General features: G+C 38.7%; 6 protein-coding genes across 9 annotated transcripts; 3 read left to right on the forward strand and 3 right to left on the reverse strand.

Moving 5' to 3' along the window:
* Positions 1-16,840: 16,840 nt before the first annotated feature.
* On the reverse strand, positions 16,841-45,502 carry SEC23A (SEC23 homolog A, COPII coat complex component). The gene is made up of 20 exons (XM_066188461.1): positions 45,415-45,502; positions 41,686-41,919; positions 39,834-39,891; positions 39,495-39,581; positions 38,101-38,337; positions 37,922-38,001; positions 36,922-37,066; positions 36,427-36,585; positions 35,498-35,613; positions 33,657-33,780; positions 32,437-32,517; positions 30,585-30,674; positions 29,222-29,328; positions 28,046-28,199; positions 27,248-27,325; positions 26,130-26,291; positions 24,606-24,692; positions 23,147-23,302; positions 22,477-22,542; positions 16,841-18,276 (listed from the first exon to the last, which is right to left on the reverse strand). The coding sequence occupies exons 2-20, from the start codon at positions 41,904-41,906 to the stop codon at positions 18,187-18,189; spliced, it is 2,298 nt and encodes a 765-aa protein (XP_066044558.1). The 5' UTR covers positions 41,907-41,919; positions 45,415-45,502; the 3' UTR covers positions 16,841-18,186.
* A 3,188-nt stretch (positions 45,503-48,690) lies between these two features.
* GEMIN2 (gem nuclear organelle associated protein 2) lies at positions 48,691-63,267 on the forward strand. Its single transcript, XM_066188462.1, has 10 exons — positions 48,691-48,822; positions 49,456-49,540; positions 50,687-50,776; positions 52,748-52,807; positions 52,979-53,089; positions 53,673-53,717; positions 54,412-54,480; positions 61,463-61,573; positions 61,776-61,834; positions 62,156-63,267. The coding sequence occupies exons 1-10, from the start codon at positions 48,701-48,703 to the stop codon at positions 62,193-62,195; spliced, it is 792 nt and encodes a 263-aa protein (XP_066044559.1). The 5' UTR covers positions 48,691-48,700; the 3' UTR covers positions 62,196-63,267.
* A 27-nt stretch (positions 63,268-63,294) lies between these two features.
* Positions 63,295-68,233, reverse strand: TRAPPC6B (trafficking protein particle complex subunit 6B). The gene is made up of 6 exons (XM_066188463.1): positions 68,066-68,233; positions 67,916-67,983; positions 66,760-66,877; positions 65,214-65,297; positions 64,118-64,211; positions 63,295-63,477 (listed from the first exon to the last, which is right to left on the reverse strand). Exons 1-6 carry the CDS (start codon positions 68,144-68,146, stop codon positions 63,446-63,448), a joined length of 477 nt encoding a protein of 158 aa, XP_066044560.1. The 5' UTR covers positions 68,147-68,233; the 3' UTR covers positions 63,295-63,445.
* An 885-nt stretch (positions 68,234-69,118) lies between these two features.
* On the forward strand, positions 69,119-78,408 carry PNN (pinin, desmosome associated protein). Its single transcript, XM_066188464.1, has 9 exons — positions 69,119-69,270; positions 69,562-69,633; positions 70,296-70,364; positions 71,491-71,563; positions 71,647-71,741; positions 73,674-73,755; positions 75,307-75,462; positions 75,542-75,680; positions 76,721-78,408. The coding sequence occupies exons 1-9, from the start codon at positions 69,158-69,160 to the stop codon at positions 78,004-78,006; spliced, it is 2,085 nt and encodes a 694-aa protein (XP_066044561.1). The 5' UTR covers positions 69,119-69,157; the 3' UTR covers positions 78,007-78,408.
* Positions 78,409-85,844: 7,436 nt separating this feature from the next.
* On the forward strand, positions 85,845-121,512 carry MIA2 (MIA SH3 domain ER export factor 2). Of its 4 annotated transcripts, XM_066188465.1 has the most exons (29): positions 85,846-86,082; positions 87,582-87,715; positions 89,003-89,089; positions 89,411-90,545; positions 93,652-93,867; positions 94,016-94,116; positions 97,138-97,269; positions 99,764-99,785; positions 99,897-99,985; positions 100,376-100,447; positions 101,123-101,233; positions 101,547-101,618; positions 102,038-102,142; positions 104,615-104,737; positions 105,305-105,428; positions 106,276-106,322; positions 106,526-106,616; positions 107,815-107,953; positions 109,591-109,692; positions 111,002-111,062; positions 111,386-111,421; positions 112,347-112,414; positions 113,113-113,195; positions 113,547-113,678; positions 115,122-115,274; positions 116,621-116,752; positions 119,292-119,368; positions 119,753-119,987; positions 120,806-121,509. In XM_066188465.1, the coding sequence occupies exons 1-29, from the start codon at positions 85,968-85,970 to the stop codon at positions 120,952-120,954; spliced, it is 4,143 nt and encodes a 1,380-aa protein (XP_066044562.1). In that variant the 5' UTR covers positions 85,846-85,967; the 3' UTR covers positions 120,955-121,509. The 4 variants fall into 4 exon arrangements, with proteins under 4 accessions (XP_066044563.1, XP_066044562.1, XP_066044566.1 ...); XM_066188466.1 differs by lacking the exon at positions 113,547-113,678 and having other exon boundaries at positions 85,845-86,082; positions 120,806-121,512; XM_066188469.1 differs by lacking the exons at positions 85,846-86,082; positions 87,582-87,715; positions 89,003-89,089; ... (1 more) ...; positions 93,652-93,867; positions 94,016-94,116 and adding an exon at positions 95,517-95,670 and having other exon boundaries at positions 120,806-121,460.
* A 3,429-nt stretch (positions 121,513-124,941) lies between these two features.
* On the reverse strand, positions 124,942-141,527 carry FBXO33 (F-box protein 33). The gene is made up of 4 exons (XM_066188471.1): positions 141,016-141,527; positions 134,519-134,629; positions 130,896-131,581; positions 124,942-126,927 (listed from the first exon to the last, which is right to left on the reverse strand). Exons 1-4 carry the CDS (start codon positions 141,525-141,527, stop codon positions 126,656-126,658), a joined length of 1,581 nt encoding a protein of 526 aa, XP_066044568.1. The 3' UTR covers positions 124,942-126,655.
* Positions 141,528-141,728: the final 201 nt, after the last annotated feature.

The raw sequence follows: 141,728 nt of genomic DNA on the forward strand, positions 1-141,728 counted from the left end.
GAATCTCTGCACAAGTTATATCTTAGCATTATTCGAGCTAGCACCAGTAGATGGCATTCCAACCCAGGAGCCTTGCCCATCGTGTACAGAGGCAAACATGAACTCTCACCCTCACTCAGCAAAGGTCATCTGGAAAGCTGAAATTAATGTGCTGAAGATTGAGAGATGCTTGGATAGAAAATCTGGTACTCTTAGATGTAACTTAAATCCCCATACATTTGAAAGACCATTTCACATCTGCTGTTGTACAGCTGTATTTGTAATTTGTTTTTGAAGAAACAATTTTGTTGGTGTGTTTTGAAAGCCAACTTTTTCTATTTTATCTGTTTTCAAGTTCTTATGCTTCTCCAAGCATACAAAAAATCCCGCCATAATGACTGAGTTGTTTAAAAGTGTGGGTTTTTTCCTTTAACAGGAATGCCTACACAGGTATGACACAATATTTTCAAGCTCCAAGAGGAGTATGAAGATTTCACATGTCCAGTGTTATATATAGCACATATCCAGTGCTATTTCATTTTATAAATGGATAAGAACCATTAAATCTAAACCATCATTGCATAACTAAACTTGTGAACCAGTTCACTGAAAAAAGACAGAAAGCACTGGTTAAGCAATACAGCGCATGGAGTGATTTTGCTACTGCAGTTGAGACAGTGGTCACCTCATAAACCAAATTGCAAGCAAACCAAAATTTTCTCAAAACAATTTTAGCAATACAGCTGAAAATTTAAAAAGAGAAAAGGAGCCTAAAATAAATATAAATCTCGAGGCCTGATTTGACTAAATTGTTATCACAAAAAGCATTAGCGCAACACTATTTATGACCTAGGCAAGAGCTGCAGACTCATTTTGAGAAGAGACAAGTTAACTGTTTAAACCTTTACTCAGTTTTTAATCACTACAGTGACATTATTTGAGATAGATCTGTAAATGTAGTGGACATACTCTAGACTACCATTTCAAGAAGTGGAATTTAGTCCACTGTCCAAAAAACATCAGAAGGCAACCTTAGTAACTGGGGTCTGAGGGGAGTTGTGTAGTAATCCTAGGATAGCACTGAATTTAGACAGGAAGCTCTACAGAGAATGACAATCTGTTTTGGTTTTGTGCATTTGAAGATCATTACTACGTTGACATAAGTTTCAGGCCAGAATACTGAGGTGTCACACTTTCCCCTTTAGAAGGTGGGGAGCATTCTCTTCGGATCAGATTATCCTAAGATTGTCCCAAGATGTCAGATTCCTCTTGACATCAAAACTGTAGTGTTGTGAAAATGGAGTTTACCAGTTCAGTTTGGTTTTCCTTCTACAAGATACCCCATTAAGATACACAAAGACTGATAAAGATTTCTTTCTTCTTGTCAAGTCAAGCATGAAGACCATGCAGTCACACCAAAAATTCCTCAAGGAAAATTATTTGCCAGCACTAAGTGGCAGCTGCTCCAATTTTTTTCCTGGCCTGCATCTACACACCATCCTTCTTTTGAGTCAGGAAATATCTACAGTGGCACAGACAAAACTCTCACTGCAGCTTACCACATCATACCGTACTCAGAGGAATTTCTTAACAACAGGTCTGCACAACCAAGCTGGAGGTAACTTTCACAAAATACATGTGGTGGATTTCTAACTACAGCTGAGAGAGTAGACTCCTCATTTCATATGAAGGATTATCAGTGTGGTACATTTCCTTAATGAAAAAAGTTACACTGTATGTCACTAGACTATTTCTGTTTCTGCTGTCATCAGCAGCATCTACCACTAGCTATTCCACTTCTTTAGCTGATATGTAATATTGGTTCCTTTCTACACCACATGATTTTTTTTACTTGCAGACTTTTCCAGATAGGTAAGAGCTGTTTAAATGTTGCCTAAATCTTGCTTGAAGAAGACTTCAACTAGGATAAATCTCCCCAAAAACTTTGAAACAGAAAGGGGCTGGGGCAAAGAACAAATAGGGATAGGAATTGTGCAGGAAGGCAAGAATTTCCCTAACCACCAAAGTTCAGATTCGCAGCTGGACCACCAGAGGCTTACCATGACATTTCAGTCTGTTGTCTTGGAGGTTTGCTCTACCGTGCAACAAGGCTGAAAACATTCACCACCACTAACTGCAGGCTGTACACTGACATGAGCAAAGAAAATGTCTGAGGAGTTTCATGTCCATGGGGTCTTCTATGCCTCTTTCAGTGTCACAGTGGAGGCAATTATTCCGTTCAGCCCACGTGGTCAGTTGAATTTGGGCTATTTTCTGGACTCAAGTGCATATTAGCAAACTCAAGAACTGAAGAGCAACTATAATTCAGGGTACATAAAACATATTTAAACAATGTGGTTTTTGCCATTAAGGAGCCCTAGATTTCAGAGAGTAGCAAAAGCTCAGATGTTTCAAAAAGCCAGAAAATTTCTAACCCTCAAGAAATTTTAAGCCAGCGCTTAAGCTCTGTGCTCTTACTCCATTTTCAAACTCTGTTGCTAATAAAGCACCATCCATCTTCCATTCTACAAACATAGTTATTCAACAAAAAAGCATCTAAGAAACTTAGTTGCTAATGTTAAAATAGTTTTCTGATTCTGAATACGGAGGCTGTTTACACTAGCAAGCTTCCCAGCCTCTCTGGGTAGATGTAATTATTTAATACATATTTCCCATATATTCATGCATATTTCATGAGGTTCACAGACAATTTTTTTCTCTAGCTACCTCAGTCTCATTCGTTGTTCTTGCAGTGCTTCAACTGTGAACCTGTAGCTTTTGTTTTACTCTTTGATGGTAGAGGGGAAAATCCATTGTATTCAAATTCTGCAGACCCTTATAATTTTTTTTTCACCTCCCTCCATGTCTACGGTATATATTAAACTAATAGTCACAGGATTTCTGTAGCATTCAGGTATCATTAAAGTAGATAATGAGAAAAGAGATTTGTTTTCCAACACTGATGGTAAAAGTTAGCATTGGTTTATTTTGCAACTCAAGGAAAAAGGGTAATCAAAAGTTTAGGACTCCTGTCTCTACATCTGCTACAAAAAGCATTATGAAAACCAATCACTACATAGAGGATAAAAGGAATTCCAAGTGTTGTAGCCTCCATAGTAGGAACTCCCAGGATGTTACTTGCCACTCAAAATTCAGGCATACCTGTGTCTTCAGCCATGTGTGTGCCCTGACAGTCTGAAGAAGAAAACCAATCCTTTTCCACATTGAAGTATACATAGTCTTCAACCAGAGATGCATACACAGTTAGAGCAACCAGGACTTTGCCACATCAGTCTCAGACCAGAAACTCATTCTGAGACGTTCTTAACACTCATCATCATGAGGAGTGGCAGATCTTACAGGGCTGGGTGAATTCAAAAAAACTGTGTTCACAGTCTTTAATCCTCCAGGAACTTTATAAGTCTCCTATGGAACCCAGCAGAAAGCAACAGCATGGATTTAGGGAAAAATTTCCAGGTCATACTCTATTCCAAAAGCCATGTACTGAATACACAAGGAAGTAGATTCGTTTGATTTTAGTCAGTGCTGCATTTCAAGCAGGCTCTCATCTAATCCCGTTTGAGGATGCAGTCACACTGAATAAGGGAGCTGCACTGAAGGAAGAACAATGCTGCACAAAAGTCTACCGCACTGCTTTAGGCCATAGTTGTGAGGTATTTTTTCACAGTTTTGAGGTGTTTGTGAGCAGTACAAAAACTACAAAGAAGTTAAGCCACTGGTACTTTTGAAAACAAGAAAATCTCTCCAAATTATTTCCTTTCTTCCTTCTCAGGTTGCAGGATAATGTTGAAAACTGCCCTTATTTCCAGCAAATAGCAAAATGAGCACTCTTTTCCGTAATGAGAAAGTCACTGTAAAGAGCGGAGTCAGGTTCTCTCAGGTGCTTGGGTGAATAACAGCGGCAGCAACATAAGGGCAGCACCATTTGCAGACCTTGCAGACATGCTCTCTGACCTACCCCTCACCATAACATCATGGGGCAGCTTTAAATAAATCCTTCTCTCAGGTCCTGCTGGCACATAAAAGGGAGTCACCAGGAATGTACAGCCACCCAGCATTTCCTCACACAGTTGACATTCACCATGTCACCTGTGCATGCGGCACCTGAGGCCTGGCCAGACTGTCAGGTGACCACACTCCAGGGAGAAAACAGCTGTGCAGGCCCCTTCCCAGAAGGAACCCTGTGCCTGGAGATGTGCTCCTCGAGTGCGCAGGGGACCGTCTTTGGCCCCTGCCATGGCACTCCAGTAGCTTTCCAGCTAGGAGGGGGGTTTTGTGCTTGAGGTGTCCGCAGCAGTGCCCAGGACTCACCTCACAACTGGAGTGAACCCACCACAGAGTGTGCTGCAAAAATGGGATTTCCTGCACTTCCTTGGAGGCTGAAGAAGCCTAATACCTCAGTTTCTGGCAGATGACCTGACAAATGCTCCTTCCACCTGGAACTGAAGTTTGAGCAGCCAGGCTGTGCTGCCCTCACAGGAGGGAGGAGGGCGAGCAGCAAGGACAGGGCCAGGGTGGATGCAAGGCAGGCTCTTCATTCAACACAATAAGCAGAAATGAGGTGTTACACAAATCAAGTATTCTGGCACCCTTTCCCAGAGCTCTGTGGGTTCACAACTCACTCCCTCCAACAGGTATTTCATGCTGTAAGTCAAGCCTGAGCCTCTACATCTGTAGCTACAGTTCAGGAAATCAGCTAAATCAATCACACGGTGAGAACTGCTGCTTCATGGTGCAGCAGCTCCCGTCTGCAGCGTAACCTTTGCATGCTTGGAAAGTGAAATCAAATCCTGCCCTTACCAAAGTCATCATTGGATGATCTGTAGTAGAAGGTAATTTTACATTGCCTGGTTCTGGGTAGGTTTTTTATATCGTTTTCTCTGTTTTGAAGGAAAAGAATTTTTTTAAAAAGAGAGAATTAAAACAAAGCAAGTAACTTTTCAAGCTATTTCCCAAAACACAGGGTCAATATATTCTTACTACTAGTACTGAATCTGAAAATTCATTCAGTGATCACAAGTTCCCACTATCACCTTGTTCCTATAGATTTTTCCTAGTCAAAATCACCTTTTTTTCATTGCTGGACCCACTCTCCCTATTACTTATGGTATGGGAAAAGTCTTGACTTCACACTACTCGATATGCTGACCTTCAATGACTCTTTTTCCCCACAGAAAAATCTTCAATTCTGTTTGACATGGGAAGAACTTAACAAGGTCTCTATAGTCCTCGCAAATATAAAAACCTTCTATCAAAATTGAGTTTTTGTGACCTGAGCCTTCCAAGCTAACAATAGAGACTCTGATATTTGTGGAATAAAGATTTTCTTTTCCCAATTTGTGTACCTTGAGTGTTGCATTCAAAGATAAAAGCATTGTTTTATCAAAAGCTGAGTCCACCAAAAGCCATGGCCTTATGCAATATGCATGTACAATAAACACATTCCATGATGTATGACATTAAAGACTTAGAAATATTGAAGTATGCATTAGCAATCTGAATAAAGATAGGTCAGCTGGATCTGAGCTACATCTGCGTCTTGCAAAGGTTACAAGTGAGTGTCACCTTAACCACATCTGCATTGCATTAAAGTAAAACCTCCCAATTACTGAATGAAGAAACAGAGGGGAATCATTCAGATTTAAAGTGGCTCCTGCAGGGCAAGATTGTCATAAAAACTGGGTGACAAGATCTGTGAGTTGGCCAATGGCAGAATTTAGTCTAAAAATAATAAATGGATAGATGTACAAAAAAAAATACTCTTGAACTCTAATTAAAGACTAATTTTGTATACTACCAAAAACTTTGGCAGAAGACCCAATTGACAAAGCAAGGAGCAGCTAATGAATTAAAATGAAAAAAAAATCCAAAAAGCAGAAACAAGGACAGGCAGCAAAGGAGGATTATAAAGTATTGCTTAGGAGGTCAGGGATGGTGTCAGTAAAGACAGAGCCCAGTTAAAGCTCAAGCTGCCATGGGGCATAAAACGTAAAAGGAAAAGAACACTATAATCAGCCTAGTAGCAAACTGAGGATAAAAGAAAATGTGAAACTGGTGTTTAACAGGGAAATAATGAAAGATCTTTTTTTTTTTGCCTCAGTCTTCAGAACATTTCCATACCTTCATACATACCTGCAGTTTGAGGAATGAGAAAACACAAAAGAGAGTTAAGGGCTATTTAGAGACATTGGGTATATTCATGGCTACAGAGATAGATGGGACACACGGAAGGATGATTAAAACCTGGGTAATGTGGTTGGGAAACAACATAATCATAAGCACATGTGATGATCCAGGGAAGTCCATGGAAAGGGGCTAAATATTGCAGTCATCTTTAAGAAGGCTGCAGAGGATCTGAGGAACTAAATGCTGACCAGCTTCAACTCAGTCCCTGGAAAGACCATGCAGCACAACTCTTGAGGATCCATTTCCAAACAACTGAAGGACAAGAAGGCAGTGAGGAAAAATGTGGATTTACAAAGGGCAGTTCAGTGCTAATAATCTTTCTCTAATGAAATTACTTGCTACTTGGACAAGGAGGCAGTAGTGAATAGGACATGCACCCCACAGTGACTCCATGCATCAAAGCCACCAGTTTTATCATCCTAAGAACTTCTCCCATTATGTCTACGCGTCACAAGTACCATGCCTCAGCTGCAAAAACACCTGTGGCTCCTCCAGTCTTCCACAATAATTTGCTTCTCTTTCCTGACGCTTTGAACCTCCTGCCTCAGGTTTGCTTGTTTTCACAGAACAATAAAATGGGTAAGATTGATAAGGAACATGGTGGGTCATTTGGTCCAATTTCCCTGGTCAAGCAGGGTCATCCTAGAGTACATGGCACAGGATTTGTGTCCACAGGGTTCTTGAATATCTCCAGTGAGGGACACTCCACAACCCTCTGGGCAATCTGTTACAGTGCTCAGTCATCCACACAGTAAAGAAGTTCTTCCTCATGTTCAGGTAGAACTTCCTGTGCATCACCCTCTTCCCATTGCCTTCTGTCCTATTGCTCAGCACCACAAAGGGCCCAGATCCATCGTCTTGACACCCTCTCAGGGGTATCAGCCGCTCTTCCCAACTGTGTGTCCTTGGTGATCTTGGTGAGAAGACATCTGCCTCTTCATCCAAGTCATGCATGAACGAGTTAAACAGTACAGGGCCCAGTATTGAACCTTGGGGGACACCAAGGTTAGTGACAAGTCTATAATTAGACTCTAGTTTTGCCTGTTTCGTGCCTTAAGACAGCCCCCAGATGAGTATTCTGTAAAACTGCTGAACTGTACGAGGCATAGGACAGTGATTAGGTGTGACGGGCCTCTTGTTCTAGGAACTAGTAATTCTTTATGTATTCCACAGGATTTTATTCCCAAAAATGAACCTGGAGTTATCAGCAGCATTCAATCAATCCTAAAAATCCTAACTTAAGAAGTTTTATTCTGGTCATTTTACACCTTCTAGATAATTGTCATCTTGTATTAGTTCCAGCTGAGTAAACATTTTGGGCAAGACTGTGACCAGGCCCTAGATAAAATACACCTCATTTCCTTTAATTGATCACAGCCTGTTTTCCTCTTTTCACAGATATATATATTTTAAAAAAGCACGCAAATCAGTGTCTGTGTATTCTGTTTCTTCTTGTTTTGTATATGTGTTAGAAGATGAGGATGAAAGCAGGATAACTGTGCTGAATTCCCTCTCATGTTTATTTGTGCACATCTTAAAAGTTCACCTTTTTAAAAGAACATGCTATGTTACACCTAGGGGAGTTTCTGTTTTACATCAGTTTTTTGCAACTCTTTTTATATTATTTCTTAATATAAGAGCAAAAAAGCTTATGACAGGTTGTTTACTTTAGAGCGTTGTCATTTTAATCATAAAAGTTCATAAAAGTTCAAAAATGAAAAAAAAATAAATAAAGAAAATATTGCTGTGTTTTTCTAAGTGAAGGTGAATTGAACTGAAATTCTACACTGGACCAATGTTTTTATGGATCTGTCCTGGTTTCAGTTGGGATAAATTTATATTTCTTCTTAGTAGCTGGTACAGTGTTGTGTTTTACATTCAGTATGAGAATAATGTTTGCTAGCACACTGATGTTTTAGATCTTGAGAAGTAGTGCTCAGCCAAAGTCATGGACATTTCCCAGTGCACAACAAGCCAGGAGGGAGCACAGCAAAGACAGCTGACTGAACTGGCCAAAGTGATATTCCATACCATAGAATGCCACGCCCAGTATATAAACTGGGGAAAGCTGGCCAGGAGCTGCCAATTGACGCTCAGGGGTGGACTGGACATCAGTATGCAGGAGGTGAGCAACTGCGTTGGGCATCACTTGTTGTTCTTGGGTTTTACTCCTTTCTCTCCTTGTCTTGGTTTAGGAAGACAGGTATCTGCTAGGTAAAATTACAATCAGAGGCTCTTTGGCAAAGATTTGGGAAATAGGAATAGCAGTTCTTTACTAGTATGTAATACAAAGCAAACAAACACAAAAAAACTCCCCCCCCACCAAACAACTACAGCATTAATGACAAACGACAACAGTACCAAGAACCTTGAGGGCTTTGTTTCACAAAACCCAGGGCAGTTTGGTTTCGGTGTCCCTGCAGGATCCTCAGAGCACCAAGCTGGAACAGTGGAAAAGTCCCGGGCTGGTAGCTGGGATGGCAGGGTGTCCCGGCAGGCAGGGGCAGGATGTCCCGGCAGCGCAGGGGGTGCAGGGTCACGCTGCAGCAAGAGGAGCAGAGCCGAAGAAGCTCGAAGACGAGGCAGAAAAGCGGCCCAGCCTCCGCAAGTGGCAGAGAAAAACTCAGGATTCAGGTCGAACCGGTGATAGTAGATTTCCCAGGACTGGATCCCTTTGGCCACAGTGAAACTCCTCCAGCCAGCAACAGCCGTTCTCCGCTCGGCGTGCTTTGCGGCGGCTGAGCTCCTCCAGGAGCGGCAGACCCGCGTCTCCCCGAACGCCGGAAGCAGAAAAGCACGCCGCTGCCTCAAGCTTTGTCTTTTACCTGCGTTATCTCCCCCTTCCATCTTTTGTCCACCTCTTTGTTTCAGTTAAGTACTCTCAAGTATCCAACACTTGATCTCCTTGGTAACTTGTGGGGAAAAAATTCTTTAGAGAAAGAAGGAACAAACCTAACCCCCAACACTCCTTCTCCTTTTCTAGACTATTATTATTATTGTTGTTACTGGTTAAAGGAAGATGTTGTCTTGTGTGGCAAGTACCAGTACTTAATGCTAAATAAAGAAGGATAAGCCCTGCCATTTGCATTCTGTGTTTTTCTAGGACTGCAGGAGCAGGGCAACTTTAATTTTTTTTTTTTTCGATTGTAAACCGTTCTTTTCTCAGACTATGGGTTCTTCCTTTTTCCAATACTCTTCCCTATCCCACCAGAGGCAGGGTGGGCAGTGAGCAGGCTGCTGAGTGGCACTTAGTTGCTGACTGTTGTAAATTAGGACACGAAAGAATGACACTCACATCAGGTTGAGAGGTGAGCAGAGAAAGAGGAAGTTTATTATGATTTGGGGTTTAAATAGGATTTGGAATTTGATCAAGGATTGGGAGATGAGAGGAACACTTCTCTGACCCCAGTGGTCAACTCAGAAGTCCATCACAGAGAAGAATACAAAAACAATCTACTTTCTTTATGTTAAATGCATGAAAAACTCCAGTCCAATTATGTAAACAATCAGAAAGCTGAAAATTAGAACGACAGACTGGAGTTAAACCTCAACAGGATGTAAAAGAGGAACAATCAAAGTCACTCAATTACACCAGTAATTAACTGGAAGCATGATCAGACCAGAAGCTTCATGTATCTACTGCCGTCTGGAGGTTTGCTAAAGGAAATGCAGTGATGGAAATACTCCCACTCACTGGGAAGTTGCAAATCCATACTACTATTTTCTCTGCAGTTGGCCTGCTACTGCAATCCTACAAAAACATGGAATAGCAGCCAGAATGTGGTGGAAAGGGCTTATCTGTTAGCATTAAATACTGACACTCATCTCAGAAGAGAACATTTTCTTTTAACCAAAGCTCTGATCCTGCAGGAGATTAGCACACACATTTGATTCACACACAGAGCAAAGCAACCACTTATTCCATTGGGATCAAAGTTGCAAAATCAAATTATTCCATTCCTTTGTGAGACTGGAGGCGGAAGCTGTAAAAGTATTCTTTGCTTCTTGCAAGAACATGGGAACTGTCAGTTGCAATGAGCAACACAGTATTTCAAATATTCTATCTTTTTGATATATAGTTCTATCAGCAAATGAAATGGCTGCATCTAAGATTAAGAAGTTGCAGAAATCTGACTTAACCAGATGTCCTATTTATTCTGTTCAACTTAATTCCAAGTTATTTCAAGCTCTGCTTTGAATGGCATTATATCATACATTACCAAATATAGCAACTCAAAAAATAAATCCAGACTTATTTATATACATTTCTTAACTGGGACAAAGTATAATTTTCCATACAGATGCAACTGGCCTACTCTGCAGACCTGTCACTTCATGTATTTCAGATACACACAGGGAAAAATTTTATTTTTTGCTTAATCTGCTTTCAGTCTACTTATAAAGATGGATTAAGCCTTTGAAAGCATCCTGCCCACAAGTTATCTTTTCAGTTAAAACCATCTCTCAAAAAATACTCCCTGTGTATTTATAAAAGTAATTTTGCACCATGCCAAAAGAGCATAGGAAGCAGAGAGCTTTTGGTCCACCTCCTGCAGTTTATGGGACTATTTCCATTTGGGCTACAATTATGCTGGATAACAGGAGCCTGTGCAAGGACTTCTCTATAAATTTTCAACTCCTTTTCAAGCTGAAAAAAGCCCACTACACTAGATTCTGGGTAAGCTGTAGGTGGGCTTGCTTGAACAGGCTGGACAAGAAGTTCCTTTCCAGAGGCCCTTTCCAATCTTCACCTTCCTGTGGTTCTGTGAAAAGTAGCACATACAGCAAAAGAACACTCTATCCTGCAGCACTTCACAGGTAATTACCAAATCCATCTACTTTCTCTACAGTTATCTATCAGGGTTGTATTCTCCCTTTTTCAAGGAAAATTCTTTCATATCCCTTAGCCAGAAAGAGGGTATGAGGTTAATAAGTCACTTAATCACTTCGATCTGGAAGCTGCAGGCATCAGTTTGTGCTGTGATCACCTGTGATCAAAAGTATCCTGTCAACATGTGACTGACACAAAGTTAATCAATTTCAGGTATTCACAAAGGAAAGGAATATTTATGCACTAAAATTTCAGCATAACCATCTATTTTATTGTAGTCAGCCAAATTACAAAAATAGCAATCACAGTGTACTTGGCTCAACTTGCTTTTGATGGGCCAAAAATCAGAAAACAGAATTAAGATCTTTTTTCCATGAACATACTGTATAACCTATTCTGCAAGGGCTGCAGTAGTCTGCTTCACCACCCATTCAAGGCACAGCTGTGCTTCTGGGGCCTTTTTGCCTTCCTTGGAAACAACCACTAACAACTGCTTGCTCTAGGATGCCAAACTGGTGCTCATAATCAAATGAAAGCTCCAGGGTGTCTTGCTAGCATTTCACATTAAATTAGCCTCCTGATTGGAACATAGCACAGATTTTTCTGCTCTGGTTAGATTGGCAGGGAACTCCAAGGAACTCCAAGGTATTGCACACAGCTAACTTGTTCTGTTACCTGGGCACTTGACTTAAAATTCTTTGCTATTCCAGAGAATCCCAGACACTGCCACATGCTTTCAATCTTAGCTGCTTTTTCTGCCATATTACAGAGGAAATTTTATTTTACATTTTTGTGAGAAAAGTTAGTTTTTCAATAGATGTTAAAATATCTTTTGTGGCTGACATCTCGTTCACAGAGGAAACAGCAAAACAGACCCGCCTAAGCAAAGTCTCTGTTATGCAAGTACAGCTGTGGGGACTTAGCTGATTGCAATCTCTCTTTCCAGACCCATCTGCACTCCAGTGAGAAAATGCTGGATGTTCTGCAAATGGTTTCAACTTCAAGGAGACTGTGATAAAACCCTCAGTTTCTAAATGACAAAATATATGTTCTTCAGATCTGCAGTAAATTAGCTTTCTCATTTTCTGCTTTTACAGGGCCAAAACCAGAGAACAGTTCCATTGTTTGGTTCAATGCCATCTTTCAAGGGGTGTCATCTCCATTTACCTCCTCCTCTAGCAGGTGAGTGGATGTCTGAAATGAGAATTATATCCCCTCATGCCCAAGCACTGCTCACACCACATCTGGGCCATTTTCCCCCTCAGTGCAGTGTATAAACCTAGAGTGGAAGGAAACATCACAGCAACTTGTATGGGAGGGTCACATTTTGATCCTAACTGGACTGGCAACACTGTCTGAAACCAATAGCCTCACCTTGGCCCTTGAGAGCCAGCTAGGCCAGTTGTTAGTACCCTACCCTTGCAGTTTGTCTCACACCTGCACTTGGACAAACAAGTTTGTCAGCAGCTGGGTTTCCATGCAGACAGCCAAATGTGGTTGCAAGAGGAGATCTGAGGGTCGTTCACTGCTCTTTTGGCTGTTTCACGGCACGCGAGAAAAACACAGCTAGTAGTATTTTGCCCACCTATAAACTTCCTGTGAGTTTTCTAGAAAGATTCAAGTCCTTTTAAAAAGCAGGGCTAACAAAAGTACACTCAAGGATGAATAAAGACCAACAGTGCTATAAACTCCTTATAAAACTGTTTCATTAGCCAAGTGTGCCATGTCTGCAGATTAGGATAGCTCAGTTTAAACTGTTCATGTCTCAATTATAATTCAAGCAACCCTGTTATGCTGACAAATCTAGCAGTAAGAAACACAATAAAAAAGGAAAAAACGACATCTCCCGTGGAAGCACTTGCTTCAGGTCACATAGGATAGGTCCTTAAAATGTTCACAATTTAGAGCCAAGACTCAAACATGTCTAAGCTGCTACAGAAAACAGCAAAATCCACACCAGCTCATGGTATGCAGCTGAAAAGGTGCTCACAGTTGAAAGCTAAAACTGTAAAATCCTCTTCTTTGGTACTTATTAAATTCAAGGGCTACTTCATACCAATCTAGTGCCACCTAAGCTCTTCTGGGTCTCTGCCCAGCTTCAATTTTTCACACATGGCTATGCTCCGTTGCTAAATTTTACTAATAACCCTATAAAAGCAATGCAGTTCCATGTGCTATCTCTAGACTATGAACTCTGGTACATGAGTCACTGGCACATCTCCTGAGGTTGAAAGATTGGTAACGACAAAGAGGTGAGTTCTAACTCAGGAGGAAATGAATGTTTAGGGAATTCAGAAGCTGCCCCAATTTTATCTTGACCCCACTTCCATAATCATTATGGTTTAAAATTATCCTGGTCACATAATTTATACACATGCTTTGAAAGTGGAAAATCCCTTGAGTGGTCGTCCATTCCCAACATTCAGGAAGAGAGACTATGACAAGGCTGCCATGCCTGGACTTTGTGAGACACAGGTTCTTTTTCTAGTAAGGTATATTGGTATGTTTGTCTTTGGCCATTCTCTATCCAGAGAAACATTCTGTAAATGTGCAGAGTTCCAATGCATTAAGGTGACTGCAGATCATGACATAACATATATATTTCTCCCCAAGAAAGCCAAAGAACAGCCTACTGCTTGTTCCACACGCATTAGCCAGCAAGCAAAGTCACACCCTGCTTCATGGCAAGTGTACCACACAGCTGGATACCTCCAGACAGTCATAGAAAAGGATGGAAAGACACACAAAATGGACAATCTGTAGGAACTGGGGACAGCCTCCCTTATTAAAGTATGTAGGGATTATTTTGCTTAATTTTTTCTAAAATCAATTTAAGGACATTGATTTAATTGTTTATCTTTTAGCATCACAGTTCTTCCTTCAGACAAAAGCTTACACTATTAGGAACAATCTGCTATTTTAAACAAGATTTTAGATTAAATTCAGAGCAGAGCAACAGCTTCATTAGTTTTTCCATCTGTTCTGTTCAGCTTGTTGGCTTTCATGTAACATTTAACTTCTGTATGAACACAAAATGCCAAAAGCTAAACTGAGCTCAATTCTATTGTGCTTCACAATCTGACAGGAGGTAATACAGTAATCTGCCTCAGATTTGGTTGAATAGGATTGGCTTCTCATCACTGTTTGCCAACTATTCTATTTAGCAAGGAAAAGAGGGAACATTGAGAAATGCAATTTTTCCTAACACTGATGGCAGCCATAGGACCACTCATTGATGTCACAGATCCATACACCAAGATGTGAAGTTCTAGAAATTTGACAGTACTTTTATCTCTAGGCAAATCCACCTGCCTTTAAGCAACTTATATTCAACTTTTGGTTGAGCTAGTTAACTCTGTGTCTAAACCTGGGAGTTATCCTATCCAAGCACGAGGAGACGGTCTACAGTTGACAAATCCAGTACTTTTTCCCCCAGGAATAGTAAAGCAAATTATTAACAGTTGGTATTTAAAAAACTACAAATTATGAAACTGAGAGTAGCTAAAAAAACGAATCCTACACTCAAAAAAACCAAAACAAAAACAATAAACAAACAAAAAACCAAAAACAAACAAACAAAAAAGAGAGATCCTGAAGCTCTATTGCTGTATTGTAACAGCTGATTAAATTACTGTCAAATACTCCCAAAGGTTCTTAACACACTGACTGAGAAAGCCCCAGTCCTGTGAAGCAGGAGCAGCCAAGAGGCCAAGCCAGGGCATTTATCACAACAGTGCAGTGTCAGCAAGAAACCAAACAGCTGAGGCTTGATGTCTTGCTAGTGAAAGAACAGAGCACTGTCAAGGATGTTCTGACCTTCTTTCCAGCATACTTAAATATCTGTGTGGATGGTAATGATTCTGGTTTTAGGTCCAGTCAGAAATACTTCAAGAGTTTAAAGGTTTTTTACATATTAAATTATCATCCACATTTTAAATTATGTCTTCTATTGCTCTAAATGGTTTGTTTCAAAATAGTTAACTACCATTTCTCTTCCTGAGTGAAGGACAGCTCTCATATTTGCAAGGTCCAGAAAACTTTTACCTAATCTTTAAAAGACGGACAATAGGAGCTTTGTATTTTGGGCTGATCTAAACACATGAATTATATATATATATATATATATATATATATATATATATATATATGGACTCAAGTTTAGGACTTAAGGCACTAGAAAGAGAAGAAAAATTTAGATGGCTGTGCAGCACACACAGCCTGTACATGCGTGCAGAGAAAAAGGCAGGAGGCCACAACTAAGCACCTTACAGACCTGGCACTATGTAAGCACTGTCAATCACAATGTGCTTTTCTTTATGTCCTAACACCAGACACAAGAACATCGAAGAACAGGAACAGTTGTTATATTGCTGTGAGCTCCATTTGATTTTATGATCCTGGCAAAACTTCAACTTCAGAATCTCCCATGCTGCTCTCTGAGACAAACGTATTTCCCAGATGGCAATGTTTCAGTTTTATACACATCCAGTGAGGAACTTTAGATCAAGAACAGATCTTGCACTGTTCTAAAACCCACAGCTTGCCTAACAACGTGAAGAAAGCAGCACCTGGCTACTTGTTCCCCTGCCTCTGACTTGCCATGGATAATTTTCTTTAACTTGCCAATCCTTAACAGAACAGTAAGCAACTGTTTTATCCCATGACATGCAAGTGGTTCTCTCTTCCAAGTCTTTTTTTCAAAAACATTTGACCAACTCTTCCTCTGATTTACAAACTGTTTCCAGCCAAAATCAAATGTTCAAAGCAATCATAAACAGATCAACTTTGAGTGTCATGGATACTGCAGATTGGTAGAAACCCCTCACCATGAAACCCAGTAATGCAGACCCTGGCAAGGACTTCAAATTGTATCAATTTATTTTTTTTTTAAACCACTTTCTCCCGTAGCACTACCCTACAAACACATGATTTTAAATGTTGATCAATTCTCAGTGAACAAATGGCTTCCTTCCCCTACTGTTGCCCACCTGTAACTGTTTCAAGTTACCAGGACTGGATGGCCTTCTCTAAGGAGTTCCAAAGTGAGACATGGAAGGGCAGACGTGCCAGTGAACACCTGTCACGGCGATTACAGTCACTGTGCCAGATGACGGGCAGACCACTGCTCATGTCACTCTCATCCACAAGAAGGGTAGTTGAGGGAATCCTGCAAGTTACAGACTGATGAGCCTGATCTCAATCCCTGGAAAAATTGTAGAGCCTGAAGTAAGATTTATGAGCCTATGGATAGATACTGACCTTTTGGAAAGAATCTGCATGCTTCTCAGGAAGGAAAGTCCTGTCTCACTAACCACAGAGTCTTTGGAAGAGGTGAACAAGCAGGAAAAAAGGTGATGCATCAGGCATGTACGGATTCCCAAAAAATCTTAGACAATGCTAAATACTTGATAAGCTAATGTTGCTAAGTAATTGGATTTAAAAAAAACCAAACTATTAAAAGGTGAAAGCTAGTTGAATGACAGCAAGGAAAGCACAAAAAAATTCATTATCATGACTTGGTGATGAATTCATTTTTTAGACAAACCGTACCTAACTATCAAATAAACTGGGCATATTTAGTGTTAAAAAAATTTAAGGTGTTTATTAGCTAAAACAAAAGAAAGTCAAAAAGGCTACTGAATTATCATCTTCTAAACTGCCACTTGCATAAACCATTCAGTACCTCTGGAAGTTAAATTGGTTTGATACCAATTATTACATGAACAAAAAAAGTGATTTTTTCACTGAATTTTATCACTATGACCTTTATTTCCACACTTAATTTCAAGAACTGACAAAAACCAGCACAATAAATACAAAAAGTGAGAGAAAAACATGTATTTTATTTGTACTGAGGCAAAAGGAGCTTATCTCATTTAGATCAAAGAAATGGAGAGTAAATCATTTAATCAAGATTTAAGAATTTACAGAAAACAGAAAAACCACCCTCATGTTTATTACACCAATAAACAACTGAATTTCCTATGAACTCTCTATTTCTCTAGGCTTGGCACATTTTTTATTGCCTACTACCACACTTCACATCATTGCTTGTCAAAATGCTTTATTACCTATGTAAACATCTGTTTTATGTGTAAACTTCAACAAGTAAATGGGAAAGCCTACTGATTTATCCACCCCCCAAAAATCAAGTGTGAACTAAAGATCAAATTAATTACATCATATTCTATGTAATACTGTTTCAACAAGAACTACAGTCTGTTGAATTCATAACAAAAAGGATGCAGAAACAAAAAGCAGATGTGAAGTGTCATGCATTAGTGTAATAACATTATAAGGCAATAATAAAAAAGATAAATTTTATTTTTAACTATACTCACCAAGATAAAAATCAAGGCTGTTCTCTTTGTTTTGGTAGTGTAGGATTTCTTCTTAGCTCAAGGTGAAAGTGTTAACTTTTGAGCATATTCACCTGTTACTGTGTTTGATAACAGATACTTTGGTCAAAATATATGTGGATTTAAATTTTGTGCTACAGCAAATTTTGTATGTTTTTAGTTCAAATTCTTTATGTTGAAATAAAGAAAAACTCTGTTCTCAAAGAATCCAATAGGGTAAATGAGAAGAAATACTTGAAATTAAATACCCCTAAAATAAACAATTCATGAACAGTATTATCTCTGCAGGAAATAGAACTGTGTCAGCCTAAAATCAAAAGACTGAGTTAATACTATTCTTATATGCTTTGTGTTGTTGTTTTGCTAACTTCAGGGTCAAATTGAGTGAACAAAAGTAATCACATGGCAGTCTGGAAAGCCAGACATCACCAAAGATTTCCTTTACTGCTCAATGGGCATTGCACTGCAGAGCATAATCAGCCCCAACCATTTAAATAAGAAATTGAAATCACACCCCAAAGTTCTTGCAAATGATCTCAAAGTAATTATAGTATCACAGTAATCAAAATGACTGTTCTTTTTCCTCTGCTTTTAACTTAATCTACTACCTGTAATTTTTATAAACTGCAGTTCACATTAAAACATTTGCTGATAGCAAAGCTTTTCTTTGAAAACAACACTGCTTTACATCTAGTCAGGCAGCTTGTGCATATCAGAGCATTCTGTCAAGAGAGACATGGAAAAGGGTAAAGAAGAAAAAAGCTGAAATATGGCTGCATTTTGTCTGTGCCTTCAGTGCACTGCAGAATTTCAGGCAGCACTAGAGACAGCGAGTTTCTTCAGATGATCCATAAATACTTGTAAGCTGACATCATCGGTAAGGATGGGTGCTCCAGACTCCTATGAAATAAAGGAAAAAAGGAGAACTGATTATACACATCTTAAAGAAAAAGCATTTTAAGACAAAATATGTTTCACTAAATAAACATGTTACAAATTTAGCAAGATCTTAGAAGTGTATCATTGCTGAAATTCTGACAAAGAAACTCAGCAGACTGTACGTTTACATAAATTTTCATACGTTTACATGAATTCAAGCATAAACCACAACTACATTCTCTTCCATATTAATACATACAGCCATGACTTGCTGTATAGCAAAACCTTTACATCAGCCATACAAAACTCAAGAGTTTTTGACAGCTGCCAAATATTAACCTACAAACTTTTAAACATAAAAAAAATTTCCACGGCATAGTTCCTGCATCATTCCTACCTCAGTAGAGCAAAAATGAGAGAAACAGTAATATGCAAATGATGCAACCAACAAATCAGTATCTGTCAGTGAAGCTCAGATATATCAAAATGCTGAAAGGAGGAAACAAATCCCCTGAAGGTCTGATTTGACACTAAGTGAAGGTCATCTGGCTTTCCCAAAGAGAGGTGGGCTTATTATCTCCTGTGGCTCTGTACCACCTCAGAGAAAGACCAAAAGCATCTGAAAGTCATGAGCAATCAGATCACAAAAGAATTGAAAAAACCTTTTGGGTGGATTCTTGCAATTTCACAAATCCAAGAAATTCAAAATGGTCATGTTTTTATTACTATTTTTAAACAAATTTACAGCCAAAATAAACCAGCATTTGGCAACTCTGCCAATAATATTCAGTAACTCCCTTAAGTCTTTTGAGACCAATCTACCACTGTTTCCATTTGCAGATATAGGAAGAATTTCTGAATCTCAACAATTCAACCTTTTCAAAGGTACTAACATCCATACTTCCAAATAAAACCAGAGCTGTTGTAACTCTTGTAAAGTCTTCCAAAACACAGACACAGAAGTCTTAACGAGAATGGTCAGAACTGGTGCTGTTTTCTGAGAACTGGCCAGAAACAGTTCTCAGTTAACAATCAAGAGACAAATCCAAGTGCAGCAAGATTTCTTGGATCACTACAATACACAGCCACTCTCAGGGAAGGCACACTGAATTAGCTATCATCTGATGGCAGCAAGATGAAATTAAAGGATGCTCTACTTCCAAGCCAGTCAAATGTTGTCTGAGCTCTCTTATTTAAGAATCATGGAATCATTTAGGTAGAAAAGACCTCTAAGGTCATTGAGTCCAATCATTAACCCAGCACTGCCAAACCCACCGTAAACCATGTCCCTAAGTGCAACATCTACACACCTCTTAAATACCTCCAGGGACAGTGACTCTAATATCGAATTCTAAATGTCCTCTAGTATCTTGAGGCCATTTTTTCTTTTCCTGTTGCTTGTCACCCGTGAGAAGAGACCAGCTCCTACCTGGCTCCTTTCAGGTAGCTCTGGAGTCATAAGGTCTCCCTTGAACTTCCTCTTCTCCAAACTAAGCATCCCCAGCTGCTCCTCACAGGACTTGTGCTCCAGAGCCCTCACCAGCTCCATTTCCCTTTCGCAGACACACTCCAGCACTTCAGTGTCCTCCTTGCAGTGAGGGACCCACTGTACTGTTCTGTACACAGAACTCTGAGGTGTGGCCTCACTAGTACTGAGAACAGGAGGACAACCCCTTCCCTGGTCCTGCTGGACACAGTATTTTGATCCAAGCCAGAGTGCCATTGGCCTTCTTGGCCACCCGTGCACACACTGGCTCATGTTCAGCAGAAGTCAATCAACAGTCACAGGTCCTTTTTGAAAATTTTAATCGCATCTTCAAACACCAACCAAATAATAGAAGTGCACAAGAAGTTTATCATTATTTTCTGAAAATGCTTTCTGTACTATTAAGGTACCTGCCTGCTAAAGTTTAAAGAAAATCTTTACTGAAAATATTAAAAACCAAACTAGGCAATTCATCACCTCCTGAAACATGTTTTCAGTGGTGTGTGGGTGCCCTCTTCAGGTCAATGGGGACTTTCAGTTGTGCACAAAATAAAATATTAAACAATCCAGGAAGGTCATGAGAAAAAAAAGAGCAAGATGCAAATCAGTTTTAAATTTCTCCCAGCCATAACATTTCTCATTTCATAATTAGAAATTTATTTAACTTTTTTTCACAAAAAACCTGCAAATACAAGAACAGATTATCTTGAGCACACACACTCCAGTGCCCCTGGGGAAGTTAATGCACCATTGCTTTTGTTACCCTTTCTTATGTTTTCTTCAGTTCTTATGTTAGAACTGAATTCTTTTCAGCATTAAAATGGACAGCAAAATGTATCAGTCTCACCTGCTCAGCAGGAAAAACTATCTTCCAGATCAGTTAAAGAATTTTTTTTGTATTTACATTTGTAATACTGTTTCATTTGCTTATTAATTAAACAAACAGAAAACAGTTGTCCTGTACTGCTGGAAATGTGGAAACTCAAAAAAATTCCAGGTAATGTTGAAACTAAAAATAAGGCCTTCCAAAATACAGCATTTGTGGGTGTGTTGAGGGGAAACATGATGAAGAGAAGCACTAACAAACTGCCGGTTACATTACCAACTTTGGAAGCAAAAGAATTTGGGATTTGTGTTCAAATTGTGCTGGACCTGACTCAGTACAGAATTTTCAAGTATTTTCACTCAGGACCTCAGTGCTGTTCATTTGCCAGAAGCTTCATCAGAACCAATTCATCCTTACGAAAATGTAGCCTGATAAAACTTACTTGACAGTGACTGCCATAGCAATTGCTACAGAGCTTTCTCACTCATGACTTCAACACTGTACACCATTTAGCAAAATACTCTAAGAGCACAGTTAATATGTACCTTCAAATGTCTGATGCCATTACATTTGCATGAGAAGATGACACTGCACTAGCACTTACTACAGAGGCTGAATGTGGAAGGGGAACGTGGAAGAGAGATACAACATTCAAGAACACAAGCTATTACAGAATGTTTAACTGCTGAACGTAACTTCCTTCCTAAAGACAAGATTTGAAAACTGATTTCTGGCCAACCAGGCCACAGAAATTCTAAAAAACATCAATACACTAGCACTAGTGTATTTTCCAGTTCTTCCTTATAACTACCTCCAAAACTTATCTCCCCTATTGCAAAACAGTCCCTTAGAATTTGTGTGGAAAGCACTCTCACTTCCAGTATTCTGAAGGTAATTTATAGGGATGAGATCTAAAGCTCTGTGATACAGGTGAACAAGAAGATAACAATACAAGGCTCCAACATGCTGACTTGAAGAGAAGGGCACCAGGTGAAGGTCAAGCAGCCTTACTAATGGCTCAGCCAGGTGGAAAGAAGTGATACTGAAGTGTTCTATATCTGTATGTTCTGTTCTGCCCGTGAGCAAGATACGCACATTTTCATTCACAAGACAGCTCAGCTTGACCAAAGCTGCCTAAGTTCTCATCGTCACTCATTAATATATGAAAAAACACACCCACTAATATGAAAGTGCTAAAGTGGCTGCCGTTCTTACATCTTTCAAAGCAGCAACAGAGAACCAATCCTATTTGACTGCAGTAGGTATAAAATTGGTATTTTGAGTCCACCATGAGGTAGACAAGAATATGATTCTACCTTTCAGATAGGCTGATGGGTTTGCCCCTCTCTCCCTCCAGAGCAGGAACACCCTTTGGTAAGATCTGCATCTCTGCTACTTAGCAGAATGAAATTAAACTTAATTACTGGTGAAGTTAAGCTTAATGAATTGTAAATCGTAAACTTAGCTTAACCAATCATTGTGTAGCCTTAGAATATTTAGTACTAAGGCAATAAGTGCATTTATCAGTTACCATTCCAAATCTTTTTACCTGTTGCCTCAATAAAATACCTGCTTTGGACTTTGCAAAACTATTTCAGTAACAGTCCTTGGAGGGGCTCAGTTAGACAAACATCAAACCCATAGTCTTAAGAAAACACCGTCTAAGAAAGTAGGCTAGACATGAAAGCAGCCTAACAGAAGCTTAAAATAGTAAACCAGATCATTTCTGTCTAAAGAAAAAAAGCCCATTTTTCTTAACTTTTGGATCCCATCAGACCAAAACTGCATTTCTTTTTCAGTTTCAAAAACTTCACATTATATGTACATAATATGCCACTTGCCTTCTGAAATGGGGGGGGGGGAGAAAAAAAGTCATGTGTACAAGCTTCCTCAGCAGACTCATACTCACCTGTCCCCACGCATACATATTGTTATGAGTCTGAGAGGGATTTACTTTTGAAAGCAGGAAACGAGCCTTAAAAAAAAACAAAACAAAGACAATAAATTGATCTTCTCAAACAGAATTTTCCTGCACTTCAGAAAATTGTTGCATATATATATGAAATATGTAATTTCTATTATCTGGAGATACAGACACTGCAAACAGCACCTCTGTAAATAAAGCCACTCCTGATATAGCTGATTCCACAGCTATAATGAAGAACTGCTAACAACTTGCTAATGCAACTGAAAGCAAGCTTTAGTCTTTTTCAATTTGCTTTCACACTAGCAAAGCAAATCAACAAGACATTAACTAGTAAGTTTTAAAAAAATAACAAATAGTAATTCTAGTATTAGTTCAGAGACCCAGACAAGTACTGTTTTTTCTGCCCTACGCACCTTACATAAAGAACCAGAGTCCAAGTGAGTATGATTAAAACAATAATAAATACCAGGATTCATAAATTAGGGGGAAAGCTACTTTTAAATATCTTGCTCTGTAAAAGCTGTAAGATTCAAAACATTGATTTGCAATTTATGTATATTTTAGCAGAGAAATGCATGTTTATTACCAAAAATATCTCACAACATTACTAACACATTATTTCCAAGATTATATTATATACACTTCACCATACCTGGCTTCCTCCATGTTCTGTATCAATGTATCTGGGCATTGGAAATCTGGAATGGAGAATTTCTTGGGCATCATCTACTGGAGCTTGTAGCAAGTGGTGGAAATTTTCATATTCTGGCATATCTTGGTACCCTGACTTACGCCACTGCGCTATGGTCTGGGGACAGGGGAAACGGAAAAGTTTAGAACTGATTCACCAAACTTTCTTAGAGGATACACAGGTCTTTCAGAGGAGAATGTGCCAATATTGGCCCTTTTCCATCACTCATCCCTTTCTGCCCTATAGAATGCAAGCTAATCTTTAAAAGGCAAGATGTGCAAGTAACATGCTACTAGATTTTTTTTTCTGAATTCATAACAATTTGTGGTCCCTTTGTATTTCCTCTTCTTTTGTCATCTTTTGCACACCAAATATTTTGTTTGGAGGAGGTCAAAGACATTATTTACACTTCTCTAATATGCATGTCTATGTATAGCAGAAATAAGTAAATAAGAAATAAGTATTTATACTGCTGTCTTTCAGAGTCTGTAACACAACCTCCCCATCCTCTAGGAGTGAAGCTGGCTGCTCAAGGTCAGCTCACTGATATAGGCAGTTGTTAGGAAAGACTTGGAGGGACCCTCAGCTGGGGCTCCTCTCTCTTCTGCTTGGCAGCTGCTTTTAAACTGAGGGTCTCATTCCTGACTCCTGTTTGAGCTACATGCCTGTACCAGGCCATGTACCTACTGATCTGGAACCCCACTCAGGGACTTGACTTCACTGGAGAACTTGGACCTGCCTCATCCCCATCAACTTGTCTGATGATCTGGACTGATGGCTGAGTCTGGCTATGGCCCACAACTGCTCTGCTTACCTTGCTCAGGTACAGTGGGGACAGGTCCTCAGTGACAAGACCCTGTCTGCCTGGCAGTGTTGCTCAGCTCCCTGTTCCCCTTGCCTCAGAGAGCAGCCCACCACTGCTGCTTACTGGTAGAATCTTACAAAAATGAGATAACACTCTGCTACTTAAGAAGTGCTGAAGTTTAGTAAATATTTTTATCAGTGCAGTTACAAGGACATGATCCAGAACAGTATTTTTCAAATTCTCAGCTATGAACCACTTAGAGTTGCAAAGCAGTAAAAAGCAGCAGCTCAATTCCTCCAGGGAGGCAGAGCAGTAGCAAGTCACAAGCACTTTAATTTTTTTGCTAAGAAATGTCTATCTACCAAACTGCCAGGAGCAGTTCCATTCCTCCAGGACAGTACAGACAAAGAGTAACTATAAAACTTGGTGTTCTGACTACCTAGCCCTGAAGAACCAATTTAAATGCCTAAAATAAATTAGGGAAAAGTGGAGGGAGAGGGGGAGGCAGAGTATAACACTGTCTAGGAAAGATGTTGATCTAAAAAATACAGTGATTTCCATAATGTAGCACTCCTACAGAAAAAGAGTATTTATGTAAGAAATGACAACTCTTACCTCTCCATGATAAATAAGGATTTGGAAAAAGGTGTCCATAAGGAGAATGCGATCTGGTAAAATGCTGCTGCTATCCAGAAGAACAGGCTAGAGATTTAAAAATAAATTAAAAAAATATCAACTGATGAAGAATTGAGCAATCAGACGGCATTGCCAGATTTTTTAATCAGTAACTGAATCTTAGGAACTTTTTCAATCACTTACTAAAGCTCCGTATTTGCTCCTTTTCATGTTACACATCTGCAACTCACAAAATTTCATTCGGAAGTTATCCTGCCTGATTCTATATCTAAAACTTCATGGAAGTAATAAAAAATGTATTCAAGAGCTGAAACCCCTTTCATTATTATGCACTTTACTAGTATTTCATGTACCTCCGTATTTACCCATACAATGCCAATAATTTGAACTGTATTTCAATGCATAAGGATTCAGTAGTTATTCAAACTTAAGATTTGGGGTTTGTGGGTTGTTTGGGGGTTTTTTTTAGTCTTGTTCTTGCAGCATATTATTACTGTGCATATATATTTCCCAATACTGTATATAGTAAATACTCATGATTTATGAAATCTAATGTAATATTTAAGGATTTAAGTCAACTTTTTAAGGGTAGTAACGCTGAATCAGTTCTCTATGATTTAACTGAATCAGTATTACTAGAGATAACAAAAATATTAACTATTTCAAGAACTGAGAAAAAAATATTATTCATTCTACACTGAGACATCAGCTCCTGTTTAATCATATTTATCCTTCAATCACCAATGAAACTACTTGCTTTTCATACATGGGGAGTGATACTACACTTGCAAGCTGCTCTTCACAAACCAGCTTATTACTTTCATTTAAATTCCACTTCTAAAAGTCTTTTTTTTATATCCTCATGAATAGTCTAAAATAAAAAAATCCTAAAAACGTTAAAAATCCAACCTGCCAAGATCCTTGACTACTATGTTTGTCTACACTGCCTCACTCTCTTTTATGTAGCAGACTACTTTAGTTATCTGCTGACACAAAGAAGTGTCTGACACTTCTTTCAGAAGCTTCTCAGAAGACCAGCTTTTTAAATGTGCCATGACAAAGTCAGCTGGAAGCTTCTGTACTAAATCAACACATAATGGGAACTATATTAAAATCAGAAACTTTGGATTAAGGCAGTAAAATAGAGCAACTTTTGTAAATCTAAAAAAACCCTCCACTTTTCTTTCAGGCAACAGCAAAAGTACATTTTTAAATAAAACCATTTTCGCTTATGTTTACATTCTGGCTCCACAAAACCAAAAAAAGCTCTCATGAACTAACAGAAAAGTACACCATCCTTAAGTTTAAAACATAACCTCTTTACAAAGTGACTTTTGTCCTCAAGACAAATTCTGAGATATGCCTTGTTCACAGCTGTTTTAAATTAAATCAATGTTCTTTCTCATTCAATAAATTTTAAACCAATACATTTCATAACATATAACAGTGAAGACAGCAATCACCTCTTTCTCAACAACCACAATGGAGTTATTTTACTGATACCTCTGGAGGTCCATTGAAAGAGTAGGCATAAAGAATTGGCTGAACCATGATAAGCGACTGGGTTAGATCTTGACGCATGAAATGATGACGATAGTAGGAGCTCTCATCCGGACTGTTGTTAAAAACTTGTAAGAAAGGAGATCTTCTCAAGTGAAACATGAACTGCAAAACAAGAACCACTGTTTTGAACTTTGACGGATAAAAAGGACAGTTGCACAAAGAGAAAATATTTTCCACAAACTACACGAGACCAATGCCACAACAAAACTGAATTCCAACTCCTTTAACATTTTGAATTTGTACATGTACCTTTGCCAGTTTTTACACATTCCCATGACAGTAAGAGAGGTATCAGAATGGGTAAACCTACAAAATAGCTTTGAAATCCTTCCTTTACTGTAAATTCTACTGTTCCTATGAGGGAGGTTGCTGTTCTTCAACTAAGTTATAGCACGTGAACAGAAAGAGGAACCTTAACCACAGCAAAGGCAAACTTTCCTATTAAAAGCATATACTTTCATTGCTGAAACTAGTTCTGCACATACTGATTCAATCTCTCCACAACTTAACACCTACACACAGATTAGTAGGTAACTGAAACAGAAATATCATGGAAGTATATGAGGAGTGCAAAAGTGAAGTATCTGGAGCTATCACATGGGAGAAATTTATCAGAATGAATTATTAGCAAAGAAACTATTCAAAGTTTAATACAGTCAAGGTCACGTTCACAGAGAACTGCCTCTTTTCTCATCAGTATTATAAATCATATGGGAGAGAAACAATAAAGCAAACTGATTTATTTTCTTCTGTTTTCTGCATTTCTTCATTAGAACAGCCCTTTAAAAAGTGTCATTATATTAATTACAAATTCAGGCGAAATAAGGATTTCATTGTAGGAGAAACAAAAAATATACATAGTTAGACATTTAACTGTGGGGCAGACGACAAAACGGGACACAGCAGCACAGGCAACAGAAGTGATTTTCCTAATGTCACATGCCAGACAGATGTTTGGGGCAGGGGATCTGTTCATCCTGATATGCCTTATTGTAGTCAGTGCTACAAGGACTCTTTCTTCACTGAGCATTCTCTTCTATCCCTATAGACAAACTCACCTGTGGATAAAGTGAAAATGTTTCTGAAAATCTGAAAGAGCTTGGATCATCCTTGTGATATTCTCCGAATTTCTGACACTGGAATAAATGAGAAAGAAAACCTATATTAAGAAATATACTCGCATGGTCATGTCATTACTGTAAATTTGGTTTTAACAGGCCCATGACTTGTGGTGCTTGCAACCTTGTAAACAAACAGAAACCTAGCAAAAACATTGACACAAGTTCTCTCTTTAACAAGCAGTGATTTTCATGTATATGAGCCTTTAAGAACTTTGTGTGTTGGTTGCTTCCCCCTCTAAAAATCACTAAGCAGATTTAACAGCCCAGAAGAAATTGTTTAAAATTAAATTATTAATAACTAATTACTTACAAACAAAATTTAAAATACAATAATATAAAACCAAACAGAAAATTGAACTTTTGAAAATAATAAAAAAACCCCATAGTTTCTAGATACTTCTCTTTTTTTTTTTTGCTAAAAATCTTTACAATATCATTATAGACAGCAGAAAGTCGAGAAAACTTTGATTTCTGCTTATCACATGCTAAAATTTCTCTTAATTCCTGGCAATTATCTTGTGCTGAGGAAACATGAAAAATCAACTGAAAATACACCTGCTCTTTTTTTTAATTTAAAACAGAAAATCTTAATTAATTCTGTATAAGCTTATGTGGAAATTCAGCATTCAGTTCATTTTTAGCTTTTATTTTAAAAGAAACTATCACTGAACAATAGTCACTTATGTGTCTGCAAACAAGAAACCCATCTGACTCTTTCAACAGAGCTCATTTTACCAGTCGTATAAGTTGTCTGTCCAGCCACCTCAGCACATCAGGGCCCTCCTCTGTCTCTGCCCTGTACACTGCCAATCTAGCCATGAGAATTGCAGCAGCTTCTTGGTCAAAAGATGCAGCAATGTTTTGAATCTGGGTCTGTGCATCTGCCCAGCTGCAAAATAAAAAATATAAAGATTTGCATGAGAGTGAAAGGAAAAAATCCAACCTCAAAATATCCCTTCAAAATTAAGGCAAAGAAAATTTAATAGCAGTTTAACAAACTCATGCTGAAGCTTCAGAATATCTACTGGGTATGGGTAAATTAAATGAGCAGCCTCCCAGTCAACCACTCCTTAATTAGAAATGTTCCGTATTTGTACAGATGCCATGCAACCAGTGAAACAAAATATAATATCACTAATAAAACAGCTACCATTTTCCTTTTAAATTAATGATGAAAGGTTGTTACAGAAAACACCATCCATGAATCTAATCACGCATTCCCACATAAGAAATTTTCTTGTGCACTTTGCCAGTTCTTTTTAATTTACAGAGTAAACTATTAATTAGACCTTTCATCAGTCACCAGGATTCTACTAATGCAACTAATTAAGTTAACAACATAGTCCTTTCAACAGTTAGGGCAATGCTTTTTCCAGTAAAGTGCACCTTCCATCGAATAAACCAAGCAATGATCACCTTCAGCTTAGAGTAAATAAATGTCACTGAAAAATGTTTTCAAAATATTAAACATAATTTCCTAAAATTGTAAAGTATATTGAATCAAGGAAGCTGCAGGTAAAGGTTGCACATGGAATACCAGGTATTTAAATCCCTCTGAACTGCAGTTAGCGTTCCCAAGTTAAGTTATGAAGTGACTTTTGCCATTTCCTAACTCCAAACATTTCCTATCCTCAGTTTAGGCCACAGAATTTCACTCAGAGCTTCCCCTTTGACTAAAATCACTTGGCTTTCTTCAGCGCACTCCTACAATAACATTACTCAGCCACTCAGAGAAAACCTCTCAGAGAAAAAACAGCCCACAGAACAAGACAGGAAACTGTCTCAAACAAGACTGCTTACAAAATCTACAAAGTAAAAGGCATATAAATATATATGTATGTAGGTCGGTATGTAGGTAGGTAGGTATGTACCCTGACTTTTCAAAAATCATTCCCGACAAGTAAAACATACTTTCTGGCAACTGTGGTCACTCTGATACGTCTCTGTCCACTGGAATGCTGGTACTGAGTCACAAACTGGATTGCACCACGTCCTCCTTGAGGAATGGGAGCATTGTGCTAGGTATAGAAGGAAAATAAATTAAAGAGAATCTCAAGATTTTAAAGTATAATTTGAAAATAACTAACAAAAAAAAAACCCTAATTACTAGAAAATCAAAACATTCTTTGCAATAGGCAGCCCAAATGATATGTAAATGCATTGTCTGGTGTTTTTGTTGTGTGCCTTTACTAAACACAGATAATCAACTAGGAGATTGTTAAGGGATGTCAGAAGCAGTTGCTAGCTTCTGCAACTACCCTTAAAGCAACCAATGCTCTCCCCTTACACATGCCCTTACAGAGACAACACTTTCCAAGGACTTTACAATTCCTGGTTTCACCACATTTTATTTGAACACCGTACAAATCACAGGATAAGAAAACTGATACTAGTCTAAAATGTTGATCAATGGATCTCCAACAGTGCTGTCAAAACAAAGATTGGAATCCAGGTATAAACTGAAATTTCAAAACTCTGCTCAGTGAAAATACAGGTTTACACACTGTATAAGCAATTCAAAAGAGGAGTTGAAATCAACTATTACACACAATAATTAGGCCTGTTTTAGAACTATTAATAAAATGAACCAAACATAAATATGCAAGAAGTAAAATCAAAACCCGGCTAAGGTAAGTTCAAGTTTACAAACCTTGGCATAGACAACAAAATATGAAATACAGCATACTAAATATATAGAAACTACAGTCAGCTCAGTTCCTGTGCTGCTTGTTGGAATAAGAAATGGTATGAGAGTGAGTACCACACTTGCTCCGTATATTTTCAGCCACTTTTTTAGTATCCCCTCAGGGAAACAGGAAACCAGACTACTTGCCCTTCATGCATTTCAATAAAACCAATCTTTGCACAAATACTGAGCAATAAACTAAAATGTAACACTATGTAGTAATTACCTTGCAACTAAAACATCAGAGAAATACTAAGAAGCACTTTTAAATATACAGATTACAGCATTTTCATTTAATGCAATTAAAATACATCCAATAAGTAACACACTGAAAGAAAAAATTGGAGTTAGAGATTATGAACTCTAATCAAAATTTGTAGAGTTCTTTAGTGCTCATTATCACATACAAGAAGATTAGCCCATCATTAAGCAGTTAGTGTCCACCTTTAAACTTTGACAACACAAAACGGCAACATCATTTTTATCCCTGCTACTGTGCTTGGGGGAATCACACAAAAATACAAGCTTCAACAGTCATATAAAGTAAAGTTACTGTGTTTAGTAGACAAGTAGACAAATATTTATTACCTGGTTTACCACCTCAAAGTACAGTGCAAGTGTTGTAGTAGGATTAAGACCACAAATTTTCCATTGACAAGTGCCTCCTGTTCCAATCTCCTGCAGAAAGATTTTGTAATACTTTTATAACCTAGAAGTATTTCCTGGTTTGTGAAATACAGCATCTAGCCATTATAGGTAGCTGTTTGCAACTACTCTCACAAGCTTTCTCCCTGCTCACTCTGTCATCTTCTCAGATAAACACCCCTGCAAAGCAACTGCAGTGCTGGATGTAGGAATAATAAAAAAAAAAGGAGTTGTTTTAAATTATTAATACATTACAAAGATCAGGAGCTGGCATTAGAAAAACACTGAAAAAGCAAGTCAGAAACAGGAAAAAGTACCAGACTTTGCTTAAGCAGAGGCAAAAAGCACACATAAGTGGAATGACTCTTCTAAGGAGCAGCAGTAAAATCTTAAGTAATAGCTTACACACAATATTTTATTTAGTTACACAGTCTCTAGTCACTAACAAGGTAACTGTACACAAGATAGCAATGTATTTCAACTGACAATTCCTTTCTGGCATCAAAGCAACATGAATATCCAGCAAAACCAACTGAAGTAAACCATCATCCATAATGGACACAGTGAAACCACATAAAACATTTAAGGAAAACTATGCCGGCAATATTGTCACTGTGCCTGTACTCACTTGAAAGCACTATGGCTAGAGGAATTGTCCAGATATCACTGAAATGAGCTGCATGCACTCTCATTTTATACATATTCAAATTTTAATTCAGATAATTTCAACAAAAAGGGGTTTGGAATATAAATTAACCACGATATAACTGCAAAGCAATGGACAATCTCACAACTGCATTTCCTATTACCTCCTACGAAACAGATATGAAGCTTAAATAAGAAGATGTACATTTAATTTATTTTGGGGGTTTTTAACTTTAAATGTAATACATGCAATCCCTGTATACAGGCAATGAAATGAGAAAAAACTGTACCAGATCACCAAGAAAAAAAATGCTGGTTAAATTGAAATTTTTATATTCACAAAGATTAAATCATGGAAAATTTTTATATTCACAAAGATGAAATCAAGGAAAATTTAAGGAATAAAAGTGCTTGATTAAACCAGGTCATTTGTCAGAATTTTCATACTGGGAAGTCCTCTATTATGCAGATTGTTAGGAACAAAAGTGAGACTTCTCAAATGTAAGACATTTCGGTCATTTGCAAGAATTGTTTTTTTTATTGGCAAACAAAAGTTAGTAATATTATCTGATAAGAAAATAACCGATGATTTAAGTCTAATATAATTTAAAAGTATAACTTCAGGAGCCTACGATAGCTGGATCTTTCAATCAATTAATTAAATGTGCATATGGTGAAACAGTTGCAGAAATGAGAAGACATAGTTCAGATAAAAAGGATGTTTCCAAAGTCTAGCGTCCTCCTGTTCTGTCAATTCTTTCTAAAAAATTTATTTTTATGGGTCACTTTGTATAAAAGGACACAGCTCTAATTTTAACAATAAAGCATGCTAACTCACTTTCTACTTGGTTTCTGCTACATCATCATGTAACTTTTGTATAATAATTTTAAAGCAACCAAATCTAAACAATCTAAACAAGTGGACTAATCTAAACAAGTAACAAGGGATCTTAATACAATTAAAGGTCTAATACAATTGAATCTGACCTAGTAATGAATGTGGGCTTGCATGTATTTAATTTAAAATCAGTAAGAAGTGAACGCTTTGTTCCATTTACGGAAGTTTCAGCCTCTCTTCAAATCCAGAAATCTTAAATCCTATTTTTCCATAGGTAGGCTATTACCTTCATTTTCAGCGAAGTTTACTTACATTTTCTGAGACACAAGGTCCCTTAGAGTTGAGAGAGACACAGGGTCCAATTGCTCCAGAAATCTTTACTTCTCTTGAAGTCTAAATATTTCAAATAAAAACATACATTAACATGTAACAGTAAAGAATTTAGTCTCGTTTTGTCATTAGATAATTAAAACCTCAAGGCATATTACATTACTGATACCTTTAGGAAAGATTATAATAATGCTTGATACATTTGGAGACACTTTTCATCTGCTCAGTTTCTACACTTAATTATGTTTGTTTCCTATCCCAATTAGTATATATTAACAGCATGAACATGAATTAAAACATGGAGAAAAGTTGATTGATTTATAAACATAAGAGCCTATAAAGTATACAGGGTAATGTTTCCTCTCTAATGAAAGGATTAAAACATTCTAAGGTAAGATTAAAATTGAAGACTAGTAAAACAAGGCTACAGACCTGATAAGAAATTTATACTCTACATCCTAAGCATATTTAGCTAAAACCAAGATGCACTTATTTACATTCTTCCAATGTCACTTTCGTCTTTGAAGTGATCTGTACATCCCTCTAGAACTGGAGCTCCCTTTTTACATTTTCCAGGATCTTTCAATAAAATTCACATTAATTCAATAAATATATGAAAAAAGAGGGTTCAACTATACATCCTAGTAGTAAAAATTTAAACAGAATTTCACCAAAAATGAAAACAGTCTCATATTCTTCTACAACACAGGATTGTAATATTTTTCAAGAAACATCAAGGAAGGCCATGCCTGAACCTATAGGGTATTCAGCTCTAAGCCTCTCACAATGGTGGAGGCAAAAAACAACATTGTTAAAATGCCAGAATGGATTCTGATAAGGATGGAAAATGAAATAAAATTTGTCCTGGACTACACAGAGAAACTGACCTACCTAAAACTAAGAAACCACTGATATCAAAATCTAAGCTCACAGCATTGTGAGTTTCTAATGGAAACATGTATTTTGCTTTAGTTTCTCTTTAAGCTGTCACTGAATGCAAGGTGAGAAGGAACTACCATTATACATAACTCACATTTACAGAATCCCAGAACTGCAGAAAGATAGGTAGGACTATGTACAGGCCAAACCTAATACATCTGTTTAGCATGTTTCTAAAAATTCCTTAAAAGTGCAAAAATTCCACAGTTCGTAGCCATCCCATTCCATTGTTTCACTAACAGACTGCATTTTTGTATACTTACCTTTATTTCTAATGTGCCACCAAATCCCATTTTAAATTGTCCTTGCATGTCTTTAGTGAATACTCTCTGAAAAGTTTGTTTGAATAATGATGTATTGAAAGAGTCTCCCATTACCATGTAGCCTCTAGACAACAGTAAAACAAACAACCAAAACCCATGAGTTAAAATAGATTATTTACATAGCTCATTTTTATTAAAGACTAAAACGAAAGATAATTCACTGTGAGATGTCACCCCAACTTTGCCTGCTTTTCAGAGTTTGCATTTTGTTCTCAGGCAGCTTCAAGAAACAATGTATATTTTTAGAATTTATCTTTTTGTTTACGTATTTCTCCTCTGGGAGGAGAAAGGTGACTGATGGTGGTCTTCACCAACCAGGTCAAAGAGGTGGCAACCTATGCAGCCAATCTTGTGCCTTCTGAAAGAATTGTATATAAGATGGAGTCAGAAAATTAAAGATAGAACTTTCCTGCTGACCTTCTTGCTGCCTGCCTCATTCTTTCGTGTCTCTACCTGAGACAGTGAGACATATTTTTACCTACTTAAAATAGACTAATGTTAAATTAGTATTTTGCTACAATGTTAAGGATTAAAGTTTTAAGTGAGCTTCTTGCCCTATGCATCTTAAGGTCATCATATTATGTAACAAAATCTTTCACTGGGAAAATACTATCCTGGACTTTCAACACTAGGGATGTCTCAAGATCCTGTCACACAAAGTCAGTTTACTTCTAATTTTTATTATTCCAAACTATTGTATTTTGTGTAGTTCATTCATTATTTCAGGGTTAAATCTATGCTCAAGAAGTATGATTTATTTTTATGCTTAGCAACTTTCTGTGGATGTAACTGTAACAGCTGCCACTTGTCATGAAATATCATAACCTGCCTTTAGAAAATAGTACTGGGAGATATTATTTTCAGTCATCAAAAAATGTTAATTGAAACCTTTTGGTAAAATATGTCAACAGGTCAAACATTACACTCAAAAGAAGTTTCCAGCTGGATACTCAAAAACAGAAGAAAATAGACATGGAGAGAATCAGAAATTCCTCCCTGTATGCAGGATGTAACCAAAACCAAAACAGAAGAGCTGGAGGAGAAATAAACAAACTATACATTAAGGCTACAGAAACAGGGTAAGTCACAGGAGCAGACAGAAAGAGCAAAATGCTACAAACAAAAACAAAACTTCAGTTGGAAACTCAAGAAACTACAGAAAAGGAACAGACCAAATATACAGGTAAAATCAAATTCAAATATAAATATCCTGAACAGTGTAAGCTCCCAAGCTAAGGCTATACACACAGCTCTGAAGAGAAGCAGTCATTAGCATGGCCAAGCTGGCCTGAAACTCAGCTGTACCTGATAGTCATCTAAACCACTAGCTGAACCTATAAACAACAATATATAAAAGAACGGCATAAACAAGACAGAAAGAGTAATAGAGGGTTTTGTATCACCAGGGTCTTGTTTCTGAAGAAAAATAAGGACAGGTCCTTCTCTCTACTGAAACCGGCCACTTACACAGATACACATGGAAAAACAGAAACAGCATATCTGATAAATTCTCTGTTTAAAAGATATCCATGTTATTCAAGCCTCAAAAAGATCACATTAAAAGAATACAGCAAACACGCTTCTGATTAAATCCAAAATTGTGGTGACAAATCTGCCAGAGGCCAAGATATTTCAAAATTCCAGTACAAATGTAACCACCACAGTTTATCAGTGTGTTTATGAGTTTTTTTAAAATCGCACAATGTTCTTTGCAAATGCTTCCTGTTAAACAATTTTAAACCACATCCTCATATACTACTAAAAAACAAATAGACACATACCCAGTGTAGTTGGGACAACACTTCATCTCCAGTAGACCAGTCTGATCCAATGCACATGCATATATGTCAATAACATGACCATTTGTTGCAGCTCGATTAGCCAGGGCTTCAAAATGCTAAATCCAAGATGAAAATACAGTTCATAGCAACTTACAACATGAACTCTCCTCATCTCTGCACTAAATCCTAAGCTCACAATTTTTCTTCTAAAACAACATTATGAGATTCTATTCCCAAAAAAAACGTATTTTTCCTAAGTTAATAAGACTGGAAGTTTCAACACTTTGAGGGTTTTTTTCTGATCAGCTGAGAGCCTGACTCCCACTTAAGAGAAAAATGGTTGCAATTTAAACTAGGAAATATTCTAGTTTCATATTCTTCCTTTTAAACTTTGCATTTAGTACTAGATCCAGCACAGAACTCAATTTACTACTCTAATCTCAAGTGTCTACAATGAGAGGTGCCTGCAAGTGAGCTAATTGTTTAACCTCCCATTATAATCAGTTAAGATGAATTCAACAGGTTTTGGATGCAGTTCACAAACCCAAATGTACATTTTAAATTAAATTAGATATGACTAAACTCTACAGCCTGATCGTTCCCCAACTACCTAGACAGTTTTGAGCACTTGTCTTAGAAGCACCAGCCTTACAACACTAGATACACTACTTGGTCACACAATTTTTTTCTGAATTACATCAGAGAAACACTCAAAAGAACTTCAATGTGAGCTAGACAAATCCCAACTCAATATACTAGAATTTCTGAAGAAATTCTTTAGACATACCACTATTCAGAGCCAGGTAAACAAAACCACACAATTCCCAACTCTTTATATATTTGCTATTACTAACAGCATTTTACAGTGCCCAGCAATTTAAATGTTTACTTACTGGCAATATGTATGAAATCCCATGATCATCTCTTACCTTAGTACCCTTTTTAACATATTTTGCATTGTCTTTTTCGATGTCATGCCATGATCTTATAGGTAACTTCAATTCATCCCCTACAACCATGCCAGGTCCCTGCGTGGCTGGTCCTCCAATGAACATCATGATGCGTGCACCAGTATTAGGGAAAGTGCACTGCAGGAAATAAAAGACAATTAAAACCATTGGGTTTTGCTACAAGCTGAATAAAAGAAATAGCTATGTGGGTATTTATTACACTGACAGGATTTAACAGTAACTGCATTTTTTCACTCACAGAAGTTAAATCTGCCAGTAACTCAAAGTCTCAATTTTGCTTTTTTAAGATACGTAAACATCTATGAAATTCTACACATGTAAGGGATGATAAACATCAGAATCATCCTACCAATCTAATACACATCAGTTGGTAAGGTTTTTACATACTGATTGTGGCAGCTTTTCTGCAAGAAAATTATCTGTGTTTAGCACAGCTGTATTTAAAGCTTTTACCTCGAGGAGTCCCACAGCTATAGATAGGGCCACTCCAGAAGAACGTAAGGGCCGTTTCCCTTGGGGAACGGGCCAAGGATCCCGTTGCAGTTCACCCAAAAGATCAGTAAGATTCATATCAATCTTCTGCACTGGTTGCAAAAATCTGGAAACAAATACGTGGAACTAGTTTAGATTTAAATTATTAAATAAAAATTTTATCAAGTGCTCACTAGCAATATATTAGATATATATTTAATATATCTAGTTCTAGATTCAGGTCTGAATTCAGACCAGTGTCTCTGCTTCATCGAAATAAAGCCATTTGGAATTACTACATACACACTCAGCTTAAGAAGTTCAGCAAAGAGCTTGCAAAACTGAAACTTGCAGACTTAAGCATACCACCACTATCCAGAAAGAACTCTACCTAGTGAAAAGAACAAAGCAGGTGATAACCTACATATTTCAAAAAGAAACACATTTCCCTACTTCAGTGACAATCAAAGATCAGGAGAAAAATTAACATGGTAAGATCTCCTTCATGCTGCTACAAGCAGTCGACATATGCAACTAATTTTTGGAGGGCAAAGACAGCAAAAATGTCTTTCAATCATTTCATAAATTTCTTCTATGTCACAGTGAAACACACAGGAAAATCAAACACCAGCCTGCAATTTCCAAATGAGAGACCAAAGGGGAGGGAAGAGGAACAGAAGAGGGAGAAAAAGGGAAGGCACAACTGGATATCCACATAAGGGCCACTAAAGCTTCTATTAACACTTTCCAGAACACCAATCAACAGAAGCATGATTATTTATGTATCTATAACGTGCCCCTCAGAGCACTTCCAAAAATCATTCGGATAATATTATTATTACTCATTGAGTCAATTCTTCCCAATACAAACTGTAGGAAAGAACGGTCTACTAGTAAATTTGTGCCTGACCAAGAAGTTTGGCTGTCAGTTTATTGTTTTAATGGTCAAGGTACATGTTTTAAGATGTTTAAAGTAGATTACCTGTTAGAAGGTGGTGGCTGCTGCACTTGAGGACCCCGACCGACTTGTGCAACAGCTACTTTTGTAAGCCCCAGCATTTCCTGTAGTCAAATAAATAAGGTTTTATTACAAAATTTGTTTACAGACTATTTCACCATTAGCATCTTAATGATGTCTTTCTGTTTGCTTCTGTTCATTACCTGAAGCTGTTTTGCAGAGAGGTCCTTTGTTCCTCTGAAGACATAACTTTTGGAAATTCCTTCACAGCCAAGCTCATGAACTTGCACCATTCGGCCAAAGGTAATGAGACCCACTAACGCCGTTGGTGGCAGGAGACTGAGGGACATTTGCATGGATTCCTTCAGAGCTTGCAAGTCTTCATCTTCCATGCAGGTGTCCACAACATAAAGAAATATCAATGGCATCTGAGGACCACGCTTTGAGAAACAAAATTAGAATCATTTGAAAAACAAGTCTTGCATATCTAAAGGATCAAAAAAGAACAAGTAAGATACATCTTACTTAATTTTAATCATATCAGTAATGTCCATGTTCCATCTAATTTAACTCTCTCTCAATTAATAATCAGGATCCAGAACAAAACCCCTACCAAAGTGAATTCTGTACAAAAAGGAAATGCAGAAGAAAAGAAAAAATCCTTTCAGGGTATCAGGTGATTTTGAAGCATAAGCCAATTACATACATCTTTTAATATACAATGAGCTTTTATTGCTCGAAGTGAGCGTAACAGTGATAAAGCTATTTACAATTTTAAAATATTCTAGCCTGATGACAGTCCACAACATTTCACCCCCTAATTTTACTCTAGAGATTATCAGTACTTTTTATTTTATCTAAAATAATTTTGCTGTACTGTGAGCAAACATTCCATTTACTTTGCATTACAAGAGTTGGCAAAAAGCACAGATTCTGTTCAGTATTCACTTTTCATTAAAATTTTTAAGACTTCAGTGAGGATTCAGACTATGATTTCTCTCAATGAGGTCTTAAAAATTTTAATCCTCAAAAATTAATTTGAAGGTTAAAAATTTGCAATCACAAATGTTTGCAATTTAGAGGTTTAGGTCCATTTTTAAATTCTATTCAAGTAACCTCTATCCTGAAAAAGGGTGAATATTAAAAGTCAAACACTTGAATTGAATACGTATTAGCTGTTGTCTCTAAACCAGACAGCACTAGAACTAACTACTCATCATTCAAATACAAATTTAAATTCAAATTATTATTGAGAGGTGAATGAACAGTCAAATCTGAACTGAAATTACTTCAGCAAGTAACAGAGGTAAGCAGCCTCCTCACATAAACACAAACTAAACTCATTGTAAAGAAACAGACCTAATAGAAGTATCACCTTTAGAGGAGAACCCTTTTTTTTTTTAAACCAGTCTTATTAACCATCCTAATGCCCTTATAAAATGCTCTCCTTTTCCAACTGATGGCATCAATGCTCAATCTACTAATAAGCACATAAATACTCAGAGTCACTAAAATACAGTAAAGAAATAAAATCGAAATTTATTCTTTTTGTATATTGCAAGGCAATAGATGTTCAATATTCTATTTATTATTTTACCTGCACTACATATTCAATGCTGGAGAACTGAGGCAGAAGTTCAGCTGGCTGATTCATTTCAGATATGCCAGCATAAGTAGGAGGAAACTGCAAATAAAAACACAGAAATTAAATATAAATGAAAGATTACAATTTCTACAAAGGAAAAAAACCAAACTTTTTTCAACAGATATTCACTACTGCTGTTATAAAAAAATCTCAGTACAATGTCTGAAGATACAGTTGCACACTCCTGCCCTTGCTGTCAATTTCAGTTTGCAACTATATTTTGAAAAATCAAGGTTTTCATTTCACCTTGTAGAAAATATTTTCCATATGCTGAATGTTTCATTTTCTTACCTGGTTTCTCTGGTAACAAAAGTTGCAAGCCCAGAGTTTTGCTCGATAATCCACTTGGCTATAAAAATATTAAAGGAAAAGTTTATATAGCATAAACAATTCATTTTCCTCCACTGTTCCTAGAATACATGTCTTTAAAACTTCTAAAAACACATTGACTTTGAAAAAGCTTCTTTCTAGTATATTTTCTCCTAAATACCCACATTACAAACTGAAAATTTGTAATGTGAGCCTTACAGAGATGTATCAGGTAAATTATTGTGTTTAGGGAGAAAGAATTGTCTTCAGGAAAAAGATGCATATAAGAAATTTAAAAATACAGACTCAGCACCTATATTAGAGCCTTTCTCCATGGTTTTTAGCTAATCTTTTTAACTCTCCCTACCTTTGAATTTTTCATCTTTTTCTGCCTCTATTATCAGGCAGTGTGAGACTAGCCTGAATATACATTATGCCCTAAAAAACAGGTTCCAACGTGACAGCTATCTCTATAACAAAAATAACACTGCTTTCAAATGATGAGTCTACCTCTTTTTGTCTACATTTTTATTAGTATTCAGACAGTTTTTAAAAAATGCGAATTCTATCTTCATGTCAGGAGATGTCTTAAAGTCCTAATCACATCTCAAGGGAAAGTCACCTTAACAGTTCTCAATGTACACTTCCTGCTATTACATCTTCTCCTGTCTAAAAGAGCAAAAATCTTTTTAAAATATCATTAAATCTTCAGGTAAGTCCCAGCATGCTGTAAACAAAACACAGATTTATTGCTATCTAGTTATCTTTACCACTTATAGGGGCTGCAGATTACCTAGCCCAAAGTGCCACACGGGTTTCGAAAGTCTCCTCAGATTTCAACTCTAACCACCCTTTCAGGGAAAAAAAATCCAGTCATTACTTGCACATACAACACAGGAAAAATGTACACAGCTCACTATAATGTCTGCATCTGTCTGACCCTTTACAACTTTTTCTTCTCATTGTTTTTCTTCCAGCCCTCAATAAAAGATAATGGTCCTGAAAAAGTCAACTTCAACTAAATCTAACTCCCCATTCAACCAGCCACTGTAGCTGCTTAATACTGAAACACAATTTTATGTCTTTTCTCCCAAGCAGGGACAAGTCATTCATAACATTAAATTTGTTCTATAGGTTCTCTGACATCATGTCTAATCTCTGTCAATCAGGACCCTTCCCATGCCTATCAAACTCCAACCCAGAAATCATCCAGCTTCTTTTCCATACTTCCATGACAGGAATGACATATGAAACACCTCCTCTGCTTCCAACACAAACTTACCCATGACTAGCCCACAATCATTTGAGCTTGTGCCAATATCACCCTTAAGCTTAAACCTCTTTCTACCCTCTTTCATGCCTACTTCTGATGTTATCTACCTATCTATCATCTTCTGTTTTGGTAAACTAAAACAGATAACCTGCTTTGGTCCACAAATGAACTAATGTCAGTAATAAACATAGTTTATTTCACTCGGAAATTAAACTCTATCAGGGTCCAAAAGTTCAAAAAACAGACACAGTATGATAACTTTTTACCCAAGTCTAGAGGCAAAATGGAAGAGTATACTAAGATGTATAGTTGCAGAAAAAAACCACACCTAATCAATACTAAGTACAGTGAAACAACTCATCAAATGAAAGCTATGTTTTCAGTAAATATGCTACATATGCAAATCCCTGTGCAGAACCTTCTATGACCTGTAATTCTGCACTGGATAATGATGTGAGGAGTACTTGAACTTCCATAGGGCAGATCTCTCACACAGTTAGTCAGCATTGTTCTCAAGATACTAAGGCAAAGCACTGGAACAAAAATATGCATTAGGTTTACCATAAGGGATTCAGAACAGCTCGACACGTGGTCCTGCTGCACAGCACTGGCTCATACTGAATAGGAGGCAAGTCCGGCCTTTCCTTCAGCGGCGTGAAGAGGGCAGCCACCGGGACCACCATTCTTGTAGCTTCAAGACGACTTGAAGGCCAAACATTCCAGCTGAATCTAACTCCATCTCTGTCCTCATTCTGCTGGATGAATTCCAGGAAGGTTGTCATGGTCAACTTCTCTCTTCAACAATAAAATAAAAAGATAACCGTGAGCAGAATGTTGACATGCAAAGACTTTGAACTACTTAATGCTGAATGCACATAATGACAGACACACATTGAAATACTGTAACTGAGTGACAGTCGATAAAACACTCAGTAGAGCTTCTTAAATCCTAAAAGCAATGTGCAGAATTCTAAGGGGAAACAAAATACTGCTGTATAATTTTTTTTTTAAAGTTTCTAACCATATTTTTGGTATCTCATGATGCAGCCTACATGCTAACATAAAGGAATCAAAACCTGACATTCCACAGGAGTACCTTCCTATAGCAATGCTAGGAATTTACTCTGTAAGAAATGCAAGTGCCATATTCCAATACATTATGTACCAAGAAACATTTTTCAACAACTCTTTTAATTCAAATTTACCATTTTGGCCACCGAATTAAGGCTTTCAAAATGTTCTGCTGTGATGACTCAGAAGTTGGAGGACTGGGGAGCACAGATACATGAGAAAAGCTCAACAGGTACCTGTGAACATCTGGTAAAGTCGGCAAGGAGCACTCCCTCCCTCCAATCCCAAACTCCTCAGCTATATACACACTGTTCCTGACTACCTGCTGCAAGCTACACAGCATCTTTTATAGTACATATAGCACAGGTTTTTCCAGGAACTAGCATATCTAAACTCACACTGCCTAATAATTAAGGATTTACTGTAAAAGCCTACATGAACCACCTAAGAGGAAGTAGAAATACTCCCAGGTCTCAATTTATACTGTACAAAGTTAATGAACAGCTACTAGAAATGCTGGAGCCCTTCTGAATTAGAATTTAAATCAGGAATTCTCACAAGCATACTGACATTTTTATTTCTGACCTTACATACATTACAGGAGACTCACAGAAACTCTCAGTTTATCAAAACCTACTTCTATCAAAATCATAATGGCATTGCACCTTTAGTTTCTATGACAGCCAAAAACTCTTCAAGTTATTTTGAATTATAGCCTAACTTAATGTTTTTATTCTAATAGTAACTTTTAAGAAAACAGATTAATAAAATACATAAAGCAAAGGGAAGTGCCACATTTCACAGTTAATATCCTTAGGAAATAATCAACTGCCAATACTTTAATGGGCACATCTTACAGATATTAGGAGCAAATCTGCTCCTACCTAAACACATCATAGCAATTACAACACAGGGAGCATGAAGGACTTTGTGCTTAAGAGAATTTCCACCATTGCTTTTACTTGAATTTCTGCAAAGCCGTTGGGTAGGGGACAAAACTGAGTGAAAGAGAGAACATCCGGAAGTTGTAATTACTACAGAGAAATCACAGGCAGAAATTAACTCAGCTAAGAGCAGAAAGAACAGCCCGGCATCTGAAGAGGATATAGAATGTAAGAAATTTCTCTCCTAGTAAATCAAAACCTATCCATGTTTTGTAAAAAAGCTGAAGGAACATTATCTCTGAAAAATAGGGTATTAATGCAAGAATCTGCACAACGCAACTACCTGCACTATAAACACAAACTGAATTATCTCTCCATTTAAAAATTATTTCCTGAGAAGACAGAAAATTGCAACTTAAGGCTATTTCAGCCATTCACTGGCAGCAGCTATAGACTCACCAAATCCAGCTCCAAACACTGCAATGTGTCACACTTTCTGTCCTGGACTTCAAAGCATTTTCTCCACATTTTACTGTAGCTATGTGTGAAATGGCTGTACGTGGATATTACTTTTACAAGTCAGTTATTGCTCCTTAAAGGGCAATGTACAAACATCAGTGTGCAGTGACTAATCACGTGCACATAGCTACATAAACGATTGGTTGGATTTACTGTTATTTTCTGTTAAGTATGGATTTCCTATTCAGAAGGCAAAAGTGGCTAACAATCAAGTTGTCCTCTACCTTCTCTTCTATTCTTTTCAGGAGCCAATAATGCTTACCTATTTCATCATTCATCAAATGTGGAACTCGTGGTCTGACAAGTTAAGTTGCATTCAGTACCGCTGTCACAGCTATGCAGACACATTTTCTGAGACAGGTGTAGAGATGTTTTGCATTATACAAGAACAGCAAACCCTCCTGGCCTACAGGCCACACACCATATTTCAGACACCTGAATGCCACAAAATACATAGAACCTCACCCACCTTCTTCCCACCTTAGGAAACCTCAGAGATGGGATTTTCAGAACAGCTGAACAGCAACTGTTCCCACTTCGGGGTGTCACTGCAGATTAGGTACCTTTGCTGCAGATTAGGATATCCAGGAGAATCAGAAGTCCTTTTTGGTTTGCTTCCCCACTCCCACTGCTAAGGCTGAATGTACCTTGCAACTCTGCACCACGACAATCTCAACTGTGTGCCACAAAAGACACGTTTGAATTGCATTGAGAGTCACTGGTTGACTATCAGCACCTTTAAACGTTTACACATCACATCCCAATACAGAATATCCCTGAAATAATATCCCTTAATCCTTGCACACATACACAAACAAAATCAAAACATTTTTCTCTACAGCATTGTTAGAATTCCCCCACAGACAGATTGAAGTCCCTCACAGGACGATGTGTTTAACTACCACTAAATGAGTATAGTTCACTGCACACTTTTCTTACAACACACCTATTTTCTCACTTCATTAGGCCCTAACGACCTGGTAAAAGAAATTAATAATAAACCCTTAATTAATTTTTTATGCCCAAATCACAAATCAGAAAAAAATACATGGCAGTTCCAAGGAGGAACTAAAATACAAGAGCAGAATGGTTTAAATAGCTATCTAAAGCAAGTTGCTGACATTCTCAGCACTCATCCTCCGAATGTGCTCTCCCAGAGACCTCTCACTGAAAATTTCTTTTTTAAACAACCACGGTATATGATAGCCCACCTAAATTTAAAAACCAACACATAATCAAACGCAGCAGGACCTGCATTTCTTGTAGCTTCACCTCCACTGCAAGGCACCCCCGTCAGTAGCACAGAGGCGTAGGTACAGCCGAGCTCCGGGACAGGAGCACCACAGGCGCTGCCAGAGTGCCCTTTACCCCCGGCTGCGGAAAAGCCGTGCCCCGCCGGCCCTGCCCGAGCACCGGCAGCCGCGGCCGAGCTGGGGGCTGCGGGGACCAGCCCCGGCCCGGCGGGCGCTCCCCGCCGCAGGGGAAGGGCGCTCGTGCAGCCCGGGCCCGGGAGGCCGCGGCAGCGCGGACCAGCGGACGGCGATAGCCCCACAGACCCTCAGGCCGCCGGGGATAGCCCCGAGAGAAGTTTCGGGCACCCGGAGATGCCCCAGTGCCACGGAGGGGACGCGGCGAGCTCCCACCACGCTCTCCTCAGGCCCGGCAGCCGTGCGGAGCCCCGCGGCCCGGCGTCCCCCCCGTGCCTCCCGGCGCGGGGAGCGGGGCTGCCGCCTCTCCTCCCCGCGGCACCCCAGCTCCGCCGGCTCCTGCTCCCCGCGCCCTGCGCTGCCCCCTCAGCGCCGCCCTGCCCGCTCACCCGCGTCCCGGCCGCCGCCGCCGCTCCCGCTGCGCTCACTCTCCCCGCCCGCCCGCTGGCAGCCGCCCCGGCGCTGCCGACGCATCAACATGGCTGATGGGAGAGTCCGCGCCACGTCAAGGGGCAGAGAGCGGGGGCGGGCTGAGCTCCGCCGCTCCCCCGCCCCCGGGGCAGCCCGCAGCCCTTCCCGGCCTCAGCCATCCCACGGCTCTGTCCCTTCGCCGCTTTGACAGCTCCTGCTCCCGTGCGTGTGTTCGCTGCCCTGTTCGGCTTTCTTCTGAAGGTCGGTCGTCTGCATCTCGATCCGAAATCCATTCAGGAAAAAAGGCATCCCGGCCACCGGGGACAGTTTTGTCTTCTCTCCCCGTCGGCAGTGCTCGGCTCCCCCGTGCTGCGCCGTGCCCGCGAGTACCGGGGCCGCCCGCGGCCCCGCCGCTGGTTGCGCTGCTCTGTCCGGCACGGGATTTCTCGGGACCGAAACAACCGGGAGTCCTTGAGCTCACCCTGCTTGTTCCCACCTTCCACCACGTGTACTTACGGCAACTTTTTAATCTGGAAGATTGTTTACATGTTTCTTCTAAGTGCCTGGGAAAAAAAAAAAAAACCCACAATGAAATTATATTCCTGGGGGTTTTAGCCTGAAACAATCCTTTATCTCGTATTTATAAATATTTAATACGTTTGTTTACTATCTACGGTAATTATTACATAGCCATTACTATATGTGTTTGTCCGAGTTTTTTGTTAGTGTGATCAGTTTTTTATCCCCAAACCGAAGTTATAGTTACTTTTCAGTTTCAGGAATTGTTTTTAACAAGCCTGTCATGAATAGCCAGAACAGTAACTTCTGTCTTTCCTGAGATGTCTTAGTGCAACTAATCCAGACATGGGAGAGGACTGTAGAACATTTTCCTGACCGACTACCATATCCTCCCTCCTTCACTGCAAGTCAGAAAACATTCTGTGACCATCAAGCAAATAGAAATGACTAAAACAATCTTATCCTCTTTTCTTATATGTCAAATGGGACTACGGTAGAGTTTCTTTGCCATTACTATCTCCAGTATGGTTTACCAGTCCTCTTCTGTCTAAAAACGTGAACAGGTAAACAACAGCAGAATTTACAGGAGGGATTTTAAATTTCCTCATCCACAAATCTCACTGCCATTTATGGGAGTATTAAGCAGGAGCTTGCCAATGACATGTAACCTCCTCACTCTGAACTCAAAGGAAAAAAGAAAAAACAGACCAACCCCAAAACCCCACAACACTGCACACTTCAAAGAGATGCACTGAAAGTGACCTAGTGTTGAGATTTCAAAAGTATTCAAATACCTTGTGAAACATTTTCAGAAAACTACCTAAAAAAGAGGCAAGTTCCGAAGTCTAAACTGCAGGATGAACTCTATGAATAAAAGAGGCAGCTGACATTTGAAGACACTCCAAGGGCAAGAAGGGAAAACAGGAAAGTATACTACTCTGAAAGTTCACTACAAATAAAAGCCATTCAGTATTTTTAATTAATCTTCAGCACAATTAAATTTCATTACATAATAACTCAATCCAATGCTCTAAAATTAAAGAAAAGACTTGCAGCTGTTCCGATGGTGTGGACCACAGAGAAAATCAAGGAGAAAGAAAAAAAAGTAGAAAATAGATATTAACTCATGATAAGAAAATATTTTGTTAGCTCCCCATCTTCATATCTAGAATGTAGATTGAGATTGAAAGCTCTTTAATTTTTCATAATGCAGAATTTATAAGTTACTTTTTTTTTTCTTTTTCTTTTTCTTTTTTTTTTTTTTTTTTTTTTTAAGCTAAGAGGGCATGTCCCTTAATGCAGCTCACCCTTTGGAAAAGTACTCTTCCTTAATACCTATGCAGGAGAGAGAAATACATACATTGAGGAGAAGTATATACATTTCCAGTTTCAGTTTCCTCTTTCTCCACTGAGTCATATTTGCTAGCCATTGCATCAGCATTGTTGGCAAGACATGTTAGGAACTATTTTATTACCTGTGGAAGACTATCTGTAATAATTAAAAATATGTTGCTTTGTTTAAAAAGTATCAATGGAAAGTTCCAGAAAAATAATCTAAAGATAGAAAGTATATTTATAGTGTATTTATATCCATGGATTCTTGTTCTGTTCATAGTTCTGGACTTTACAACAAATAGGAAAAATAAGTTCTGAATATTACTAAAGTATTAGAAATGAACTTTATATAGCTGGACTCACCAAAGTTTTTGTCTTGATCATCAGTTAGCCTTTCCAAAATTATCACTGTAGGTTTAACTAAGCAGGTTTTATTTCTAGACGTGACTGCCAATTGTTGCATACTCAACTAGGACGTTAGATCCGGGTTCCAGTAATAAAACTCCCTGATACACGTAGGTGCTTTTGGAAACACCTTAAAACAAACAAAAGCGATTGGAGAGGAGGAGTTCAGGTAGATGTTTATTTAGAGCTACTGAAATACAGATTTGCAGGGGATTAAAAAAAAAAAGCAAGCTTTTTTTTAAACTTATGTCAGAAGTATCTAAAACTACTCTGAAATATTAGATCTAAATAGACTTTGCATGCAGAACTCATAGTTACATTTTGCGTAACAGGAATTTCATAATACACAATGGAAATTATTATAGCATCATCCTTCTGCTTTATATCTTACCTGGGGAAAAAGATGCCCCTTTGTGCAAATGCTGCCTCGCTTTCTGGCATGTGAGTGCTCCCACATTTTAGTCTTCAGAACTCATACATCAAGAACTCAGGGGTTGACCCTTCCAGAATGGGAACTCTGTGTAAATTTATAACCATTAACTTGTATGTTAATTTGACTTTAACCACAGATCTCAAAGCATTTCAAGGAAGGGACAAATATTATGAATACTGGGTGTTCACAGGTAAAATAAGAGAGTACTAATGAGCTTTAAAGAACTTTCGGCAAAAGCTACAGTGTATTAGAACAATGGCACAGGACCTAATGAAAGAAGTTATTAAAGATTTACACCAATTCACCACAAAAATAGGCCTGGTTTGATGGGTAGTGAATCGGCAAACCCCTTTCTGCCACTGCTCTTTGGCCATTTTTCCTTTATTCCCCTGCGGTGGTTTCCAGGGCAGCCAAGACGCCCAGAGCAGACGGCGACAATCAGGGCGCACGGCCGCGGCTCGCTCATGAGCGCGCACGGCCCGGGCGGCGCCGAGCTCCGCGGGGACGCGGCGGCGCCCGCGCTCTCGCGAGAGCAGCGCAGCCGCGCGGGCGCTGCCGCCGGGCCCGCGGCCATGGAGCCGGGCCTGGAGGAGCTGATGCCGCGGCTGCTGCCCGTGGGCGACTGTGACCTGGCCGACGACTTCGATCCCACCGTGCCTCCCAGGACGCCCCAGGAGTATCTGAAGCGTGTCCAGTGAGTGGCGGGGCGGACGAGCTGGGGTCGGACCCGTCTCTTCCCCCGAGAGCGGCGCGGCAGCGTGCGGTGCTGTCCTTCGCCGGCATAGTCGGTGTTTTACACACCTGCAGGAGGGGCAGGTACCGATATCTTCCCTCTCGTGACCGGCGACAAAACTCAAGCAAACGATATGAAGCTGTGTCAGGGGTGGTTTAGGCTGGATATCAGGAAAAGGTTCTTCACCCAGAGGGTGGTTGAGCATTGGAGCAGGCTCCGTAGGGTAGTGGTCACAGAAACAGGCCTGACAAGAGTTCGAGAAACATTTGGACAGCGCCCTCGGGCACAGGGTGTGATTTCTGGGCTGTCCTGTGCACGGAGCTGGTCTCAATGATCTTGACTGGTCCCTCCATGATTTTATGAGTATTTCAAAGACATCCGATATATATATTATATGTATGTATAAAACATATATATATATATATATATATATATATATGTACACACACAGTACGTGTATATATGTACACACAGTATGTTTGTATATATATACACAGTATGTGTATACATATAACATATATATACACATATATGTGTGTATATATATATGTTGCAGGAGAGAAAAAATGCAGCCTACTTGATTCTATTTTGTAGGATTGAAGCAGCTCGATGTCCTGATGTGGTGGTGGCACAAATAGATCCCAGAAAATTAAAAAAGAAGCCAACAGTAAACATTTCAGTAAGTTTGAGAGCTTTTACATGTTTTGAGAGGGGAAAAAAAAAAAGGGGGGAAAGATGTTACTGTAATGATTGTATTAATTTTGGGGAGTCAGTGATGTAACTAAAAAGCACTGCTAGATTCCAAAAGCATCTACAGAATTAAATGTGTGTGTTTGAAGAAATCCCTGCTCAATTGCTGGGTAACAGCAGTCTTTCTAACTGATTAAATTGATAATCCCCATACTATTTGATACGCAGCAGACTATTTTACTGTCCGAGGAAATCAAATATTGCATTAAATTTTACAATTATTTAATCATAAAACATGCATAAATTTTAGAAGAAAAATATATCCATACCTGTCTTCGGGTTTAAGTCTATATCTAGCATAAGGGTACTAATTGCAGCTAAGCTTTACTAAAGTTAGATGAAATTCTAGCACCACTTCTTTCCTTTTGGAAGGAGTATTTTATCGGAACTTTTCTTTATTGTTGAAGCAGATTTTTCTGTTGTTGCGTTGCCCCACCAGCTTGGTTTTTAATCTGTTTTCAAATAGTTTGCCTTTTTCCAGTGACAACGATGTAATCTGAGATTTCACTACCAGATTTCTCAAAGAAAGTTTCTAATACTGACATGACCTTGTAACTCCTGTAGCCATTCTCTTCATCTGCCTCATCTGTGTGTAGTGACATTCTTAAAGACTTGTAGAAAGAATTTGTTTAGTAACTCTTTCATGCTAATCTTTAAAGAGGTTATGTCTACTTAACTATGTGACTTAATTTCCTAGATGGCTTTATGGTCTTCTGTCTTCCCCAGCTTACGGTTTTGACAGGTGGAATGCCTAAGATTGATAGTATCTGCCTCAGATAAGGAAACAGCATCCTGCTTTTTATGAGCAGGAGATTAAATCAGAACAATTGCTGAAAGGAAGACCTTAAGTAATTCTTTGACAATGCATTTTGAACACTTAGTTTTCCTTCTTATGTACATAGGAGAAGAGTCAAACCAAAATCTTAACTCAGCCTTGGATGTGGTTATGAAATTACAGATGAAGATTTAAAGGATATTGTTTACCCAACAGTAAATATTTACTGATTCTCTTGTCCTTAAGGATTCTTCTTATAAAGCTCTTTTTACATTGTAATTATTGCCAGTGTTTTCTCAGATTTCTGGATGTCAGCCTGCTCCTGAGGGATATTCTCCAACACTCAAGTGGCAGCAGCAGCAAGTGGCCAACTTCTCAGCTGTTCGTCAGGTACAAGATAGTCTGTGAGGAGTCTTGCATGGTCTAGACAGGACATGCCTGTGCTTTACAGGGGATAATTTTATATCTAGTATAGAAAAGTTATGATTTTGTAGCAGGATAGATGTTTATAGGCAAGTGTTTCAAGTTCTTGAAAGCTAATTGAGCATATACGGTGTGGCTTTTAAATCACTTGATGAAACTCTTGAGACTCACATTTAAGAAATTCTCCTTCAACAAAATATGTCTGTATTTAGATTAAATTATATGGCATAGTTGAGGAATGACAAAAACCCCTATGAGGTTATGCAGTTATATTAAAACATACTGCTTGCAGGAAATGTTCTGCAAAATTCAACATTAACTAAGAACCAAGTGGATTCTAACCCTTTCAGGAGATTTATAAAGTCCATTCATACAGTCCATTTAGGAGCCTGTTGACAGAGGTGGCAACCCATTATGAGGAGAAATACTGATTTGGTAAAACATATTTGTAAGGTTGAAGAGTTAGCACTGATTTTAATCTTTCCTGATACATTTGCACCCTGCTTGAAATAACACAACAAGAACAGAAAATTAAGCAGTCTCAAAGGGTAAAGGTTCAGCTAAGCTTTACCAAAGTTTTAAATTGAAGGAGGGTCGATTTAAATTAGATATAAGGAAGAATTGTTTTTACAATGAGGGTGGTGAAATACTGGCACAGGTTGCCCAGAGAGGGGTGAATGCCCTCCCCCAACACTAAAGGTCAGGTTGGATGAGGCTCTGAGCCTGATCTAGTTCAAGATGTCCCTGCCCATGGAAGAGGGGTTGGACTAGATGGCCTGTGAAAGTCCCTTCCAACCCAAATCTTTCTATGATTCGACTATTATCTATGCACAGTTCAAACAGGGTGAAATGGAAAATATAATAAAGATGTAGGTAGAGGCCATTTGTGACTCCAGTGCTGCAAAGAGCATGTTTACAGTGCATTGATGCTACATTGTAGGCATACCTCAGGTACTGAGGTGTGACCGGCTAGGAGCTGCTCTAGCACTGAGCTCTTCATCAGCTCATTTACCATGTTTTTTTCAGGGAGGAAAATTTAGTGAAGGAGGAGATCTGTACCACTGCATCTACATTGTAAACAGTAATTGAGCTACCCCTGTTTCTGTGAGAGATCATATTGCATCCTGTATATTAGGCATAATCTAAGGTTTTAGCAGAACTAAGGAAACTGGCATCTAAAGGCTTATTCACTGTATAGGTATTTCTTTTATGCTCAAATCAGTTGTCTTCTTACCTGTGCCTGAATTAACACTGAAATGTGAGACTATCCAAAGAAGTATTTAAAACCCAAAAAAGAGCATCAGATTTCACCTGTTCAACCACTGCATCAGCTGCTGTTACTTACAGCATTTTATGGTGGTCTTTTATACAGTTACAGTAACATTTGGAGTGGGAGACAAGTTTTCTTCTGCTACAGAACATTTACAGCTCTCTACAAGTAACTGTTAAAGGAGGCTGATTTGTTTTACACATATTTCCTGCCAGGTAGAAGAAATGTGCAAAGAAACCACACTTGCCTTCTTTCAAACAATTCTGTAGACCTCTGATACAGATACAGACCACTGTTGGAAACAGAATACTGGCTTTATATGTGCTTTTGGATTAAATCAAAGTGGTTTTTTTTCTTAAGATTGTTCTAACAAGAAAAGTCTTCTAGACTATTAAAGCTTGCTACTTCAGCTTAACCTAATGTGATGGACTTCAAAATGCCTTCAGCTTTAACATTACTTTTAAAATCTCAGTGTGAGCATCTTAATTACATTTCTGCTAAGAGGCATAGAAAATATTTAGTCAGTTGTGCTGGCTGTTTATCTACTAACTTATATAAAGTAATAAAATATTCTTTTCATACATTTTAAGAATAATGAAGAGCCCTTGTGGCTAGGATAAAATAACTGCAGCGTTAAACTGGGATTTGACTTTGTTTTAATTACCCAGAGCCTGAACAAGCACAGAAATCACTGGCGGTCACAACATTTGGACAGCAATGTTGCTATGGTGAGTAGATTTCATAACAGCACTCTGTGGTTTGTTTTCTCAGTTATTGAATTCACAGTTAATCTTGCTTTACAGTCGCATTCAACAATTTATGAGTATTATCAAGTCTTCTCTCCAGTGTCTTCAAGATAACAGTATTACACAGTTTTCATTTATTTTTATTTATTTCAGCCAAAATCAGAGGATGAAGAAGGCTGGAAGAAGTTCTGCCTTGGTGAAAGAGTATACTCAGAAATAGATGCACTGTCTGATAATGAAAATTTAGGAATTGATTACATGAAGGTGAGTATAGGACTTCTGTTTAATTTTCAGAAGCTATTTTCTAGACTAGCGGCCCCCAGAAACAATCCTACTGTTCATTATCACTTTGTGCCAAGTAGAAAGTAGGCTCTGGTGATCCCAGAAAGTCCCAATGTACATTCCTTTTATGCAGAAACCAAGTGAAGCAGAAAATAAGTCCATGTCTTGAGTCATAATTTGAAGAGTTCCTTCATCTCTTATCAGCTAAAGTCCTTATTTGTTCTCACTGAACAGAATGGAAGCTTTTTTTCAGTCTGCTTTAGTGTTTTGTTGCATTGTGATAGATGGTTACCCTCCTCATATGTGGTACCCTACAAATGTGTTCTTTACTGCATCATTTTGAAAAAACAAAACTTTAACAAGTAACAATAGAAGCAAGATGCTATGGTACTTCACTGGACCTTCAACTTTCTTGAAGATACTTTTTTAATAAATTTCAAAGATCAGAACAGACTCAAATCACCATAAGTGTCTGAACATCAAATTGAAATTTTAGTATGTTCTAAATTAGAACAAAAATGGTTGTGATAATGTTTGCATTTTCCAACTTGCTTGTTTTTTTCAGGTGGGCTTTCCCCCTTTGCTAAGTATTGTGAGCAGGATGAATCAGGTAAGCCTACCTCTTCGAATCATATAGTGACATTCTCTAAATCATTATTTCTCATGTCTGCTGCAGAAGGCTTATCTATTTTTCTTTGCCTGGAGTAGGCAGTTGTTTATTACTTAATGCTATTCATTGTACACACAGAAAGAAAATTTGTATTCGTTATCTCACATTCACCTACAAATAACTTTACAAGCAAAGATTTTTCATGACTAGTTCTCAAAGTATCTTGTTGTTGTAGTTTCTATATAGCACATTTAACATTTGAATTTTTGCTGAATACCCCAATAGGTGCTTTACAATGTTTTTAAATTTCTCATGTAGTGTTTTAAGTGCAGTCCTTCAATTTGATTGTGAACTTTTATGTACATTGCAAGGCTAGAAGAATCACATCTTTCCTTTACTACATTTCCCACTTGCCACCATTATACGCAACCAACCAACCAGTGTGATGCCTTTTTCCTAATCTGTAGCTACTTATCCATAACTTTTCATTAACATAGAAAATTACTTCATTTCATACTAAGTTCTTTCCAAAAAGTGATACTTTAATATTACTTTACCCTTATATGTAACTTCAATCTGGAATAAATACTGTGGAGTAGAAATACTTTTTATGTAATAAAATCCTCAGGTGAAAGAGCAGCAAAACAGAACAGTGCAGATTACTATATTGTCTCTTTCTGTTCCTCTTTTGAAGGCAACAGTAACCAGTGTCCTAGAATACCTGATAAGCTGGTTTGGAGAGAAAAATTTTACTCCAGAACTGGTAATTTTTAATTTATTCTAACTACTTGCACATGAATGCATTAAACAAATTGCTTGCAGTTTTCTATTACATAATTTTAATTTTCTAAGGAGTTCTCTAAATGGTTGTATCACATTGTTACTTTCAAAACTTTCTTGATTAGATACTAAATGAGTGTTCATAGTTGTTTTTGGAAGGGGTTAATTATAAAACATAACTGTCGTTGTTGTGACCGTCATGACAAAGTGACACAGCAGACTCTTCAGAAGGCTTCTGTTTCGTATCACAGTGTGCTGTCTTTTATACACTTAACAAAGCTTACGCTCCACTCATTGGTCACAAAAAATAAACACAACAGTCATTGGCACAAAAAGTCTCCACCGCTATTTTCAACCAACATTCACAAAACTTCTCCAAGCACACTTCTTCCAGCTGCAGATTATCTATCTCCTTCTCCTCTCCTCAGTTTCCATGCCAATGACGTTGGTGAAATTCCTTCCGGGGTAAACACAGCTGTTACCAGTTTCTTCTTCAGCTAACCTACACTTTGGGCTTACAGTCCAGCTGAAGCCCCTTCTACAATTCCCCCTTTTTGTATTTGAATCACAAAGACTACTGCTAAAGACTTTTGCAGGTCCCTTTGCAAATATCCAAGCAGATAGGGGAGACACAAAACAATGGTTACAACCACCAGCAAAATTAACAGTTTTCAACAACAATACCCCAAGCTGTTCAACAATACCCCAGCTTGCAAGGAAACCAATCATTCCCATCCTTCATCCACCTGCAACTGACCAACTCCTTCCTTCAAATCCAAAATGCTCCCCTGAACTGACCCAATGTGATCTGACAAGCCCATACAAAGCATGCCCTCAAAATCCTGACATCCATAACCATGTGCCAGCAGTAAAAAAAATACACCAACAAGGCAGATAGAAAATGGATTTTCAGATGCTGTTACAGACCCTTACATCCATAACCATGTGCCAGCAGTAAAAAAAATACACCAACAAGGCAGATAGAAAATGGATTTTCAGATGCTGTTACAGACCCTGCAGTCCCTTAATGACGCATTTATGGTATAATGGTACCTTGACTTTTAGTTAAATAAATTTTTCTCTACACAGAGTTACATTGTTGTGGCTAAGACACCAAGTCATCTGTCCAGTCACCAATTAGAACTAAGTAGCATCCACTTAACTTTACAACTGCCTGCTGCTATCATAATGGGCAACTATCCTAGTTGTTTAAGATGTGGAGTTTCAGCTACTAATTCAACACCCTTATCCAAAGGCAACACCTCTCCCCTGGGTACATTAAGCTCCTCTATTTTGGGACAGTAAGTGCTGTGTAAAGGGAAGACACATTACTCAGTGCTGCCACCCTCTCGTGGAGAAGTGCAAAGAACTAAAGTAAAGGTAACATCCACATATTTGAATTTGGGTTTTCAGCGTGAATCAATATCCCCATTTACTTTGCCCTGAATTATTATCTTCACAACATGTTCTTTGAGGGTCCATGCTTCAATCCACCTGATGGCCAGTATCACCCACACATTCTGCTTCAGTTGTGGGACCATCCATACTGTTCCTTCCTGTGTACTCCAGGTAAAGCTTAACACAATGAGCAGAAACCCCAACAAGGGCCATTCTCTGTCAAAACACAGGTATATCCCCTTCCCCACGCTATTAATTCCACTGGGCCAGTTCACATTCCAGTAATTAAATCCTTAACCCATATCTTAATATTTTTGCGAAAATTTGGCTCTTTAGAATACAAAGAAGAAAAATGATAAAATATAGGAGACAATTGTGAGTCAGATAAAGGATGCAAAAAGTTTAACGCATAAACATCTTTATCTAACCTCACTTGAGGTGGCTCCCATTGCATTCCCCCTTTTTGTTTTTGAACCTGGCACTTCAAAACACCATGAGCGTGTTCAATAATTGCTTGACCTGTTAAGAGTATGGTGAATACCAGTGGAATGATCAACACCCCAAGCACAGAAAAATGTTTGCAGTTTTTGTGAAACATGTGCCAGGCCATTATCGGTCTTTATATGCGATGGAACACCTAAAACATAAAAGGCATGGCAAAAATGATAAATAACATCCCAAGCTGTTTCACCTGCAAACGTTGACATGTTCACCTGCAACCATGGCATGAGAAAAAGTATCAATTGTAACATGAACATACTTTAAATTACCAATTTCAGGCATTTTTGTAACATCAGTTTGCCATTCTTGCAAAGGGAGTAAACCTCTAGGGTTGCTACCATAATATTGTGAAATATGAGTCATATGACAATCAGGACAAAAAGAAATAATGGATTTTGCTTCACTGAGTGATAACTTAAATTGTTACTGTAATGCCTGAGCACCTTGGTGAAAAAATTGATGAGATCGATCAGCTTGCTGTAACGTATTAAGTACCGTTTTGGCTGCCATAGCAGCCACAGGGGAATCCACATAATCAAAGAAAGTCCAGGTAGCGATGTAGGACTACAAATATGCATAATAAAATAGGAATGTTTTTGATTACAAATAGCAGTCCATAATTTCAGCAACATGACAAGTAATGGTTTGTCTTTTATGTTTATAACACAGCTTGATCTAAATTTTTAACTAAATTAGCAACATAAACAGAATCAGCAGCTATATTTACAGGATTAGAAAATAAAGTAAATGCCAAAAGTAGAGCACAAAGTTCAACCAACTGAGGAGACCCTTGTTGAATCATCACTTCATATTCCCAATAGTCATCCTTTTTCCAGCCTACAGCAGCTTCTCCAGTTTTCCCTGATCAATCTGTAAAAACTGTTATACCTTCCACTGGAACAGGAGAACAAATTTGTTTCCCCTGGAAAGGAATATCCCTAGCCAAAGTCAGAATAGGATGAGAAGGTAAATGATATGTTATTTGGCCTGTAATATAAGATAAAGCAGATTGCAATTCATGATTATTTTGAAAACACCACTCAAAATACCATTGTAGTACAGGTATCACAATATACAGGATCATGGCCTAACATTTCATGATGTCTGCGTTGATCTGTCACTTTTTGAGTCCAACATATCTGAAGTACTCCTGTAGATTCAAAACCTCGTGTACCATGACTCCAGTTCACTGCATTTGGAACACAACTCAAAAAAGGAACAAGTGTAGCAATACAAGTTCCTTTTTGAATAACAAGAGGAGGTTCACTGACCAACACCATAGCATGAATTTGTCCCAAACAATCAGAATCAATAATACGTACATGTACATTAATACCTTGAATAGTACGACTAGATTTCCCCACTAAAAAGGCACTCAAACCCTGTCCTATGGGACCACAGGCATGAAGAGGCACTTTACATATTTGTCTTGTCAAAATGGTCACTGTGTTGGCTGTGGGTATATCAATCCCTGTGGAGCCACTTGTGGCCCCTGAGTATTGTTTGCAAGTGGATAGCTTTGCTGGGAGGGCTGGTGGCTGTTGGGGTATTTGTGTTCCCATGCATTTCTTTGCATTCTTCTCCCCACTGCTGTCCATTTCCATTGATATTTTGATCTACATTGTTTAGCATAATGTCCCAATTTACCACAATGATTACAATTCATTTTATTGCCTGGATTTATCTTAGATTTTACTTTTTGTTCATCATTTTGTAGGCAATGTGCCTTTAAATGCCCTTGTTCTCTGCAAGTAGAACATTTTTGTGGAGGCCTTAGGACTGCTGCCAAAGCAGCCATTTTATGCTCAACTGTGCCAACTTTTGAACAAGCAGTTATAATATCATCTAAAGAGGGATCTCCTGGCAAAGACTCGATGATTTTTCAGCAGTCCTCATTCACATTTTCTCTAGCCAATTGTTTGCATAGAATTTGTCTCAAATTTTCATCATCTACTTGTTTCTCAATAGCTGCAGCAACCTTTTCCACAAAATTGCAAAAAAGGTTTCTTTATCCCTTGTTGTATAGTAACATACCTCTGTTGGGGAGTTGCCATTTCCATTGTTTTAATTAAAGCACTCATACCTAATTGTTGAGCCTGTGCCAAACTTAGAGGGTCCCATCTTGCCTGTAAGTCCAGATTTGAAAAAGGTCCATTGCCTAACAAGGTGCCAACTCCTACGGCATGATGGGGGTCCTGCTGACATAATTGCATGTTATTCAAAGCTGTTTTTTCAGCTAATTGTCTATAGGTATTTTGAAATACACCGTATTGTACTGGCTGAAACAAAATTGTACCAAAATGCATAATATCATATGGAGCAAGCACATCAGCATTAATAACACGAATTAATTGCATTTCTTCTGAAGAACTAATACCATATTTAGCTACCTTTGCCTGGAGGTCTTGTATGAACTTCCATGCAAAAACATGATAGCTATCATTTTGTCCTGAATTAGGAGCTGCTTTAAAAATAGGAAAGGCCATAGGCTCATTACAAGCAGCTTTCAAATCAGCACTCTGCATTTCCAACATTTTTGGTGGACCTATTTTTTCTACTTAATCCCAATCCCCCCATTTCAGCTGCTTTCTTTTTAACATGCTCCCAAAACTGTAGAGGCTGTTGAGGGGTCACAGTCACTTGGCAAGGAGGTAAAGTCCAAGGAGCAGCAGGCTTACATCTATTATGGGTTTTGCCACAAACAGATCCATGGACCAGTTCAGATTTTCTGGTCACTGGCATTTCATCATCTTCACTATCACTGCTAGGCAGTGGAGGATATACAGCGTTAATGATTTCATTTGTTTTTGCAGTTCAGGGGGGAGTGGGGGGGCAGACGGCTTGGCTTGTTCTTCAGTTTGTTTCTCCTGTAAAATCATTCCAGCTAACTGCGGTGCAGGAATAACGTATTTTGACTTGGTACTTAATTCAGCTAGCTGCTGCGCAGGGGAGGGCTACACAGGAGGCTTAACATAGTTTTTCGGGAACAGATAGCAAGAGGCATTATTTTTGAGAAAACTCAGAAGTAGCTCCAGCAGGCTGTACTTCAGGGGAAAACCCATTCTCAAGCTGAATGTCACTTTTCTGTTGTTCCCCATTAACTTCAGTTTCTTGCTCTGAAGAAGAAACTTCAGTTTCTTCTCCTACTCCCTCTTACCCTGCTGTGTTTTCCATTCTTTTAATATCTCATAAAGCAATCTCCAAGTAGTAGCCAGATCTGCAGCCGCCTTATCCCCTTTAGATACTACGTCCCGTAGTCTCTCCCCAACTTCCTTCCATGCTTTAACAGTAAAGGCAGTACTTGCGTTAGTCTCAAAATCTTGTGACTTTGCCCACAATAACACACTACAAAGGGCATAGTCAGAAGTCTTAATACCTTTTCTTTTCAACAACGCTCTCCATGTACATAAAACAATCTCTTCTTCACTTGATAAATTATTTCCCGTTATATCCCCAGTGGCTCACCTGTACCCCAGGTGTCAAAATTAATCAGGTCCGGACGAAGCAGCTTCCCCTGCTGCTCCCTGCTTCGCTGGGTTCCCGTCCCCCGCCTGTACCTCCCTCGTACAGCCCGCAGATCATGCTCAGCGCCACCAGCTGTCGCTGTTGGGACGGTCACCACCAAGTGACACAGCAGACTCTTCAGAAGGCTTCTGTTTATTATCACAGTGTGCTGTCTTCTATACACTTAACAAAGCTTACACCCCACTCACTGGTCACAAAAAATAAGCACAACGTTCATTGGCACAAAAAGTCTCCGCCGCTATTTTCAACCAACATCCACAAAACTTTTCCAAACACATTTCTTCCAGCTGCAGGTAATCTATCTCACTCTCCTTCTCTCCTCAGTTTCCATGCCAACGACCTTGGTGAAATTCCTTTCATGGGTAAATACGGTTGTCATCAGTTTCTTCTTCAGCTAACCTACAGTTCAGGCTTATAGACCAGCTGAAGCCCCTTCCACACATAACAGATACAGACATAAAAAGTACTGCCCAAACTCCCTCCCCTTTGTATCACTCGCCCCACTAACTTAAGCAATGAGGCTTGATGAGTATCAGGGTTTAGGAGAGGAGAGAGATCACAGCAGCTTTGCTGTCAGGGTGCTCCACGCTATTTACCAGCACCTCCAATTTAGTTTGGAGGCACATTTCAGTGTGTTGGCAAAGACACCTTTAATCTTTCCACATGCAGCGCAGACCAGCAAGCTTGGCTGCATTCATGCGGTGACAAATCAAACCTACTAAGAACTCCAGATTGACAGGCTACATTGACATGGAGTTTGGCCACAACTAGACTGACCAGCTGTGTAATGGCACCATAACTACTGAAGACCTTGGTGGTCTCCTTCAGTACCACAAAGCAAAAGAGTAATGAAAAATTACATGATGCTTAGCATAGTTTCACTGGGTTTTTTCAGTCACTTAAAGACTTTTCATGTTCTGTCCTTCCCTATAGAAGACTGTTTTCTTTTTAACCAGTATGTATATTGCAGAGAATGTGCACATTGACTTTTAGGTTAGGTCCCAGAATGAAGGCCACTAAATACTGTGATTAAATTATGAAGTTAGACTGGTATGAGAAATTAAGTCTGTAAGAATGCAGTAGAATTCAGAGATGTAAAACTGTAAAGACATATAGTCTCAGTGGTGCAAATCTTAAAGCAGATCTAACCACTAATTCCACAAAGATCTGAGTTCATACATTCAGTCTTCAGGAATGTTTTTTCACAGATAGTGAAATTAAAACTTAATTGCCAAGTAATAATGTTTAGATACTACTAAAATAATCCTTCAGACTACAATAGCATCAGCTGTAATAATTTTTATCTTGGCCAGCAGTCAAAAAATGCCAGGAAACCCAGTAGTGCTCACAAGAATCTTATCTAGAGACAGAGAACTCTCTACCATGTAGCGTCTAATGTGCTTTTCAAAATTCAATTATGGCATATAGCACTTAAATGCAGTTTTGAGACCTACACTTCAGTCCTGCTCTATATAACATGGATTGCTTGAATCTTCAAGGAAGTGATCAGAATTAAAACTTTGTTATTTGAATCCTCACAGGGTAGATGGCTTTATGCACTGTTGGCATGCCTTGAAAAACCTTTGCTACCTGAAGCTCACTCCCTTATTCGACAGCTGGCAAGACGATGTTCAGAAGTCAGGGCACTGGAGGTAAGATTTAATATAACTGTGCAGAGGGCTCAGTGAATTTAGCAAGCAAGGAGGATCATTTTTCAGAAGTCTTAATTATTTTTTCATGTCCTAAATTTGCTTGAGAATGAAAGGAAGACTAGAAATACACATAACATGGCATGTAACAGCTTCTCTATTTGACACAGGTAACAAAAGAATTGTTGTAATACCTCTTTTCCAGGAGAGCAAGAATGAAGAACAAATATCAGCTCTGAACTTGATAATCTGCTTAGTTAGCAGGTAATGCAACTTACACACCCAAACCAGTAATGTATGTCCAGCATAAATGTGATTATTTGTACTAACCTAAATCCTTTTAAAAGTGAAAGTCAGTAAAAGTACCCTGGGCCAATGCAGCAAATATACTTAGTTGAAAGGATTTAAGATATACCTAAGAGTAAAGTAAGCTTATTTTTTTCTTCGGATGAACCCCCTGAACCATGAAGCCACAATTATGACAGCAATACTATAAGATGAACTAGAAAGCAATGGGTCAGACAACTTGATGTAAGAAATATGGTGCATTGGAGGTTTCTTACCATATTTCCACTTCATTCCTAGGTACTTCGATCAACGTGACCTGGCTGACGAGCCTCCCTAGGCTGTTTTGAGAACACCCAGTATTTTGCATTGCCACAATACAAACAGCATTACCAGAGTGAACAGCAGGACACTGTGCTGTTCAGATCTGAAATACTACATAATCCCTTCAGAACACGCTAATGCATTTGGGACAGCTGTGAATTACTTCAGCTGAGTTTTAGCTGAGATTGTCAGTGTCTTCAATACCATCATCACCATCATCATAAAGTGGTAACTGAAGTGTCCAGCATCATCTCTCAAGCTCCTGTCTTTGTAAACTACATTCTTGGTTAGAAATTTCTACAATCTGAGTAATCTATGGACACTGCTATTAAGTGAAGTCTGAGGTTACATTACAAATTATTCTTTTTCTAACAGACTTATTGAGGACTTTTTAAATAAAACTAAAGGATTTTAAAGACTTTTCTTAAACATTGTGGATTTTCTCACTCCATATTTTTTAACAACAGCCTTACTATAGAAATCTACACAGCTGAATGTGTTTTTTCAAGTTCTGGTGCCTGAGCTTCAGCACTGCTTAGCAGTTCAACTACAGCCAGCATATTACTGAAACAATTGTTTCAGTAATGTAAACATTCTACTTCTTAAGTAGCTAGCAATTAAAAACAATTACACATAAGTTTACACTTATGCACAATAAGGTGGAATAAATTTTCTTCTTTGGCCAGTATACACAACCTTAGGCATAAATCATTCTGACACAAGGAACAGCTGCTAATTTTAGGGACAGGAGAAACTGATGAATTGTGTAAAAAAATGTTTTCTTCTACTGCCCAGAGGACATTCTACAGAGGTCTCCACCTAACATCTTTAATGATGTGTGAACTGTTGGTTCACGTGTTAGCGGGCTCCATCAAAGAAATACAAAAGCAATCGCTGCCTCCCAGTTCAGAGTAAATGGGGAACAAAATACAATTAGTTTCTTATTCAAATTTAGTCTTGGTCAGGATTTTTTTCTCTGTTCTCAAACTCTGCCACTGGTCTTCCAGGCTCTTTTGGTAATTGAAATGTTTTGCTGAATATGTAGAGTACACAGTTTTTACCATGTGGACATTATTACTTTGGTATAGAATAAATTTCATACCAAGACACAAGCATGGTGTTAAGTTATTTTGATTAACATTTATTATATATTTTGGAATGGTGCTGCACGCTGCTATAATTTACATATTATATACAAGACAGAGCCAAGATACTGAATCCACGTACAAAGGCTTTGTAAAGTAGATACCAAGATTTGAATGTGCTCTACATCTTCTGTATCATCACCTGAAATTTACCTGCAGGAAAAGCAGAGTCAGATAACATTACTACCATTAGAATTATTTCTCTGAGTAATTATTTTCTTTTAAAATTTTTTTCAAAGAAATAGTAAGGAACTTTTCAGTCTTACAGTTTGATTGTAAACAGTTGAGCCATTATTTAAATTTAGCATTTAAATTTTAATTCCACGCTGAACAGCTTTTTTCTTTTTTTCTGTAAGTTGACCATGTCCCACATCACACCAGTTTTGTTAGCTAAACATAAAATTTGTGCTGTCTGTGGAAAACTTTTAACTGAGCAGCTTATGTAGTTACAATGGTCTTCACTTACTAACATTCTTAATAACTCCTATAGAGAAAGATCTTCACTTGCGCAAATAACCTTCTGGACAGACATCCTTACACATTTGATGCTTCTAAATGTAAATACAACATTTTAGTTTTGCTTTCCACTTGACACCATGGAGGCTTATTCTCTGTCAGTATTTTCTAAATACCAAAGGATTTAGTGGCAAGCCATATTCTGAAGTTCACATGGACTCGTATGGCCCAGCAGCTTCAAACAAAACCCACCTTGGAAAATGCTTATAACAGCAACACAGTCAGTCAGAAAAGTTACCAAGTAAGCTAATAATTGAATACTCCAAGTACTACTTACATGCAGGCATTGATGAAACCTCAGCTGTTACAATACTCTTTATTCCCAGATTTGATAGGCCTCCTCTGATTAGTCCACAGGTGAATGCTAAATACTAAATACAAAGTTGCACTTCACATTAGTGTCAACAGTGAAGTTTGTTGATAAAGATTGAAACTAATTACCCAAGAATATGACTTAATATTTCAACAACAGAAAACCATGGAGGTTTTGAGAGATTTTGTCAGGTCTCTTAAGAGATGAAAGCTCCAATATTTGGTAGAGTGGAGCTCACTACACAGACTGTTCTCATTAGAGGCAGAATTTTGAGTCACTTTCTCTTTCCATTAAACCTGTAGGAACTTAATATCCTTAAAACGATTATTCCCAAGACTTTGCTGAAATGAGGAACTGATATTAAAAGTCAACAAAGGAGAAACAGTCCAAGACAGCATTCTTGCACAGGTCATGCCATAATATACAAAGATACGCAGATATTTAAAATGTGTCTTGCAAAATAGAAGAAAGACACAAGAAAACCAAAAAAAAACAATCCCAAGGACAGTAGCCAATTGGGAGGACTACGATCAAGAATTAAGAAACCATAAAATAGAACTGAATATCCCATTTCTTAATCCACCTGAACCAAAGTGCTCTACGATTAGTTCTGCAGAGGGACTGATTTTACCTCAAGTATTACCATAACTCAGCATCTGCACTCAAAACTATTTTTAATTGGTGGAAGATCTTTCTGAACATTCACATCATCTCAGAAGCTTGTTTTATGTAACAAATAGCATCTTCCAAATGTGTTTTGGGAATTCTAAAGTTTCTGAAACCACATGCTTCCTGAAGAGAAAGAATTTGTGTGACAGTGGCAGGTAGTGGGAGACAAGCTTTCACCATGAAGTCAAATATAACAGCAGCAAGTTTCATGACAACCATGACCTTTTTTTTGGCTACAAATCAAATCCACTGTTCTAAAACAGGATGCCTTTCTAAAAAGAGAAGAGTTTGTATCTATTTCATTACAAAATTTAAACTTAATAATAGATCAAGGTAATTAAAACCAAACTGGTAGACCGCTCCCCCCCCCCCCAATAAAATCAAAGGGTACCTTTGGTGCATGTTCTAAATACTGCTTTCCTGCGGACATTTGTGTCAAGAGACGAAATTTATTATCTTGAAGGACATAAATACCCTGTTTGAAAAGAAAAAATGGAGGGGTTTAGTTAAATGTGCAATAATATAAAATCTACATTTTCTGTGAGTGGACTTTATTTCTAGGTAAAATATATATAATCTCAGGCTGAAAAATAAATTTTTAGACTAAGGCACATGTGATTTAAGTTTAAATTGTATTATTTGCTTAGAAGGAATATTAAAAGAAAATATACTTAATTGTGAGTATACAACAAAACCCCTAGATAATAATATGATCAGTTAACCCTAAAAAATCTTTATGTGCATCTGTTCTTGGAAGAGTCCTTCCAATGATCAGAAAAAATAGTTCCATACTAGAAAGTCTGTGGTAATATATCAAATGCATATTGATTTCTATATTCAAATCTCAATTTTCAATGGGTTTTGCACATCTCTATTCTTATTCTCAAATTCAGTAGGAATGATTTTTCTTAATAGCAGTACAGGCAACAGCACCCAGCAGACAATCAAAGTAAAAGTCTGACGTTTTCTGCAATACAATTTTGGGCAAAAATATGCATCTTAATAAATTAAGTATAAACACAGTATAGTTTTATCTACACCTGCCATTTTAATTTCCTTGCTATTGACTGTGCTACTTCAGAATTTCATAAGCCTTGAACTTAAATTAAGGCTGCATATACAATTAAGGCCTTAAGATCAATACTGCAGCTTTTTTGAATTAAAACCCTAGACTTCTGAAGTAATTGTTATCTGTTATTACTTGATAAGTCACTGAAAAATAAAACCTATTTTATTTAGCACAATCCTTCCAGAAATTCTCTTCTTCCTAATTTGACACAACAGGGAAATAGCTATAAGAAGACAAAGTCATTCAACAGGAAAAAGATTTTTTACTCTAGTAAAATGGCTCCTTAAGTTATTTTGATCCAGCTTTAAGAACTGTGGCTGTTGATATAGGAAAGCACATGGATACAGCTCAATGTCACCAACATGCGAAGCTGAGAAGTTTCTCATACAAGTATTTTCAACAGATTACAACTGTCTCAACCACTGAAAACTCTTAATATTCTTGAAAGTAATAAAATCACAACAGCCATTTATTTAAGTAGATGTCAAGAGACGAACATCACTTTTTCACTATTTTTTTGCTAACATTTATTAAGAGCCAGATTAAAAAGTTCTTGTTTAAATGTTAATCAGCTGTAATCATTACTGTCCTTTCTGTAACGCTGCAACAGTGCATATGAAATTCAAAGCGTTTAGTCTTTTCAAACAGGGTGGCAATAAAGACATCATAGGCAATTATTAAATTGTATTCTAAAGCTACATGGTAATATGAATATTGAAAAACGTGGTTTTTAAACAAAATGAATATAGAACATTCTGGGTTTCTTACCTGGTAATTAATTCTAGACCAAGAAAAACAAAAAAACACACTAGCAACTCAAAACTCTCACTGACTTGTCAAGTTAAATCTTAATCTACAGCATTAGTACCTGGTGATTAGTCCTTAGGTTATCTATTTGTTTTTTGAATACCGTTGTCCAAAAATCTTTGCAAATGAACTTCATAATATCTAATTCATCCTTGAACCTGGCAGTGTCTTTTGTAAACCTAAAAGAAAAGTGAGAAATGCATCAATAATGATGGTACACATAACCTGATCAATTAAACATATAAATAATTTTTAAAATTATACTATACAATGTAATTATTGAGGTTATTATAAAAATTAGTTTTCCAACCATTCTAGCTTCACTGTGTATTCATCAAGTATTTTAACTTCAGAGAAACAGTGTTATCTTACTATCTGCAATATGATAGCAGAATAAATTGTTTTAATTCCATGATTATCAAACATTGTTGACATACAGAAAGGTGGAAAGTGCTTCATCAGTTTTATCTTCAACAAAGTATCTAAATAGGAGATAAACAAAATGCTCACACCTATACTACTCCTTGGAAGGAGTCCTTCAAATAGGCAAAAGAGCTCTAACACAGGAATATGTAAAACTTGTTCCCATCTTCTAGAAGGGACCTCTTTCTCTTGCTTATTTCAGATTTCTCTCCCTTTATCCTCCTCGAGGGTCTTTATCTGGCACTAAAGGAACACTTCATTCAACAAAAGCATGATTAAGAAACTCGGGAGTCTCCACACGACCTCGGAACGAGGGCGCTGGAGTTGCCTCCCGGGTCCCCAAAGGGCCCGAGCTCCTCAGTCGCCAGGTCCCGAGGACTGAGAGCACTTAACAAAAACGAAATAGAGTAAGAGCCAATCATAAAATCATGCTTAAGAAGTAAATCAGGGAAAAAAAAGTCACAAAACGTAACAGACGCAGGAAACATGCAAAAGTCTACGCAATGTAGAATTAAAGATAAGCGTAAGTATTAAAAGTAATCGTGTACCCTGACTCGATTTTCATGACCGGAAGCACTAGGAAAACAACACTCCAAAACTGTCCCGTGGTACGCAAACACAGGTGCCCACAAGAATGAGATACGACAGGAGAAGATGCCACAACAACTGATGGTAAGAGGAACGCACTCTCCGTCCGGCCAAAGCACCACACTTTGCCCTGGCAGGTGTGCTTTACCGGCGAGGTGAAAGCCCCGGGAACGAGCAGCGGCTGCCGGGGCCCGGCGGGGACTCACCTCTCGATGAGCCCCTGCCCGACGCGGAAGCCCATGCTCTCCAGCTTGGTGGTGCAGCGCCCGTTCTCCTGCAAGACACAAGGCGCCGCGGCCGCAGCGTCAGCCCCGGCCGCTGCTGCACGGCCCCGGGGCGGCCCCGGCCCCACTCACCCCTTCGCCCTGCTCGGCGGCGCGGTACAGCCCCGCCACCATCTCGCTGTGCAGCAGCAGGAACAGCGCCTCGTCCGCCATCGCCGGGGCCGCCGCCCCTTCCGGGCGAGCCCAGACACCCGCGGGAGCTCCCGGCCGAGGCGGGACGGTCTGACAGTGCCGGCCGGGCCGGTCCTACCCGCCGGGGAAGCGCTGGGAAAGGGGCTCTCACGTTGAGGCTCGGCAGAGTGCGCGGAATCGGACAACGCCAGTAGCCCAGGGTCCGGAGTGAGGGCCGGAGCCGGGGATCAAACGCGCCCCTCCTGCGGAGCTGCCCCGCCCACCCTGTTACTGGAGCCAGGCGGAGCGCGAGTGTTACTGCCTTCAAGACAGCGCCGTGCCCCTGCCCGCCGCGGGGGACTACAGAGGGACGTCCGCTGCAGCCGGGGAAGAGCCTGGTTCAAAGCCTCGCCGCCGCCCCAGGCGCCGTGACTACGGCGCAGTGCGGAGCTTCCCTGCCACGCCGCTCCGGGCGGGACGTGGGGGCAGGGACAGCCCCGGCGCGCGCCACCCGTCAGCCCGCCACCCCAGCCAGCGTCAAGTAACGCCCCCGTCTATTGGCTCGTCGGGCAGCCGCCTCTGATAGCGCAGCGGTGATTGGCCCTCGCCCGAGTCCCGAGCGTGCCGGCTGTCGCCCCCATTGAGAGTGAGAAAGCAGGATGTGTCCAAGGTGGGTGGGAACAAGCGGCCTCGAAGTGGTTTTCTGATTGGGCTAGAAGGAAATGACGTTTAAGTTCTTATTAGCTCTGCGTCATGTCACTCTGGCTACTCCTGTCATTGATTCGTAGAGCTACCAGGCAGAGCCTTCCTCTAATTGGGCGGCCGGGATGCCAGTCTGCCCCTGGGCTCCGTGATTGGTGTGCGCTTTTGGCGAGCCATTGTGAGAGGCGTGCTCTTTCCTCTAGTGCCCGGTGATTGGCGGTCAGCGGGGGCCACCGGAACGCGATTGGCTGCGCCGCCCCGGCCCGCGGCCACCGGAGTGGGCGGGGCCTGTCCCCCCTGTTTCCCAGCGCTGCCTCGCGCAGGGCCCGGCCAGGCCGCGCGGCGGGCGGGATGGCGGTTGCGGTGCGCGCGCTGCAGGAGCAGCTAGAGAAAGCCAAGGAAAGCCTCAAGCACGTGGACGAGAATATCCGCAAGCTCACGGGCCGGGACCCCAATGATGTGAGGTGAGGCGGGGAGCGCCGGGCGCGCCGCTGTCCCGCAAAGGAAGGGCCGGGCGGGGGAGTTGCGCGCGTCGGGCCTGCAGGGCGGGCGGCGCGGAGCTGGCCGCGGGTCCCCGCATCCCTCTGCGGGCCTTGCCCGCTCCGCCGGCGCGGCGATGGGGGAGCCCTGCTCCTGGCGGGAGGGCACGGCCGCGGAGCGCAGGACGGAACGGCCGCGGGCCCTTTGGGCCGGGCGGGCAGCGGCGCCTCAGGGGCCGGGCAGGCACCACTAACAACGGCTACCGTCTCTTTCAGGCCCCCTCAAAACAGGCTGTTAGCCCTCACAGGCCCCGGTGGAGGTAGAGGGCGTGGGAGCTTATTGCTAAGGTGAGGAGGCACAGAACGGACAGTGGAGTTTCGTCCATCCTTTCTCTGGCCGTGGTTCGTGCCATTGCGCTGGGTGTCGTGTGTTCCACGTTTGCTTCCGCTGCTCGCTGCGGTGCTGTTTGAATGAGCACTGGAGCTGCCCTACAGGGCTTTGGGGGTTAGATTTAAATCACCTTTTCATGTTGAGTCGCAACAAGTTTAAATGGGTGGTTTTCCCCGACCTTCTTAGCTGTTGGGCTGAAAAATAAGGGGAAACGTCAAAATGATGGGAGGTATTATATGGTGGCTGGGACTTTGTCTTTGAAATCGTTCTAGATCAGTTTTTGATTAAAAAACTGGTAGGTGCTGCAGGAGGGATTTTAAAATGTGGATAAAACTACATCGTGAAAATTACTGCAGATAAGATTATTGAAACACAGTGGGATGCTTGTTTCAGTTTAGCTACTCAGTTAAATAAGTGCAGAAATTCAAGGTGAAATTAGATGGTTCACAAGCAATGTGTTTGAACACTTCACTGCAGTACTAACAGCAAATGGTGATAGAGCTGAATAGAATTTATGTTTAACCGTGACTGTAAAGCCATATTATAATTACACTGTGCAGACTTGAGGTGGCCTGGGGATTAACCTAACCTAGTTTAAGACCATAAGTGTTCTTTTTAGGCGTGGATTCTCAGATAGTGGAGGAGGACCCCCAGCCAAACAGAGGGATCTTGAAGGCGCATCCAGTAGGTGAGTGCAAAAACTGATGCTGCCAACTTGCTTTTCTGAATGAAAATTTGTAACAGTAAACAAAAAACTGGTAATAACTGGGGACTTTCACTGTTTTCTTTGGATGTTACTTATTCAAGACTTGTTAGGAATAATTTGGATGACAGCAAATCACTGTGATGAAATCTTTTTCATACCTTAGAGCAACATAAAGATGGTAGCAGTGAAACAAAGATATGGCAATACAAAGATACTTGGAATTTTCTGGTTTTATTTTACATACAACCTGCTATATTACGTTCTTCTTAGTACTGACGTTTCTTTGCCATGAACACAAACGGAATTTTGACTGAGACCTCCCGTTCAATAAATTGAATACAGGCAATGTGACGATGAACTTGGGTTTTGAGCTTTCACATCTGTGTGCAAATCCATCAGATGTGACTGATAATGGTGAGCTTAAGTGCTGTGGGCACTTATTGTGCAATGGTAGTTCTTGACCAAAGCAAAGCTTGCTTTGGAATTTTTGAGTTAGCAGAAAATGAAGCTGGGAAACAGGAGAGTGCTGTGCCACAAAGCTGAAAATGAAGGCTGAAAATAACTTCAGCTCTAATTATTTATTTTAGGATTTTTTTAAAATTTATTTATTTTAAGTTGTTCTTTGTTAAAGCCTTGGTTCATCTGTGTCTCAAGTGGTAAGCTCTCTGCCTCTCTCCCATAGGTATTTGGCAGGTAACTTAAATAGTATTTCCTGTTTAAGAAATTGTACCAACCTTTCCAGGTCAATGCATTTAAATCTATCTAGTGATCCCTTTATACCAGTAGCCATTTTAGAGGTTCTGGAGAAGCACAGACATTTAAAAGAATGAATTCCAAAGGTACTTTAAGAAGTCAAATATGGTATTTGTGGATTCTTCTGTTTTTATTACTCTGCAAGTTGTATTAAAATTTAAACTGGTCTGTCTCACTGATATTCACCAACAGTAGATTCTGTCTGTAAAATGTTATTTACTGGTTGTTGGAATAATGGGGAGATTTTTACCGAAGTGTTGGTTCTTCTGACTAGACGTGCTTGTATTTTTCCCTTGCTGGAAGAGATTCTCTCCTAAATACACATTCTCTAATGACCACTGACTTTCTTCCTCAGGCTGGGTGGAGAACGTCGGACAAGAAGAGAATCACGCCAAGAAAGTGATGCAGAGGATGATGATATCAAAAAGGTAATTTATAGTAAATGGAGATGTGTAGGAAGAAACCTACCTGCAACATGATGAACAAAGTCGTTTGTTTTTCTTTGTTGTAGCCAGCATTACCATCTTCTGTTGTTGCTACCTCCAAAGAGCGAACACGTCGAGACCTTATACAAGATCAAAATATGGATGAGAAAGGAAAACAAAGGTATGTGGAAATCTCTTTTACACTAACATAGTACTTTTGTAACTATACTTTTGTACAGTACTTCTACCATTGAAAGTAGCTTAAGATTTAAAAGGTATTGCACATAAACTGTTGTGTATCAAAGATTATGTTGAAGATTTACCATTATGGTGTAAAATTTAATTTAAAAAATATTCTCTGAAAATACTTCACAAACAGCAACATGTGGATTGTTCTCTTAACTGACATGGATTCTACTTTTTAGGCCACCTGCAGGAACAGGTTTGCTCATGCTGTTTTAATGTCATTTGAGTGAGACAGAAATATCTGTAGCTTCATTGGTTATTTAACGTCTTGGATTATTACAGCTGTCTTGGCTCATCATTTATTTTGTTGGTTGAAGGAGGGTTTGAGGTATAGTTCCTCACTCCCTCTACCTCGTTTTTTTAAGTGGAGTAGTTCCATCATGTTTCTTTTCTTGTACTACTTTGACTTCCTGTTGTGTGAACAGCCTTGCCTTCATTTCGCCTGCTGCTTTTTTTAATTCCTCCTATGTATATCTCCTTTTTTCTATATTTTATTTTTCTCAGGGCTATTAAAATTCTAGTTGAAATGCAGCTGTATTTGTAAGAGGTGTTGGAAAATCAAACTTGCAACTGTGTTCGACCTCTTGGATTCCATCCACTTCAGACTGCAAGTCACTTGGTGCAATAATAATTACATCTCAAATAAACAGAAGAATTAGAACTGGTATAAGGAGCTATAGAAAACTTCTCTGATTAAGTCCCCAGAGAAAATTGGCACTTTGCTTGCTTCTTTAGTTATAATCCCACTTAGTGTCTGCTCCTGCTTCCATTACTAGGTTCTAATTGCTTCCTTCACAGAGACTTCCACATTTCATACTGAACTTTCTTAGACCTTCAGGCACTAAAAGCTTGTTCCCTCAGAATTGTAGTTTTACTCCTTTTCAATTCAGTAGTCTGTAGAGAGATGAGAAAACCAGTACTAGTCTCTATGAATTGTGATGGAAGGAGGTTCTTTAAGAGGATAATGTCCACTGAACTGATTTTGCTCAGTGTCTTCTGGAATATCATTCATATACGGGTGCACTTTCAGTGATCTCTGCTTCCAATTTTTTATCTGTTCCTGTTTCTACTATTTAATATACTTTTACCTTTCCATGTGAGGTTAGTGCCACTGCAGTAGGGTGGTACTTAGGGAAGACAGTAGCATTTCCTTTCTCACTTAATCAAGTAAAGGTTCATGAGTCTGCATCATGTTGTAAAGATTTAATTTGGGATTGAATGAAAAGAAGTTGAATGAAAAAGTCAAGAAACTAGTTCTTGCTCAGAAGATGGGAATTTGTTGAAGAATTTTACTTCTTTTTCTCAAAACAACACCTAATTGGATGAGAGCAGTTCTGGTTTCATCCCACAGTGCAGTGTCTCATTGTTGGGCAAATGTAATAGATAAGCTTTCACTCCCCTGTGGCTCCATTTCTCCTTGATAGTATAAGCGGATTGTGGAGAGGGGTGTGTGTGCTTTTTACAAAACTCATTTGCTCCCTTATTGATACCTCACACTGTATTTACTTGACTCTTGTTTTCTTCACTACCCTCTGCTTTAAGATTTTAAAAAGTATTTCCTTAGCCTATTATTTCCAGATGAAAAATGTGCAGGCTTCCAGTTCTGCAAGTGCTAGCTGTTCTGTGTTCGGATAAGAGCTGTGTCTTACTCGTAAGCAAAATGATATGTCACTGTAAATTATATCCTGGACTGTTGGCACACTCAGTATGTCTTCTATTGCTAATGGCCTTGGGTACTACTAAGCCTTTAAAAACAAGTATCTTTGAAGTGAAAAGTGTCTCTGATTCTTTATACAAATTAAAAACTTAGTACTTGAACTGAGTCTCAAATTTCTTTTTGTTGTGGTTTTTTTTTTTTTTTTTTCAGGAATCGACGTATATTTGGCTTGTTGATGGGCACCCTTCAAAAATTTAAACAGGAGTCCACGGTTGCTATTGCTACTGAGAGGGTACTTACGTTAAATTCTGTCAGATTGTAAATTATAAAGCAAAATTGTGTGGTTGTTTCAAGTAAGAATGAAAGTTCCCTGCAGTGTAGGTTGCAGGTGCAGCAAATTGGTGGGAGTGCATGTAGGTTTTTGTTTGTCTTAATGCAGGGGAATGAGGGTGGGAGGCAGGAAAGGGGCTCTTACTATGACTTTGTAACCCTATTTCTGACCTTTGTGGAAACAGAAAGGCAATACTAAATGGAATTTAATCAGGTAACCATTTAAGAGGTCATAGGCTATTTCTGGAAATAATAGTGATGCAGTATTGCTGAAGCAGTGCCTACCCTTCTGTGTTCCAGATGTTTAAATTATAACCAAATATACAGAAATCTTTGCTTGGTTATGGTATCTGTTTAAAAATGTCGTTCCTGTTCCAGTAGAGATAACCAGAATTTCTGATTTTAATAAATAAATGTGGGATTGTACTGAAGCAAAAGCTTTGTGTAGCTTAGTGATTACTTCAAAAAACTTGTATATGTGATGGTAGTAACTTTATTCCTAGTGTGCCCTTTTAATTTGTGAATGCTATGGTATTTGTTTACTGTTGCACTAAATGGGTTAATCAGTTAACACTAACAACCTTTAGATTAAAAACAGTGTTTGAAAGTTTGAATTTCAGCAGTGCAGTTGAAGCAGATAGAAAGATTTAAACTTAAAACATTTTCTGTATAGTGTCAGCAGAGATGACTCACAGTGCTGGTATTGATTACTTTCAGATTCAGTATTTGGGTGGTTTAGGTAACTTGTCATGTGCTTGATAAGACCAAAGTTCACTTTTGCCTGCTTGCATTAGAACAAAAAGCTATTTATCAGGATGGTCTAGAAACATGGAGTCCCTGTCTAATTTATAGGAGTATGTGTTTGCACAAAGAGACTTTGAGGAGTTACTGCTCCTTGCAAAACTTTTCTGAGAATCCATATGGAGATCTTTTTTTGTTCATCCACATACACTTGCTGTAAATCGAAGTTGAGGCCTGAGGAGTTTTACAACACAGCTATTTTGTTGTCCAGGCAGGAAATTCTATATTTTTATTGACAGTTACTTGTACAATCTGAGCACATGGCAGTCTAGGGCATACAAACAGCATTCCTGGATAGCAGTAACATAGTAATATAATAATAGTAATTAGCAGTTAATATACTGGAAATGTTCACAATCTAATTTCTGTTGGTCACAAACTCCGGTCTGCAGTCCTTCATTTGTTTCTGGAGGAGTTAACTTCTTTCTCTCCCAATTTACCTGATTTCCCTGATACCTCAAATACATTCCTTTTATTTTTCTGCAATTGGGGGGAAAAAAAAATCAACTTATTAAAGCTTATATTGAAAATTAAGTGCCTGCAGGTGGTGACACTCTTTTCTTCCATGAGCTGTAGTTTAGGAGGTGTTTCCTTGTGTGTTATTAGGAATGCCTTTAATGGTGTAAATAATTGAAAATTTTTAAGTGGATCAAACTAGAACACTTTCTCTTGATGTAGGAAAAAGATTAAGATGGTATTTAATTTATTTTAGCAAAAGAGACGACAAGAAATTGAACAAAAACTTGAAGTGCAGGCAGAGGAAGAGAGAAAACAAGTTGAAAATGAGAGGCGAGAACTGTTTGAAGAAAGACGTGCTAAACAGACAGAGCTGCGGTTATTGGAGCAAAAGGTTGAGCTTGCTCAGTTGGTGAGTTTTTGTTTTGTTCTTGATCTTCTTGTTTAAACAGTTCTTGTGTATCTCAGGGTTATTTTCTTTCATTTCTCAGCAAGAAGAATGGAATGAACATAACGCTAAAATAATTAAATACATAAGAACAAGGACAAAACCTCATTTATTCTACATACCTGGCAGAATGTGTCCTGCTACGCAGAAGCTGATGGAAGAGTCACAGAAAAAGATGAATGGTAAGTGGGGTTTGTGATACAAAGGTCCTTGTTCTTGCCTCCCTTTGTTTGCCTTACAAATGTCTTTTAAGTCTATGCTTAAATACATGAATTTCATGTTTGACAGACTATATTCTTACACTTCATTGTAAGTGGATATTACTCTTTTTTTTAAGTGACTTATTTTTATATTGAATGGGATTTGACTCTCTTACAAGAAGTCAAAAGTTGCATGTGCGTAATTTCAGAGGTATGCAATTTAGAACAGCCCTTTCAGTTAACTTTAGTACCCGGATGTATCCAAACGCAGCAATTTCATTTTTGAAAAGGCTGATTCTGTGAAGACCCAGGGAACTGCAGGTGTTTACAAAGCATTTGAGAAGTATTTTCTTAAGCATAGCATTAGAACTTTATGATGACTTTTTTATCTCAATGTGTGTTCATTTCTATTTCACAGGATGACTATATTTTTCTTTTGGAAAACAATTTAAAATGCTGCGATTGATGGTAGTCCAACTGTTCTTTTTTATTAAACTAAGAATGTATTGGTTTGATTTTTTCCTTAGGAGCTTTTCTTCTTTTTATGGGGTTGGGGGATAAAAGAAGGTAGCTCACCTGTCTGTCTGTCACCAGTATCCTGTAGGATAGCCTACAATAATTAAGCTTTCTAAATATCTAGCTAGCTTTTTGCTTATTTTTACTGTCTTTCATTTATCTTAGGAAGTATAACCTTAATAGATAAATACCAGGAAATTAAGGTATTATTTTGAAATACTGTTGGTTGGTTTGATTTTAATGAAGTCAAAAAGTTTTTGTTAGCTTAGATTTAAGGCTTTATTGTTCTAATACTCAGCTGAGCTTACTCTTCCCTTTGCTTTGTTTTCTTAAGGTAACTAGCAGTCTTTTTCATTATGCATGAATGGCTTGCTACTTCAGAAAGAACAAGATTGCAGTATTTATATGTTGAGCAATTTGATAACTTACTAGCTCATAGTTAAAGGGTAAATAGACTTCACTGTCTGTAGATTATCTTAACTATTATTTATGCATTTATTCTCTAGCCCTCTTTGAAAGCAGGAGAAATGAATTTGCAGAGCAGATTAACAAAATGGAGGCCAGGCCCAGAAGACAATCTGTGAAGGAAAAAGAACATCAGGAGGTGCAGAATGAAGAAAAGAAGGAAGAACAGAACAAGGAGCAGGAAGAGGGTAAGGTGGCTCAGCAGGTGGAAGAGATGGAGACAGGTAATCAGCACAATGATGTAGAAATGGAAGAGGTAGGGGAGGAAAAAGGAAAAATAGGTTCAGGTTCAGGGCATAGTGATGCAGAAAAAGAACAGGAAGAGGAGGAGCAGAAACATGACACTGAGATGAAAGTAGAAGAGCCTACTGAGGTGAGGGAGAATGACAAGCAGCAGGATGGTCAGCATGAGGAGGTCACAGTTGTAAAAGAGGAAAGTGAAAACATTCAGCCAGTGGATAATGAGCAGGATATGGCTGAAATGAATGAGGCAGATAGTGTAGAACCTGTAGAAAATGAAAATGGCAAAGAAATAGAACCAGAAACAGAGTGTGATGCTCAGCCAGAAAAATTGTCTAGTGTTCCTTCTCCCAAGAAGGAGAAAGGTATCAAAACAGAAAATAAAGCTGAACTTGAAGAAACACAGGAGAAAACACCTGATGCTCAGACAGAATCTGTGGCTGAGGCTCTATCTCAGCCACAGTCTGTGCCACTAGCACAGTCACCTCAGTTGTCTCAGTCCACTCAGGATACAGAGCCCCAGACAGACAAAGATGAAAATGCTGTGGTGTCTGTAAAGGTGGTTGAAGCCCAGGCAGAGCAGAATCAGACACCGAGTGCAGAAAGTAAGAGTAAGACTAGGAGTAGAAGCAGGGGCAGGGCAGGGAACAAAACTGGTCATAACCGTAGCAGCAGCAGTAGTAGCAGTAGCACTTCAAGCAGTACTACCAGTGCAAGTAGTTCCAGTACTGGCAGCAGTACCAGTCGGAGCAGTTCCACCAGCAGCAGCACTACGAGTGGGAGTACGAGCAGGGACAGTAGCAGCAGTAGCTCGAGCAGTAGTGAAAGTAGAAGTCGTAGCCGAGGCAGAGGACATAACAGAGATAGAAAACGCAGAAGGAGCACAGACAGGAAGCGAAGGGATGCTTCGGGAGTAGATAGAAGTCACAAGTCGTCAAAAGGTGGGAGTAGAGATACCAAAAGCTCAAAGGATAAAAGTTCAAGATCTGACAGAAAGAGATCTATATCAGAAAGTAGTCGGTCAGGCAAGAGAACTTCACGGAGTGAAAGAGACCGTAAATCAGACAGGAAAGACAAAAGGCGTTAACAGAAGAGACCAAGCTTCCTTAGCCTAATCTTTGCAGCAGAAGATTATTTGAGTGAAAGGATTCCTTGTAAGGAGGAAGAGAAGGCTGCCTTAAGAATTGCATGTTGTAAAAAATCTTTTGGAAAAATGCAGACTGTTTACCAGGCATTCTTGTACTTTTTACATAATTTTGTAAAAGGTTACTTACCAAAATTATTTGAAGTTCCTGAAAATGTAAAAATAAAAGATTAACACTCCTTTGCATCTTTTTTTTTTTAAATATCCTGTACTCATTAAGATCCTCTGTATATTTTAATAGGTAAACCTTTAAAGTAGATGTGATCATTTCTTCTGTATCATATACTTTTTTTTGTAGAAATAAATGTGCATTTTAAATAAATTGTTTGAGATGTCCTGTTGACATTTAAATTCCCCATTTTAGATTATATGTAGGAAGGCAGTATTACTAGAAATACAAAATTTTGCCTTTCCCCTCTATTCCGTGCAAGAATGGGAATTTTAAGACCTAGTAAAGCAAATCTCTCTAGTGCTGGGTAGGAAGGCAAGTAATTATTTGAATCTATACTTTTTGTTTTCTTCTGTAGCTGCAAGCTCTTAGTCAAGTCTGTCTATCCTCCAGTTTTATAAAAATTTCCTATCCATAAGCAAGCAGTGATTCAAATGGGAATGTTAACACTGGCCAAAGTAGCTCAAGTCAGTCTGGAAAACCACTCTTTACCTGCTTTCTGCAGGAGCTTTGGTAGTATTTACATCTGTGTTCTAGATATAGTTAATCTGTTCAATGATGATCCTTGTTTTGGTGGCCAGTGGAAGAAAGACTTCAGCTTGCTTCTCAACCAGGATTCTTTTCATTTTAGTTGCAGACTAATCTTTGATCCCTTCATACCACTAGGAATAATTACATTGCAGTAATTATACCTGGGACTACCTAATACTAATGTTGTGTGCGTGCAAGAATGCTTTCTGAATGTACTTAATAAAACTTAAGGTGGTGTAGTGTTATATATGAAGGTGAATACTGGTTTTATATAATTTTGTATGGAAAACAATAACATCTGTTGCTTTGTTCTGTATAAGTGCAAATAAATGTGGCTTTGTAGACTACTTACTCTCTCGATGCCTATTGATCTTTTCTATTAACAGGTGTATTACCTTAGTCTTTCTACATTTAAAGTATGAATTGTAATTGCAGGTGGCAGTACCTAACGAGCTGTATATCCAGAATTATTCTTAAGGGCTTTAATTGTCTGTTAACTGAGTATTAAACTGTAGTGTTATAATCCATGCAGTCTTGACAGGAAGAGAATTGGCTTATCTGATACACCCACCAAATCACAGACCAGGAAGTCCCAGAAAGATTTCAGGATGGAAGGACGTGTAAGCTTGGTTTAGTGTACAAAATGCCATATGCACCTCATTTTTCTAGAAGGTAGTTTTCAAGTTGTAGCTTGGAGTGTGTCAGTTTTCATCTGAACTCAAGAGTAGTTACAGATTTTATGTGTTCTGAAATGCTGAATGTCATGGCTTCAAGTAACGTCTAGTAAGGGATGGAGTGCAGCACAAATAAGCAGTGGGAAAACACAGGCTTCCCCTTTCTCAAGGAGTTCTGATACTTCAGTGCATTTGCTGCTTCAATATCCTGTCTGCCTCTGCTTCTCTACAACAGAGTAATTTTTATTCTCATCAGCAGTTTCCAACAATGTTTCCTTCCCTTCAGAGAATGTTGTGGTTTAATGTGCTGTCTTTTTTGAAGGACAAACAGAAGTTCAAATGCCTTATTAAAGATGTTAAACAATGTTCTACCAAAAAAAAGAAACCCTTAATACTGAATAACTGAGTAAATGTTACTGGTCTACATGTTTTGACTAATTCCAGGTTTCAAATTGCCTTTGGAAGCTATTTTAGTTTTTTCAATTGGTTACACTTTTTTGTAACATTGAATAATGTTTCTGATATTGAGCTTGTGTGATTCACTGTTGTGCATTTACTGCACAGGTTTAAATGGCTGGTACTGGAGTCAGTGTGGAAATTTTCTGACCACTGTTGCAGAGCACCATGTTAACAGGGTTTATGAAAACAACAGGATGGTGGGTTCAGTTGCTAAGGACTAGATTATTTCAGGGTGTTTCAGGTTATATTCCCAGCCGCAATGTATTTTTGACTGTGAAAATAGAGGAGCTTTGTTGCTGCATACAAAGCTGTGATGTAATTGATAGTTTATTGTTTGTTAGAAGAAACTTCCTACTTTGTTAAGCAGTGCCATTAATTGTTAGCATTCCTAGGTCTAAGCAGCTCAGTGTAATATGAATGTTAGTGTGTGATAACTTTGAAGTTTTCTAAAAGCTGAATACTCCAATTAATATTGCGCTACAGAAATAGTGTAAAATGGTAGTGTACTATTAGCACCATAAAGCAGTAGTGTTTCTAGTAATTGATACATTTTTCTTCAAGGTCCCCTCTATCCTGAAACAGTGTCAGAGCTGTGGATAGGAATGAGAACATAAAATAGCTGACAACTTCAAGACTAAATTTGATGGAAGAGTTTGTATTTTCTGAGTATTTAGTGCAGATAGCTTAGGGGTAGGAAATCATTGAAACATTTTCTTATCCCTTTCCCACAATGGTGAGTGGAGATCAAAGGAAAAATGCCTTGTTCTCTTTTCACTCAAGTAAAGTGGACAAAAGAACAATAGTTTTTCCCCTTTTCCAAGAATGAAGTAGAGATGCTTTATGTAAGGAATGTACCATGTATGCCCTCTGCTTGTCTTTTGAAGTGTTTCCATCACATGCTCCCTTCTAGCTTTAATTTAAGAAGGCTGTTGGTGGTTTGGTTGTTTTAGAACCTTTATACTTTGCACTGATGATACCATTACTTGCTGTTTTTTTCTTTAGCCCTGATGCACAGATAAGCTGGAATTCTCCAAGAATGTGTTTTTTCCACAATGCTCCACTTGGAGTTCTTGTCAGAGTAGATGTTACACAGATTGTTTGTTGAGTATAAGCTGAAACATGACTTTGGATTAAGGGCATACCTCTTCAAATTCCTGTTCTTTAGGGTGATGTCTTTGTTCTTGGAACAGCTTCTTTATATTTTATTCAAAGGAAACCTGAACATAATTTTTCTGCAGACAGTAGGTATTAGAGATGCCCTCCAGCAAAACTAATTTCAAAACCAATACATTTACAGATAGATTTCTGGAACATCTTTGATTTCTCAGGAAAGTAATGGTCTAGTGATTAGGCCCCACGTATAAGACTCGGGTTCAGCTGCTGATTATATAGAAATCACTGTGGTACAACAGGGTAAACATATGCATTTAATGTATGTCCAAGATCTTAAAAATGAGTTTCCCTTGTCAAAGAAGAATTTCTCTGAGACTACGTGTATTTGTGATGGGATCAAATGCTGCAGCAGTGGTGCATTAGTAAAATACAGAGATCTTTGTTATGGAGGTTATTCAGTCCTGTTTTTTTTTCTCCTGGTTCAGGCAGTTTTTATTAGATGGGAGTATTCTATAATATGGCAAATGTGAGATGTTCAAAGCTTGGAAATAGGTTCTCAAGATTCAAAGTAATAAAAGTCATATCTTCCATGATTTTTGAAATGCACTGTCAGTTATCATGTTTGTAACTTTCTTGTAATAGAGAAGCAATAGTGGCTTTTTCTTGCGACTTGTTATGCTGGTTGAAAAAGTTGGTTTTGGTCTGGGTGATGAATGACTGTTACCTTCTTAGATTTGTCTAACTGGAGGAGTGAATTAGTGTTGCTTTTCTTCCTTTGACTTATTTCTTAAAAGATACTTGTTTAAAGAAACAAAATTTGTCTGGCATGACATTTGATTCAGTGTAAAAGTCAACTTGTATTTTCCAAACATCTGACATCAAGAGAACTATATTGTTAAAAGTGCTTTGGCTGTGGACATATTGTGTAATATTCTACACCATGAAACTCTACATTCTATGTGGAGCCCTTTGGTGCTATCAAAACAGTATAGCCAAAGCTGTAGAACTTCTACCAACTTCTGATAGGCTTTGGTCTTTATTATCAATGCAGATACTGAATGGTCCAGGAAATGCAAAATGCAACATCTTCACTTCTTTAAAACCATGTTTTAAAAGAGCCTTCCAGTGTGCCATGCTACTCAGATTATTTCAATTACTCCATTAATTCTGATCCTTCTTTGAATTCTAGTATGCTTTAAGAGATGTCTGCCTTTCTACTTCAGTAGTTGCAGTTACTAAGGTATCATTGCAAATAAAAGTAGTTCCATTCTAATGAAAGTTATTGGAAGTAGATATTTTTCATTATTGTTGTTTGTCTTTGCATGTGCAATAGTACTCACATTCATCGCTTCAGTTCTGTAGAACAGAAATTAACTCAAGTCTCACTCTATCTGCTATAAAGCTTTCAACTTTGTCCTTTGGAATCTATCTATGATAAACTCCGTGAATCTTTGACTTTAGTTCAAAGGTGATTATAAGTCATGCTTGATAGCCTATGCTATGTATAGGATTTGCACCCAAAGGAAAAGAATATTTGGTATGAATATGATTTATTATTCAAATTGCTAGAAGAACAAAGAACAGAGATCAGAACAGGGTTTGTTAGCACTTAAGCCTTGAAAAATGCTTGTAGTGACTAGGCAACACAATGAGCAGTGCTCAGAATAACTTGAAAATTTCAAATGCAGTTTTAACGGAGTAGCTGAGATGTTACTTCCATGCATAGACTTGGACTAAGTTTGGTATCTCTATGAAACTGAAGTCAGTGCCATTTTCAGAGCTATTTTCACAAATTAAGTAAAATTGTAGAGACCTCAAGATGTGGGTCTGATTGTTCTCCCCCACAAACCTACTTAAGTATGTAAATTTAGATGTCAGAATACCTCACTTTTCCAATTTTAGGTGAATGGGCTCCATGTTGCCAGGCTCAAAAAGAGACTGTTAAACTTTCTAGGCCTACTGTTGGGTTTTGCTCCATGTTCTCTGTTTGGTGTGCGACTAGGTAAGACTAACTAAGACTATGTAAGACTTCTGACCAGTTGGATAAAAATGTCCTTTTTTCCTTTTTTTTTTTCTTTTTTAAATTTGAAAAACACTTAGTATATAGATAAGTCCTTCCAATATAAATTACTTTTCTATTCCTTCTCACCAATCTGTTTTGTAGAGACTTGAGAATGAAAAAAAGGGGCAGCATTAGTCAGGAGTGACAGGGGGTGCTATCTGCACTGTATTCCTTGGTGCTCTCCAGTGGATTAGATAACAGCAGAGACAGCTGGTGTAACAGGTCACAGGATAGGCTGCCTGACTATCAGGTCATGTGGCAAAAGAAGGGGCCAAAGTGTTAGATTGCAAGCGGGGGACATGTCGTCTCTGTGAAGTTTTTGTTTGCAGGCCACTGCTGGTTAAGGTGACCCTGGCTCACTTTGTGCCCTTTTTTGGTGGCTCTGTCAATCAGGCTAAGCACCAGTGTCTGGCAGGTTTGAGATGTGGAGCAGAAGGAAGGGGAAATTATGCTGCAAGTAGGATACAGCTTACGTTTGTGGAAAGAGAACAGTGACCTCTACATGAGTCATACTCAGGACTGAGGAGGGGCAGGCTTACTAGGAACCGTATGACTGTAAAATCATGTTGGGAAGGAATGCAGATTCTTGGGGCGCTATCAAGAAGGCAGGGAGAAGAGGCTCCCTCATGCAGGACAGTGGGAAAGGAAAAGTGAAGCGCTTTTTTTATAGGTTAACAGGATATATTGTGTTAGGTCACCGAAGAAGTGTGGGACAATGATATGAAACCTTTGAAGCAAAGCCTGCTTCTGATGCAAAGAAAGAAGATGGAGACTTTTTTTTTTTTTTTTTACAAAAAGTCACATGTAAAAGAAAATGAGTACTACATTTAGGGGAGATTCTGATTAGACCAAAGAGGAAAATATTTCACAGTGAGAGCAATTGACCATTGGAACAATCTCCCCATAATGTGGTGGATGCCGAAATGTTTTGACACTTCTAAGAGTCATGTGGACCGTCTTAGACCATGCTTTTACCAAGAAAAGTTGGACCAGATAAACCTTAAGGCCGCCTCCCAACCTGGTATTCTGATTCTCTGCAGGTTTTCATCTATAGCAAAACTTAATGCCTGTAGAACTGTTGTACATCTCCCTGCACAATTACTACTTTAAAGCATAACATATTTGAGAAAAAAATATTTATAACTACATATTGGATACTAGGTTGCTAAGAAACGGTATTTTTTAAAAAGCGGGGCATGTCATTTCCTTAGCTTTGCTATATTGCTCTGTGATTCATGATGCAGAGATAGCATATGGATTTTCTAGTTGTCTTACAAGCCTGAAAACTGCCAGGCACCTTTAAGACTTTGGAGCCAAGTAGGCATTCCCCATGCTAAAAGATGGATTGTACTTAGATCTTGTGCATGAGAAAGCTCCAAAAGAGTATGTGGAAAACATTTGTGTTCTGAGTTCTCATTGACCAGCTATAAATTTTCTAAAACGTATCAGTGCACAGAAAAGAAGTAGTTAAATAAACAAACAAAAAAAGCTAGAACACTGTCAGTAGCTAGGTTAGCATTAATGCAAAACAATACAAGCATAAAATTGATAGTCCATCTATCATGTTAAGGGTATAGAGATTGACAGAAAATAACACCCCCTGCATTCCAGCTGGTCCTTAGAGATCAGAGGGTCTGAATGTGGCCAGGCTTGGTTTATGATTATAATCAATTTGGCACTATAGGTCTGGTTGTGTTCAATAAGAACTTTCATAACTTTCACTTTTCACAAATCCACAAATAGTGCAATTTACCAATCCAAAACTACAGATCAAGCTGTGCTCAGTGAGAACCTTCACTGTCCCAGATTCACACATAGCACACATAGTTTGGTTTATTGAAACAACAGAAACACAGACTTGGAATTGCTGTTGATAAACAGCACTAGATGTGACAGAGCTCTAATGATAGCAATAATATTGTGTTAGCCTGGGTAATAACTATAATCCTATGCAGAAGCTTACCAAGCAGGCATCCTGCTTGTGAAGAGAGGAGAGTAACCCACCAAGTGACCCCAAGATCTTTTTGGGTCGTTTGCTAAGTACATGAAAATTCTATCTGGCTTACATACAGTCCCATTTTTATTCTCCTCCTTCTTTACATGTAGCATAATCTAGGTGGAAGATTGAGTAATATAGTCATGTATGCGGCAGCATGTACTTCAATAATCTTATTAGCACCCTCAGGGTGTGTGCTTTAATACTTAAATATTTAAACCCTCACTCAGGCAAAAGTTACCTTCTTGCCCATGGTGTCTTTCAAAGTTCTAGTCATATGACTTTGTTCTGTTCAGGTCTTCAGAACCAAAACAAGACCATCCTCTCTCCACAGGGCCTCCTCCTTTGGCCCACTCATCCTTTATTGATGTCAGCTATGCAGAACTCCATCTGTAAAGATAATGTAGAAGGAATGTGGTGTAGGCTGTAGATAGTAGGCTGTCTTAGCCCTTGCCAGGCTTCCTGGTCATCACACTACACCATTTTAAAATCAGATGAAAGAGGTACATTAAAAATGCATTCATGATCCAGAAATAATCCTAATACAACTGCTGTTGAATTTCCCCAGGCACAATCTTCTACAAACTCAGTACAGAAGAATCTATTTGATAGAGGCTAAATTTTGATTTGACCAGAACTGCTTTCTTTGTATTCAAAACATCAGCTTAGCTATCAGAACATAGTTAATTATTAATGCATGTGTATAATCAGGACACCTGACTCTGCAGATTGTTAGCAAGTTAGCATAGTGTACTTCTGTTTAAGCAGATCAGAGAAGGAAAATAGGATTGAAAGTTTACTTGCAACGTTTTGTTAGGCTAAGAAAAATGTAGACTATTCTTGCTAACTGCACATCTATGCAGTTTCCACAGTTTCAGTGCATTCTGGATTTAATATAAAATGTCAAGGATCTTGGATCAGAGAATTCTGTTGTTAGTAATTTCATTTTCAGCAAGTGTGCAGAGTACAAAGGTACTTTCAGAATGGAAGAAGTGCGGTGATCCGGAATGTGAGAGTAAGTAAAAACTGGGTTTTTTTCAAAGGGTGTCTGTGGTGTATATGCAGCTATTAGGAATCATAATGTCAAAATTAGCAATGGAACAGACTGAAAATGAATAGCCATAGCAAATTTTCATTGTAAACATACTAAGTTTAAGAGCAATAAGCTTAAACTTTTAAAACAAAAAGGGAAAAAAAAAAAGACTTGCTGGATTGTTGTGTAAGGTTATACAGATCAAAGTTCAGTAAAAATACTTTTGAATAGCAAGTTTTCCTCAGGTGTCCCCAAAACAGGCAGTATAAAACAGCTTTAAAGTATTTTTACTCATTCTTTACAGGTACAAAATAAAATAAACAAAATATAAATAAAATTAAAATGGTAGGTTATAAACTGAGAAAGAAGACTCTATCATCTGTTTATAGTACATTCACAGGCCATTCTGCAGAATTCTTGGGGTTTTTTCTACTGTAGGCAAACTGGTTTGGGATTTATTTTGTAATCCTCCTTACAAAGCACTCCGTTAATATTTCCCCTTTACTTATTTTGTCTTCTTTAACATGAAGTAAGTGCTGTAACTAGTCATGTGGTTCTCAAAGAGTAAATAACTCTGCAGGAAGCAGAGCCATTGAATCACAAGTGGGCAAATATGTCCTGTTTATTATCCACTGATTACCACTGTGAAACCTGTCATAATCATAGCTGAAGCTGTTTCTAAGCTGTTTCTATTGGTTTGGTATACTTAAGTGTTGTATTTTCAATCTTCCACTTCCCCTGAAGTGGAAGAGACCTTAGATTGCCTCTGATGATGGATTTCTATTTTCTTGTGGAGTCATACCAGCTTCAGTAGGTTCTGGACGTTCAGAGATGTCTGTCTTTGTGGAACTGCATGTGAAATGGGCTCCAAACTGACCAAAGCACATCAGTAGTGGTATCTTTGGAGAGACAGGGGTGGAGACAAAGAAAACTTAAAATAATTCAAACTGAATTGGAAGCTTCCATTTTAGCAACATGTTTAAGGTTTATATTCCTAAAATTTACATATATTCATTGTAAGAGAAATGTATTCAAAACAGAGGACAAAATCCCTGAAATAATTACTAGATTTAACTTAGAATTTCTAAAATATAAAATTATAAATACGCCTGGGAAATACTTTTTAGCTGTTTAGATCTACTTTAGTAATTGAATTTGCTAATCCTCCAAATTTTTTTTTAATTCAAGCATTAAAACCTTGGATAACAAGCACTGGAAAACGTCCATAGAGGACAAGACCTTTTCCCCTTGATGTCTGCAGTACATTGGAAAGAAAGCAAGACAGGGCTGCTTTTTGTGTTTAGTTGATTTCCACTTGATGATATAAATGGATTAGTATCGCAACAAAGCACATACATTAAAATGTTGGCTACTGCAATTCATCAGTATTTGATGTATATCATATTTCTTCATATGATAAAACCTGACTTCAGACAAAATGGATGCTGTATTTGTTTATTTCTTTCCACATATTATTCCAGAGGCAATGAGCCGAGTTCAAGCCACTACCGACTACTTAGGGCCTGACTGCCGATATCTTAACTTCACCACAGGGGAGGAGATCATCGTATACTCCAAACTTTCAAGGGAAAATGAAAACTTGTGGACAGGAAGTGTAAGTACTTCAATCCAAAAGACTTTCCCCATACATATTTTAGATACAGTTATAGCATAAATAACTGCAGTCTACTTGCTTCCACGGATGTTCTATCTCTTTTGGAATATTAACCAGTCATAGATCAATACAGTATTTGGGAGATGGGTCATTGTTACTGTCTTTATACAGAAAGAGAAAACCAAATCTTGGCAAAGATCACTCATAGAGAAACAAAGTTAAGATCAGAATACAAGTTTTCTGTTTCCTTCATCTTACCATTTGGCTGTAATGATTTAATCTGGTTCCCTTGAAAACACTCAGATCTATCAGGTCAGGTTCCTACCTACAGGTCTGTGGGTAAGACACCCAGTATTGGGACCTGACTTCACAGTTCAGTGCTTAAGGAAAGTTCCCAGAGAAGTTACCATGCATATATAATGACTCGGAACAAGTGTCAACAAAGTTAGAACAGTCATTTAAGAAGGAATGGATGTATTGATCCAAATCAAGTTTTACTGCTAGTAAAACTGTGTAAGTGCTTCAAAACTACAAGAAATTAGTACATTTTTGGGGTGTCTTTTTTTTTAATATGTAAATAATCTGTCACATTTATTGCTAAAAAGTGAAATTCTGTCTTCCTTTTTTTTTTTTTTTCATCCAAGCGTATCTTTGCAGGTACCTCACTATTCCTAGCTTTCCAAGATGTATCCCTCCATTAAAGGCTAACTGCAATGGTTTGATGTAAAGATAGCAGTGGTTTCTTGGCCAGAGGGACTTGATTCTTCTGGGCCCTATCATTATTTTATTTTCTGCGGTGTTGCCATCTTCATTGTAATTTTCTCTTGAGCTGCAGCTAGTCTCATATCTGAATTTCATATCCTACTTTTCTTCCAACTTAATATGGGTCATTAGTTATTAAGGCATAACATTTTTCCCATTTGAGACAATGGGAAATTTGCAGCCAATTTTAGTAGGAGCTCGCTGCGACCATCAGCACACACAGCACTATCTTCAGCTGAAGCAGTTTTAAGGCTACTGCTTTGGTACTGCACAAAATCATGTTCATAAAAATAATACAGAATATAATAGCACGGAGTAATATACTTCCCCTTGCTTTCTGAGATGGCAAGGGGAACACCTCTGTGAAGGAAAAACAAACCAAAATTTGGACAAAACAGAATTAAGGAGATAGGGGGCTATTCTATAAACTTACTGTTCATCCATACTTCTCCAACACATATGCACGTACCTAACATATATATCACTGAAGTTTAAATGCTCTTACTAGTTTTCTCTCTTTTACAGAAAGGAAAGGATTTTGGCTATTTCCCAAGAGATGCTGTGAAGGTTGAGGAAGTTTTAATTGGAGAAGAAGTTGAAGTGCTCACTAAGGTAAACTAACATCACCAGATTTTCCAATGTAGTTTACAGCAATTGAAAATCTAATATCCAGTTAGAAATTCAACTGCTGATGGACATTTTATTTCAGATTATTCAATACGTGTTTTTATAATTGTTCCATTTGCGTGTTTATTGTCCTCTGAAATAATTTCTGTATAATTAAAGATATAGAACTTTTAGGAATTATATAATTAATTACAGTTCTTTGTGTAAAGTTATAACAGAAAGAACGATGATACATTTTGCTGCACTAGATGATGATATAGAAAATTGCACATTGGAACATTTTAAAAGTTAATATTATTCTTTTAGGAAACTGATTTCCTTTGTCTTCATGAAGATAAGTACACTTTTGAAAGTGAAGATAATGCATTATATGATCACAACAAAGACAGTGAATATTCATCGTCTGATGCAGAATCAAAGCTGCATGAAAATGAACTCTTAAAATATACAAGAGACCCCATAAAAAATGAAGAAAGAACTGAATCAGTTTCTGAAAATGACTCAGAGGAATCTCAGATTCAGGAGTCTGTAAACCAAAAGCTGGTTAGAAAAGATGATACCGAAGAGCCACAAATGCAAAACAGTCTCCCAGTAGAACCTGTTCAAACTCAGTCTAGCTGGATTTCAGGATGGTTCACCACAGAAAGTGAAAATGATGAAGAGTCCTCAAAAGTTGTTACTGAATCTTCAGAGGGAAATAAATACCAAGGCAGAAAAATAGAAGTAGCAGCTGAAAATGATTTACAGGAGCCAAATGATAAGGAGGAACAAGAACCCCCTGCATCTGGTTGGTTTCAAGGTGGTCTGACAAGTTTTCTGTATTTTGGTGAAGAGAATGAAGATGTTGATTTGGCATCAGAAAAAAATGATCCACAAAACCACGATGTCTCTGGTGTGCCTGAGCATTCTAGTACTGAACAGGAAACTACAGTCACCAATGTATTGTCAGAAGAACAAAAGAGTGAAAGCAAAGAATCTGAATCAAATTGGTTTAATTTGGGTTTAAGTGATGTTCTTAATTTTGGCCATGCTGAGGAAGCTACAATTGCTGCAGAGGACCAGAGGAGGAGAGAAACAATGGATCAAGCAAAGAAGAATGAGGAAGAGCAGACTTTAGACCTGAAAGAATTACATATGAAAGAACCAAAGGAAACAGTTAATGCGGTGACAGATGAAGATGAGAATTATGTACAAGAAATAACAGATTCAAACAGTAGCAGGCCAAATCCTGGGGAGATACCAGCAAGTGCCCATACTCTCAATGACACCAAAAACACGTCAACTAGCACAGAATCATCTTTTGATACATTAACATGTGACAAAGAGAAGCCAATTGAACCTTACAGTTCAGAAGAAGACTTGGTATCAAAAAGCCAACTGCTGAGAAACACTGAAGCTGAAAAGAAAAATCAGGAGTCAGAAAATAGACATGGCCAATCAGGTTGGTATACAAGTATCTATAATAGTTTTATTAATTATAATATGGACAAACATGATAATCAACAGGAACATTAATCAATTGCATCAAATTTCTTGTTCTCATGACCCCTCTGAATTGTGACCCCTTAGACTTAAAAAATACAGGAGAAAAGCCTGAACTATCTGAAGAATAAAGCCATTGCTTCTCTTTTAGTCATCTTGAGACATACTGAAGTATCCGAGTTCAACAGCCAAAGGGCAAGTACAGCGTTATGGGGAACTACCAGGAACTGCAAATAATGATCCGGGCATCAAGAAGACCTCATGTGACAGTGAACCGAGGTTTAGTCTGGAAACACCTGAGAAAGACAAACTAGTCAAAGGTTACAGTGCAGGAAAAAATTCAGCATCCAAAAGCTATTTAAAACTGGATAGTAATGTAAAAGATGAAATTCAGAAATCAGAGAATAAAAGTGTCTCACATAAAATATTTCAGTCAGGACATTTATAATGATGAACATCACCAGGAATCTGGAGAGTCCCAAGAACTGACTCCAGACCAACCTTTCTCTTCTCACCTCTCATCTAATGGCCTCAGTTTAACAGGTACCAAAATTTCTGAAGAATCTGGCCATTTGGAAGAATATGGAGTTTCAGAATAGAAGGTAAAAACTGCTAGCTGAGAAGAACTAAGCTTTCATAATAAAGAAAGACCTTGGTAAGCCTTGATAAAATACCACAGGGAAAAGAAACTGAAGGCACTTCAAATCAGGAGGTTAAACATAGAGTATCAGGTAACAATAATGCAAATACCTCCAAAGAGAATGATTTTTCCTCGTCAGCTGGCAGTGCAAAGTAACAAACAGGGCAGTGGAGAAAAAACTTCAACAAAATCTACCAAATGAGTAGAAGATCGGACAACTCCTGATGGTCTTGCTTATAGCTTGTCAGAGAGAAGCAATAAACTGAACAAATTCCTATAAATGTGCAACATCACCAGGAATGTGGAGGAGAACTAAAACAGAAAAATTCATATTCCCAGCATCAGCTTCTGGTTCCAGAGAATGGACAGTCTTAATCTAGATCTCAGAAAGAAATACAAAAAGCACCCGTGATATAGTCAAACAAAATATTAATCTGCATCCTCAGATTTACGCCTATCAATTCAAGCCACCATGACAGTGCAAGACAAAAGCATAGAAAATTAGTCCGAGTTTTGAAAGGCATACTACTTCAAAAGACAAATTAATATCAGTCTTCAGCTGAATTCATGCCTGAAAAACTATTTAAAAAGAAAATTTATTGAGGATAAAAGCAACAGTCATGTGATATGAGTCTGACCAAGTGTAAACTTTTACCCTTTGAGCTCTCTAAAATAAAAGACATTTTTAAAGAAAAAAAAAATAGACAGCTAGTGTCTTCTAAAGCCATTTAACTAGAAAGCCAGGCTTCTATTTAAAAAACTGGCTTAATTAAATCCTGGCAACCTGGGATTGCTCACAAACCTGGCTGATAGAGCAGATGTTGAAAAAGAAGATACTGTTGTAATGGAAAGGATGAATAATGCTGAACAAAAAATTTCTTCTACTAAAACTAGTTAGGAGAAGAAAAAAATTCTGAAAATAAGAGTCAAAATCCAGAAATACAAATAATAGCAGTTATATTCTAACAAAAAGGATTTCAGTAGTATTTTTACTAGACCATCAGGGTTCTTTGCAAATACATTTAGTAAAACTAACAATTAAGCCTGTCAAAAAAAGTCTAAGCATGTATGTTTGGTCAAAAAACCCAAATGAAAATAGAAGTGACATTAGGACTAGTACACTTGAACACTGCACAGAAGAATGAGACGAAGTTGAAAGGAATCTGAACAATGTAAGATAGTATTAAATACAGAGAAGGTGCAGAAAAAAACCAAAACCAGGCAAATATTGTATGGTAAACAGATTTGCCAAACCCATTAATTACATTTCAACAATCTTATTTAAATTAAAAGAAGATGTTAAGTAACTCTTAAAGTATCTCTGTGATGGAAGCAAACTGCTGCAGCAGCACCAGCAATTTGAAAAGATTCATTGTGAAATCACAGCTTACTCACTTAAAGATAATGCTATATGGAGGGAACAGGTCATTGTGTCTGCACAAAAGGGGCACATTTTGGACACTGAGCAGGAAAATACACAGAAAAAAGGATTGTTCTTCTAGAGCTGCCAGAGCTTTTGTCTGCTATAACAATTAAGAGTGCTGCCCAAACTGCAGCTAAAGTTACTAGAGTAATGTTTCACTAACAGAGATTTAGAAAGAACAAAACATCCTTTGTTGGCAGAAAAAAACCCACAACACTGTCTCCTTCTGGTGATTTAAAATGAAGAGGGAGTGAGCCTAACTCATACCAGTTAATGACTGGTTTATGATATTTCAAGGATCTGATGAGTTAATATAATGGTAACAGTTTAAGAGAAAATTACTGGTCTTGAACTACTGGACTACTTCTGACTTGTATCTTTGGCCAGTACTGTCTTGAAGCATATGACTAAATTAAACAATTTGTAACTTTTTTTTCTTTGTGGGTAAGCACGCTGTGGGGTTTCTTACAAGCAGGATTTTATTGGCTTCAGGCAATTTACTCCAAGTCACTAACACTGAGGCAGCCAGGTGCCTTCAGTCATACCTCTGCATGAACATGACTGTGGTTTCTTCTTTTTGTAAGGAAACTTGATATATTGTGGGAATTTGTTAAGCTTTAATCCTATATGGCGTTCTTAACTGTTCTCCCTCTAAAGCTTACCCCACTTGTATTTGGATATAAGAAAGAGGCCTACTAATCCTGACTAGGGAATCTACAAAGTAACTATCACAGCCAAACATAGTTTTTCCTGAACACTGATTTTTAACTACTTTACTACAGCGTAAATTTTGCTTAAAGGTCTGTGCTTCAAATTCTGAGATCATTATTTTGTATAGTGTTTATTAAATCATAATTCTGTAGCACATTTACTCTGACACTCTAGTACTGGGCTTTAAGTTGAGGAAAATAAAAAAAAAAATCTCTGTAGAGGTTAATATCCTATAGGAGTAAGTTGAATCCTCTAAAAATAACCATGATTTCCCTTCACAATTATGTGCAGGAAAAGGCAGAAGAAAGCTATTAGAAGAGACACCGGAGAAGGAGCATGAAATGTATGCAGCTGTAGACAGTGAACATGACAGTGACCAAGATTCAAAAGCAACAGCCATTGCTTCTGTAAATTCTGAAACAAAAATGGACAGTTCAGGACCTGACTCTGAAGTTGATGTCAAAAAGTCTTTCTCTGATGCCATCCAGAACTATGTTCCAAGTAATGGTGAGTGCTAAGTTTCTTAATTTTAGGGGAAATAAATTTGCAATCTTAAAAAAAAGCAAAACAAAAAAACAAGGAAACCAGTTGGAATTATATGAAATTGACAATAGTAATGTAAAATCGCTTGTTTTATTCCCTATGATCAAACCAGAAGGAGGCTGGATACATCAGATACTTCTGTGCTTGAATGCTCTTGAGATCAGAGAAACAATAAAATCCACATCATCAGCAGTTATGATTATCATCAAAATGGTAAGAATTTTTCTGTGACCTAACATTGACATTAGTGCAAATTTAAGCCAGCTACAAGTTATGTTCTGCAATGAAACTCCTAAAAAAAAAAAAAGAAAAAAGGAAAAAAATCCTTTTAAATAAACCCTCTGCAGCTCCCTGCTTCCTGGGTTATCTAATGCCAAATGAGACAGAGCACAAGAAAATGTTAGGTCAGCTGCTCATCATCTGCCTCTTTGCAGTGCAGAATCTGATGAACTTAGAGTGTGAGGATTTGGGGGTTTGTTTTGTGGGGTTTTTTTTAACAGCCAGGAAACACCCAAATGGTGTTTTTAAATTTTTGATTGGTTTTGGGTTATTGTTTGTGGGTTTTAATTTTTTTTTGTTTTGTTTGTTTGGTTTTTTGTGGATTTTTTTGTTGTTGTTGTTGGTTTGTTTTTTGTTTGGTTGGGTTTTTGTTTGGTTTTTTGTTGTTTTTTTTTTTAATGAAACTGATAGCTCCCTCTATCTCTCAGAACAGTACTCATTAAATTTGCTTGGACTTTAAAAACTTGGGTAATGATGAGTAAAATAACCAGACAAGTTCCCTTGTTTTTAAAGACTGTTTTCAAAGCCTTGATTCACAAACCCTCCCCTCGTTCACAATTGCATTAAAAATACTTTCCTAAGCAAATATATAAAACAGAAAATGGGGTTATTGATGCTGTGGGGGTGTGTTAAACACCAAAACGTAGTGCAGAGTGAAGGTGAACCCTAAAGGGCACAACTGCACAAGAAACAATGCTGCCAGAGCACCGTGAGAAAAGGGAGATGTTGCTGCACCGTCTCCTCTAAATAAAATAGTGACAGGTAAAGTGCCATATGATAACTTCACTTCGGCGCTTTGGTTCAACTTTGTTTCGATTGGGTAAATGAAGTTTAGGAACCACATAAATTTATTCCTGGTTTCCAGTGAACGTGCATAGAACACGGCTAAATTGTAGTTTAGGATGACGAAAACTGAGGGGCTTTGTCCCTCGTGACTTACTGAATTCACTGAGAGTTCACTGCTACGGCCAAACTCGTTCTTGTACTGTTTGATACCGCTAAAAAAAGCTAAAAAAGGCACTCCCACCTCCACCTATCCTGGTCCCTTACGTCCTTTGCGGGCAAGTCACTCACCTTGCGTTGTGAAAGTAGTTAGCACACGTAAAAAAAAAAAAAAAAAAAAAAAAAAAAAAAAAAAAAAAAACCCACAAACAAAAAAAAAACCGAATTAGCATTAATCTTAGTGAATGAGACGAGGACGAGTCCCCTGCTATGTGGCATTGCATCTTCCCTTACACCTGACACCAGCAGCCCGGCAGGCCCCTTTTCGGCACACGCCCTTAGCAGGGCTGGGGCCCGCCCAGCCCTGCGCGCCCGGCACCCACCTGCGGCCGCCCCGCCCCGCCGGGCTCTGCCGGCCCCGCCGCCCGGCCCGGGACACGCTCGGCGGGGCCCGCCGGGAGCCAGGCCTTGTCCCTAAGGGGTTTTATTTCCGTACTACCCGCTGCCGCCCGGGTGCACATGGAGGCGGCCGGCGCCGCACGGGAGGTGAATTTCTCTGAGCGTGACTTTAGGGAGGAACAGGAGCAGGTTCCGCGGGGCCGCGTCCGTGCCGGAGGACGGGGGCGGGACGGTGGGCGCACGCGGAGGGGAGCCGCCGGTCCCTCCCGCCGGCGGTCCCCGTGCCCAGGGGAGGGTCTGCCGGCAGAGGTCCGGCGCCGCCGGGGAGCCGCGCTGGGCGGGCGGGGAGAGCCGGGCCCCGGCGGCTGCCACCTGTGCCGCTGGGCCCCCCGTTACCGCGGCAGCAGTGGTTCCTCCCCCGCCCCCCTGGCGGGCAGTGGTACGGGCCGGTTGTCAGGCGGCGGGCCGGAAGGGGCGCGCGCCGCCCGCGGGAAGATGGCGGCGGGCGGGCGAGGGGGGCCGGCGGCCGGCGCCGGCACGGCCGGGCTGTGGTCGGGGCTGCGGGACAGCGCCCGGCGCTACTGCGGGCTGGCCGGGGAAGGGCTGCGCTGGGTGAGTGACCGAGTGACGCGGGGCTCGGCACGGCCTCCGCCAGGGCCGGGGGTCTTGTGCAGCGCTGCTGCTGAGGTGCTCGGGCAGGGGGAGAATCGAAATTAAGACTTATCTGGGCGGTATCATGTTCTTAAGCACGGGTCACATGTAGTGAATTTGGGCTACGTGGAGCACGTCGTATCTTTGAGCAAATGGATCCGTTTACAAATGAAACGTGAGTGTATCGAAGTGTTTAAAAGGTGTTACATCACTGGTGTGTTCAGTGTGTTATTTTACTGTGAGGTTGGTTGAACAGGTTTTTCTACCAAACGAGTTTCCTACCAGATAATCAAGAAGTGCTTACTACTATTGATTCTTCCAGCAGTGAATTGTGAAAGGCAACTCAAAAGAGAATTTTCCATAGTAAATTTTCTGTACCCGAAGAGGCCAACAAGAAGGCTGGAGAGGCACTTTTTGCAAGGGCATGAAGTGATAGGATAAGGGGGAATGGCCTTTAAACTGGACAGGATACATTTAAGTTAGATAAGAGAATGAAGTTTTTTACTTCACTTGTTTGGATGATGAAGCACTGGAGAAAGTTGTCCGAAGAAGCTGTGGGTGCCCCATGTCTGGAAGTGTTCGAGGGCAGGCTGGATGGGACTTTGGGGAAGTAGGTCCAGTGGAAAGTGTTCTTGCCAATGGCAGAGTGGTTGAAACTAGTTGATCTTTTGGGTCCCTTTTAACCCAAATCACTCTGTGATAACTGGTAGTCTCAGAAAGAAAAATTTTCAGATCTTTACCTGTTGATTTTCATATCTTGATGGAACTTCTTTCTTTTTTTTTCTTCACTTAGTAAATCTATCATTTAAAAATCAAATGTTTCTGTTAATCAATTTCTCAGAGTTTTGGAACAAAATAGATATACAAGCCTTGGAAGTAAACAATGTCAACATGTAGTGTCTGTTTCTGTGGATATTATTAAACTCTTTTCCTTTAGCTGAAACTTTATACTTTACTTTTCAGGCTGTGGCTTCACTGCCTGAAGATATGAGACCTGGCCCTGATCTGTACGGTTTCCCATGGGAAATAGTGATTTGTGCTGGCATTGTTGGAGCCTTGACTCTTCTCTTGTTCCTATACAGAAGTTATCAATCAGTAAGTGTTGTGGTTTAACCCCAGCCAGCAACTAAACACCACACAGCCACTCTCTTGCTCCCTCTGTCACGTTGAAATGAGGGAGGACTAAAAGCTAGAAAACTCGTGGGGTGAGATGGAGACGGTTTAATAAGGAAAGCAAAAGCGGTGCATGCAACAAAGCAAAACAGGGAATTGATTCACCACTTCCCATGGGCAGGCAGGTGTTCAACTGTCTCCAAGAAAGCAGGGCTCCATCACATGTAGCAGTTACTCTAGAAGATAAACTCCATCACTCCAAAACCCCCCCACTTTCTCCTCCCTCCCCTCAGCTTCATGTGCTGAGCATGATGTCAACATGGTGTGGGTTATCCCTCTGGTCAGTTGGTCAGTCAGCTGTCTTGTGTCCCCTACCCGCTTCTTGTGAACCTGCAGCCTCCTCGTGGGTGAGGTGAGAAGCAGAAGAGGTCTTGACTCTGTGTGAACACTGCACAGCAATAACTAAAACATCCATGTGTTATCAGTGCTTTTCAGCACAAATCCAAAATATAGCCTCAGACCAGCGACTGTGAAGAAAATGAACTCTATTCCATCCAAAACCAGCACAGAAAGTGTTCAAGTTAGTTGCAGATACATAAAGTACATTAATAGTTTGCATTGAAATTGTTAGCCTTCCTGTACAAGGTACATAATGCTTCAGAGTTTTATATCTATTGTGATTGAATTTAAAATCTCTCTAAAAGAGAAATGTTTAGTCAAGAAGTCAAAAGTCTGTTTTGTCAGTATAATAAGTGTTTGGACATGTAGAGAGAGTGACTGTTGTAAGAGAAAATGCAGTGAAACTCGCCATAGTGAGGCTTCCTTTTTCCTTTTTAATTTCTACACTGGACTTTCAAAGTCAGCTCTTAAATTATTTTCACAGGATACACATGTCTTCCCCAGGGTGTATGTATTGCTGTGTGTATTGATATCTCTGTGACTAGCCTGGCCATAGCCAGAGCAACTCAAGTCATTCAAGGTAATTTTAAGCAAAAGCAATCCTCATGGTTTCCTGTCAAGGGAGGCATTTTAAAACTGGACAATGACGCTTGGATTCTGTTTATTGCAACATTGGAACACTGAACCAATTTAATTGCATGCTCTTTGTGAGCACTAATCTGATGACTTTGAGAATTGCAGTACTGAAACCTTTTAATGCACAAATCAGATTACATTTTTGAAGTAATGTCTATCTTCTTTTGAGAGTAACTAAAGATCTGAGTAATAAAAGTTGCCTACCATACTTTCCCTGCTACGGAAATGGGGTCAGTATCTGTAATTCAGTATTCTAAATTTCCTCCCATTTTTCATGTACTCTCATACAGATAATGTGATTTTCATAGTGGGTGTAGTGATACTCATGTTTTAAGACTGGTTGTGTAGCTGTTTAGTTTCTCAGATATGAACAACTGCATTTTTAGGGTTTTAACATCAACTGATGCTGTCTGTAAGGGGATCTGTGTTTGTGAAAGTTAATGTAACTATAATTTGATCATACCTTTTGTTCTCTAGAGGCATCCCTCTAGGTGATACAAAAGGCATTTGAAACGAAATCATGCAAGCAGCTAACCTGGTATTGTTTTCCTCCTGCACTTGTCTCTTAAGGCATGAGATACCACAGAAGTTATTGATAGCTTTTTCAGTCATCCTTACTTAGAACTGCACTGACTGCTCCTTGAAGAATTGATGGTTACTGAAAAGTAGTGGAATAACTAAACATCCATTGTGGATGATAGAATGAAAATATACTTACAACTTTCTTACCCTTTTTTCATTATTTGGACTCCTTGGCTTTAAACGAGGAGCAAACAGGGAAGATCAGAGGGGCCCGTTGTTACATTAGGCACATGACCCAGGCCCAGCCGTGAGAGAAATGCTGTGTTGTACCAGTTTGGTGGGTTCAGCCAAGTTCTGCTTCTCTCATACAGGCCATTTGTGACAGACTTTGCCCTGCAGTTTGTTAGTTTTTGATTCTAGGGCACTAGACCCCACGTGGCAGCTGCTCACTTGGTACTTGAAGGGTGCGCATTGGGTAGTACCTTACTGCAGCTTTAACTGTTGTGTGTTGTAATGTGTGAGAGATCTTTCCCAATAGGAAATCTGAACTCGTGTGTGGAGCTTCCCCCTCCCTTCCCTTTCCTACTCTTCTGACTGTGTATGTCCACTATGGGGCTTTGTGTAGGCAGTCGTGGTTATGTGTTGATTATACAGAGGTCTGCTATTAAAGTGATTCAGGTGAAAACTAATCTGCTTTCCCCTCTTTTGTGTGATAAGAGTGGGAGAAGGATGGGGCAAGCACACAGACATGGAGGGGGTAAGAGCAGATGATATTGTCTGGTTTTAATAGAAGCCTGCATTCCTTTTTTAAGTTCCACGGTTAAACTTGGCATGGAATCACAGCATAAAAGATTAGTTTTCAGATACTATGTGAGAGTAATTGATCAGACATTTTCAGTATTTATTCTTTTTTTTTCAGGTTAGAAGTCGACTTTATGTAGGTAAGCTTATTTTTGATACTTCATTTTTCATATTTGTTTGTATGACTATTCTTTCTTTTTTACCTTTAGTTATTTGGATGATGCAACATTTGCTTGTCTTTCACTTTTTAGGGAGGGAAAAACAGCTTGCCAATAAAATTGCTGAACTAGTTGAAGAAAAATGCAAAATTCTTGAAAAACTCAGCCTCTGCAAAAAAGAGGTAACAGTGCTCATTTATTGCTTTCAGATGTGTTGTAGAAATGGATTCAATCAAGTAAAGTATTAACTTTACTAGAAGTAAGATGTTTTAAGCGTTCAAAGGGATTTTTCGAATGCTTTTTTTCTGTCAGTGCCTTTAAGAGCAATTAAGGTGTTAGCAAGTTCTGCCTTTAAACTCTCAATACAATATATTTCACTGGGAAACCAAAATGTCTTTTTTTGGTTTACGCCATTGGGATAGTCTAGTAGGGTTAGGGCTTTCCTGATTTCCAGCAAGGTGCATTTTTATGGTTTTTAGGTGATGTCTGTTTCATACCAGAGCATCACAAATTAAGGCTAGTGTTTAATCAATTATTTACCTATGTTCTGACAGAAAGTAATTCCTTTTCAGTTTGAAGATTTACAGTTGTCTCTGAAGGATGGTAACACTGTGAAAGAATCAACAGACACATCTTTTTTTGAGGTAAAAAGATCAATGGAAATTGTTATTTCTACAATATAAGGCAATATTTTAGGAAAGTGTGGCCTGTAATAAAAAACACCCAAGCAAACTAAATAAAAACAACAGCGAAAAAAGTCAGACAAACCCCAAAACTCCAATTATTTTAATTGGATTACTGAAAATTACTTAAAATCAAAGCATTTAAATTGAGAGAAGCCTTTTTTAACAATTGCATTGAGGATGAGTGATACTAGAACAAATGGCATAGGGGACAACATTTAATTTTAAGAAGTAAATTGTTCCCATTTCTGGGACAGAGGGTAGCGCATGAAGTATTTTTTTCTCTCATCTGATCTAAGCCAAATACTTTCCATAGGCTTCAGGTGCACAGTTTTAAAGAAAAATTACCACTACATTGTTTATATCTCCCAAACTGAGAATATATTTCTAAAAGAGCTCTGGATAAGTGAATCAAATACCTAATAGACTCTATAAAATTAATGTAAAAAGCAGGTAGGTTTATTTCATTTTGCACCTCAGATCCTATAGCACTAATTCTTACAGCTTTTGTTCATGCAGGAGTCTCCAGAGTATTTGAGTGAAAAATACTTTGCTATCATATTTAAAATATACTTGTTCTCTTCATATGTAATTAGTATCAAATGTTTTATTAACTTGCAATCCAACTTGATTTAGGAAATGCATGAAAAACTGAACGAGTCAAACCTGAAACTCAATGAAGAAATAGAGAATCTAGAAAAAGAACTGGAAGAAGAAAAATCTAAGCAGTTGGAAAATGATACCTTGGTAAGAATAAATAGAATCTTGTCTCTGTTTCTATTCATTTAAAAAAATCTTCACAAAAAAATCTCTGCAGAGAAGACAAACTATTTTTTTGTGTGTTCTGAAATAAAAACTACATTTTCCATTTTGTCTTTCCTGTAACATTAGAAAAATTATAAAGGAAAATACTCAAAAGAAGAAAAGCTTTTTTACACTCATTTTTACTGATTCAGCAATAGAACTTCCTCAGTTTGAAAATAAAAATGGTTTTATTAAATGCCTTGACATTGTCAGTCAAATATGTGAAAGAAGCTGTGTGACAACTAATAATTTTCAGGTGGCTGAAATTCAGGAGAAAGTGGAGTCTTTAGAGAATGAAGAAAAATCTATCCGGTCACAAATTGATGAGGTACGTCTAACCTTAATATTTTCTGTTTTCAAATTTTTGCAATTTGTCTATTCCCCATGTAGTTACTGTTTTAATTTTTTTTTTAAATTAAGGGTGCAGAGATCACATGCTGTGTAAACCAAAAGACTTTGTAAGGCTTAGTACTTTGGTGTAGCTTGATTGAGCAGCTTTTAATTCCATATAGTGATTGGCATTTATTGAGAAGTAGTTACCTTGTCTTTTCTTCACTTTCTTACTCCTCAATGATAGATAGTGTTGCAAAACTACAGTCAGTAAAAACTGTTGAAATTGTAGAGAAAATGTGAGAATATGTATGTAGCACAGCCAGAAAACCTAAGACAAGTCCAGTAATATCATCATGACCCCACCTGTATCTTCACCAATACCATTTAAACAACACACTTCTTAATTTCACTTAGGCCAAGTCCACCCTAAAAGTGTATCAGATTAATACTGAGAGACTCAGGACATCTGTTCAAGATGCAGTAGATGAAAACAGCCATCTCCAGGAAAGTGAGAAACAGGTAGGTTCTTCCTAGTTGTCCTTAGAAATACTGTGTTTTCATGTGATACTAATAAATATGATTTCTCCAAAAAGCTCACCCTCAACAAGTTTGTTAATACCTCTTATGTGTTTTAGTAAATGGAATGAGGAAGAGGACATAGTTTTTAAAACAATTTTACGTTGGAATAACTTTGTCTAAAATAATCCTGTTTTAAAAGAAATGCAGTAGTTACAGTTTGTGGGGAATCATGCATGGAGTTCAGTGGACGGAGAGCATGTGGTAATAGAAGTCTAATAAGAACTTTGCTGGAACCTGGAGGAAAGCAGAAATATCTGAACAAGCTGAGATTCTCTACAGAGGCAGAGAAAAAATTCTTTTACTTGATCTAGAAACCCTGGCAATTGCCTGTATTTCTTAGGCAATCATTTTATATCAAGGAAAACCAGGGGAGTAAAAACTCTTTCCAGGGTTTAATTGCCATGTTCCTAGATGAAAAAAAAGTTCTTTTGCATTTCTTCCAGATAAAATAACCTGGGTGTAACTAGTTCCTTAACCACATTATTTAGGATTAATTACTACATTTTGTTGTTAACTGAAGTTTGTTGCAGTTTTTAGTAGTTTGAGAACATTTGCGTATAGTTCGCTATGCTTTTTAATAGATGAACAACATAATATTAGTTGTTGCTAGAACCTGCTACGTGAAAAAGAGAAAGTGTCTGCCTTACTTATTTGTGTTCTCATTTCTGAGGTGCTAAGTGTGAGAGTTAGTTTACTGTATCAGAATACCCATATCCGTCTTTCATTTTCCTTTCTTACTTTTTTTTAAAGATGGAAATTTCATGTATGCTCAAAAGGTAACAAAGGTGTTACTTGTTCACAGAAACTAGAGTCCTTTCTTCCTCTGTCTATTTATGCAAATGGGTCATAATCTTCTGGCACATCACAGCTTAAACTTTTTAAGAGATGTGTTGTTTCAGGTTTGTGATGTGTCAGAGAGAGGATTGGGCCTTTTAGGTTGAACAAGGGAACTGTTAAAGAACTTCTGTGCTTTGCTGTTTTTTTGGTCTGGTTTTTTTCTTCTTCAGGAACATTAGAAATATATATTGCTTTAGCTCATTGCAAATCCTTGCTGTTTCTTTACTATAATTCTTACAGGTGTATATAGTCAATTTATACAATGTAAATTTATCTTCTCTTTGGTTTCATGAAGAAGGAATCTCTTAAAAGTCATCTTTTGATGATGACAATTAATGATAAAAATAATTGTGTATGTCTTTTAATCTCTAATATGTCATTTGCATGATGCTGCAAATTTATACATGCCTTTTACTGCGTGGAAAGTGCAGTTGTGTGCCAAGGGGCAATGTGTGTTAATTCAATTCTAGTCACATACCTTTTCTTCTGTGCCTTTTAGTTTATCCTTGATAAGTAGTGTTCAGGCTTGCTTGTCTATTTGCATGGCAGTTCCTCTGTTGAATTACCATTTTCTGGTTATATTTTTAGTATAACTGCCTGTTATGTTCTCATTGCTCAACCTAGTTATTCTTTTCTGTACGTTTACTGCTCTTAAATTGATTGCCTGTTATGCAACTTTAAGCAATATTTTTAATAACTCTTAAGCCAATTTGTTTGTACTTTACCCCATGTTGTTGTAGAGCATGTTTTGTCTTAACAGAAATTTATATCCATTCAATTTTGTTCTCACAATGTAATTAGTTAATATGTTGCAGTGGTTATTTTTAATAGCTGGTGATGAATGTTCTAATCCCTTTACTCCTGTAAAAAATATTTTTGTGAAATGAGATTTTACTAGGGAATATCTGTAAAATGTAACCTTGGAACCTACCTATCATTTTAGTTAAGCACAGTTAATTGCAGAGATGCATACTAGTAGGTTTTAATTACATACAGCTGTGACTTTCATTAACGGGGAGGCTTTTTTAAAGTAAAATTTTAAAATCACTTCAAGAGGTGTGGAGAAGAGGAGGAGAAATAATACGGTTTTGCAAGTCACATGAATATAAATAACAGCCTAAAAGCTTCCTGTTTTCCCTTACTTCTCTGACCACTTCTAAGTTGAAAAGACACAGGCACCATTTCAGAATTGTGTGTGCATATTGGAGTGTGAGTGTTCCCAGTGTATGTCACTGTTACATAAATTTTCACTACCTTATTTTCATTGCTAGTGTCACATCAAGGTTTTTAAACTTGAGTGGAATAAACTGAACACTTCCAATAAATGCTTAAAAATATCAACTAATTACAATGGAGAGCTATAGCAGCTGAAGCAACTGACCTATAACATAGAGGTCTTAAATTTCAACTCTTGAGGTAACTTTCTTGTGGTCTTATCTCAGGTAACTCTTACTGGTCGGTGAGAGCTTTAAATCCTGCTTATGTGTAGACAATACATGTAGCAGGCTCAGTACTATTCATCCTTGATTCTTGATTTTGTAGACAATCACACTAATCTAGTATTTCCCTTTTTAGCTTTTACAAGAAGCTGAAGGATGGGGTGAACGACTTAGTGAACTAAATGAACAAACAAAGATGTTTGAATCATCTAAAACAGATGTAGAAGAAGTTTTGAAAAATAAAGAGAGCCAAATCAAGGTAAATTATGACATTTAGGATTTAATCAAATTATTCAGACTGATTCTAATCATAGAGTTCCAAGAAAGCCTGACAACCTCTCGTTGTCTTAATATGCCTTACACTGTTTTGGGCTTTTGATTGCTGTCTCTATTCTCTAATGTCATGTTTCTGGCGAAGAGAAAAAACAGGTTGCATAGCAGCACAACAGAGCAGTCTGATAAAGACAACTAAGGAGAAACTCTTTTAGTTCTGATACGGTGTATTGGCTTTCCCCCCGTCCCCAGTTTGGGGTGTGGACCTTGGGTGTATATTCTTGTGGTTGTATACCTTACATATGCAAGCCCCACTAAAAGCATGAATGCTTAGAGGTATCTGAAAATTCTTCATAAGGATGTGCTTGTTGACCTGCAAATACATGCTTTGATAGGAAAGGTACTATCAGACATTTAGAATCTTGTATGTGGGGCTGACTTAATCTACTAAGGGAACTAAATAAAGGACAGAAATCGTGGAAAGTAATTGTAATGCTGGCTACATTTTCATTGCTTGTATTTGTTCGTGAGATTTTTGTGTGCTTTTTCTTAGTCACTGACACGATATATACTGAACATGAAAGACTGGAGTTCAGCAATACAAGAAGATGGTGACACTGAAGACAACCACTGGGACACAGATATAAAGGGTGAAACAGAGAACGGAGAGCACTTAGGTATGCTTTGTGTAGTTTCCCTATTTAAATATTTAACAGATGTTTTAGAAATGGCAGAGCTGACTAACTTCCAGGAAAGTTGAAAGGTTAGCTTTATAGAAGAAGGATTTTTAAATCTCATCCAATGTCATTCATTAGCTTGATGCTTGGAGAGTTAACTGATGCTTGGACATCTCTGGAATAGCAGCCTGTCCTCCTGTTCAGCACTCTGTGGCATACAGACTGTCATAAAGACTCGGTGGTCAGTCTCTTGCAGAATGACAGTAATGTCATTAATGTCATTCTGCAGTATGTGCCTGTGTATTAAGCAGTCACTCTGTGGCATTTCTAGGCGGAAATCTTGCTTTTATTTCTTCTTTAAGCTCCTCCCAGCAGTAGTACTGAGGGTCCTTAAAGCCTAATTTCTGCTTCCTTATCCTTACAGAGGTGTTACTTGTTGCAGGCAGTGTGGTAGTGCTGTCATCTAATGGGTGTAGATGTGAGTCCCCTTAAAGAGCAACACAGAAAAGCCCCTTTTCTTCCTCCTCTTTCTTGCTGCAGCTTGTTTTTGTGCTGGTGCTTATGATGCCAGAGGGCACATGTCTGTGAATCTTAAAGTGTGTATTCAGCATCTCACTTTTAATGTGACTACTCTGAGTCGTGATTGACTGGCAAACAAAGCATTACAATACTGGCATATCTTCTACTCACACTGCTGCTTTTTTTTGGTCCTTTATCCTTCAAATATGCTGTGCCTTTTGTGGTATGTTGGCATTGCTCTTGTATAAAAACCAATTAATAGCAGTAAGCTCTGTCATAAACACTTCCATGCTTTTTACATGACTTATTGTTCTATTCCTTCAAGCAGATGATGAGCAAAAACGAACTGTAAAGAAGTTGATCTATGCTGCAAAGGTACGTGATTTTAAGAAACTTGTGGGTTGAAGAGGGGAAACTAGAGGGAGTATATGTAATTATTCTGGTAATAACATTCTCAGAGTTCATTATCTTTTAATGTTTAATTAGATATTTTTGCATGCAAACACTTTCTTAATCTTGTAATCTTACACTATTCTCTCTCTCTTTTTTTTTTTTTTTTTTTTCAATTTTGATTGTAGTTAAATGCTTGTTTAAAGACCATGGAAGCAGAAAGAGACCAAATGTATTCAAAACTATCTGATGAAAATAAAGCTAAAGAAGAACTTGCGGGTAATTAAATCTGCTTCTGCCTTTAATAAGATGCTGCTTTGGTAAAATGCTGTTACAGGCTGCAAGTATAAATTCCAGTAAAAACTGAATTAGGTTTACATTAATAACTACTTGATTTTTAAAGTTAATGTTTAAGTTGCTTAGCTATTTTAAATACATCATTTTAGACGTACAGCAATCGAAGTTGCAAATTTGGTTGTATTCTGTTGGAATATTCTGTAACTATTAAGTTATAGAATCTTAAAATATAAGAGCAAAGTGATGTTAATAAATACATAATACCTCCTTTGCATAATTTCTGTACATGAAACAGTGGAGTTTTAATCTAAATTTTAAAACCATCTATTAAAAGGGTAGCTTAATTATCATTAGTTTGCAATGGGTGCAAGCTCAATCCTTAAAATATAAAGTACTGCATTTAGAGAATTGAACTTGCAGACATCTTCCTCTGTTTCTTTTCCTTTGTGGTGTAGGACATACTGAATTAAACCTTATGAAATGAAAACCACTCAAATTCAAATTAAAACTTGTAATTAGCTATTGTTTCATAATCATAGCCAGCAGAGTAGCCATCATTTATGAATGTATGGCTTTGTAATTTGATTATTTTGTAACTTGATTTGTAATTAAGACTGATTTTTTAGTTTCTTACAGTCCTTTAAACATATTGCATGTGTTAGTGAGTTCTCCAAATTGACTGAAGCTCTGTGCGGTAAAGTAATTTAAACTTCATGAAGCTTTGTTGCATTTCTTGAAAAGAGGCACAGGAATAGTAAATAGGAAAAGAAGCATGACTTTGAGTTCAGTTTGGAAAGATGAAGGCAGTTTGCACATCTGAGTTACCCCTTCAGGCTATAGAGGAAGACCTTGTGGGGGTGAATCTGCAAGAGCATATGATGGTGCTAGTTTTACTCCTTTAGTCAAATAATTACAATAATAAGAGCCCTAAATGAAAATTTAGATTCTGAATTACAAAACTGAGTTGTTTTCAAAGAAGTTACATGATTTGGAGCAAAGGCCTTTTGTGGCAGGTAGATAGTATAGTTGCTGGTTTCTCATTTTGTGTCATATATTGAAATATACTAACTTTATATCTTGTGTTATTAAATCAACACAGGATCAAAGGTTTTTCAGACTTTTTGTATAGTAAATTATTGCCAATGTGTTACCCCAGTATAATTATCTCTCAATTTGACAGAACGCATAGAGAACCTTCAAAGCCAACAAGCTTCCTTGCAATCTGAAAACGAACGTTTTGAAAGTGAAGTTCAAAAGCTTCAGCAGAAACTTAAAGTAATGACTGAGCTTTATCAAGAAAATGAAATGAAACTACACAGGTGCTGGTTCCTCTTCTTATATTCAATGCTTGCTGTTTGATTTGAATATAACTCTGATTTGGGGGACTGAAAATTATTGAAAGTTTGAATACTGTTTTCCAGAAGTTCCTGAATTGTGAAAACAATTTATTACACTTTCTTGTACATTTATGATTACAGTAGTTTTATAGGAACTGTTTCCATGAAACAATTAATTAATTTTAGGACTTTTCCACATGGAAGTACAGAAAACAAGAAGCAACAGATTTTTAATCTATGGAAATCAGGCAATTAAAGTGGGAAAGCTTGATTATTTTTTCTTTAATTAAATTATTATATGATGTAATGCATGTATCAAAGTTGCTGAGAGAAAATCAGTAGGTGCTTTGAGATATATTTTACTTAGTAAAAAGAAGTATGATGAGATACATATAAAACTAAACTTAAAACACAGGCAAACTCTTGTTGGTAAGCAACATAGAACCCTTGTGAATCAGGCTTTCGTCACCAAGAAAACCAGAATAGGGAGGCTGTCCTATCTGCCTCACAGTCAGAGTGTTAGTGGGGATTATGACCTATTGATTGAAATCAGAAATATGTTTAGGACTAGAAATTAAAGTTGATTGGTCCAGGGCATGTAGTAACCTTCAGGAGAGTGTGTGTGTGTGTGTGTGTGTGTGTCTGTGTGTGTGTGTGTGGCAGCAGGGTGCATCACTGTAGGGCATGATGGTAAAATTACAGTTTTACTAATCAGAAATTATTTATTCAGAGAGCAGGCATAATCTTGAAGGCAGCAAGAGAATCAGCACGAGACTAGATCCTGTACTGAACAGTGTGCAGGACCTTTTTGAAGTATTACTTTCAGTAATCTGCTCTGTAGCATATATATTTGCATAGATATTTAGCATCTTTGTAGATGCAAGAAATCCGAGAAATTACTGTGCATTAGCATTTTGATTAAAAAAAAAACAAAACAGGGAGGGACTGGGAAGGAACCCATTAAAAAGAAGATACAATAAGCAGGCTGAAAGCAGACAGTGTGGATGATATTTAAAAATAACCTCACTAAAACTCAGCAAATATGCACTGCTTATCAAAGAATTTTAGAAAAGCCAAACAGGAAGGGGGAGAGGCTGGTGTGGCGATGTAGCAGCAGAAAAAAAATTAAGAATTAAGGCATCTTCTAAAAACAGGGTCTGTTCAAACAGCAGAAATAAAAAAGTAGGAAATGAAGATTGAATAGAACAGAAATTTAAATCACATTCACAAGATCCATGATGTAGACAGCATGATTGCTAAGAACTGCTGTTTGCAGGAGAATGACCATTTTATCCAGTCAGGGCTGTATGCAGCAGTGGTATCCATGTATGTCCTGCAGAACTACCTTGTGCATAATCCGTGGACTGGAGCGTGAGTTTTCTCTTTGGTAGTGCCCAATAAGGCATAAGGATGAAAAAGAGGAACCTGCAAAGACTTTTTTTTTAAATAGCTAGTAACAATCTTTTTTTCCTCTAGAAAACCATTTTTTGAAAATACCAGGGCAAATCACTGACGATTAGTGTAGCTTGGGTTTTAGTTTGTTTGGTATGATTTGTGGCTGCTTTCAAAATCGTTGACTTGAAACACAATTAACCGTAAGTTTTGAATTTTGTTAAAAGGAAGCTGACAGTAGAAGAGAGGGAACGTCTACAGAAGGAAGAAAAGCTTTCTAAAGTAGATGAAAAAATTATTCATGCTGCTGAAGAACTTAACTGCTACAGGTAATTACAGATTTTAGTTGCTGTAATCACTTGTTCCAAAGTGAAGAAAGAGCAATAACAAAGTAAAAAAAACACAGCATAAGCAAATGTATTTTCTTCCAGTTCCTTTGTGGTGTGTATGTATTAGATGCTAGTTTGTGTGTAATAATAAAGACTAAGGCTGGTTTTACTTTGTTAAAACATTTGGGTGTTGAAGACTGTGGGAATTTCTCTTCCATTAGAGTCCTAATTGTACTGATACATCAGCTTTAATGGTGTGGTAGAAGTGGGTCTGTAATCTGAGATGAGAGATCTGATCTCTAATTTGTTTGCTTTACTGAACAAAGCCAAAAATACAAAGTTAAGAGAATGTTGTGAAGTAAATGGAATGTTCAGTTTCCCTACAGAGCTAACATTTATGCTGGATAGTTACAATATTCTATTTCTGTATCACTAAGCTTGTCAGATAGTCCTGTTGCTTAGAAATACTTTACTAAAATATTGTCGTGGGTGAATGTTTGCTGTAGCTGTTTTTTATCTGCTTTGCTCTGGTTTTTGTTACACCAGCTGTGTACTTCTAGGTTTTTTCTGCATTTTCTCTAACTGTGGCATAATTTTTCAATATGTAATGTATATTTGCCATTTTACTTCAGTGTTCATGACAGTATTAGGCCTAACAATAGTGATGAATGCTTCCTGAAGAGTTAATTAGATGAATTCTTTCTTGTTGACATTCTTCAGTATTCATACAGGAAGACAGAATTCGCTCTTCCTGATTTATTCAGAACATGGATTTTGTAGGCATCCTAATTTTAAAGGGAATATTAATATTGCAAATTGAGTATAACCAAGCAATGTCTGTGTCTTTGGCCCACCTGCTGAGAGAGTGTAAAACCTAGAGAGGCTGTGCACAGGGCAGCTGGCAGCAAAGGTGGCATCATACCTGTGGTCTTGAACTAAGTTCAGTGCAGGTGGCTGTCCCTCAGGATTGTCTGGTAGCCTGTGACAGTGTGGTGCTCCAGCCTCACCCGTTTCTGTGCTGAGCTGGGTGAGGCTGGCTGGTCGGGCATGTGAGGAAGGATAGCTTTTATGTTGGAAACATCACAAACGACTGAAAAGTTGGGGGTGTGTTGGGGTTTGGGTTCTGTTCTCTTGTTTACATCCCTGTTTGTATAATTTTTTTGTATCCCATGGGCATGAGTGACAATATTGTCTTTTGGATAAAAAAAAAAAAATCTTAATTACACCTTGTGGCTACTGTTGAGTTTATTGTATTCAAAACTTTCCTGGACATTTTATTACAATATCATAAATGCTCATTTTGTCACAGAGAGCGAGCAAAGGATCTTGAAGAAGAGCTGGAGAGAACCATTCGTTCTTACGAGAATCAGGTATTTTGTGCTTTGTGACAACATCTATGCCAGTAGGAGGAATGTGAGTGTGACTGGAATAATACTTGCTGTTGGCTTGTGAACTGCATTGGGCTTGGCTTTGTTGGGTGTCTAATTTTGCCTCCCCCTCCCTCTTCTTAATGTCATCTGGTTTTGACTGACACGATTTCATAGAAGAGATCACCAGATAACTTTTTTTTGAAAAGTTGAATTTTCAGTTTAGGCATCTCTTTATAAATTACCTACATGCATTAAACTTATTAAAAAGAGTATATAATCCTAAGTTTGGGGGTTTAGGTGAATAATTAATCTCTCTTTCACAGATTACTTCACACGAGAAAAAAGCTCATGATAATTGGGTAAGTTCCAAATACTGAATTTTCAATGTTTTCTGCATCTTCATTTTTCATTATTCAAAAAGTTTGCTTTATCACTTTTTGCTTCTTACTAAAAACAGATTATCAAAATTGTCTCTAACCTTTCACTTTTAAACATATGGATTGGTTGCAGAAATACACAAAAGCATATTAAAAATACTTCTATTATATAAAATAGTTGGAAAAATGAAGCTGGATACTTATGAACACAGTAGAATGATAATCTTATATCATTTGTTACAGCAATAAATCTGCTAGAAGAACATGACACCATGTAACAAATGTGTGACATTTTGCTAATAATGAAAGCTTTTGGCCTTGTTTCAATGCCATTTTGATATTCTCTTTGAGTGTACTTCACTTCTTTTATCTAGAAGTAGAAGACCTTATGTCCTGTAAGAACAGCATGTTCCATTGACAGTTTCCTTAGAGTGTTTCTACAAAAAATCGATTTTTGCCTTTTTTTTTTCCAAACAGGAAAATTTTAAAATACCTTCTGACTAATATATTCTTCACTTTACAGAACGTCTGAGATAAAATCCTGCTAAAAGCTATGGTGCTTTGTGGTCATAATTCCAGTGATTTAATCTATCTGATTTTAAAAGAAAACATTCTTACATAGAATTTAAATCTGTAGATGCTTCAAAGCAGCTATAGCCAGAGAATTCAATCTCTAAAGTTTCAGGGATCTGCAGGAAGGCCTTATCATTCCTCAAACGTTTGGGTTTTAGAGCTGCTGGTATCGTTCATTGACATATGTGAGGCTTCATACATGAGTCATATCTTGTGAGAATGCAATCTATACACTTCACATAGAATGTCTTGGACCTAGGAATCGTCATATTTATGAAGCATTTAAGCAAAAAATAGCAATATCAAAGCATCTGGTTTTTGTCCTTTCCCAAAGCTGACAGCCCGAGCTGCTGAAAGACACCTCAATGATATAAAAAAAGAAAATGCACATAACAGACAAAAGTAAGTGCAGTTCTTATCTACTCCTAAACAAATGCAGTTTGGCATGTGTTGGATTTAGGCAGTTGGATGTTTTCTGTTAATGTATTGTGGCCCAAACACAGCAGAGAGATCACAGTGCTCGAGTTCTGAAAGAAAGGGAGTCACTTCAGCTTCCTGTAATGATGACATGCAAGAAAGTAAGAACTTAGGAATTGTGTGAAGTATTTAAATATTTCAGGAAAGAAGCAGAATGTAGTACTAGAACACAAATGTTAAGGGGGGGGGGGGGTATGGTTGGTTTGTTTGTTTGTTTGTTTGTTTAAGGAAGTATGTATCAAGCAGATGTCATGGTTACCTTGCAATTTTACAGCTTATCTCAGAAGTTACTGCTGAACTAATGGTGGGTGGTAGTTGAGAGGAACTTCCAGGTGTGAGATTAACTAATACTTGGAGTGCAATTAGAGTGATGTTTTACTAGGAATGTGGTCTCTAAAATCAACTTCATCTTCTGAATTACAGTTTAAACACACAGCATAGAGAAATACTTTCAGGTATTTTTAAGTTCAGAGTACTGTGGCATCCTTTGTCTTATTTGTTTAGGGAATAAAATACTTTGCTTCATTAACCAGTTAGGTAGAAAGCCTGGCAGTAAACAGTGTAGTCTGGTAAAGCTTTTGCATTTTTTGGTCACTTGCTATTTATTTGTTGTCTCTTTGCAGATTAACTGAAGCAGAATTTAAACTTGAACTTTTAGAAAAAGACCCTTATGCTCTTGATATTCCATTGAGACCATTTGGCAGAGGTACAGTATTGAATTGTAAAATAGAGCCTAATTCTTTTGGTTTATGGTTTCGTTTCCCAGGACCACACATATTTAATTGTTTCAGATATGGCCATGTGTATGTACAAATACCAGTCATTTAAAAAAATAATTGGGTCATAAGTGACTCTAGGTCATGTCAAGTATTTTGTTGAAACTAAGAGCATTTGTAGTATTGATGAGAGTAGACTGGGAATATGTTACACATGGTAATGAGAGCACAATTTTCATTTTAGTTACACAGTTTAGTTTTTAACTTCACCTGGGAAGTTATTTATACATTTTGTTAAACTAAGTATTGTGAACTTGAGTATTTTGTTTTAACTGTTCCAGAGCATTCCCCATATGGACCCTCACCAATGGGCCGGCCTTCATCTGAAACAAGAGCTTTTCTTTCCCCTCCAACTTTATTGGAGGGTCCTTTAAGGCTTTCACCTATGCTTCCAGGTGGAGGAGGAGGAAGAGGTACAATTCTTAAACTTGAAAATTTATCTATCCTGGATTTCTCTCTCCTCTCCTATAAACCTGTCACACCTTTTCCTCTTGTTGGTGACAAAAAGTATTAAAACAACCAGTTCAACATCAACAGTTAATTGGACAAACTCTTCCTGTTTTTCAATTTGCTTCTAAAGCTGTTTAATGTGTAACAGTACAATTGGAAATCTAGTTTGTATTGGTAAGTTGGTCAGTGGATTCATTTTAGAAGCATAAATTAAGAAAAATAAAAAGCCAGACTTACCTGTTGCCTTTTATTTCTTGGACAGATGGGGTTCTGCTGAAATAAATATAATTTTAAAGTAAAAGGAAGTCAGTCAGTTTTCTGAGGAAAGAAAACTGCCCTTTCCATCTCATTGGCCTACAGTCCGTGAGAAAATGTTGTCAAAAATATGAGGCAGTTTTATTGGTGGTTGTGGTATTAGAAAGTTACTGGTTCAGTAAATAGTTTCCCTTCCCTTTGTTCTAAATTTGAAGCAGCCATCATACATGAAGCTGTGGTGGCATGAGTTGTAAGGGAAGAAAAATACCCTCCATTCATACTTCTTACGTTGATGGAGTCAGTGTAGGTAAATGCTAGAGTGAAGTTCAGCATCTGTTACAGATAATAAAGAAGCTACTATTTCATTTCTTTTTACCATTACACCAACTGAAGCCTGTACCTAATTCGTGAGAAATATGCCCAAATTTCTATCAGGATTTCAATAAGTGAAATTGTAGTACTTATCTCACGGTGCACAAGACACACAATGGCTTCAAGTTTTAGGTTGAATTTTAGTATGGAAAATTAGAGAATGATAGCAGGATTCAGTATTTCTCTAATTTTTCAGACCCAGTCTGTTTTAGAGCAAGTTTGCAATCCAAAAGCACTCATTTTTACAGTTTTTATTGCACTTGATTATGTGTTGACCTGACCTTCGAGGTTTTTCTTTTGTCTGGTATAGATTTTTTGGTTTGGTTTTTTCCTTCTTCTTGAATAAAGAATTAGAACCAGAAGAGTGTTGAATGCAGATGGGTGTCCCATGATACCACTATTAACTCTCTCAGCATGCTGTTAGTTTGATTAGCAGCAGGTTTTTATCACTGACAAGATTATTTATCATGAGGGTACTGGTTTCTGGTTCAAATTAACTGAATCTTGTAAAATTATTAGTTTTTTCAAAAGCATTGCAGGTCCTCTGTGTTGTGCTGTTATTGAACTAAAACTTTTTCATTGCACACCTCTGAACACTTCTCGTAGGCATAACTGGTCCTTAGCAAACACCTGGAGAGTCCTGTGGAGCCGTGAGCCTCGTGTGTCTTGACAGTGTTGGCATTCCATAATTTGTTTCACTATTTCCAGACTGAATGAGGAAAGCCATAGCAGAGGATTTAAAACACAAGGGGGAATAACTACTCGATTTCTTCGATTAGGATCCAGAGGACCAACTGCCATGTATGAAGCTGGAAGTGAAAGAGGAGAGCTGAATTCTGATAGATTAACTGATCCCCACAGACCACCATCAGATACTGGATCCCTGTCTCCTCCTTGGGAAAGAGAACGCAGGATAATTCTGCCTCCACCAGGTAAAAACTCTGCTTAGCTACTGTATCCATGGAAAAGAGGAGTTACTGACTTACAGTCTATATATTTAACTGTTTAGGGTTTAAAAATATTAAATGTTTTCTTGGACCTTCAAGTGCAACTGAAGTGTTTATTTTCATAGTAGTTTTCTCCTCTTCTTGAACAGTGTGGCTCACTTGCACTTCTCTGCTATCTTTTAAGTATATATTGGTGTTAGCAAGGGACAATCAGCTGTTTGGTTTCATCATTTGACTGGGAGTTTGTTTAGTGCATTAAAAGACCTGTCTGGGCTGCATAGTTAATAGGAGATTTAAGAAGTAAAAAGTTCTAATTTATTTAAATAAAACTAGGTAATGTGTAAAATACTATTTTTCAAAAAAACCCACACTTATATTAATAGTACAGGAGTACCATGGTACGTTCATCCTGTCTGGCACATGTTTTCCTATTGATACTGTCTCTTCAATGATTAACAGCAGCAAAAATCAGTCTTCACTCTCACTTCTTCAGCTAAACATCTGTATTGCACATTTCCACACAGAGAAGGCAGAGATAAGAGGATTCTGCTATGTCTCAAGTAAAAACTTGGGGGGATGGACAACCTTCCTTGGATACCCGAAATAAAGAAGAAAAAATGTTACAAGTTTAGAAAAAATAAACATTTTGATAACGTACACAGATTAAGGTACCTCAGTTATTACTGCAGCAGGCAATACACATCTCTGTGAAAGCCTGGTGGCAGAACTCAGGGTCCTCTCAGGATGCAGTTTCTCATCTGGCAGGTCTGGTCTGTTGATGGGATACTGCAGAGAGGTAGTCTGGTTTCCCTGGCCTTTCCTTCTTGTTCTTAGCCCACCTTTGCCCTTGGATCTCACTGATACAGTTTGTCTTGTAGCTGCATGATGGATTGCTAGATCTGATCCCAGCAAGTTGGTGGAAACATATTACAGCGCTATGAAACATAATGGAAAACAGCATTCTTAGCTAAGAATGGCTTAAAATGTATAGTACCTTATTTTGTCTTCAACCTTCTTTGCTAGGCTGAACCCTTGTTTCAAGGCCCTACTGTTTATAATTTAGGCAATCATAGCTTTCAAAATTCTGCTGTATGTTAAACCAAAAATCAGTGAACTTTTTCTTTTGCAGCTCTTTAGAAATGTAAACTATTGGATATACTTGGTGGGATTCCTCTGGGTTATTTAAGATTTGTTTGCTCATCCTGATTAATGGACACTTTGTATATTTACAAGAGTATAAGATACCCAGAGAATCTTTCTGGCCTAAAATTGTGTGGAATGGAAGGAATAAATCTTCACAGACCTGTTTTTTGTGATTTCTTCAATGTTAGGTGAGCCTTATGCTGATCCAGTTCTTCCTGCTCGAAGACAAGAAAGGTTTTTCCCTAATCCTCCAAATACTGGAAGACTTTCTGGACCAGCAGAACTACGAACTTACAATGTGCAGTCTTTTGATAAAACAGGTGGGAATTGCTTCCATGACACTCTAAAATGGGGAATCCCAGTGTAAGCTGGCCATGCACGGTAAGCTGTGGCAAGAGGACAGGTTTTTAGCTACCAGAAACCTGAAGTTCCATTGTGTAAGAAACATTTTAACACCTGCTGGCCTTGATGCAGCCATTCCCTGTTGGAGCAATAGCCCTCCCTGCTGTCAGGTGGGTGGGATTCCATGAACAGCAGTCACGGAGGTTTTTTTTTTGGTCTTTCCTCACTGTTCTGTATGTTAATGACTCATAATTGGTTAAGAGTCTGTTTTGGTCCCTCCCATGAGGCTCATCACAGCATTAAAACATCACAAACCCATACTCACATTTCTGTGTCCCATTTGGCAAAGTTAGAAAGGGTTAGACTCCCAAAGAGTGAAACGGAAACAGCCAACCCTTCAAGTGTCCACTGGCTTGGTGCACGTAGGTAGAAGGTGCTGAGGGCTCTTCCTTCAAACTGTTGACCACAGTGGCAGCTTTTTGTAGTTCACCATGCAGTTGCCCCCAGTTTAATCACAACTTCCACTGATCCACTAGTTTTGAGTTGGCCAATTATGCATATTTTAGTTTCTGATGCTTGGCAACTGCCAGAAGCTCCTAGGCAAAGTTTTGGTCGCTGAGACCTTATCACTGACAGCTTAAGAGCTTAATAAGTATTAAGCAATTTCCATCTTTATGTAATGCCCTGGTAAGTCACATGTGTCTGATTCGTCAGAGAAGTGAAGCCATTAAATTCCCAACAGAAACTTCACCACCCAGGACTCAGTTACTGACAGATTTAGTAGGAAGCTACCATCTCCCTTGCACCATTTCTGGCCAGAGGAGAGAGAATCTTTGCTACTCAGTGTCACCGTGTGAGAACTGCAAATGCTGAATTTAGTTTCAGGTTGAACTTTTGGGTTTCAAAGGGAGTTGTTCTTTACTGGAAGTCAGTTCTGTCCTTGTGCAGCTACTGACCTTCCCTCTTTCCCAAGCCTTCTGTCAGTTTCACTTCTGCTTTCTCTCACTTCTGCTTTCTAATACTTCATGTTCCACTGAGGTCTTTCTTCAAGCACCTGGCTGCTGACTGAAGGAGAGGAGAGGTGCACGGTCTTTGCACATTTTTATGCATCCTTTTTTTACCCCTTTGTGCAGTCACTGCCAAGAAACAATTTATTTTTTTAAACGTTGTATTCAGTTCTTGGGCATTTGGGAAGGTGGTGAATGGAAACAGATTTTTGGATAACTTTGTTGCCAGCATTTCACAGTCATTAACGGTGTAGGAATGTTGCTTTTTAGAGACACATAATTTCACTAGAGTTGTCTGAGTATTTGTAAAAAACCTAAAGCCCCCCAAAAAATCTCTTCAATTAAAAAAACCAACCACCAAAACCCAGCCCATCCAGCACATCTGACTTCAGAATATCAAAGCACTGAAATCACGGCTCCCACTCATTAGAGTTAACAAGTTACACTTCTTAGGAAGATGATCAAAATGTTATTTGAAGTGAACAAAATAATATGGATTTTCCTAAGCTGGGGTGGCAAACTATAAAAACTTTTCACTTGTGAAGGTACCTGGAGCAGGAAACTTTTTGTCAGAAAGAAAAGTTAAAGGTTGACAGAGTTTGTGAGGAACTTCATAAGGACCTAAAATGGAAAGAGTTATGCAACATAAATATCAAGGCATGAATATTCTGTGTGACATATGAGTTGAAAGGTTTTAGATTAAGTAACAATATCATTAGCCAGGCAGGGCCTGCTTGAAATGACAAGTAATTTAGAGTTTTTGAAAAGACCTGTCTGTTCATGGAGAAAAAAAGCTTTGTTTGCTTTCAAGGCGCAGAAGTACAACAGGCACATAAAAATTCTGTCACTAGTTAGAAGTCTTGTTTTGGTTTCTTGTTTTGTTTTTTAGTATAATCATCTGTATTCAAGCTGAAGTGTAAGAAAGCAATATTTTTCAAATCCCAGGTTTGAGATGTTGTTTGTTTGTTTAAAGAAAGTGTATTTAGTATATATATTTAGTATATTTATATCTAATCAGATTCTGCTCTCTGACAATTCCCTTTATTAATTTTCTCCAGTTATTATTGAAAATACTTGTTCCCAGCAAAGTTTAAAAGTAAAAACACTGACGTTTCTATTTATCTCTTTACTTATAAAATAAATAAGGCAGATGAGAGGAGGAAGATCATGATGATGATGATGATGATGATTCTTATTGTTTCTGACTGCTCATCCAAAACTGATGTCGTTCTAGAAGTCTCCTTGATATTTGTCAGCCAAGGAGGGAATTGGTTTTTGTCATACTTGAATAGGATTGGTGTCAAGCTCTGTGCCAAGAGCATATCATAGCACAGCCATTCCCAGCATGGGGCTTACTGAAAAAGTAAACTAGTAGTCAGAGGGGGAAAATGGAACTACTGCTTGCTGTTGGTTTTGTTGCCAATCTGTCCTCTTTTCAGAAAAAAAAATACTGAAGGTGGTGGAGAGAAAGAGATCAGCACTGAATAACTTTTTAAACTCTTGCATACAGATGGACAGACATCTTCAGAACATAGTCCACGAACAGAACCAAGTGGAGATGGGATGAAGGATCATTCTAACCTTAGTGTAAGTAGCTAAAGAGAGGCTGGATTTAAAGAAGGTTTAATTTTCTGCAAAAAACCATGGAAACATTTGCCTGTAGTCCATTGGTCACATTATATTGCACTCTTCAGTGCAAATTACAAAACTATGTGGTTATTTTATCACAACACATTGTCTTGTGAATTACTTTGATGTATTACTTACTAATATAGTCCCTGTTGAAAATTAATTATATTCTGAAAGATCAAACTATGTACACATAGATAGCCTTGCTCAAGATTATGCTGCAGCTCAGGCAGAGCTGAAACTAGCTCTTAGCTATGGTCACACCTACATGAAAGTGGGCCTGATGGGACTGGAGATGTTCCCTTTCCCTCCACTAACTTCCCTGGTTTCCTTGCATTGCAGAACTCGCTCCCCGATCAGTCGCTGGTACCTGAAAGTGAAGCTGTCAGTTCAGGGTTTGCACCCCCACCTTTCCCTCCAGTCAGACCTCCACTGCTGCCTATGGATCCTAGAGCACCACCAGTACCTTTCATGAGACGAGGACCTCCTTTTCCTCCCCCTCCTCCTGCTGGCATGTATGGGCCACGGGAATGCTTTCCAGCAAGAGACCTTGGGCCCCCACGTCCTCCGCTGCCAAGTACGTGGCTTTAGCCAGCATTTGTTTTGTGGTGGTGAATGTGAGTGCTTTATGCAGGTAGTGAGTTACCACAGGGGGTAGCCGGGTACATGTTTGCACACACTGCTGCTTAATTCAGCTAACAGGGAGCATCTTTTCTGATTAAGGTTCATTGTGTTGTGCACTTCCTTTTTCACAACAGCTCATCTTGATCTTTCTACAAATACTAGCTTTGGCCAGAAAATACACCTACATGTACTGTTCAGCATTTAAAGGATTCATTCTGGGGGGTAGCAGAGAAAATAGGTGGTTACCTTAATCCTTTTCTTTCTATGAAATTGCATCTTACATAAATCTTTAAAGTTTCATCCTCTGGCTCTGAGGTGTGCTGGTGCCCTGCAAAGGGGCAGTCCCAAAACAACTGTTTTCCCTTGGAGTTTGCATGATTGGAGCAATGTGTAAGTATCAGACTGCAGGACTTCTTTCTGATCCTTGCTGTTCTCTGAGTATGTGTGAAGAACTAAGCTATTTATCTGCCAAAATATCTGTAAGGTGTGGCACATAAGGGTTGCTGTGTCAGACTGAAGAGGATGTTGGCAGCAGCAGCCCAGGAGCTGGCAGTGGCTGGCTGCTGCTTTGAGACTGTTGCAGGTAACTACTGAGAAAAGTGATAGTTTTGCCCTCCTCTTTCCTGGCATCTACACATGATGATCTTTGGATCCTGACATGTGACATCTAGTTAGATAGGCCTAGCTGAGCAGTAAGCCAGCAAGAGGAGCCAGGTGTACATGTTTACTGTTGTGGTTGATATTAACTGGATTACTCTGATTCTCTCACAGTAAGAAATACATTTCCAATGCGACCTTATCCTCACTATCCACCTCAACGACCTGGATTTTTGCCTCCAGCACCTCCTCCTGAAAACAGAGTTGAACCATCTCAGTCAAATCCGCCAGCTCTAGAACCAGAACCACAGCAGGAGACTTGACAGTCATTTGGGGAATGTCCTGAATCAGTTTTGTGCTCTCCTACTGGCATTTTTCCTTATGTTAAGTAACCATTGTTACTTAGGTCTATATAAACTACTTCGCTCAAATTGAAGCTTAATAGGGAAAATTCTCAGGATAGTGTTTTGTAAATAAAGAATTAAATACCTATGATTATTGTGAATAAGTGATTTCCACTGTACAATAGTCATTTTAAATTAAGTATTTCTAACTTGAGTAGTCTCTTCAGAGGTGTATAAAATTAAATCATGTGAACCTTATTGTAAAAGTCCAGCTGCTTTATGCTGGTTGAGCTGTACAGAGTGTCTCTCTGCATGCCAAAAGTGATGCTTGCTGCTTTATGAATAGGATGTGAAAACAAATGGAAACAGTTAATAAAAATCTACAGAAAATGAAAGCAATGTCACTGGTAACATGGTCTAATAGGTGGAGATGAATAACCATGATTCTCCACTTGTGTCCCCTCTGTTAATGGCCTCGTAGGTGATCTTTCATCTCTCAAGCTCTACAATGTGGCAGTTCTCCCGCCACAACACTGAGGGGGAAGAGGCAACAGAAAAGCTGAGCAACTCAACCATCACTCTTCAAAAGCTGGAGTGGAGTAGTGTTCACTGAAGAGATGTACAGGGGCTTTTTATGACTTGGGAGGAAGGAGTCATAGCTAGGACATGCTCCAGCACAGCCCAGCCCTTGCCTTTGAAGACGTATGTCTGCAGCAAACCAATAGGAGGGGTGTGTTTTTACTGTCTCAACATGAATTCAGTTTATTAGGCTTCAGATTTTAACACCAGCATTAGGAAAATGCTAGGCAGGACAAAAGCAGAATTAAAAAGTACAAGAAGGAAGTGGCAAACTGCAGCATCAATAAGTTTGTATCTATAAAAGGAGTTGGTGCGGTTCCTCGTTCACATCTTCAGGTTCCTGTATGGTGCTTCCCTGGCAGGAGTGGCTGCCCCAGCACAGTGCACCCATGGCAGGGTTGGCCAGTGCCAGGCTGGATGTGGACAGAGCCAAGCTCTGCTTTTAGCTGACTGTACAATCTAAAGACTTCTGCTAGGAGCTGATGGCTGTTCTGACAGTTTAGCTTCAACTTGAAAACCATATAAGAACTCAGTACAGTCATTTGGTAAGGGACCCTCAAGAAGCAAACTGGTTTCAGCAAGCCCCAGCTCAGCAGCAGTTCAAGCACCAGGCTCCATTCTCTGCTTGCATGTGCACATAACGCACAGTTTCAGGCTTTAATGTAAATGCAGCCACCACACCCCATAATTAGAAGTTACCAAAAATATATCTCAGCCCACTTTTTTTTGTAATTGCTTAGGTTGAGTCTGCCAAGGGAGCATTTTCTCTTGTAGCTCAGTACTCCTGCTCCTACCATTATTCCCACATTGGCTTCTTTCAGTTACAGAATTCTTCCATGGCTCACTCTCGCAATTTCTTTATCCCTTCTCCATTTAGTTTAGCCCTCAAAGCATTTAGATAAGCCTTTGTACTCCAGTGATTCCATGACAGATTCTGACAACAGACTTTTTAAAGCATCATCCATATTAAATTAACCATGTAGTTTAATGGCTATTTCATCAGTTTTAGCCAATTAGTTGATGGCTGTGATTTTGCCTGAGAGACTTCACAAGGATTCTCAAAGGATCTACTGGGTTTTACCCTTATCCTTGTCACCAGCCCTAGGATCAACGAGAACTGCCAAATACAGCCTTGCCCCTGCACAGAGCACCACGGTATAGCACAGAAATCCTGGGCTGGTAACACCGCCATAAACCTTTTTCATTCCTTGCCCAACTCACCTGGGAGGCTGCAAAAATTGTTTATGAATATATCTATATTGTCTGAGCAAACACAGTATTTTCTCCATGTGGGTTAAATACTTGTTCTAAGTAAGTTAACTCTGAAAAATTCTTCCTCCACCAAAACAGTCTATGCTGAATGCTGCAAGCAAAAGAAAAGATAGCTGGACTAAAAAAATGCAGGAAAAGCATGGACTGGATCATCCTGCAGAGAGAATGGCATCATTTGAGACCTTTTGCCCCTTTCCCAGTGGCAGTCAGGAATTTTATTTGCAAATTTGGAAACAAGCTCAGGTTTATGCAGTAGGAAGCAGGTAGATGGTAACCTGTCAAATGTAGAAAGGTCACACAAAAGTGTATGTGGGGAAATCCCTGTCCACCCACTCCCAAAAGAATAAGCAACCTAGTTTTGAGAGATGAAGGCTTGTGTTCCAAGCTCCTGCAGCTGAACCTAGAATGGTTGACTAACTTGACATTGCCATCTCTTCAGGAAATACAAAGAAACAACAAAAGTAAAATTCCTTTTGGGATTATGCAAGTAATTTCACAGTAGTTTGGAAAGTCCCACTCCAAATGCAAGAGAATATTAAGATCATTTTATTTCCTAACAATTACAGATCACTTCAGCTTGAATCCCTTCATCCTGGTATCACTAATAAAGATTTCTGCTGAAAATACAGGCAGAGAACAAACCCCACTTCTATCTGTTCCTAAGACAGGAGAAGAATCGGGTGCATTTCTCCAGTACTGCTTAAGGTATGGCTTTCACCACACACTCCTGCTTTACTGGACGCCCTAGAATTTCCAAGATAGAAAGATTCTAGCCATCTATTTTAATATTCCCTGAACACAAGCCACACCCAGTGAAGTAGACTGCAGGCTGTATTGAAAAGGATCAGACCTGGAGCACTCTAACAATGGACAGCCACTGCTAAGAGCCAGCGCCTGCTGCAACTGCAGCGAGTGAAAGGGCTGCACATCTCTCCACTGTAGTCAAGTGGGCTACTTCCCCTGCTCCTCATCTTATCTTTCAAGAGTAAGTTAATTAAAACAGTTAATTAAAAGTAGATAATACGTTAGACCAAACAGATTAAAAACACATTTATACAACAGAAAGGCAAACAGGTTACTTCCCAACTCTGTAAAGTAAGGCTGTTACCCATAAAATGCAGTAGTTTGCAGAGAGAAAATCACCATTCTGTGACTGTTTAAACCAGAGGACACAGAATTTGCTTTGTTTCTGACTTTTTCTGGGTGACTTCCTGAAATCTTGCACCCTTCACAACTAAACTTCAGGTTCAGATGCTGCTGAGCAATCACCATCAGATTTATCTGCTACATAAACCTCCCTCCTGAGGCCAAGCCCTAAAAGGCACTGAGACAAGTCTCAATATTTCATTTTACTGGAAAGCGAAAAGCTGTAACTGTATTTACCTTACTACCTACAGCACCTCTTCAGCATGTTGGCAAATGATCTTGCTTACCAAATCTGGAAGATCTAGGAAAGTGCTTGAACGAGCAGTACAATTTTCACACTTGGCAGCAGTTTGGGCTATGGTAACATGGCAGTTGAGAAGCCCGAATCAAGTCTGTGCTTGGCACGCACACACTGACCAGCCACTCTGCCAAGCCTCACAGCACAGTCAGCCACTGCAGGGCACAGCAGCTCTTCAACAGCTGACCAGACATCTGCAGCTTTCATTCCGAAGGCACAGCTGTGTACTCTGAGCACGGATAAAACTTCAAACCGAAGCGTTGCAGGTATTCATAATCTATTTAATAGTGGGACACCAAAGAAGTACTACACATTTTTCTTGAGCACATTAGATTTTGATTTAAGCGATTGCAATTGATGCAGTAATTTCTCAAAAATAGTCTTCTATAATGCTACAATCCACAGTTTACTGTATCAGTCTAATAGGTCATATAATGATATACTGTTTGTGCTAACTGGTCTGATCTTTAGCAAAGCATCCTTCCCATTCCTCCACCACCCCAAAAATGTTGACAAAATTCAGCCAAATTAAAAAAAATCGTGACTTATTTTAGATTTTCTGCTGACCTAAACACAATGGGAGCTACTAGTTATACACATCTTATGAACGATGTTGCATTTTAATTCTAAAAATCTTCATGCTAATAACAATAAAGTATTTTATACAGCAATCAATTTTTAATGCTTTATTCGTTGATTAAAAGAATATAACATTTAACATAAACCATACAACATCAGTCATCAAGTCAAACATTCAGCTGGTTTCCTTACATTTTCTGTCAGGAGTTTTTTTTTAATCTGATCACATTTGTAAGATAAAATCTCACCACATCTGGCATATACACACACTGTGCCAGTGGATTCACTCTACTGATGTACATATAAAATCCGCATGGTATGTGCTCACTGGAGACAAAACAGCGCACACCTGTCAAAAGGTCATTTTAATATAAGATGGTAAAACCATTTGTAAAACACATATAAACTTTTTCCATAAATAGAATCATATCTGGACATCTGTTGCATAAATTGTGTTTTCCAAAGCTTACAATATAGCAGCCAGGTCTCAGCACTGCTGGGCACCCACGTTGGCCACTTACTTTATTATTGCAGACTGTCCTTTAAACATTAAATGCACAACATTCGTACCACTTAAAACTGGGGTCAGGTGGAAGTCTCACAGAGACCACGTCTGTACCGCGGTTGCCCTGAAACAGTTACATCGGCTTCTAAAGCCTCTCAGATATAACAAGATTTTAAAACATACTTCATGGAATGTTCTTCATGCATCATAGCAGCTCATACCTGTGATAGAACAAGCTTTGTATTTGTTTCCTTTCCTTCCTTTACATTCACTATTCACAGTGAAACAGGTGCATGTTTGTTAAGAGTTCTGAGGTTGCTGACTGAGCCACAGCACAGCTGTGTACCACAGGTCGAAATTCGACCTTATATATTACAATCTAGCAGTATCTGGCTGGCCAAAAGTTGGCCTACCCCTGCCAGCATGTGGGCACTTCTTCGTTTTTAATCTATTCTTTGGCAGCTGACACAGGCGCTGACAGAGAAAATCCAGTGACTTGGTTCTTAGGGATTTCACGACTAATGTTTGTTTGCAGGTGTAGACCTTTGTACTGAAATCTTCACTGTTATGCGTTTACCTCACCGGAGTGCACATTTCTTGCTTTCTCCTTTTAAACTTTGGCCCAAAGCTAACTTTTAAGGAAGATGACAGAACATGAGAACAAACAAGGAAGAGTCTGCAAAGAATCCAAAAGACTACAGCTTTATGGAGTGAATCTGTAAGTGCAGGAACCTGAACGCTAGTGTTTCACACCGCCGCTTAGCAGCTAAGGAAAGCCGAGAATGGAGTTAAGCCATGCTGCAGAATCCGCACGTGAAATCAAGCAAGGTAAGAGTCTTAGAGTGAATAGCCCTGGATAGGCTTCTCGTCCCTTAAGCCTCTTAAGTAGCATGCTACTGGATTAAGCATACAATGACAGCATAGAAATCCACTGGGCTATGGATATGGGTATTAAAAACAGTTGGCTCCCAAGCACAGGACTCCAATATAATAGCAAAATAATTCAAAATGCAGTTACTCAATTAAAGTAAAGTTAGCCGGCAACCTCAGACAGCCTTTGGCTGTATCTTTGCAAGGTTTGGTAGACGAGTCCATTAACCGTGAAAACCCTAAACACTGCCACTTTCAGCTTCTAAACCAATACCCGACTACGTTCTTTGATCAAGAAGTAGAATACACATATATAATTCTATATAGCTAATACTGATTAAACACAGCACAAAAGGAGTTAATTCACACTACCGAAAAAACATAATAGGACCCTACTTGCATATGTAACCACAGGAATTGTAAATAAGGGGCTAAATGCCTTCACTGAAGCTTTGCATCTCCCTGTAAAAGTGACGGGTTGGCTCAGTGAAGACACTGAGCAGCTCTATGTCCATGACGGCGTGCCAAGGGCGACCCAATCCGAGAGATACTTGCTCAATGAAATTGTGTACTGGATCCACATCCTGATCAGCCAGTTCTCCTTGGTCAAATTCAATGCTTTCTTCTGTGACTTCCAGTACTTTCAGGTCAGAGCCACGAAGACGAGCAATTGCTATAAGATTATGAGCCCAGACTGTGTAACCTATGGGGAAAGAAAAACAAAGTCGCTCAGTTATTTTCCTACAGGGCATTTTCTTACTCTAGTACTTAATACCAGACCATCCCAAAATCTCTCCCAACCTATTCTGTCATGTTCCATCTGGAAGAATTCCCCTAGGGCATGGTGGGGGCTTTCTGGTTTCAAGTAGTGAAACCCCCATTTTACACTCTGAATAAGAAAGTATAAAAATATTTCAGATAGTTTCATCGAGCTTTTCTACATTTTTTTTTTCTCCTACTTGCAGAGCAGTGGACTACTCTAAATTTATATATAAAATTTCAAACCTCCTGTAATCTACTCTGTAATAAAATTAGAATGAAAAAAGTGACTTATCAATTAACTGAATGCATAAAAGGACTGCTTTAAAACTCTGCTTATGCTAGAAAAAAAAAATTTGCTTTCATTGCTTTAGAAAGTAGACTTATTAAAAAAAAAACCAAGCCACCACCAAGCAAACACAAAGTCAGCATACACACACACACATATATATATATAAAATAAACTACTTGCATCCTGTTATTCAGATAATATATAATTACAAAGCTTCCCTCTCTTCACACTATATATTAGCATTCCTCTTTAAAAACTCCTACTCCCTAGTCACCTGTAAGCTTTCTGTGCCCTGGCTAAGAGAAATGCAAAGTCCCTTCCTACTCAGATGCAAACCACAGATGGTCTGGGAACTTCCCTTTTGGGGAGCTCTGCCAAATCCACGCTTCCACTGCAAAGGCAAGACTCATTTCTGCCTTCATCATCATTCTCGCAGGTGCTAAGCTTCTTGGTGAGATGCCCAAGTAGATTCCAAGTAAAGCTGCAGTCTGCACAATATTTGAACTGGGAAAGCCAAACTGCTGAGAAGTAAAAGCTAACTGTGGTTTGGTCTTCCAACAATGTAGTTAACATGCTCTACACCATAATGTATCAAAAATAAAATAGATAGTCAGAGAATGAAGAAAAGATGTCAAAGTAATGAAGAAAAGAAGATTCTGTTCTGTTTCCTTTCACTTTTTTTTTATTGTGTCTCTGGAAATATGTTGGTTAGCGTAGGTTTTCAATGAAGAAGCCTGCACACATCTGTAAGGTTCATTTCTGGTATATTAACCATTAGGAATGCATGAGTTCTCACAATCTTCATCTGCTGGATACTTCACCTCCAACACAACTGTCCACAGAAGATGAAACTTTCTTAATTCAGGCAGCTTAATTCATTGTCCCTTCATTAACAGGGTCATTGAACTCAGTGGAAAATTCCTCCCTGCATGATGACACACTCCTGTCAGGACATGAAGGAGCTCACACCACCTTCTAGTTACCTTGACTGTAAAGGGACTGAACAAAGAAATCCTTGAAAGCAAGTGCAAGAATAAAGGGGGAAAAAAAAAAAAGCCCTGCACCCCAAACCCCTTTACCATCATGTGGTCGTGTATATGTGGCTTTTACTGTAACCTTTTATGGTGAGATCCTCTGTGCACTAGAACAATAATCTTATTCCCAACTTAGTCTCATTTTAAATTAACTCTCCTTTCAAAAGTTCTGCCTGAAATTTCCCTGTGACCTCCCAGCTGCCAAAAAGTCTCTGTCCAGCTAAGTATTCAGAGGTATGAGGAAATGATCACTTCATTACTGGTATCACTGAACAACAAATTTACCATGAGCACAATGTAATTTGTTCCTCCTTGCTAGCAAAAATTTCAACTTTAGTTTTGCTCATGAAAAGAATAAAACTTCACCAGTATGTTTATAACACAAAGTCATAAAAATCCATGTGGAAGTATCCTTCCCTTAAGGAGGAAGAAAAAACAAAAAAAGGCCTTTGTTCTCACAGATGGACCATGCTTTGTATTCACAGTGCCAGATCATACCACTAACAAGTGTCCTGTCTCCATCTCATCCCAAATGGCCACACACTCTTCACACCCTTTCTTCATTCTGCAAGAATGTATAGAACATCTGCCATCCTCCGGCTCCTGGACATGCTGCCTTGGTGGAAAGACGATGACTTCCCACAAACGACAATCTCGAGGCAGCCCATATAAAGTATCCTTAGCATATGTTTTCCCCTTCCTCTTCCCAAAACTAGAAGTAAATCAAAGCTTTTTCAAAAGCAAACTAATACCAGAAGAGGAAACATACACAAACACACGCAAAAGCCTGAGAGGCAGTGGAAACTGAAGAATAACCACTCTGGGAGACAGAAGAAGAAACTTGAGCACTTGAAGCAAGTTATGGCACCTTCAACAAAACCACCTTCTTTTCCTGAAGGAAACTTCACAGTATATGAGAAGTGGAGCCAGAAAACATTATATGGTAAACCTCAGGGAATACAAGCACGAGGCTAAGATGCTGTACTGAGGCATCACAGCATTCTGGGTATTTCTTCCTAACAGTGTTCCATCTACAGTTACTACTCTCCAAGAATGATGCTTATGGTGTAGTACTACAGAAGTTATGTCCACAGCTTAGAAAAGATCAGGAGGCATTTATAAGCAGCTTGGCTAGCTTCTGCTGCAAGGAGGGGGAAAAGAAGGGTGAAGAATGTGAATCCCAATATAACAGCGAGGTGATATTTGGGCATTTTCTCATCCAGGCAGACACAGCATCTCTCCAAAGAAAGGTGATGTAGCAACAACCGTTTGCTAGACAGAAGCGTAAAGGACAGAGGACATTTGCTTTCCCAGTGCTCTGCACAGACTAATAGTTTCTACTGAATAGATACATGCTGATATTAAATGACACTTATACTGGCTTATGTTCAGATGTTTCACTAGCTTTTAAAGTTAGATAATATATTAGAGGACTTTTCTGTAGCAGGAGGATAATTTAAGGTAACACAAATTTAAATTTTTTTAGAGGTCCTCAGACATGTATCCAAATTTTAGAAGAAACTGCTAAAATCCACACATAGACTGATAGTCATGTACCAGTACCCAAAATCTGTCTCACCTGGAAGCTATTAAGGAGAGACAGCTGAACTGATCATGCCTCCCCTACCCCCAGCAATGATTTTTCCAGTAAAAGACCATGGGGGGAAAAAAAAAAGCCAATACAGCAGGACCTTCTGACTTCAACCAATGGAAATCTGAATGTCCACCTCCTGCTGCTGAAGGTCTCCTGTTTGTATGAACAACTGGAGATTTACTCCCCCAAGCAGTCTGAGGAAACACACTTATTCTTATGCAACACAATACAGTCATTGCTTAACTCCTTCATGCATCAGCAAACCTGGTCTTGGTAAGCTGATTCCAGCACAAATTAAAAAACATTATTCTGCATTATTTCAGTTTCAGGTGCCTTAAAATTTGCCAGACTGCTCTAACTTCTACCACCAAGTGTTCTATTGTTGACAGAGCTGAATAAATTCTAAAAGTTATTTGCTACTATACGGCAAATAAATAGGTGGAATAAACCTAGCTCTGGTATTACTGGTGAAACCAACACACTCAGTGAGGCAAACCCTTTCACATATTTTTCAGCCTTCATCTGCTGGTAGTCTTACGAAATTGGTAACAAATTTCTTCTTCTCAGCTTTGGAGCACTTAACTTGTGTTATTTACAAACAGGAAGCAAAATCATCTAATCTTGCCAGCATATGAGCTCACAGAAAAACAGCAAATGTTTTCAGTTCACATACACATAACCAGTCACTTATTGGAACTTGCACCATGCAGACCACTTGTAGGATAAGCCTTCTGGGAATGCTCGCTTCTCAGGTTATCCTCATTTCTGTGAGGAGGTTAATAAAATCCTATGTGACTTCTCAATAGAAGTTAGTAAGATACTAGCATATTTAAAACTCATATAAATAAACACCTTCAACAACAACTGCACGCATAGCAATGGCGCAGCAGCCTTTAGAATAACATGCCACTAAAACACACTATGATTAGAAAGGCTGAAGGCTTGTAAGCATTTAAAAGTCACATACTATGCCTTTGCAATGTGTTACCTACCATGAACAGCAAGGAGAGACAATCTTGTGCACCTCCAGGCTAATAAGACAAGTGGATCTTCATTCCGGTTGTCACTGAGATCTGGGAAGGCAGACATATCTATCACATCATTCATTAGTATAAAATGAGTGAGGAACTTGTCATACTGCCTGGATATGAGGTCAACAACAGCCCCTGAAACACAAGTGACATAGCTGTCAAAGTGAATCCTCTCTAGCGGGATACTGGGCTTAAGAATCCTTAACATATCATCACTCTTGACATCAAAAGCCATTATATAGACCCGAAGATTAGTGCTGTTACGAGTCAGCGCCTGCCAATTCTCATCTTTTGGCATATTGTCCAATGACTTGTGCATAATGGAAACACTGTGGACCAGGAGGGACAGTCGATGCAAAGGCACATGGTTGCTGTCAGCCAGGACTCTTGCCATCTCAGCTGTAAAATCACAGAAATCCAAAGCCAGCGAACGCAGATTCACAAAGCGCTCCAATTCAACCGCAGTGATAAGAGTGGTATTACCAGGGATGTGGTTGTCCAAAAGGCTCAGATGTTCCATGGTGTTGGCTATGGGGTTTGATAAGGAGGACAATGATGTGGGAGTTACTATTTGCAGCATTAACCCACAAGACAGCCATTTCAATTGCCTGCTATTGCCTAGTATCTCTTCAAACAGTTGTTGGATTCTGTAAGTAAACAAAACAGACAATGATCCTATTAAACATGGTTTAGTCTTACCAATGGCGTACCATTCCATTTTTTTAATTCAAGAATTATTCTTCCTTCTGAAGAATATTCTTATTAATAATAATTATTCTTATTCTTCAGGAAGATGCTACTATTATAGATCTTGTGAACTGCAACCTGACTGCAGACCTCTCAGAGCATTTTAACATCCACTGCACTTAAAAGGTCAAAATCGTAAACTAAAAGAAATATGTACTTTGTCTGTCAAAAACAGTGACACACTATGAACCTTCACTTCATGTATTTTCCAGCATGTATTTAACACCCTCCTACATACATTTTAAGGTTATGCAAATAAGAAAACCTGTAATGCTTTTCAAATGCAGCTCTTGTTTTTAAAAACAGCTTTTTGTATTTCCTGACTTCTCCAGAACTGCAAATTTAGTATGGAAAAAGAGTAATTTTCAATGCAAGGTGGAAGAAACTTAATTTTGAGATTAAGTTAGAATGATGTGAAATTACCTGTTTGATCTGTTCATTAAAAGGTAAAGAACAAACATACAAGAAGATTCTTTAAATAACTCCAAACATACAACTATCTGGATTTTCAAGTGCCAACAGGTTCATGTTTTAGCAAAACGACTTGGACTCAGTAACACTTCAATCTCAAATTATCAGTGCCAAATTATTATGAATTTATTCTGATGCATCCACCTCTCCTACCCTTTTTTTTTAGTGAATATATGTTCTTTACCTTATTTTGTTCAAGAAGGCAACACAACTATTTTAAATTTTCAATATTAAATTCAAATAGTACAGTCACACTCTAAACATTTTCTCCATATAAGTATTTTTCCAGTCTTCATTCCAAAGCTGTAAAGGCCCAAAAGAGTCCTCCTGCCCAAATGACAAGTATTCTTTTAGCATATTAGACACACGTGTAGGTAAGTATTTGATCTCAAGCCCTGGTCAGCATTACAGAGAAACAGTTGAGCCAGGCTATGACAGTCCCATAAAACATCAAGAAATAAGATCCAGTAAAAAAATAGCAGAAATTTTTGTTCTCCAAATCAGGTAATGGTTTTGCATAGAACACTTCTTCTTTTATTGCTATGAAGATCTGTATACTTTATACATCTAAGCAAGAAAATATTACAGAATTTTTATTCTCATCCACGTAAATTTAACAGAGATAATGTCCAGGCAAAATTAAAGGTTTAGGCCAGTATCCAGACTGACAGCATAGAACCACTAGCACCTTAAGGTGATAGAACAAGGAAAGCACATAGGGATATTTATCAAGTATCTCTCTAGTTCCCAAAACTTTGTAACTCAGTTCTGGGCAGAGGAGGCTTTATGCATTTCACAACTCTCAAGAGACTTCACTTCTACAAATTCATCCAGGCTCCTCCCTTAGCGGAGCAAGCATTTAACAAGCATAACACCCAATAATAAAGAACTCTGCAGTGTGATTACCCCCTCTTCTTGCTTGCTCTGGACCTGTCACCTACTACCTTTGATGCCCCATAACCCTTCTGTTGTAATGAAGTTAAAAGATCAGTCCTCATTCATCCTCTCTCTTGGCAAATCCTTACTCATCCCCTCCCTTGCCCATATGTGCTTTCTTCCTTCTCCTGTGAAGGTACTAGGTTTGCAAGGCCTGACTTCACCCAAGTGGAAAAGTTGGTGTGGCTACTGTATTTATTTTACACCTCCATTTCCAAGGTTTTGCCTAGGATAGTCATCAGGTAAAAAGACTTCAATATTTCCAGATTTCTCCAAACATCTTATTTTAAATTGAGGACTCGCAACTGTGAGACAAACGAAACAGTTTTAAACAACAGGTAAGAACCACAGACAGTGTAATTTTCTATTTTATTCCTAAATTCATTTAGAGTTAAGATGAACCTTATTTGATCCCGGCAATGTTTGTTTCATAATTATTCCTGTCAATGCTTAAACTGAAGGCAGATTATCTCACATCCCCTAAGATTCTACCACAGCAATCTCAAATTTCTTCCAAAGACTCTTCCCTCCCCCATACACATCCACAAAAGGTTCTGTAATGCTTGCAGCAATGGTAGGATTTATTTTGTAATAGCCCAGGTAATCCATCTTAATAGTGCTTTTAATATTTTACAGAACTATTGAAGAAAAAGCAATTTTAAGGTGAGTACTACCATCTATATGCCTCACTACACTAAAAATCTGTTTACATTGTGGTTCTCATACGCCTTAAACATCTGAGCTTAGAAGAATACTGTTTCAGTACCTGCAAAATTTAATAAAAAGAAATATGACACAGAACTCTGCTGCTCTAGGGTAGCTTTTCTCCCCAGTGGGAACTGCAGTAAGAAACTTTTTAAAAGAGAGCGGATGATTTAATGCAATCTGCACATCAACTTTTTAGTGCAAGCACCAAAGTATTTATCCAAGTATTTAGATTTGTCCTGATAGTTTTCTTAGGACCTACAGTTCATTAGACTTTCTCCAGTTCTTAGCCTTTCAAGCAAATTTGAAAGAGAACATAAACACAAACGTGTTTTCAACTCTTGTGAAATACAACAGATTACTTCCTTTTCTAATTTTTTTCATGTACAGCAATAGTAAGAGGTGCTCATAACAGCCCCCCCTCCCTCCTCCCCTTTTGTGACAGTAACATAATATTGTTTCTAGAACACAATGAAAAGAGGAAAAGAAAGGATTCTCACCCTGCTGAGAACAGAGGGGAAAAAAAAAACCCAACAAAAATACAACAGCCACAAAACCAGACTACTTCATGTAAATAGCAGGAGCAATAATTTAGATTTTTATTAAAAAACTTAAAAGCTTTTCAGTCATGTATTTAAGGAATTTCTGTGTTCAGTTATATATTTTGATTATTTGCATTATTGTTATTATTATTCTGTATTTGATAATTTACAAATATAACTTACTGCTTAATCTTCTTGCCATCAGGGTCAACTTTTCCAAGGTAGGAATTTGATATAGTTCCATGTTGCTGCAGAATGCTTATATCCCCAAAGAGACTTAACTTCTGGAGGTTCCTAGGAAACAACAAAATAAAAAGCAATCTGTACACAAAACTAAAATGGTGTGGGAAATCATTCTGGATAAGACAAATGCAGGCTACAACCCCATTATTACACCGAACATACAGCCTGTGTTGGGAAACTTACTACTGTCCCGGAATGCAGGCACATATGGAACTACAGAAAATGAGACTGAAGTATAAAGGGGAAGAGGACTACACAAACTGCTGAAACCAGCTCTAAGAGCAAATACTGCTTTTCAGTCAGCACAGGAGTACTTTCAGCAGGCCTGGAGCACCACAAAGAAAACTTACAAGTAGTTTCATGCAATTTTTAATCATTGGAACATGTGTGCTAAGTGTCACAGATGAAAACATCAAATACTTATTCCTTAAACATTTAACACTGCACTTAATGCCCAAGTAGAACACAAGCACAAACAGCCCTGCCTGAGCACTTACATCAGCTGGGTTACAAACGGGAGCCCACGCCTGCCTCACTCAAGGCATCACAAACCTCAGACAGGAAAAGCAAAAGCTCCCCACACCCTGATCAGTGTCTAATTTCTGTTATAACAAAGAAGGGAAAGCTCTTCTAATATTACCCATCAGTAAGGGATAATGGTCCACCATGACATATGATTTTAACTTTAAGAAGGGATACCTAAAAAGAAGTGAAAGAAGAACCTCTGAGTTGATGCTGAACATGACACAGTGCACTAGACAGTCACTTTTCCTTTCCCTACTTCAGTTTCCTGACTTGCGTCTTTTCTACTCCTAAAACAGATCAAGAAAGAGAAATGCAAACAACTGCAGTTTTAAAGTAGCTGTGTAGATTTTACTATTATTATTTTTGTAGCTGACTTTTGGGTCAATGTTGCTTTTATCTATATATGCCGTAAATTAGATTTACTCCTAACATGGAAGGGCTAGTCTGCAATTGATAATTAACAAGACAGAAACTCCAGTTTCACCACAAATGGACACAGAAATTAAATTAATCCTAAACAGTAGATGCCAATTAACCTGCAGCTCACAATTACGTGAGTTACCATAAATCCTTATTTCTTCTGGCTCTCAAAGCATATGCTAGTATTTCAAATCAGCCTTGAGGAAAATGCAATATGATTACCATGCTCAAAGCATAGGGAAGCTCTGGTACAGTTCACTACCTCCACAGTACAACCTGATATTCTACTAAGTGGAGAGGGGAAGAAAAAAAGGATTAGTAGCCAAATTTTACATTTTTTAGGAGGTATGAGTTGTGGTCTACAATTGTTATCTACCATAAATCATAATTTACCTGTTTTGAAGTTCCTGTATTCAAAAACAGCACACCGCCTGAAATCTACCTACTGTTGCAACTGCTACTTTTTTTTCTACAGGAGAACAACAACTTAAGAGCAAGATCCACACGCTTCATATAAAGTCTGAGAAATACTGGAGTCAAATTACCTAAAATTTACAACTGTCTCTGAAATTCTAACCATTTAATATTTCATATTTTAAATACAGGCATGTTGTACTGATGATACACTAAAATAAACTGAGCCTTAAAATATGATCAATATTCTACAAATCTCACTAAGAGGTTGCCTGATCATACTGAAGAATAAGCTTGGCAGGGAAACCTAAAACACTGGCACATCCAACTGAGAGTATTTTGGGCTCTTTTTTCCTCAAAAGCTGTAAGAAATAGTCTGGTATGACAAGGCAGTAGCAGAAACCTCTACCTGGTGTGAAAAGTATTGTTCACAGCCAATGCTATATATAAGCCTTTCTCTTTTGATCTTGGTGACTTATTTGTGAGACTCAAGAGCCAAAATGCAGTCTTCAGAACAGTTTTGAATCACCTGCATATTCACATCAAACACAGGTCTTGGTTTGTGCCACTCACGCCACCAGCCAATGCTACAGTAGGATGTAGGCAGACATTAAGAGGACCACCAAAGTACAGGACACATGGAACACTAATTAGTAGCACCCCACACATTTTTCTTTATCTTTTTGACTGCCATTTCATGCAGTACAGAGACAACAGAAAAGTTCTCTGCCTGAAAACTTAACCAATGACAATGTCCATTTATTTTTCCATTCACAGCACAGTTATTACAATCAACAAATCTGATCACGGTTCAACACAATGTTAGATTTTTGCTACTATTTGCAGTGTTATAGAACTCCATGACATTCAGCTCACTGCTCATCTTTATTTCAGAGAGTCAGTAAAGTGACCGCTTTTAAAATAAAATTATTCAGAAGTTACTTATCTTTTGCTAAAAGTTATAATGGAATCTTAATCCTGTGTAGTATCCATACATACAGCTGCGGAAAAACTTATATTTTGGAAGGATTTCTAAAACATTTATTTTCCACTAGCTCAAAAAGCATACTAGAAATAATCAGCTTCTTACTAGGCTCCATCTTCAGTTTTGGTTGGTCTTTTTAAATACCCAATTAAAAAAAGCACAAAGTGTCCTTGCTTACATTCAAGGCAAAGCAAGAAGTAAGGCACATATTGTATTACTTTACTGGTTTCAGCTGCCTGTTCCGACTGAAAACAGTCATCAGGAAACATTGAAAACAGCTGCAGTCTACTGTTTTTACCAATTTTTGGTAACTCCAAGAGATACCATACTTCAGCAAGATACCACAGTTTTATAGTAATCTGCATTTTTGTTTCCATAGCAAAGATCAAACAAGTGACACAATTTAACATGCTGCAGAGGAAAAGAGGGGGGAGTTTGTGTGTCACTACTTTCCTATCTTCCTTTGGAAGCAAGGAAGGCAGAGTAGAGGAGACAATACTTTGGTATCTTAGAGTTACATAAAAGAACAAGATTTTCCTACTGAATGATCACCAGGTGCTTATTAGCTGTTGTACACACATAAGTGGAAAAAAAGTTCGTTGCACTCCCATCCTGCCTTCTAGAACTTAGTTTTGGAAGATCGGTTCGAGAAGGTGCAGCTCATGAAGATTTAAGTCACACCATGCCCACCCACACCCTTTTTCTCAGTATTAAGGAGAACAGCAGCTTTTAAACAGTTACACGCTTTGTTATTTCGCTACATTTGCTGTCATAAACATAAAAGCTTATGGAAAAAGCTTCAGATCACTATAAACGCTACTTTAGTACCTTTTAATTAAATAAATTGCAGATTTTTAGAGCTCATCAAGGTCCCAATGCTATTAGTCCCAATATTTTGGGAGTAGTATGCTACCACCCACAAAATAACTTGAGCTCTGCTTCAAATAGAGACAGACCTTGAACATACCTTTTTGGATAATAACTGGCTGGCAGCATGAATACTTATCAAAAAAAGCCCAGTTGTTTTTAAAACAAGTTGTAGACAAGTTGTTATTTTCTTAATTCCATCAGAACTAGCAAAGGTCGCTCCAGAATATTTTTCTAGAGACTTAACACACAGATTTGCTTAGAAACTCACAATTTTATGTTGTACAGAAAATGCTCTTAGTAGCAAAACCACACATCATTCTCCTCTAGCCAAGAGAGCATTTAGAAATTTCATTACTTTTAGTAATTACTTTTCTTAGGTCCTGCAGTATTGTAAATCCTCAAGGAAATCTGTAGCCATTTAAAGTACATGATTTTTCTTGCAAGGAGGAAGGTTGCTACTCCACTGCTTAATAATATATTTAAAATCCCAAAACAACATTACACAGTTAAGAAACAGCATCACGAAGGCGGATTTCTTCCTTTTCAGTTCTGAAGTGTAAGATGGAATGTTTTTTGAACTTATCTGCCAAAAAGCTATCATAAGGGCTGGCAGGAGTTATGAAAGACTGTCCTGTTCTAAACTTAATTCCAAAAGGAATGCATTTACAGTGATTCAGCCACTGGAGAAGTTAAAAATTTCCATTTCCATTATTTTGGAAATTACAATAGGTATCTTGTGTAGAGTGAAATACAGTGAAAACAAGAAAGAATTATTAATAGTCCTTGAGTTACAGACAAATAAACAGAAGCAGAGAAATTAATTAATTATGGACTGTAGTCCCTCCTTAGACAAAATTAAGCATCAGGCAGGTGACAATGCCTCTGGTTTAGACATTAGGTGGTCACAGTAAGAACCAAGCAGCAATTTGACACATGTCAATACGCCTTCTCACCTCTTTTCAATCTCAAAAGTCTCCTTAAAGAACTAAAACTCAGCGTTCTACCTGAAAACTAATCAGTTACAGGTAGTTACTTTGCAAGGAAAAAAAAAAACCCCAAACCTTCAAACATCAAAACAAACTAAAAACTTAGTCTGTTCAAAGGAAAAAAAAAAACTAGTCTGAAAGCAAAACTGAAAAAAGGTCAAGTGCTTAATGCAAATTATGCCACTCTTCCCCCAATATTTTAAATGCTCATTAAAAAACGCCTGCGGTAATAACCAGGTACCCTGTGTTTCCCAGTCATGCATCATTCATTTCAAACCAAAAGAGCAGCATAAAAATGATTTAGAGACAGCAGGAAAGCACAGCAATGCAAAATCCTATCAAATTTGGCAGCTCTCGATCCCTGTCTTACCACCAAAATGATCTACCAGAGAACAGGCACCGAAGAAACAACTAGTTCTGCACAGTATTTCACTGCAGTCCTGAGTCACACTGTGCACACAGAATCTGTAAAGTGAACTTCAGAAAGCAAGTGTCCTTGTACAGATTTCAGATAAGGCCATGGAGAACTTTTCAAAAGAAAAAGTGTATCAAAAGCCTTCTCACATCGCAGTTAATTTTGACAGCCTGGTATTTCAGTGAGGAAAAGAAAAAAAGAAACAATTTAGTTTTCTAACAACACCCCCATGCAGCAGCTCCTGTAGATACTATTTATTTGAAAATTCCAAGCCCAGTCATATTTGTCCCAGATCAGACAATCCCCACAATCACTTCAACATTTTTTTTCCTTTTATAACACTAGCTGGACTTCCCGCAGATTCAACAGTTAAGTGAAAGCTCCTGAAATGCAAGAGAAGACCAATCGAGACAGATGATCATGATTCGCACACCAAGGATTCACAGGGCAAGCAATAAATGAAGATAAAGGTGAGCTGGGACTAAGGAGCTGTTTTCTGAAGTGACGTCTGTAACTCGCAGCCATGGCAGCTGCAGCACAGGAAGTACCTGCTGGGCGCAACAGAGCAGAGGAACTGAAAGTGGGAATTCACACACCACATTTGCATTCATCTCAAACCAACGAGGAATTGCATTTAAAGTCCTCTTGCTACAATTCAAAATAAAGACACAAGGAAGGCCTCAAGCTACTCCCTCATATCTCTGGAATCAAAGGGGGCGGTAACAAGATCATGACTCAGTTGCAGGCAGCTTTCTAAAGGCCATCCACAAGGTTTAATTCATCCTAAAGATGCCCTGAAACACTTGCATCTTTTTTTTTTTGTTCCCATGATTGGTGAAACTATATGCGCACAGACGGGAAGTAATATTAACTATTTCCTATCCTAAAACCTACATGGCTTTCCAAACTCATCACAACCTAACTGCAATATCCTTGCTTTCCTGTCTTATGTGCTGTCTAGAGGCCATATTTTAGGATATCTGGTTATTATCTTATTATCTCTATCACACCTACACACAGTGAAGTGAATGCACGTATTTTTGTGTTAAAGACCTCAAAGCTGAGAAAATTACCTAACCTGCCAAAGTAAGTGTGTGAAAAACACACTTTAAATACAAACCACAGAAAAAAAGATTTCTATCATTTAAATTCAATTAGGCCAAGAAAGTCCTACATGTGAACCTTTTTTTTTCAACAAACAAAAGAACATAAAACCTCCTCAAACCTCACATTAGCAGGTGAGAGCTGGCATGAAAGCTCAGCTTTTCTACAGCAAAAGACCTCATGGCTGGAAAGGTGAAGGCGTTTTATTGGGGCAGTAACACAGCGCGCCAGAGCTGTAATTTTAACTCCCCCTTACTAATTTCTCATGACATACTTTTGTTCAAGCATACACCAGTTCTAAAGTATGTCCGTAGTAAGACTTATTTTAAGTGAGAAAGCTGTCTTGTTATGCAGTAAATTCAAACTCCTGGCTCTCCCTTGCTCCGCTTGAGCTGTATTCCCCGCTTCCATCCGAAAGACGAAGAACTTTTTATTACTGCAGCTCTATCTGTTTTGCGTATCGACCTGCCGCTCGGCAACTGGATGTCCGAGCATTAATATTCCTCATCAAGCTACACTGCATGACAAAAATGTGGTCGTCTGAAGTGGCGCGTCCCCGTTTCTGCCCACCCCACAGACTCACAGAGCGGCTCCGAGCCCAGCCCCAGCACGAACCGGCCGGCGCCGGCTCGGGCGTTGTTTCCGCCCGCAGAAGCCGTCAGGACGGCTGGACCCGGCCCTGCGCGGCTCGGGGTTCCGTCCGCTCCCCCGGCGGTACCTGTTGTTGCGGACGCTGCTCAGGACGCACAGCACCAGCTCCAGGTAAGTCCTCAGCAGGTCGAGCCAGCGCGGGCTCAGCGGCGGCGGCGGCGCCTCCCCGTCCCCCGCCACCGCGGCGCCCTCGCCCGCCGCCGCCCCGCCGCCGCCGGTGGGGTAGTTGTCGGCGGCGAACTGTACGCGGAGCTCACGGACGAACCAGCCGCACTTGCGCATGAGGAACTCGAGGCGCGGGCGCTCGGCGGGCGAGACGCGGAGGCTGAGGCGGAGGCGCGGCCAGAGCGCCGGGTAGAAGAGGCACTCCCGCCAGTGCGAGCAGGCGGCCGAGGCCCGCAGCCGGTCGGGGGCCGCCAGGAAGGAGAAGATGTGGACCACCAGCTCGCTGGGCAGGGAGCCGGCGCCCACCGCCTCCCCGCACACCGACATCCCTGGCGCCGGCCCCAGCCCCGCGGCGGCGGCCCCGGGCGGCGGCCCCGGCCTGGCCTGCGGCTCCTGCGACACAAACAACAACATCAATGACACGGCGCGGGGGGGCGGGCGCCGGCCGGGACGCGCCTGCTGCCGGGACGCACCACCCGTGCCGCCGCCGGGGGGGGAAGCGGAGGGGCAGAGCGGCCTCTACCACTGCCCGGCACGGCCGGGAGAGGTGGGCTGGATCACCCAGCCCTGAGGGCACCGTGTGAAGGGAGATACCGGCGGCGCCGCGCTCTGTTT

Source organism: Chamaea fasciata, unplaced genomic scaffold (assembly GCF_029207755.1).
Source record: "Chamaea fasciata isolate MVZ Bird 193981 ecotype frontalis unplaced genomic scaffold, bChaFas1.0.hap1 SCAF_7, whole genome shotgun sequence".
In the NCBI taxonomy this organism is placed as follows: domain Eukaryota; kingdom Metazoa; phylum Chordata; class Aves; order Passeriformes; family Sylviidae; genus Chamaea; species Chamaea fasciata.

Bases quoted from the DNA above. Each gene is read 5' to 3' on its own strand.
- FBXO33 (XM_066188471.1), bottom strand. From the start codon at position 141,527: ATGTTGTTGTTTGTGTCGCAGGAGCCGCAGGCCAGGCCGGGGCCGCCG. The intron at 131,582-134,518 runs GTAAGTTATATT...GTTTACTTACAG, and splicing joins GATGGCAAGAAGATTAAGCA to AATCCAACAACTGTTTGAAG. The intron at 126,928-130,895 runs GTAGGTAACACA...CTTTCCCCATAG, and splicing joins GTCTCTCCTTGCTGTTCATG to GTTACACAGTCTGGGCTCAT.
- MIA2 (XM_066188465.1), top strand. From the start codon at position 85,968: ATGTCAAGGATCTTGGATCAGAGAATTCTGTTGTTAGTAATTTCATTT. The intron at 93,868-94,015 runs GTGAGTGCTAAG...TGATCAAACCAG, and splicing joins GAACTATGTTCCAAGTAATG to AAGGAGGCTGGATACATCAG. The intron at 115,275-116,620 runs GTAAAAACTCTG...CTTCAATGTTAG, and splicing joins GATAATTCTGCCTCCACCAG to GTGAGCCTTATGCTGATCCA.
- PNN (XM_066188464.1), top strand. From the start codon at position 69,158: ATGGCGGTTGCGGTGCGCGCGCTGCAGGAGCAGCTAGAGAAAGCCAAG. The intron at 69,271-69,561 runs GTGAGGCGGGGA...CGTCTCTTTCAG, and splicing joins CGGGACCCCAATGATGTGAG to GCCCCCTCAAAACAGGCTGT. The intron at 71,742-73,673 runs GTATGTGGAAAT...TTTTTTTTTCAG, and splicing joins GATGAGAAAGGAAAACAAAG to GAATCGACGTATATTTGGCT.
- TRAPPC6B (XM_066188463.1), bottom strand. From the start codon at position 68,146: ATGGCGGACGAGGCGCTGTTCCTGCTGCTGCACAGCGAGATGGTGGCG. The intron at 67,984-68,065 runs GTGAGTGGGGCC...TGTGTCTTGCAG, and splicing joins CCGCCGAGCAGGGCGAAGGG to GAGAACGGGCGCTGCACCAC. The intron at 63,478-64,117 runs GTAAGTAGTACT...CTTTTCCTGCAG, and splicing joins GGTTTCATCAATGCCTGCAT to GTAAATTTCAGGTGATGATA.
- GEMIN2 (XM_066188462.1), top strand. From the start codon at position 48,701: ATGGAGCCGGGCCTGGAGGAGCTGATGCCGCGGCTGCTGCCCGTGGGC. The intron at 49,541-50,686 runs GTAAGTTTGAGA...GTGTTTTCTCAG, and splicing joins AGCCAACAGTAAACATTTCA to ATTTCTGGATGTCAGCCTGC. The intron at 53,090-53,672 runs GTGAGTATAGGA...TGTTTTTTTCAG, and splicing joins TAGGAATTGATTACATGAAG to GTGGGCTTTCCCCCTTTGCT.
- SEC23A (XM_066188461.1), bottom strand. From the start codon at position 41,906: ATGACAACCTTCCTGGAATTCATCCAGCAGAATGAGGACAGAGATGGA. The intron at 26,292-27,247 runs GTGAGTTTGTCT...CTTGTTTTGCAG, and splicing joins CATTTTCACTTTATCCACAG to TTCATGTTTCACTTGAGAAG. The intron at 18,277-22,476 runs GTGAGTATGAGT...TTTATTTCATAG, and splicing joins ATATGTATGCGTGGGGACAG to GAGTCTGGAGCACCCATCCT.